This window comes from Sceloporus occidentalis, unplaced genomic scaffold (genome assembly GCF_023333645.1).
Source record: "Sceloporus occidentalis isolate IW3139 unplaced genomic scaffold, rSceOcc1.0.p SCAF_50, whole genome shotgun sequence".
Taxonomy (NCBI): Eukaryota; Metazoa; Chordata; class Lepidosauria; order Squamata; family Phrynosomatidae; genus Sceloporus; species Sceloporus occidentalis.
In genome coordinates, this window is record NW_028317030.1 from 4,861,452 (window position 1) to 5,005,630 (window position 144,179).

At 37.9% G+C, this 144,179-nt stretch overlaps 14 protein-coding genes across 14 annotated transcripts; 10 read left to right on the forward strand and 4 right to left on the reverse strand.

Moving 5' to 3' along the window:
* Positions 1–19,612: 19,612 nt before the first annotated feature.
* On the reverse strand, positions 19,613–42,110 carry LOC149288693 (olfactory receptor 5AR1-like). The gene is made up of 2 exons (XM_089491398.1): positions 42,012–42,110; positions 19,613–20,569 (listed from the first exon to the last, which is right to left on the reverse strand). Exons 1-2 carry the CDS (start codon positions 42,108–42,110, stop codon positions 19,613–19,615), a joined length of 1,056 nt encoding a protein of 351 aa, XP_089347524.1.
* A 161-nt stretch (positions 42,111–42,271) lies between these two features.
* Positions 42,272–43,494, reverse strand: LOC149288694 (olfactory receptor 5AR1-like). The gene is made up of 2 exons (XM_089491399.1): positions 43,483–43,494; positions 42,272–43,219 (listed from the first exon to the last, which is right to left on the reverse strand). The coding sequence occupies exons 1-2, from the start codon at positions 43,492–43,494 to the stop codon at positions 42,272–42,274; spliced, it is 960 nt and encodes a 319-aa protein (XP_089347525.1).
* A 5,853-nt stretch (positions 43,495–49,347) lies between these two features.
* LOC149288695 (olfactory receptor 5AR1-like) lies at positions 49,348–55,463 on the reverse strand. Its single transcript, XM_089491400.1, has 2 exons — positions 55,455–55,463; positions 49,348–50,310 (listed from the first exon to the last, which is right to left on the reverse strand). The coding sequence occupies exons 1-2, from the start codon at positions 55,461–55,463 to the stop codon at positions 49,348–49,350; spliced, it is 972 nt and encodes a 323-aa protein (XP_089347526.1).
* A 2,197-nt stretch (positions 55,464–57,660) lies between these two features.
* Positions 57,661–58,617, forward strand: LOC149288696 (olfactory receptor 5AR1-like). Its single transcript, XM_089491402.1, has one exon. The coding sequence runs from the start codon at positions 57,661–57,663 to the stop codon at positions 58,615–58,617; it is 957 nt and encodes a 318-aa protein (XP_089347528.1).
* A 4,308-nt stretch (positions 58,618–62,925) lies between these two features.
* LOC149288697 (olfactory receptor 5AR1-like) lies at positions 62,926–64,273 on the reverse strand. Its single transcript, XM_089491403.1, has 2 exons — positions 64,191–64,273; positions 62,926–63,760 (listed from the first exon to the last, which is right to left on the reverse strand). The coding sequence occupies exons 1-2, from the start codon at positions 64,271–64,273 to the stop codon at positions 62,926–62,928; spliced, it is 918 nt and encodes a 305-aa protein (XP_089347529.1).
* Positions 64,274–75,187: 10,914 nt separating this feature from the next.
* LOC149288698 (olfactory receptor 5AR1-like) lies at positions 75,188–76,144 on the forward strand. The gene has a single exon (XM_089491404.1). The coding sequence runs from the start codon at positions 75,188–75,190 to the stop codon at positions 76,142–76,144; it is 957 nt and encodes a 318-aa protein (XP_089347530.1).
* A 7,697-nt stretch (positions 76,145–83,841) lies between these two features.
* Positions 83,842–84,780, forward strand: LOC149288699 (olfactory receptor 5AR1-like). Its single transcript, XM_089491405.1, has one exon. The coding sequence runs from the start codon at positions 83,842–83,844 to the stop codon at positions 84,778–84,780; it is 939 nt and encodes a 312-aa protein (XP_089347531.1).
* Positions 84,781–88,293: 3,513 nt separating this feature from the next.
* LOC149288700 (olfactory receptor 5AR1-like) lies at positions 88,294–89,232 on the forward strand. Its single transcript, XM_089491406.1, has one exon. The coding sequence runs from the start codon at positions 88,294–88,296 to the stop codon at positions 89,230–89,232; it is 939 nt and encodes a 312-aa protein (XP_089347532.1).
* Positions 89,233–102,713: 13,481 nt separating this feature from the next.
* LOC149288701 (olfactory receptor 5AR1-like) lies at positions 102,714–103,652 on the forward strand. Its single transcript, XM_089491407.1, has one exon. It carries the CDS (start codon positions 102,714–102,716, stop codon positions 103,650–103,652), a length of 939 nt encoding a protein of 312 aa, XP_089347533.1.
* Positions 103,653–107,252: 3,600 nt separating this feature from the next.
* On the forward strand, positions 107,253–108,191 carry LOC149288702 (olfactory receptor 5AR1-like). Its single transcript, XM_089491408.1, has one exon. The coding sequence runs from the start codon at positions 107,253–107,255 to the stop codon at positions 108,189–108,191; it is 939 nt and encodes a 312-aa protein (XP_089347534.1).
* A 4,770-nt stretch (positions 108,192–112,961) lies between these two features.
* On the forward strand, positions 112,962–113,900 carry LOC149288703 (olfactory receptor 5AR1-like). Its single transcript, XM_089491410.1, has one exon. The coding sequence runs from the start codon at positions 112,962–112,964 to the stop codon at positions 113,898–113,900; it is 939 nt and encodes a 312-aa protein (XP_089347536.1).
* An 8,776-nt stretch (positions 113,901–122,676) lies between these two features.
* Positions 122,677–123,606, forward strand: LOC149288704 (olfactory receptor 5AR1-like). Its single transcript, XM_089491411.1, has one exon. The coding sequence runs from the start codon at positions 122,677–122,679 to the stop codon at positions 123,604–123,606; it is 930 nt and encodes a 309-aa protein (XP_089347537.1).
* Positions 123,607–127,750: 4,144 nt separating this feature from the next.
* On the forward strand, positions 127,751–128,686 carry LOC149288705 (olfactory receptor 5AR1-like). Its single transcript, XM_089491412.1, has one exon. It carries the CDS (start codon positions 127,754–127,756, stop codon positions 128,684–128,686), a length of 933 nt encoding a protein of 310 aa, XP_089347538.1. The 5' UTR covers positions 127,751–127,753.
* A 4,860-nt stretch (positions 128,687–133,546) lies between these two features.
* On the forward strand, positions 133,547–134,500 carry LOC149288706 (olfactory receptor 5AR1-like). Its single transcript, XM_089491413.1, has one exon. It carries the CDS (start codon positions 133,547–133,549, stop codon positions 134,498–134,500), a length of 954 nt encoding a protein of 317 aa, XP_089347539.1.
* The last annotated feature ends 9,679 nt before the right edge of the window (positions 134,501–144,179 follow it).

Below are 144,179 nucleotides of genomic sequence, written 5' to 3' on the forward strand. Positions count from 1 at the left end.
AGTTAACATTTCTATCTTGAAGGTGTCACTACAAGAGAGCTTCAGCAATGGTGTAACGTCACAAAAAAAATGATCAATAAGATGCGATTTACAGAAGGACAGTTTGGATATAAGGACAGCATGTCCTATGGGATCCAAGAAACCAATGGTCCATGAAGCAACTGCAAAGGCAACAGTGTGTCTTAAACTCATAAAGATAAAATAATGGAGGGGGTGACAAATTGCCACATATCGGTCATAAGCCATGGCTGAAAGAATGAGAACTTCAGTAAGTGTTAGACAGACAAAAATATACATCTGAGTTATACATTCCACTAAGTAAACAGTCTTAATCTGAGTTAGGAGGGTATTTAAAACTTTAGGGAGAATATCTGAGGTGTTACCAATGTCGGTTAGCGAAAGATTAATCAATAAAATGTACATTGGGGTGTGAAGTTGAGAATCATTTAAAATAACCACAATAATAGCCATGTTCGCCAATAAAACAACAACATAGCTGAGCAGAAATAATAAAAATATTGGGATTTGGTATTCAGGGATATCGGTCAAGCCTTGGATTGAAAATTCTGTCACATTCTGCGTATGTTCTGATTTCATTTCGATACAATGTTTTCTGTGGGTAGAATTGCATTTGTATTAAAATAAATATACACAACACAAGGTGTATTATCTGCAAAGCTCTATAGTAAAAAGAAGATAAATGAAATAGACCTGTGAACAGCAAGTAAAACCAATTCGGACAAAATGTTAATTTAATTTTTGCCGAATCAACTTCTGCATAGCGACATAATGCAGCTCGGCCATGTTTAAAAATAAATGGAAGCCTTTTTCATTGCAGCGCCCCTAGAGACAGAAATGCGTATTGCTCTTATTTGAGATTTGCATTCTCACTATTTGAATTGTATTCCAGGATGTGCTTGTCTTCAGGTGAACGTGCAATGATTTGAGAATTTACATAAAGTCTCAGAAGTCTTTCTATATGGTCTTTGTGCTATATAGTTTTAACCATGTCATTAGTTTACGTCATAAACATATTATTTATCATTGTAAAATAACAAATTCCATGGTGCATACTTTTTTTTTTTTTTTACAATTTTTCCATTTATTTTCCAGGCGTTCCCATCTCTACGCAAGACTGATCCCCCATCCATATTAAAAAAAAACATCCCCCAAGGTAAAGAAGGGCATTGAGGCACAGGGCAGGCCAGGCACCGACAGACAGACACATTCATCCAAAAGACTGACTCCCCCCCATATTAGAAAAAATAAGAATTAAGGAAGATGAGAAAGGAGCAGCAGCAGTATAGTAGGGCACTGGGCACGCAGACACTGGCACATCATAGGCACATGCAGCCTCTTGCAGCAGGACTAATTTTTCACAATATTATATATGATATAGCATAATTTCTAGATTTGTCACCAATATTTATTTATCTATGGGAAGAATAATATATAATATGATAGAAAGATAATACAAAAATTTAACTCTTCACAAATTAGAGCTTTGGCTAGTACAGTAGTGTAAATACGCAACTGTCTTAATTAAATAAACTTAACTAATAAACAGAACATTATTTAGAAAACAACTAAATTATCTATTAATTGTATGCATACACTACAGTGGTCACTACAGCTTCTCCAATCCACCCCACAACAGCAAACTTTCTGCACTAAAATAAACTTTATAAATTAACTTGCAGTATGGTAGGTGAGCAATGACCATCAGTCTCAGGCTTTGCTAACTCTCACACTCCAACTCTCATTGTCATTGATATGTACCCTCCTACACGCAGTCTTTCTCCCTTTACCTCATCAAGGAGCCCCAAAACGGCTTATAATGGTGTCAAAACGGCTTGTAATGGTGGTGGCTACATGTGGCAACGACTGGATGAATCCTTATGAAATTTCAGTCCTTTTGCAATTCCTTTTAGTCAGTTTTGTCTCTCTTCTCTTCTGTCTGTTCTCTTTTTCAGAGAGTTTGCAAATGAACGAAATAGGCAATTTTCGTTAAAAACAAGTTTGTATGAATCCGAATGCACAAGTCTAGTTTTAACGTTTACATTGAGATAGGACAGATAATGAAACATAGAGATAAACAATAGACAATAAAACAGAGAAAATCTAAATTAAATGAATGCATCGATAACTGATTGCAAAAAACCTACAAAAAATACGATAGTTTCAAAAGTTAAACGCATGGCAAAAATATATAATTTCACAAAATTAATCAAATACGGTAGATCCTAAGATCTTTCACTCAACTCTACTGGGATTTTTTAAATGTGTGCCACTACCAGGTGCACCCCTGTACTTTAATACATACGCCATATCTATATGAGAAATGTCAGCAATAATTGTAGCAAGTTAATAATAGAAAATTAAATCTGAATAAATATATCCATGTTTACCGTGGTTTACACATTTGTTGCAATCCTTTTAAACTGTTCATCCCATATGTAATACTGTCATGAAAAACAGACATCCGTCTATACCAAAACCAAATGATAACTGCTCACAGCGGAGAAAAAACTTAAAGCCAAAAAGCCAAGATTGACTGATGAAAGACAAATGATTTGCTCCTACCTTGTCTCACTGCTGTGTTGCAGGTAAAATTGTGAGAAGTGACAGTAACCTGAGGCTCTTTTATATTGTATGATGGAGAAACCAAACACCCCAGGGAATGGAAAGCTTAACAATGAAAACTGGGTGTGAGAGTTGGAGATGGAACAAGAAATACTACAACCTGGAAACTTCTATAAATTTTCAAATACTGCACAATGCTGTATACAGCTTTAAAAACATACCGAAGATACAGACGTAAAGAGAATGTGATGCCCCACTACTCAGGGCATGCATTTGGGGTGTGCGAGCTATGTAGCCGCCATGCAGGGGCGCCATGCATCCATCCCATCACCAAGGCCAGGGCTGTGCTGAGGCGGGTGCACAGCACCCAGGTGGCAGAGAACGGAAGAGAGAGAGGGGCGCTATATGGTCACACATAAAAACATTTTCAGCAACTGCTCGGCTCCCTTTGTCTCCTCTGCTCCCTACCGCCACCTGCCTTGGCGCTGCCCTGACTGCGTTGGTGCCAGCGGGAGGCCTTGGTCAGCTTCATGATCAGCACCGGAATATGACATCATATCCTGACACTAAGCAGTGAAGATGCACGCCCCACGGCATTGAAAAGGGTAGATAGAGGGAGTAGATAGTAAGAAGGGGGAGAATGGGTAGATAGGGAGAAGGGGAAGAGATCATGAGAAGGGAGGTAGTAAGAATAGTAAAATAAAGAGTTAGAATGAGTAAGATAATCAATGAAGTAATGTGTAGCTGAATTGTGTGTATAGGTGAGAGAATGAATGAGTTAATGTGTGGATACATTGTGTGAATGAGTAAGATAATTAATAAATTGGTGTGTGGATGAATTGTGTGAATGAGTGAGATAAAGAATGAATGAATGTGTGGATGAATTGTGTGAATGAGTGAGAGAATGAATGAATTAATGTGTGGATGAATTGCTTGAGAAACCTTGTGAGAATGCATTAATGAACATGTGTAAATGGTTTGTGTGAATGAGTGTAGAATGAATAATTGTGTGAATGAATTGTGTAAATGGGTAAGTGACTGTACACATATTTTGCATGTGTATCATAGATGTAAAAGTGATTTGGGGAAAGGCAAAGATTCCTCAAGCAGGGTGTTTATGGGACAAAGATGGCACAGGCAGGGTGTTTGGGGACAAAGATGTCTTACACTGGGCTATTTGGGGACAAAGACGTCTCATGCTGGTCTGTTCGGGGACAAAGATGGCTCAGGGTGGGCTAATCTGTGTGTGTAATCTCGGTGCTGGTCAAATTCTATGTGGACACCAGGGCTGGCCTTTGGGGTGTGCAACCTGTGATCTATGCCTGTAATTTAGGGTTTGTTTTTATCTATACCTTTAATGCTAAGTTTATATGTAATTTTCAGTTGATCTATATCTGCAAAGAAAGGGTTGTGTGTTATTTGGTTGATCTATATCTGCTATGCTATGTTTCCATACATTATTTATGTATAGCTGCAAATGCAGGGTTTGTATATCTTATTTAGTTGATCTAGTGCTGTTTCTGTGTGTTGTTTGTTTGATCTATACCTTCAGTTGATCTATACCTGCATACCTGGGTTTGTGTGTTATTCTGTTGGACAATACCTGCAATGCTATATTTCCATACATTATTATTGTATACATGCAAATATAGGATTTGTATGTCATATTCAATGATCTATACACGCAAGTGCTGTTTACATGTGCTGTTTATTTGATACTATACCTGAACTACAGGGAAGAAGGGAAAGGGAGGTGTGATTTATTGAATGAGAGGACACAGGGACTCTGGGGATAATTACAGGGGAGAAGACCTCTCAAAGCCATGGTAGGGTCCGAAAGATGCATGGACTCTCACAGGCTTCCCCTAATCTGCAGTCAGTGTGGCAAATATTTTTTTTGGTGTGGGACCAGAGGGACTAATTCCATTCTAGACAGCGTGTAGGGGGTGCCAAGGAAATAATAATAATTGCCTAGGGTCCGATTTTAAAAAAAAATTAGGGTGTATGATGCACTGTTTGTTAATTTATATAAAAATTTCAAACTGGCTATCATACATGCTTGGAAGGTGTTAGCATCTCAACACTACACCCAGAAAGACAAGTTCAATGGCAGTTAACAATGCTGCTTGCTGTACTCAAGGATCACTTGACTACTTGGTGGCACTTGTACTTCTATCTGCTTCTCTCTGCTTCTAGAAGCAAGTGTAACATTAGATCTGGATGAGACCTCTGGCCTTGCCCCATGTGCCAAGATGTCTACTTACAGCTCTGTTGCTGTTCTTGGTGGCATTTTGTTCTCTGCTTAATCCTGCTGCAGCTGCCAGTTAAAGTAACCATGGTCTGGAACAAGGCCAGCCTTTGAGGTGTGCAACCTGTGAAACTGCACAGGACACAACATCCCAGAGGGCACTTTCTCTGCAGCTCTGCCAAAGGCACTGGCTGTGGAGAAAGAAAGATCTTCCCTCATTAGCCCACTTTCTAGGGCCGTAACTAGAAACCACAGGGCCTGGCGCAACAATTTGCCTGGGCCCAGAAACAGTCGTGATACCTTTGCCCCAAAACAGCTTGTCTGTATCATCTTTGCCCTAAAATAGCATGTGATTGCCAAAATGGTGGTGCTTCCACTGACGTTATCTCCCTGATCCTCCAATATGGGGAGAGGATGTAACGAAAAGCTCTGTCATTTTGCCCTAAGTTCCGTGATGTCCTCTCCCCCAAAGTTCCCAACAGGAGGAGAAGGGAGAAGATAAAAGATAGAAGAAGAATAATATGCGGAAGCAGAAGTGGTAGGCAGAAGTGGAAATGGTCAGCAGAGAATATGAAAGAGCATGAAGGAGAATGAGAGTGTGTGAGTGAATGTGGATCCACATATTTCAGACAAAAACTGGGAACTTTTTGCTTCATTTTTGTCCGATTCATGGGGGAGTCTGGCCTTGTGTTCGTGGCTTAGTACAAATCGCCAAATTTACCAAAAATAGGTAAATATGTAATTCTTATGAATCCGAATGCACAAGTCTACTGTGTATTACTTATTGGTAATGTGTATTAGTAAATTATTCTTATAACAGATAACACCAGGCACAAAATGAAAAAAAAAATTTAAATCACTTAATTTGGTGAAATAATGGAACTCAATTACAAAATACAACATGTAATATCAACTACAATGTAGATACCATTCTATTCAAAAAGACTCTAAAGAAATGCACTCAACTAAGCTCTACTTTAAAAAAAGCCCCATGTTTGGTCTACAGTGTACTCACCGGGAACTGCTCCATCTCACATTACCAGCTTCACATGTTTAGTAATACAAAAAAGAAGAAAGGCACTCTGGATTTGCTTCCAATTAAAAAGTATTTATTTTGGTATTTATTCATAAGTATATCCTACTCATAAACTCTACTTCCCCTTAATAGGTTCATGTATATTTATGGTTGTGTATCTAAAAGTCTCTATAACATGGAATGAGTAATTTTAAACTGTTCTTTGTACCAAAGTATAAAGTAAAAAATAACTGTACGTATCTTTATTAATCAATAATTAAGTCAACTGGAGTTGACTTATTTGACATGAGCATTTTAAACACTAATGTGCCCTTAAGAACACCGCTATATTCATAAGTTTCTTCAAAGCTTCTTTAACGTCGTGGTTTTTCAGTGTGTATATAACAGGATTAAGCATTGGAATCAAGACAACATATATTAGAGAAAAAAATTTGTTATTTTTTAGAGAAAGGCTTGATGTGGGTCTCATGTACAAAGCAATTAACGTTACATAGAAGAGAGTAACACAGGTCAGATGGGAGGTGCAGGTAGAAAATGCTTTTTTGAAGATTGAATTTTCAAAATAGAGGAAACAATAAATACATAAGAAACGAAAGTGAGCAGGAAAGCAGGGATGTCGATTATTGTCCCTTCTACATAGGTTAACATTTCTATCTTGAAGGTGTCACTGCAGGAGATCTTCAGCAATGGTGTAACGTCACAAAAAAAATGATCAATAAGATGTGATTTACAGAAGGACAGTTTGGATATAAGGACAGCATATCCTGTGAGATTCAAGAAACCAATGGTCCATGAAGCAACTGCAAAGGCAACAGTGTGTCTTAAACTCATAAAGATAAAGTAATGGAGGGGGTGACAAATTGCCACATATCGGTCATAAGCCATGGCTGAAAGAATAAGAACTTCAGTAAGTGTTAGTGAGACGAAAATATACATCTGAGTTATACATTCCACTAAGTAAACAGTCTTGTGACGAGTTAGGAGAATATTTAAAACCTTTGGAAGAATATCTGAGGCGTTAACTATGTCAGTTAGTGAAAGATTCAACAATAAAATGTACATTGGAGTGTGAAGTTGAGAATCACTCAAAATAACCACAATAATAGCCATGTTCGCCAATAAAACAACAATATAGCTGATGAGAAATAATAAAAAAAATAGGATTTGGAATTCAGGGATATCGGTCAAGCCTTGGATTGAAAATTCTGTCACATTCTGCGTATGTCCTGATTTCATTTTGATATAAGGTTTTCTGTAGGAGAATAGCATTTGTATTATTATTATTTATTGTTTTATATAGCGCCATTAAATTCCGTAGCGCTGTACAATAGGTAGACAGGACATAACAAGTAGTATGTAACATAACAAATTGACTTACAGAGACAACAGGTGAGGAGGGCCCTGCTCCAACGAGCTTTCAATTTAACATAAACATACACAACACAAGGTGTATTATCTGCAAAGCTTTAATTCTATGGTAAAGTGTAGATAGTGTCAACCAGACTTGTGCACTGCAAGCAAAATTGATCCACACTCAGTTTAGCACTGCAGGACCACCAGCAACAGCAGCACTGGGCAAATGGATACCCACATCCAGGAGCATGCTATGGGACTCACTTTCTCCAATTAGACCAGTTTGATTAATTGATCCCTCAATGTAAGGAAGGTAATATTATCAACAGCAATAGAAGAAGAAGCAGGGCACTGGGAGTAGGTAGACACTGACATATACCCAGCCCCGCCAAACAGGACAATGAATTTGTCCCCAAAATGAGAATAATATTTATCCCGTAGAGTAAGAAAGGAAATTGAGCTGCTGTAGCAGAGACAGAGCAGGGCACAGGGCAGGCACCGGCAGACAGATGAAATCCTCCGTTCATATCAGAAACAAGAACAAGAATTGATTTACCAGAGTAAGGAAGGACATTGAGGCACAGGACAGAACACAGAGCAGGAGAGCCCAAGCAGGACTGGCAGACAGTTACATCCAGCAGCAAGACTGGAGATATAATATTTCCAGATATTTTGAAGCTTGGGGGGGGGGTGGGAATTAGCTATTTATGGAGTACATGAAATGCGGTGTATATAAAAGCAATATGCTTGAAATAAAAGTACAGCTTATTCAGTAAATATCAAAATAAGTAAATTTGCTTTTTAAACTTTATTCATTGTTACAAACAGAACAAGCTCTGTATATGTTAATAACATTTCAACTATACATGAGAACAGGATGTTGGTCTCACCATTTTACCGAGAGAACGAGAAAAAAAACCAATTTACTGGCCAGACTCTATAGGTAACTATTAGACTGTGATACGGGAGAATATTAATGGAAATAATTTAGATAAAGGTTATAAAGATAACCTACGTTTTCAATTAAGGCCTAACTGCGAGGACAGAAACAATTAACTTCTGTACACCAACAAGATGAAGCCCGACCACAACCAAACTAAACGGAAACCTTATAGTTTGAATACCATATTTATCATTGTAAAAGAACGTATTCCAGGATTGGATTTTCACAATCTTATATATTATATAAAATGACAGGTTTTGTTGCCAAAATCTATTTATCAATGAAGAATAATATTAGATATGATAGAAAGGTAAAAAAATAACACCCCAAATTAGAGGTTTGGCTGGTTGCTTAAACTACTCACTATCAGGCTTTTAATTTTAAACAACGACAGCTGGATAAGAAGATAATACAAAGTATTATATAGTCTACAAGTTGGACTTTTTTCTAGTAGAGCAAATGGGCAACTGTCTCAATCAACTAAACTCTGCTCAGGAACAGAACATTATTTTATGAACAACTAAAACACACTGTATGCAAGAACTCAAATCCCTAATTTTGTCATAAATTTTTGACCAAAAAAAGGTTATACCTTAAAATAAATCGGGAAAAAATGTCCCTGTAAGTGGTATATATACATTATATACATATACTACAGTAGTACACTACAGTTTCTGCGATACGCCCCACACCGGTAAATTGTTTGCACTAAAATCAACTTTTATTACTTTATGAATTGGATTGCAGTATATGCGTAATGAGCATTAATCTCAGCCTTTGCTACGCTGTTACTGTCTCACACTCCAATTTTCATTAAAAAAAACAAGTTCATACGAAATGGAATGCACAAATCTAGTTTCAACATTAAGACTGAAGATACAACAGATATTAAAACATAGAGAAGAACAATAGACAATAAAACATAAATAAATACAATCTAAATTAAATTAATGGTTGGATAACTGATCGCAAATAAACCTGCTTAACAAAAACTAAGATTTAAAAAATTTAGAACATTAAAAGCATGGCAAAAATATATAATTTCGCAATATAAAAATATATCATTTCACAAAAGATCTTTCACTTCTTGTCATCTCCTAAAGTTTTCTACCAGGATGTTTTAAATGCGTGTTGTCTTTGATTGGAGCTAGGAAATATAATGGTGCTTTCAACATAAAAGAATATATAAAATTTAAGACTAGTTCATTTGTCTTGTTAATACCCAATTATTATGTATTTACGCAACTTAATTTATGAATACATTTTCTGCTTTGCCTTGATGTTTCAGCTAAACGTTATTGTAACTTTTTAGGGATGAAGAACACTGTGATATTACTCAGCAAGCGTCCCGGGCTCTGAAAGGGACCTCAGGAGAGGTCAGAGGGGCACAGAGATTTCGGTCCAAATAGTGTGATTGATGCCTAGTAAAGAAGACCTAGAAAAAAAACATGCCACTACCAGGTGCCTCCAAATTTAGGCACCCCTGTACTTTAATACATACTCCATATCTATATGAAAAATGTCAGCAATGTTTACAGAAAGTTAATAATATAAAGATATATCTGAATACATATATCCATGTTTACATGGTTTACACATTTGTTGCGATCCTTTTAAACTGTTCATCCCATATGTAATACTGTCGTAGAAATAGACATCTGTCTATACCAAAACCAAAAAATAACTGCCCACAGTGGAGAAAAACAACTTAAAGCCAAAAAGCCTTACTTTTATATCAAGATTGACTGATGAAAGATGAATGATTTGCTCCTACCTTGTCTCACTGCTGTGCTCCAGGTAAAATTGTGAGAAGTGACAGTAAACCTTCGGCTCTCTTATATTGTGTGACGGAGAAACCAAACACCCCAGGGAATGGAAAGCTTAACAATGAAAATTGGGCTTGGAGATGGAACAAGAAATAATACAACCTGAAATATCTTTACCTAGAATGTTTCAAACACTGCACAATACTGTATACAGTATAAATACATACTAATGATAGACTTTGTGCATTAGGTTTTGTACAAACTTTATTGTTAACGAAAATTGCATGTTTTGTGGATTCTTACAAATCAATAAAAATGAAGGCAATCTTTAAAGAAACCAACGAAAACAAATTTGTAAAAGTGATGAAAATTTGTTTGGATTTGTTAATAGTAGACTTGGGCACCAGGGGGTTCTTTGTATTCGTCTTTGTGCTCGTCTTCGTCAAAAAAAAAATCTTTGTATTCCACGAATATTCGCCCGCTCCTGTCTTCTCTTGGGGCGAATATACGTTTTTCTTCGTTTTTTCCATTTAAGGGGTTAATACGGGGTTAACACGTACCTCAGCAGCTCTGGCGCCAGTAGTTTAAATGTGCGTATCAGCAACTCTATTGGTCGCCAGCAGGGGGCCTCCTGCTGGTGACCAATGAGCACACTACCATATATATAGCTAATATATTCACGGGCAGAATATTATGCTACTCAATGTATAACCAACAGAGGGCAGCATTCTGTCCGAACATATATTAGCCATATATGCTAGTGTGCTCATTTGCATTTATTCAAATAAAATATATTCCCATGATCCTTTTGTGTAATGGTTTAATACAAAAACCCCCCCAAAATAAATAGAAAAAAAGAGTTTGCAAGTTCCACAGAATTAATGTCCGCGATTGCGGACATTTAACTGTTGCAGCGGGGAGACCAGCGGATCATGGGAATATATTTTATTTAAATAATTATTAAATGAAAATGAACACACTGCCACATATGGCTAATATATCATCGGACAGAATGCTGCCCTCTGCTGGTTTTACATTGAGTAGCATAATAACTTATTATGCTACTCAATGTATCTAACCAACAGAGGGCAGCATTGTGTCTGAAGTTATGATAAGTTATTATGCTAAGTTAAATGTCCGTACCAGCAACTTTGTTGGTCGCTGGCACGGACTTTTAACTGTTGCAGCAGGGTCCCAGGTTTTTTCTTTTTTTTGAATAGCAACTAGTGGTAAGGGGCCGTGCGAGTGAGCCTATTGGTTGCTTGCACGGCCCTTTACCCTACGGATTTCTGTTCCCGTCATCCAAAGCAGCATCGCAGGGGTTAACGGGAGCGGAAATCAGGAGTTAAAAAGGCCGTGCGCGTGAGCCTATTGGTCACCTGCAGGGTCTTCCTCTGGCATCAACCAATTGGTTGATGCCAGAGGAAGACCCTGCAGGTGACCAATAGGCTCACTCACACTGCCCTGTAACCCCTGACGACGAACCTGTGGATTTCCACTTCAGTCAACTCCTGCGAGGCCATGAAGATAAGGTAGGCTAGATGGGGAAGGGACCGGGGAGAATAGTAGACGAAGGCGAAGATTCTTCGTGTGTGAGTCTTCGTCTTCGCCTACATTTTACCGGCACTGTCTTCTCTTCTTCATGTCTTCGGAACAAACACGAAAACGCACTCTTCGTGTTTGTTTTCATGTTCGCCCGAAGACGAATGCACAAGTCTAGTTAATAGTTGCCATGTGTAGCAGCCATGACAAGCCATTTTGGTGCTCCCTGATAAGGTAAAGTCAGAGGGACTGTATGTGGGACAGTACATGTCAAAAACTAATAGGTAGAAGTAGCCTAAAAAACAGGGATGATCTCATTGATTGTTATGGCTGTGATTGATGGGTCCAACAACTTATGGGAGTTTTTCCTTACTATTTTCACTCTTGCCAATCAGCATTAGATATACTGTATATGTGTGTGTGTGTTGACCACATTCTAACTTGCCAGTAGTAGCATTTACAGACTGATAAGCATACCTGGTTTTCCAGTTCTCCGGGTCGACACTCGAGTCCCGACAAGCCCCACTAAACTCCCATTTCCCCTTTATATGGGGTGTTTCCCGTGACGTCAGCGCGTAGTCCTGGCCGCATCCCGCAAATGGTAGGCTCCAGGTAGCCGGAGCTCACAAGTTCCCAGCTACGCTGATGAGAGTGCGAGTGTGAGACAGTGACAGTTAGCTTAGCAAAGGCTGAGATTGATACCTACTGAAAGTATTTGAGTAGTTAATTTTAGTGTAGAAAATGTTGCACCTCTTTGATTGTCCTAACTCTAGGGGAACCTTTTTTTTATTTCTATAATGAAAGGTAAGTCCAGAAGGTGCACCCTGAATGTCGTTTTAAATAAAAAAAGACCTCCGAATTTCATCCGAAACAGTTGGGAAACAAACACGTAAGAAATTAACAAAAATGTTGCCCGAATTGTTTTTGCTCGCACATGTGCACATGTGGCATCTCCAGCTTTCATATTTAGGGGGGGGCACAAAGTAGGGGGTTTATTATAAAACGGTATATATATATATATATATATATGCGTTAGACGTGCATTTTTAGATACATAATATGTACTTATCTCTTTGAAGTAAAGACCGTGATTGAAATATGATTTCAAAATAACAGCTGAACTGGTAGTTATTTTTTATTCTTTAATATTAGCCCCTGCTTCCGATATATATATATTAATATTAGCCCCTGCTGTGGATATATACTTATATTATACCCTGCTGCCGATATACATAAATATTAGCCCCTGCAGCCAATATATATAAATATTAGCCCCTGCAGCCAATATTTATTGATATTAGCCCCTGCTGCCAATATGAATATAAATACTAGACCCTGCTGCCACTAAATATTAATATTAGCCCCTGCTGCCAATATATGTTAATATTAGCCCCTGCTGCCACTATATATATATATATATAATTTTTTTTTTTACATTTTTTTTTTTATTATTATTTTTTTAAAATAAATTCTCCGTTTATTGACAAATTATATGACAAGAGACAACAGATTGTAACAAATTACGTCAAGATGTTACACAATAAGGCAGAAGTCTCACGTATACAGTGAGTAAGTAATGCCAGAATTTTTAAATCTAATTCTGTGGTATAATAGAACTTAATTACAGAACACAGCATGTAATGTCAACTGAAATGTAGATCTTCATTCTATTCAAAAGACATTTAGAAACATACATGACTAAGCTCTACTTTCAATCTATGTTCCATTTCACGTTAACAGCTTAACATGTTTAGTAATACAAGAAAAGAAGAAAGGCACTCCAGATTGGCATCCAATTCAAATGTATTTATTTTGCCATTACTCATAATTATATCTTACTCATAAACTCTACTTCCCCTAAATAGGTTCATGTATATTTATGGCCGTGTATCTAAAAGTCTCTATACCATGGAATAAGCTGTTCTGTGTGTGTGTATTAAGCAATTCTAAAACCCTAGATACATTCTATCCCAATAATTACCCAATCAATCCAGCCCTGACGTTCCACAAAAAGGTAAATTACACAGGTTTTTGAACAGGTTACATGTTTCTCTTTACTTATTAAAACAATTGGGGCGTTGACTTATTTGACGTAGAAGTATTACAAACTCTAACGTGGCCTTAAGGATGCAATTTTATTCATTAGTTTCTTCAAAGCGTCTTTAATATCCTGGTTTTTCAGTGTGTATATAACAGGATTAAGCATTGGCATCAAGACAACATATAGTAGAGAAAAAAATTTATTTTTGGGAGAAAGGCTTGATGTGGGTCTCATGTACAAAGGAATTCAAGTTCCGTAGAAGAGAGTAACACAGGTCAGATGGGAGGTGCAGGTAGAAAATGCCTTTTTTCGACCTTCCGCGGATTGTATTTTCAGAATGGAGGAGATAATAAAAATATAAGAAATGAAAGTGAGCAGGAAAGCAGGGATGTCAATTATTGTCCCTTCTACATAGGTTAACATTTCTATCTTGAAGGTGTCACTGCAGGAGATCATCAGCAATGGGATAGCGTCACAAAAAAAGTGATCAATAATATGTGATTTACAGAAGGAAAGTTCGGATATAAGGACAGCATGTCCTGTGAGATTCAAGAAACCAATAGTCCATGAAGCAACTGCAAAGGCAACAGTGTGTCTTAAACTCATAAAGATAAAATAATGGAGGGGGTGACAGATTGCCACATATCGGTCATAAGCCATGGTTGTAAGAACGAGCATTTCAGTGAGTATTAGAGATATAAAGATATACATCTGAGTTATACATCCCACAAAGGAAACAGTCTTATGCCGAGTTAGGAGAGTAGTTAAAAAGTTTGGAAGAATATCTGAGGTGTTACCAATGTCGGTTAGCGAAAGGTTTATCAATAAAATGTACATTGGAGTGTGAAGTTGAGAATCACTCAAAATAACCACAATAATTGTCATGTTTGACAATAAAACAACAATATAGCTGAGGAGAAATAATAAAAAAATTGGGATTTGGAATTCAGGGATATCGGTCAAGCCTTGGATTGAACATTCTGTCACATTCTGCTTATGCTCTGATTTCATTTCGATACAATGTTTTCTGTGGGTAGAATGGCATTTGTATTAAAATAAAAAATACACAACACAAGGTGTATTATCTGCAAAGCTTCAGCCATCTTTAGCTCGTCCTGTATAATGTATAATTACAGTACGCGTTGTAAATCAGTATGTAAGCTCATCAAGTTAATTGTACATTAGGACTTAATGTGGATTTAAGCTTCTTAGCACATTATCATAACTTCCTATAACCTGTGCTTTTTTTTTTTTTTTACCCCTGCTGCCCCCCCCCAGCCTTATCTGTGCAGTATATGCCACTATTTTCTATTTACGACCCTCTTAAGTTTTTTGTCTGCAAATTCTCTACCTTGAACCCTGTATCAGAACATGTACTGGTCAGTTTTAAACTGTGTTTTCCACTTCCTTGGTCAGAAATGCTTTTGACTTGATACAGGGAGGACTCCCGAAAGCTTGTCTATTATTTTAAATACCATTAGTCCAATAAAAAAGGTATTACAAGATTCTGCTACATTCTGTTTTTGTTTTTTTTTTTGCATTCTGATACGCTTGACTAATACGGCTACTCCAAACTACAGTACATACATGGTCAGCGCAATCCTACTTGCAAGAGATAGTCTGTATCTCTACCTTAAAATAGAGAAAAGGTCAATAGCGCAGATAATCATCATAAACAAGTTAAATCCCAATACTATTTTTAAACACGAATGAGAAAAACAATCAGGTATCACTGTATCCAACCCCGTTGGCTTTGATCTTTCACCTATGTGGCTGTTCTAGGCAGGAGAAGAAGTGGGCATCCTCCTCATAATCTCCCACTTGCAATAACGCATGTTCCTCTTGACCAATGACTTTTTGTCAGTGTCATGAGTAGGAGTGGGTCAGTAGTCATCCTCCGACTTTGATATAGGTTCTAGAGGATATCTTTTCTTCCAAAAGAAATTCACAGGTGCTGGCTTTTTATAATGCTTACTAAAGCAAAAAAAAAAGAGCTGACCACCTCTCACCCTCAAAATGACATTTTAGTAAATAAACTCCATTGATGTTGAATATGCACATGCTGCATCAAATAATCTAATTTTCCTTCTTAACTGAGCAGTCTGGAATAGCTTTGCTTCACCTACTGTTTATGGGCAGTAAGTATATATGCACTGTATCCTCTTTGTTATTTTTCTTACAGTTCTTACAGACGGTTGGGACATTTAGTTTTGTGCAGCGGCTGCTATATTGCTGTAATTTATTTAAGAGTGTCAAGCAAACAATAAAATAATATCTCGTGTTTTTGCCCAAAGGTAAAATGTAGCTACATAGTTTCAACATCCAAATGAGCTAAACAGAAATATATTGACATATAACAGATAATAAAACATTGAAAAAAATAATAGATAATACAAAATAGAGAAAAACAATAGACAATAATATATATATTATTGTTTATACACAATATTTACGTAATTGAATTTATAAACACATTTTCTGCTTTGCCCTGCTATTTTATCTAAACTAAGCGTTCCAAGTTCTGAAAGGAGGGAAAAAGTAAGAAGGACACAGGGATTTTGGTCCGAATGGTGTGATTGATGCCTAGTAAAGTGCCCCAAGGGCTGCAACCACTTTGGACCTGTCTTCCTAGGAAAATATATGCCACTGCCAGGTGGCTCCTAATTCAGGCACCCCAGGCAGCCCCTGTAATTTAATACATATCTATGTGGAAAAATGTCAGCAATGATTTCAGCAAGTTAATAATAGAACAATATATCTGAATAAATATATCCATGTTTAAATGGTTAACTGATCATCCAATATCTAACAGTTATAGAAATAGACATCTGTCAATACGAAAAAACAAATAACAACTCCCCACAGTGGAGAAAAACAAGTTAAAATAAGGAATGACTGATGAAAGAAGTCTGATTGACCCTACCTTGTCTCACTGCTGTGTTGCAGACGAAAGAGTCTGAGAAGCGACAGTAATCTAAGGCTCTCTTATATTGTGTGACGGAGAAACCAAACACCCCAGGGAATGGAGATGGAACAAGAAATACAACGTGAAATCTCTTAGTGATACCTGGAACTTTTCAAACACATATTTTTAAACTAGACAATACTGTATGTAGCTTTAAACACATAAAGAGTTAAAAGTGTAACTTGATTTCATTATGTACATTTTTATCTTTTTTTCTACTTAGCTGCCCCACAGACCCACTTTTGTGGGCAATAGTGATCATAGGCCAGTTGGGGGGATTCTCTGGTCTCTCCTGACAGGATTAGTGAGCTGTAAATTATTGGAAGTCTGCTTTGGCTCGATGTCCTACAGCTGAGCACCACAAGGTAAGGTGAGCAGGTGGCCAAGCCTCTGTCACTGCTCCCTCCTGTTTACAGTCCTAATCACTCTCCACCTCTTCCTAACACTGAAATGTTAGGTGGTATGATGCAGTGTATGAACATTTCTGGGAAATTTTGAGCCCCCAACACATTTACAAAGGTGTTCTTTCATTTTGAGGAAAGCTAGCATCTCAACACTACACATGGAAAGACAAGTTCAATGGTAATTAATAATGTTGCTTGATGTACTCAAAAAAACACTTGACCACCTGGTGGCACCTACACTTTTGTGTGCTTCTCTCCGCTTTTGGAAACATGTGTGACATCAGACCTGGATGCGACCCTAGCCTGGCCCCAGGTGCCAAGAAGCCTACTTACAGCTCTGATGCTGTTCTTGGTGCTCATTTGCGTTATGCTTAGTCCTTAGCCTTTGGGGTGTGTGACCTGTGCGATCAGCTCTATCTCCCTGCGGGGGCAGACCGGCAGCTTTTCCTGTTCCCGGCATGTATGCGGAAGTCGGGAATGGCCGTCAAAAGGATCTCTGTACATGAACACCATTATCTCTAGAGACAGACTGGACTGCCCACCACTAAATAGAGGAGGGAGTATTAAAGGGAAAAGGGACAGGTAAAGAGAAAGGAGAGAGATAAAGAGGTAATGAGAAAGAGAAAAGATGGCAGAAAGAGGAGAGTTAATAAGACAAATGAGAGATAGGGGAGAGTTTGTGTGTATTTAAAGTGTTTGTATGTTAGGGCAAGTATGTCTAAGTTCAGGCTAGTGTGTGGATGCAACTTGGGTGCTGGGCAAGTCCCTTAGATGTAACTTGGGTGCTGAGCAAGTCCTGTTGATGCAATCTGAGTGATGGGACAACTCCCATGATGCTGAGCGACATTGCTAGTTTATTATTATGGAAATTGTAATAAAATATAGGGCCAATACAAACTTCTTATAATTGGAACACATATAAATGTATGTGCGTCAAAAATAGGCAGAGTCACTTAGATGCAAACAAAGGTAAAACAGTTAATACGAACAAAAATAGAAGAAGAATATAAAAAGAAGATAACAAAAATAATATGAAACAAGTCTTACAAAACCTTCGAGAGGAATTTAGTTCATGACATCTGTCCTATGCATTCCTGAGGATGGAGGGAGGGAGTGTTGGGACATGAAGAGTCCGTGGATGGCAAGTACATCTCCCCTCTACCTCTCCTCCTATGCTTCTCCAAGGCATAACTTATATACGGTTGAATAATGATGTCAGTCTTGTCAGTCTATTGGTCTTCACCTAATTGGGTAAACATGCTCACTAAGATCTTTCCACGTCGAAACACTATTTTAGGTGGTGGCTGTACGTATACTGTAATGCCCTTTTACAGTTACAACTATACCATGCATTACCAAGTTACTATCCTATCTATAGAATGCCTGTTCAGCAAATCCTTCATTCCATATTTAAGGTCAAGGAAACCTTGAAGCCTATCATTGAAACCTATTAATATATCTTAATAATCATTTATTTATGAACAATGATTACATATCTTTGACTACTGCCTATACCAATAGTTATATATGGTCCTTTTCATATTACTAGGGTTAAAAGAGATGTTAAATGTATTAGAATCTTTTACAGAAATAGTAGCCGTAAATGTAGATTGGGCTTGGGGGGGGGGGTTACACTAAGTCTATGGTATAAACACTAACTTTTGTTGACTGTATCTACAATAATAATTTAGCAGCCATATTGTTTGCTGAGCGTATTTCAACTGTTGACTTCAAGCAAAAGGACAACAGGAATAGTGACTAAGATCTTTACAGGGACACTTCAGCCACCATATGCAATTGCATTAGGTTTCCCAGAGTGGTAGGGAGCCCTGAGTGCTCATCATGTAGCAGACTTACTTGATTACTAGTAGCCTGAGCTGCTCCTCTGCTGCCATAACTAGCACTGTCTGTGAGCTTTGGATTAACGTGAGGGGCCGTCAGACACTTGCAGAGAGGAGCCGCTCTATAGCAGGTATGGTAATTACCTGATTAAACCAGTTAGTGTCCATCTGCACCCAGGCAGGAAGAGTATGGGGCTTAAGGGCACAGAATGTGTTATTATACATTAGATTTTTTGTCAGTTGTCCTGATACGAATGGGGCAGTCCTGGCTAGGAGTTTTGTGCCATTTGCCAATAGCCCTGTCTAATGTGACAACAAATTGGCCTTTGGTTCCACATGCGCGGTGCCTATTTTACAATAAAACTTGGTTAGCACATGTGTATTGACCAGGCTTTAGATTAAGTGGAAAAATAATGTGCTGCCAACATTTAATATGAGCGTGACATCTTGAAGGATGCAAAAGAATCGGCAATAAACTGTTTTGTTTACATAAGCTTATGTTTTATTTGTTGAGATGTGGAAAAATTGTTGAGGGCAAGTGGCCCTTTTTGTAAGTGCTGCAGGGCCTAAAGCTTTTTTATCTAGCCTGGGCTTCAAATTGTCAAGTGGTTCTGCAGAATCCCCTCTAAATGCATTTGGCACTGTTCCCATTCCCAAGCCTAATTCCCTGCAGGAGATGCATTCGGCCGAATGCATCTCCCTGCACATGATATAAATTGGCTGTGCTGAATTCTACATTCAGGGGTCTGTTTACACCCATTTCTTTTTTTTTGTCGGAAGAATGCATATTAAAATATTCACAGAGTGAGTGAGAATTATGACGTTTAATTCAGAGCATATGTATTTATTTATAAAGACAATTGGAGAATTGACTTATTGGGATATGAGCATTAGAAAAAATAATTTGCCACCTTGTCCGTTAATTTCTTCAGAGCCTCTTTAACGTCCTGGTTTTTCAGTGTGTATATAATAGGATTAAGCATTGGGATCAAGACAATATATAAAAGAGCAAAAAATTTGTCCTGTTTAGGAGAATAGCTTGATGTGGGTCTCATGTACAAACAAATTAAAGTTCCATAAAACGCAGCAACGCAGGTGAGATGAGAAGCGCATGTGGAAAATGTCTTTTTCCGACCTTCGGATGACCTTATTTTCAGAACTGAAGAAACAATAAATATATATGAGATGAAAGTAAGCAGGAAAGCAGGAACGGTAAATATTCCCCCTTCGATGAAGGTTAACATTTCCACTTTAAAGGTGTCGCTGCAGGAGATCTTCAACAATGTCGTAAGATCACAAAAAACATGATCAATCAGATGGGATTCGCAGAAGGACAGTTTAGACACAAGGACAGCGTGTCCCGTAGTGTCCAGAAAGCTAATGGTCCAAGATGCAACTATGAGTATAAAAGTGTATCTTAAACTCATCAAGATAAAGTAATGGAGGGGATGACAAATTGCCACATATCGGTCATACGCCATGGCTGCAAGAATTAGAACCTCAGTAACTGTCAGAGATATAAACAAAAACAACTGCGTTATACATCCCTCGAAGGAAATGGTCTTATGCTGAGTAAGGAAAATATTTAACATTTTTGGTAAGATATTCGAGGTGTTACCGATGTCAGTTATAGAAATGTTCATCAAAAAAATGTACATGGGAGTGTGCAGGTGGGAATCATGCAGAATAACAAGAAAAATGGTTATGTTTCCTATGAAAATGATGACATAGCTCAGCAGAAAAATGAAGAAAATTGGGAATTGAAATTGTGGGATATCAGTCAAGCCTTGGATGAAAAAATCTGTCATATTCTGGTTATCTTCTGGTTTCATTTTATATAGTGTTTTCTAAGGGGAAATAAAAAACATAAGAATATTATATGTTTCTTCACACTATCACCATTAACCAAGGACTTATAATGATGAACTTGCGATACACAGGTAGAAATGTCTCTTAGGGGTTTATTGTCTAATCGGTGAGTTTACCGGTGAATATTTTGTTGAATTAAGATAATTTGATTAACTCTAAATTGTGCAGGGCCAGATCAGCACTTCCAAATGTTTATCTCTGCTTCTCATTTACATATTTTTCATGTTAAGATTTCTGTACACCTGTGGTCACCATTTGGGCATTCAAGAGATTAACTAGTGTGTGGAATTTTAATAAATGCTCCAAATAATAATGGTCTCATTTAGCAAAGTACAGAGAGTTAGAGAACGAAAACAGGACATAAAACAGTAAATAGAATATAGAATTTTTTATTTTTTCAATGCGTGACAAAATTGAAAGGTAAAAAAAACCAAACAAATAATAACATCAGTCCTAAGTGAAAAACCAAAAACTGTTTTTCTCACTTCATAAAATTAGATCAGATAGATTGTAAGCACTATCTCAGCCCACCTCAGCCCACTTTTCTGCTGCAGCTTCTTAAGCTGTGCCCTCCATACTTTTTTTCACTATCTTTTAGGAAATAATGTGTCTGTTATAAAATAAATATTATAGAATTTAGCCATCTACATATATATATATTGATCTACACTGTAAATACTTATGTTCCTTACCTTTAAAACTGGTCATTCCACATACACTATTCTCTTACATTGTAGATATCTACATCAATGAAAATAAATACACGTAATGTCCTACCGTAAACATTTTTGATCCATTCTTCGGTTTAGGCAAGAGAAAGGGTTTGGGATTTGGCAGTCATTCTCTGCCCTGTTTATACTGTGTGACGGAGAAAAGAAATCCTCCGGAGAATACAGAGTATGATGACGTGTAGCACTGTGTGATAGTAAGCGATGGAACAAAGAGTCAGCTGGGAACACCCAATAATCACCCATTTAGTCAAATAATAGTCAGAACGGAATTGGGTACACTATAAGGACAAAAGTATTGGGACAACTAACCATTACACCAACAGACACCTTTATGGCATTGCATTCTAAATACATAGACATTAATATGTATTTACCCCCCCCTTTGCAGCTTTGTCCCCTTCAGTACACTAAGACATTTTGGACAATGTTCTGCATGACTGGACCCCAGCGCACAAAGCAAGGTCCATAAAGACATGGTTGGATGAGTTTGGTGTGGAAGCACCTGACCTCACAGAGTCCTGACCTCAAGCCCATCAGGCCTTCTTGTTTAACATCAGTGCCTGACCTCAAAAAATACTCTACTTGATGAATGTGCTAAAACTCTCCAAAATCTTGTGGAAATCCTTCCCAGAGGAACAGAATCTGTTATAGCTGCAAAGGAGGACCAACTTCATATTAATGTCTATGTATTTAGAATGCGATGTCATCAAGTCCCTGTTGGTGTAATGGTCAGGTGTCCCAATATTTATGTCCATGTAGTGTATATAAGTCACTATTTAGTATTTACAACAGGTTTACCCTACTGATATTTGGCAAATAATATCCCAAATGCAAATACGTTGCATGGTTTTGCGTATAGCTTTAAATAACTACACGAGAGGATAGGGGAGATAAAATGAGAAGGGGGATTAAAGAGAAGGGGAGACATAAAGAAAAAGAGAGGAATAGAGAAAAGTGAGAGATAAAGAGAAAGAGGAGACAGAGAAGGAAAGATAAAGAGAAAGGGATGAGGTAAATGATCTATACCTGGAAGTCTGGGTTTGTGTGTTATTTAGTTGCTTTATACCTGCAATCTTTCAGGCACCACTGTTTGTTTTTTGCTGGTAGTGGGGATTGTGGGCCAATTAAGACCCCTGTAAAATGGATCAAGGTCTGTGCTTTTGCAGCATAGGCCTCAATCGGAGTACCCATATGTTCTCCTAGCCACATATTGAAGCATAGCTCCGTGATATGATGATATCGAGGTATCCTGCTTCAGTAATTTGCAAAGTGGCTGGACATGTAAAGCAGATCCTTCATCGTGCTCCGAGCCCCACTTCTAACCATGCCCCTCCATATCGGGCACATGAAATTATGGGGTGGCAATACTTGGTGGAAATGTTTACTAATACACGACAAGAAGAAAGACACTCCGGATTTGTTTCCAATTAAAAAGTATTTATTTTGGCATTTACTCAAAAGTATATCCGACTCATAAACTCTACATATCCTTAATAGGTTCATGTATATTTATGATTGTGTATCTAAAAGTGTCTATACCATGGAATAAGAGACGTTTTAAACTGTTCTTTGTACCAAAGCATAAACTATAAAATAGCTGTATATATATATATATATTTATTAATCAATTCTAAAACACTAGACACATTCCATCCTTATAATTACCCAATCAATCCAGCCCTAACAGCCCACAACAAATGGTAAATTAGGCTGTTTCTCTTTACTTATTAAGACAATTGTAGGGTTGACTTATTTGACGTAGGAGTATTACAAACACTGATGTGGCCTTAACAACACAATTTTATTCATTAGTTTCTTCAAAGCTTCCTTAATATCCTGGTTTTTCAGTGTGTATATAACAGGATTAAGCATTGGGATCAAGACAACATATAGTAGAGAAAAAAATTTATTTTTTGGAGAAAGGCTTGATGTGGGTCTCATGTACAAAGGAATTGAAGTTCCATAGAAGAGAGTAACACAGGTCAGATGGGAGGTGCAGGTAGAAAAGGCCTTTTTTCGACCTTCCGCGGATTGTATTTTCAGAATGGAGGAGATAATAAAAATATAAGAAATGAAAGTGAGCAGGAATGCAGGGATGTCGATTATTGTTCCTTCTACATAAGTTAACATTTCTATCTTGAAGGTGTCACTGCAGGAGATCATCAGCAATGGGATAGCCTCACAAAAAAAGTGATCAATAATATGTGATTTACAGAAGGACAGTTCGGATATAAGGACAGCATATCCTGTGAGATTCAAGAAAGCAATGGTCCATGAAGCAACTGCAAAGGCAACAGTGTGTCTTAAACTCATAAAGATAAAATAATGGAGGGGGTGACAAATTGCCACATATCGGTCATAAGCCATGGTTGTAAGAACGAGCATTTCAGTGAGTATTAGAGATATAAAGATATACATCTGAGTTATACATCCCACAAAGGAAACAGTCTTATGCCGAGTTAGGAGAGTAGTTAAAAAGTTTGGAAGAATATCTGAGGTGTTACCAATGTCGGTTAGCGAAAGGTTCAACAATAAAATGTACATAGGGGTGTGAAGTTGAGAATCACTCAAAATAACCACAATAATTGTCATGTTTGACAATAAAACAACAACATAGCTGAGGAGAAATAAAAAAAAAATTGGTATTTGGAATTCGGGAATATCGGTCAAGCCTTGGATTGAAAATTCTGTCACATTCTGCTTATGCTCTGATTTCATTTCGATTCAATGTTTTCTGTGGGTAGAATGGCATTTGTATTAAAATAAAAATACACAACACAAGGTGTATTATCTGCAAAGCTTCAGCCATATTTAGCTTTCAATGCAAAAAGGGCTAACCCTGTATAATGTATAATTACAGTCTGCGTTGTAAATCAGTATGTAAGCTCATAGTTAATTGTACATCATGCTAGCTCAGCCCTGACTGTTTATTCACCTCTACATATTATTGGACCTATCCAACATACATGGTCAGCTCAAGCCTACTTGTAAGAGATAGACTGTATCTCTACCTTAAAACAGAGAAAAGGTCAATAGCGCAGATTATAATCATAAACAAGTTAAATCCCATTACTATTTTTAAACATGAATGAGAAAAACAACCTCATTAGATATTTTAAGTGGGCATCCTCTTCTTGACCAATGACTTTTTGTCGTGAGTAGGAGTGGGTCAGTAGTCATCCTCCGACTTTGATATAGGTTCTAGAGATCTTTTCTTCCAAGAGAAACTCACTGGTGCTGGCTTTTTATAATGCTTATTCAAGCAAAAAAAATAATAATAAAATACTGAAACAAAATGTTTTAGCTGACCACCTCTGACCCTCAAATTGACATTTTAGTACATTATTATTATTTATTGTTTTATATAGCGCCATCAAATTCCGTAGCGCTGTACAATGGGTGGACAGGACATAACAAGTAGTATGTAACATAACAATTTGACTTACAGAGACAACAGGTGAGGAGGGCCCTGCTCAAAGAGTTTACAATCTAATCCATTGATGTTGAATATGCACATGCTGCATCAAATTATCTAATTTTCCTTCTTAACTGAGCATTCTGGAAGAACTTTGCTTCACCTACTGTTTATGGGTAGTAAGTATATATTCATTGTATTCTCTTTATTATTTTTCTTACAGACTGATAGGACATTTAGTTTTGCGCAGCATCTGCTAATTTGCTGTTATTTATTAATCAGTTTAATCAAGCAAATAATAAAATAATATCTTGACTTTTTGTCCAATGATAAAATGTAGCTAGATGGTTTCAACATTAAGATGGGATATATAGGATAAACAAAAAAATAATAACAGATAATAACACATGGAGAAAAATAATATATAATACAACAGAGAAAAACAATAGACAATAATATGTATTGTGGTTTATACACAATATTTAGGTAATTTAATTTATAAACACATTTTCTGCTTTGCCCTGCTGTTTTTTCTAAACTTTATTGTCACTTTTTTAGGGATGTAGAAGACAGCGTTCCAAGTTCTGAAAGGAGGGACATGAGTGAAAGTAAGAGGGGCACAGGGATTTTGGTCCAAATATAGTGTGATTGATGCCTAGTAAAGTGCCCCAAGGGCTGCCACCACTTTGGACCTGTCTTCCTAGAAAAAAATATGCCACTGCCAGCTGCCTCCTAATTCAGGCACCCCAGGCAGCCCCTGTAATTTAATACATATCTATGTGGAAAAATGTCAGCAATGATTTCAGCAAGTTAATAATAGACCGATATATCTGAATAAATAGACATCTGTCAGTACGAAAAAACTGTGGAGAAAAACAAGTTAAAAGCAGAAAGGAATGACTGATGAAAGAAGTCTGATTGACCCTACCTTGTCTCACTGCTGTGTTGCAGACGAAAGAGTCTGAGAAGCGACAGTAAGGCTCTCTTTATATTGTGTGAAGGAGAAACCAAACACCCCAGGGAATGGAACGTTTGACACTGAAAATTGGGTGTGAGAGTTGGAGATGGAACAAGAAATACAACCTGAAATCTCTTAGGGATACCTGGAACTTTTCAAACACACAATTTCAAACTAGGCAATGCTGTGTGTAGCATTAAACACATACTTATGATACTTATGAGTTAAAAGAATGTGATACCAATACACATAATAATTAGACTTGTGCATTCGTCTTCGGGCAAACATGAAAACGAACACGAGGAGTGCGTTTTCGTGTTCGTTCCGAAGACACGTAGAAGAGAAGACTGTGCCGGTAAAACGTAGGCAAAGACGAAGACACACGCGAAGAATCTTCGTGATCGGCTTCGTCTTTGTCTACTAATCTCCCCGGTCCCTTCCCCATCTAGCCTACCTTATCTTCATGGCATCGCGGGAGTTGACTGAAGCGGAAATCCGCAGGTTCGTCTTCGGGGGTTACAGGGCAGTGCGAGTGAGCCTATTGGTCACCTGCAGGGTCTTCCTCTGGCATCAACCAATTGGTTGATGCAAGAGGAAGACCCTGCAGGTGATCAATAGGCTCACTCGCACGGCCTTTTTAACTCCTGATTTCCGCTCCCGTTAATCCCTGCGATGCTGCGTTGGATGACGGGAGCAGAAATCCGTAGGGTAAAGAGCCGTGCAAGCGACCAATAGGCTCACTCGCACGGCCCCTTACCACTAGTTGCTATGCAGAAAAAAGAAAAAGAAAAAACCTGGGACCCTGCTGCAACAGTTAAAAGTCCGTGCCAGCGACCAACAAAGTCGCTGGTACGGACATTTAACTTAGCATAATAACTTATTATAACTTCGGACACAATGCTGCCCTCTGTTGGTTAGGTACATTGAGTAGCTTAATAAGTTATTATGCTACTCAATGTATAACCAACAGAGGGCAGCATTCTGTCCGACGATATTTTAGCCATATGTGGCGGTGTGTTCATTTTCATTTATGAATTATTTAAATAAAATATATTCCCATGATCCGCTGGTCTCCCCGCTGCAACAGTTAAATGTCCGCACTCGCGGACATTGATTCTGTCGAACTTGCAAACTCTTTTTTTTCTATTTATTTGGGGTTTTTTAATATTAAACCATTACACGAAAGGATCCTGGGAATATATTTTATTTTAATAAATGCAAATGAGCACACTAGCATATATGGCTAATATATGTTCGGACACAATGCTGCCCTCTGTTGGTTTTACATTAAGTAGCATAATAAATAATTTCAAGCATATGGAACAATGCTACATATGGCTAATATATCTTCGAACAGAATGCTGCCCTCTGTTGGTTATACATTGAGTAGCATAATATTCTGCCTGAGAATATATTAGCTATATATGGTAGTGAGCTCATTGGTCGCCATCAGGAGGCCCCCTGCTGGCGACCAATAGAGTTGCTGATACGCACATTTAAACTACTGGCGCCAGAGCTGCTGCAGTACGCGTTAACCCCGTATTAACCCCTTAACCGGAAAAAACAAAGAAGAAACGAATATTCGCCCGAAGAGAAGACAGGACCAGGCGAATATTTGCGTAAGACGAAGATTTTTTTTTTACGAAGACGAGCACGAAGACGAAGAGCCCCCTGGTGCCCAAGTCTAATAATAATACTATTTGTGCAAGTGAAACTTTATTAAGCATTATGTAAATGTGTTTCTGCATTTTCAATATGCTTCATACCTTCCAAGTTTCCTAGTTTTCATTGGGCAGTCCATGTTTTTTGGCAGTATCCTACTTAGCTGCCCCACAGACCCACTTTTGTGGGCAATAGTGATCATAGGCCAGTTGGGGGGATTCTCTGGTCTCTCCTGACAGGATCAGTGAGCTGTAAAATTATTGGATGTCTGCTTTGACTCGATGTCCTACAGCTGAGCACCACAAGGTAAGGTGAGCAGGTGGTCATGCCTCTGTCACTGCTCCCTCCTGTTTTCAGTCCTGATCACTCTACACCTCTGTCAGGATTCCACCAAAGATAGATGAGATAAATAGAAAGGAGAGAGGTTATAAGAGATGGGGGAATAGGAAAAAATTATGGCAAGGGGAGAGATAAGGAAAAAGGGTAGAGATGAGAAAGAGAAAGGGGAGAGATAAAAGAGAAAGAAGAGAGAAAAAAAGGATGAGACAAGGACAACAAGGAGAAATAAAGGACTTAACTGTATTTAGTTATAGGTGTCATATTTGTGGCAGCCTCTAGAGGCCGCCTGTCTGATCACAGCACTGTGTGGACTAACGACCTGACCAGCTTTATCTCCTTACCTGGGTGCAGTCCTCCTCCTTAAGTACCGGCTGATTCCTCCATTCTGGGCCTTTGCATTGCAATTTATCTGGCCCTGTTCTCCAGCTAGCAGCATTCTGTTTTGGATTAACCCATTGTGACTTGGCTTGCTTCTGACTTCGTCCCTTGGTTCCTGATTTGGCTCTTCAACTGCCCGTGTTAACACGCTTGTTCTGACTCTCTTCCTGGATTCTAATTTGGAGTTGATATTGTCCTTCTAGTTTTGACCCGGCCTGCCTGACTACGTCTGCCCCGCCTGAGGGATCCCTGCCGTGTGCCCTGCCTGAGGGCTCCTTGCCGTGTGTCCAGTGCCCTGCCGTGTGTCCAGTGTCATGCCGTGTGTCCAGTGCCCTGATGTGTGTCCAGTGCCCTGCCGTATTCTCTGCCTGTGGAATTTCAGCTGTTCCAAAGAGCGGGCTCTGCCAATCCAGCTGCAGCGTCCTAGTACTGCCTGACTAGGCAGCTATTGTGCTATACATCTGCCTTTGTGCCTGTGTCCTGTTTGGTCGTGTCTACAGCCTGTACTTGCCAGCTTCTCCTATGTAGACCATATTGTATTACTATTCAGCCTGTGGTGAGTTTCATTTTTTCTGTCTGGTAATAATGCATCGTGGGGTACAAACTGAGCCTCTGGTATCCCCTGCAACTGGGCTCCTACCTGACCTGCTTACCAGAGCCCTGACATTAAGTGATATAGGGGGAGAAGAAGTAAAAAAGGAGGAGAGATAAAGAGAAATAGGAGGAGAGAAAAAAGAAATATGAGACATGAGATGAAGAAAAACGGTGATAGATAATGAGAAGGGGGATCAAAGAAACAGGGAAAGATGAAAGCCAAAGGGGAGAGGTAGAGAGAAACAAGGGAGATATAGATACAGAGAAGGGGATATTAACACAAAAGAGGGGGATAGGGAAAGGATGACATACAGAGAAAAGGTGGAGAGATAGAGAAAGGGGAGAAGGGGAGAGATAAACAGAAAAGAGAGAGAAAAATGGGAGGCGAGATAAAGAGTAAAGGTGTGGAGATAAAGATAACAGAGACAGGGGAGCATAAGAGAGGAGAGAAAACAAGAAAGTAGAGGAGAGGTAAATAGAAGGGGGAATCAAAGAGAAGTAAGAAGGCAAAGGAAGAGGTAAGGAGAAAGAAGGATCAAAGAGAAGAAGAGCTATGAAAGAGAAGGGACAGATGAAGAGGAAGAGGAGGAGAGATAAGGAGAAAGAGGAGGGGAGTTAAAAAGAAAGGGGATAGATAGGGAACAAAGAGAGAGAAAGAGGATGAGACATAGAAAGGGTGGGAATATAAAGAGAACAAAGAGAGATAAAAAGAAAGGAGATCAATAGAAAGGCAAGATAAAGAAAAGGTGCAGGAGACATATTGAGAATGGGAATGAAAGAGAAGAGGATAAGATAAAGGGGAGAGGTAGCGAGAAAAGAGATAAATAAAAATAAAATGATGAAAAACAAGAGAGATGGGAAAAAACATCTTTAATCTGGCCTTGGCTGTATGTTGTCTTCAAATTTTCAAGTGGTTCTAAATACATTTTCCACTGTTCGGCATACACTGATATACACTGGCTGTACTGAATTCTGCATGCAGGGGTCTGTTTACACCCAGGTGTAAAGTCTTCCCATTGATTTCAATGGCAACACTTTCCTACCACTGATTAGCTCCATTGTTGCTTTCAATTGATGTATTTTCCTGCCACTGATTCTCAGCATAAAGCAGGGACAAGGAAGAGTTTGTATAATGGCTGTTCATTCCGTGTCATGTAACTGCTTTATTATTCTTTCTTTTTTGTCAGAAAAATGCATATTAAAATATTCACAGAGTGAGTGAGAATGATGACGTTTAATTCAGATCAAATCTATTTATTAAGACAATTGGAGAATTGACTTATTGGGATATGAACATTAGAAAAATTAATTTGCCACCTTGTTCGTTAATTTCTTCAGAGCCTCTTTAACGTCCTGGTTTTTTAGTGTGTATATAATAGGATTAAGCATTGGGATCAAGACAATATATAAAAGAGCAAAAAATTTGTCCTGTTTAGGAGAATAGCTTGATGTGGGTCTCATGTACAAACAAATTAAAGTTCCATAAAACACAGCAACGCAGGTGAGATGAGAAGCACACGTGGAAAATGTCTTTTGCCGACCTTCGGAGGACTTTATTTTCAGAATTGAAGAAACAATAAATATATATGAGATGAAAGTGAGCAGGAACGGTAAATATTCCCCCTTCAATGTAAGTTAACATTTCCACTTTAAAGGTGTCGCTGCAGGAGATCTTCAATAATGTCGTAAGATCACAAAAAACATGATCAATCAGATGGGATTCGCAGAAGGACAGTTTAGACACAAGGACAGCGTGTCCCGTACTGTCCAGAAAGCCAATGGTCCAAGATGCAACTATGAGTATAAAAGTGTATCTTAAACTCATCAAGATAAAGTAATGGAGGGGGTGACAAATTGCCACATATCGGTCATACGCCATGGCTGCAAGAATTAGAACCTCAGTAAGTGTCAGACATATAAACAAAAACAACTGCGTTATACATCCCTCGAAGGAAATGGTCTTATGCTGAGTAAGGAAAATATTTAACATTTTTGGTAAGATATTCGAGGTGTTACCGATGTCAGTTATAGAAATGTTCATCAAAAAAATGTACATGGGAGTGTGCAGGTGGGAATCATGCAGAATAACAAGAAAAATGGTTATGTTTCCTATGAAAATGATGACATAGCTCAGCAGAAGAATGAAGAAAATTGGGAATTGGAATTGTGGGATATCAGTCAAGGCTTGGATGAAAAAATCTGTCATATTCTGGTTATCTTCTGGTTTAATTTTATATAGTGTTTTCTAAGGGGAAATAAAAAACATAAGAATATTATATGTTTCTTCACACTATCACCATTAACCAAGGACTTATAATGATGAACTTGCGATACACAGGTAGAAATGTCTCTTAGGGGTTTATTGTCTAATCGGTGAGTTTACAGGTGAATATTTTGTTGAATTAAGATAATTTGTTTAAATCTAAATTGTGCAGGGCCAGATCAGCACTTCATACAGGAAAAACACACTGGGGTTGGCCTTTTAACCCCTTCGAGACCGGGACGTACCTGGTACGTCATCTCAAAAAAATGCCCCCACGTTGCCAAAATCGTGGTGATCTGGGGGGGGGGGGCGCTGCTTCTGCTGTCTGCCCGGGTGTCTTAGAAGACAGCACAGCCACCCAGAGCCCGCCCCCGAGCCTTCAATCACTCCAAAATCTGTTTTTCATAAAATACGGCATTGAAGGGGTTAACGCTGCACTGCCGCTCTCATGGAGCGAACAGGCAGCTTCAGGCAAGTGTGGGGACCTGACACAACATTCCCCTGCTACCTGGTCGGTCCATGAGGGCAGCAGTGCAGCGTTAACTCCTTCAATGCCGTGGCATTTTAGGGGTTAATACCCGTTTTGTATGGGGCTCTGCTGCTGTGGTCTGCCTGGAACCCCAGCCAGACCAGCAACAGAAAAAATGAGCCCCCACAGTCTCTGGTAGACCGGAGATTGCAGGGGACTTAGCACAGCCACCCAGAGCCCGCCCCCGAGCCTTCAATCACTCCAAAATCTGTTTTTCATAAAATACGGCATTGAAGGGGTTAAAGCTGCACTGCCGCTCTCATGGAGCGAACAGGCAGCTTCAGGCAAGTGTGGGGACCTGAAACAACATTCCCCTGCTACCTGGTCGGTCCATAAGGGCAGCAGTGCAGTGTTAACTCCTTCAATGCCGTGGCATTTTAGGGGTTAATACCCGTTTTGTATGGGGCTCTGCTGCTGTGGTCTGCCTGGAACCCCAGCCAGACCAGCAACAGAAAAAATGAGCCCCCACAGTCTCTGGTAGACCGGAGATTGCAGGGAGGAGTCTGTTTGATCACTCTTGTAGGAGTGATCAAACAGACTCCTCCCTGCAATCTCCCGTCTACAGGAGATTGTGTCCCAAATGCCAGAGGCAGCTTTAGGGACAGGGAGAAAGGGTTCTTCGGTCTCCACATGAGTGTGGAGACCAGCCCCCACCCCCTCCCTTGCTCAATCAACCCCTTCAATGACACGATTGTGTATGACCCCATCGCAGCATTGAAGGGGTTAATATTAGTCCCCACAAGCTTGTGGGGACTAAATATCAGCCAATGCTGTGCTTCAATGGAGCATCAGCATTGAAAGAGTTAAAAAAAAAATAATAAATAACAGCACTGACCTGAAAGTCCAGGGTGCTTCCAGGTCAAATGCTGTGAGTTTAATAACTGCTGCAGAACCAATCGAAGTGGGCTGATGATGATGATCAGATCACTCCTGGCCAATAGGAGTGGTCTGATCATTATGGCAGCCCCTGGATGACCCTGCCCTACAAAGAGAGAGGGGTCATCTAGGGTAATTATGAAAAAAACATTAATATTAATTTAAAAAAATACATAATTATTAACTAATCACATTTTAAGTCACTATTGATCGGTCTCCCGCGGCCTAAACCTGTCACTTACAAGTAATCTGATAAAAAAATATTTTAAAAAGTTTAAAAATTGAAATGCGCACATTCCAGTTTTGACTCCAAATCACAAGTTGTTTCAGTCATTTTATGTACCCAGGGGGAAAAAATACTGAAATAATGGGTTTCTTAAAACTGAAAAAAAATTTACTGCAATGTTTAGGACAGACTGGCACTAAAATGGTTAAATAAAAAGTGTTAAAATGCCCCAAGTAAAATATTTTGGGATGTCATCTTCCAAAAAAGATATAGTTTTGTTGAGCAGTTTTTCTTTTTCTGGCTGCTATTGGGGCGCAACTCCCAGGAAACCACATTAAAAAAAAATCTTGTTTAGAAACAGCGATGCGCGTCATTAATATTTAACCCTGTGCCAAAATAAATGAAAATACCAGGCATATGAGGTGTTTCCAAAAACAGGAAAAATACCTAAATACACTTTTGGAGTTCTTTTTTCTATTTGCACTGGTTACATCAAATTTTTTATAGGTGAAACTGTGAAAATATTTCTTTTTTTTTTTTTCCTAATTTCCCCTATATTTTTAGATATTTTTCATACTTAATGATGGTTTATATATATAATTATTATTTCAAATGAAAAAAGCAATATATGATTTGTGTGGGTGTACTAATTGAGAAGAGAGAATTTACAGTTGAAGAAAGACATAGCAAAAAAAACCAAAAACGGCTCCGGTCTTTTAGCGCAACCTTAGTAACAAAACCCGGTCCTGAAGGGCTTAAAATGTTTATCTCTGCTTCTCATTTACATATTTTTCATGTTATGATTTCTGTACACCTGTGGCCACCATTTGGGCATTCAAGAGATTAACTAGTGTGTGGAATTTTAATAAATGCTCCAAATAATAATGGTCTCATTTAGCAAAGTACAGAGAGTTAGAGAACGAAAACAGGAGATAAAACAGTAAATAGAATATAGAATTTTTTATTTTTTTTAAATGCGTGACAAAAATGAAAGGTAAAAAAAACCCCCAAATAATAACATGAGTCCTAAGTGAAAAACCAAAAACAGTTTTTCTCACTTCACAAAATTAGATCTGATAGATTGTAAGCACTATGATGCTCCTTGGCTCCTTACACCTCAGCCCACTTTTCTGCTGCAGCTTCTTAAGCTGTGCCCTCCACACTTTTTTTCACTATCTTTTAGGAAATAATGTGTCTGTTATAAAATAAATATTATAGAATTTAGCCATCTACATATATATATTGATCTACACTGTAAATACATTTACCTTTAAAACTGGTCATTCCACATACACACTCCTATCATCCCCAGGTTCCAGCATGTACTGGCTGCCTTGGCTTGATAGGAGTGTGATTGCTGTTAGCAGTTTTATATATATATATAGAGGCAAAGGTGATAATTGCTAACCTTATTTGCATGCGCCTACCCAGAATCCTTTGTGGTGGTCGAAGCACCATGAGATTTCTGAGGGAAAAACAAGCCTTCTGGCTTGTCTGGTGTCTGTAGATGAGTGTTTAATAATACTTCTACTACCCATATATATATATATATATATATATATATATATATATATATATATACCTCCAGAAATGCCTTTTAACCCCCTATATGCCACTCTGCCTCATGATATGACTTTTAACCCCCTATATGCCACTCTGGTATATAGGGGATTAAAAGGCATATCATGGGGCAGAGTGGCATATAGGAGGGTATAAGACATTTCTGGAGGCAGAGTGGCATATAAAGGGTTAAAAGGCACATCATGGGGCAGAGTGGCAAATAGGGGGTATAAGGCATTTCTGGGGGCAGAGTGGCAACCCTGGGGGCAGATGTGCATAACTGGGGGGGCAGGTTGGCAAATAAAAGGAAATAAAAAAATATATATTTTTCTCAATCATAGCTTTTATTAAATATGAAAATATTGTTTACATGAATTAATATTTACTAGTAAAACTTTTTTTCCTGTAGGGTAGTCTTATATTCAGGCTTTTTGTTTTTTTCCTAAATTAATATTTAGATTTTGGGGGGTCGTCTTATAATCAGGGTCGTCTTATAATCGAGCAAATACGGTATTTGCCCCCCCCTTTGCCGCTATGTCCCCTTCAGTACACTAAGACATTTTGGACAATGTTCTGCATGACTGGACCCCAGCGCACAAAGCAAGGTCCATAAAGACATGGTTGGATGAGTTTGGTGTGGAAGCACTTGACCTCACAGAGTCCTGACCTCAACCCCATCAGGCCTTCTTGTTTAACATCAGTGCCTGACCTCAAAAAATACTCTACTTGATGAATGTGCTAAAACTCTCCAAAATCTTGTGGAAATCCTTCCCAGAGGAACAGAATCTGTTATAGCTGCAAAGGAGGACCAACTTCATATTAATGTCTATGTATTTAGAATGCGATGTCATCAAGTCCCTGTTGGTGTAATGGTCAGGTGTCCCAATATTTATGTCCATGTAGTGTATATAAGTCACTATTTAGTGTTTACAACAGGTTTACCCTACTGATATTTGGCAAATAATATCCCAAATGCAAATACGTTGCATGGTTTTGCGTATAGCTTTAAATAACTACACGAGAGGATAGGGGAGATAAAATGAGACGGGGGATTAAAGAGAAGGGGAGACATAAAGAAAAAGAGAGGAATAGAGAAAAGTGAGAGATAAAGAGAAAGAGGAGACAGAGAAGGAAAGATAAAGAGAAAGGGATGAGGTAAATGATCTATACCTGGAAGTCTGGGTTTGTGTGTTATTTAGTTGCTTTATACCTGCAATCTTTCAGGCACCACTGTTTGTTTTTTGCTGGTAGTGGGGATTGTGGGCCAATTAAGGCCCCTGTAAAATGGATCAAGGTCTGTGCTTTTGCAGCATAGGCCTCAATCGGAGTACCCATATGTTCTCCTAGCCACATATTGAAGCATAGCTCCGTGATATGATGATATCGAGGTATCCTGCTTCAGTAATTTGCAAAGTGGCTGGACATGTAAAGCAGATCCTTCATCGTGCTCCGAGCCCCACTTCTAACCATGCCCCTCCATATCGGGCACATGAAATTATGGGGTGGCAATACTTGGTGGAAATGTTTACTAATACACGACAAGAAGAAAGACACTCCGGATTTGCTTCCAATTAAAAAGTATTTATTTTGGCATTTACTCAAAAGTATATCCGACTCATAAACTCTACTTATCCTTAATAGGTTCATGTATATTTATGATTGTGTATCTAAAAGTGTCTATACCATGGAATAAGAGACGTTTTAAACTGTTCTTTGTACCAAAGCATAAACTAAAAAATAGCTGTATATATATATATATATTTATTAATCAATTCTAAAACACTAGACACATTCCATCCTTATAATTACCCAATCAATCCAGCCCTAACAGCCCACAACAAATGGTAAATTAGACTGTTTCTCTTTACTTATTAAGACAATTGTAGGGTTGACTTATTTGACGTAGGAGTATTACAAACACTGATGTGGCCTTAACAACACAATTTTCTTCATTAGTTTCTTCAAAGCGTCTTTAATATCCTGGTTTTTCAGTGTGTATATAACAGGATTAAGCATTGGCATCAAGACAACATATATTAGAGAAAAAAATTTATTTTTGGGAGAAAGGCTTGATGTGGGTCTCATGTACAAAGGAATTAAAGTTCCGTAGAAGAGAGTAACACAGGTCAGATGGGAGGTGCAGGTAGAAAATGCCTTTTTTCGACCTTCCGCGGATTGTATTTTCAGAATGGAGGAGATAATAAAAATATAAGAAATGAAAGTGAGCAGGAATGCAGGGATGTCAATTATTGTCCCTTCTACATAAGTTAACATTTCTACCTTGAAGGTGTCACTGCAGGAGATCATCAGCAATGGTGTAACGTCACAAAAAAAGTGATCAATAATATGTGATTTACAGAAAGAAAGTTCGGATATAAAGACAGCATATCCTGTGAGAGTCAAGAAAGCAATGGTCCATGAAGCAACTGCAAAGGCAACAGTGTGTCTTAAACTCATAAAGATAAAATAATGGAGGGGGTGACAGATTGCCACATATCGGTCATAAGCCATGGTTGTAAGAACGAGCATTTCAGTAAGTATTAGAGATATAAATATATACATCTGAGTTATACATCCCACAAAGGAAACAGTCTTATGCCGAGTTAGGAGAGTAGTTAAAAAGTTTAGAAGAATATCTGAGGTGTTACCAATGTCAGTTAGCGAAAGGTTTATCAATAAAATGTACATTGGGGTGTGAAGTTGAGAATCACTCAAAATAACCACAATAATTGTCATGTTTGACAATAAAACAACAATATAGCTGAGGAGAAAAAAAATAAAAATTGGGATTTGGAATTCGGGAATATCGGTCAAGCCTTGGATTGAAAATTCTGTCACATTCTGCTTACGTTCTGATTTCATTTCGATTCAATGTTTTCTGTGGGTAGAATGGCATTTGTATTAAAATAAAAATACACAACACAAGGTGTATTATCTGCAAAGCTTCAGCCATATTTAGCTTTCAATGCAAAAAGGGCTAACCCTGTATAATGTATAATTACAGTCTGCGTTGTAAATCAGTATGTAAGCTCATAGTTAATTGTACATCATGCTAGCTCAGCCCTGACTGTTTATTCACCTCTACATATTATTGGACCTATCCAACATACATGGTCAGCTCAAGCCTTCTTGTAAGAGATAGACTGTATCTCCACCTTAAAACAGAGAAAAGGTCAATAGCGCAGATTATAATCATAAACAAGTTAAATCCCATTACTATTTTTAAACATGAATGAGAAAAACAACCTCATTAGATATTTTAAGTGGGCATCCTCTTCTTGACCAATGACTTTTTGTCGTGAGTAGGAGTGGGTCAGTAGTCATCCTCCGACTTTGATATAGGTTCTAGAGAAGATCTTTTCTTCCAAGAGAAACTCACTGGTGCTGGCTTTTTATAATGCTTATTCAAGCAAAAAAAATAATAATAAAATACTGAAACAAAATGTTTTAGCTGACCACCTCTGACCCTCAAATTGACATTTTAGTACATTATTATTATTATTTATTGTTTTATATAGCGCCATCAAATTCCGTAGCGCTGTACAATGGGTGGACAGGACATAACAAGTAGTATGTAACATAACAATTTGACTTACAGAGACAACAGGTGAGGAGGGCCCTGCTCAAAGAGTTTACAATCTAATCCATTGATGTTGAATATGCACATGCTGCATCAAATTATCTAATTTTCCTTCTTAACTGAGCATTCTGGAAGAACTTTGCTTCACCTACTGTTTATGGGTAGTAAGTATATATTCATTGTATTCTCTTTATTATTTTTCTTACAGACTGATAGGACATTTAGTTTTGCGCAGCATCTGCTAATTTGCTGTTATTTATTAATCAGTTTAATCAAGCAAATAATAAAATAATATTTTGAGTTTTTGTCCAATGATAAAATGTAGCTAGATAGTTTCAACATTAAGATGAGATATATAGGATTAACAAAAAAATAATAACAGATAATAACACATTGAGAAAAATAATATATAATACAACATAGAGAAAAACAATAGATAATAATATGTATTGTGGTTTATACACAATATTTAGGTAATTTAATTTATAAACACATTTTCTGCTTTGCCCTGCTGTTTTTTCTAAACTTTATTGTCACTTTTTTAGGGATGTAGAAGACAGAGTTCCAAGTTCTGAAAGGAGGGACATGAGTGAAAGTAAGAGGGGCACAGGGATTTTGGTCCAAATAGTGTGATTGATGCCTAGTAAAGTGCCCCAAGGGCTGCCACCACTTTGGACCTGTCTTCCTAGAAAAAAATATGCCACTGCCAGGTGCCTCCTAATTCAGGCACCCCAGGCAGCCCCTGTAATTTAATACATATCTATGTGGAAAAATGTCAGCAATGATTTCAGCAAGTTAATAATAGACCGATATATCTGAATAAATAGACATCTGTCAGTACGAAAAAACAGTGGAGAAAAACAAGTTAAAAGCAGAAAGGAATGACTGATGAAAGAAGTCTGATTGACCCTACCTTGTCTCACTGCTGTGTTGCAGACGAAAGAGTCTGAGAAGCGACAGTAAGGCTCTCTTATATTGTGTGAAGGAGAAACCAAACACCCCAGGGAATGGAACGTTTGACACTGAAAATTGGGTGTGAGAGTTGGAGATGGAACAAGAAATACAACCTGAAATCTCTTAGGGATACCTGGAACTTTTCAAACACACAATTTCAAACTAGGCAATGCTGTGTGTAGCATTAAACACATACTTATGATACAGAGTTAAAAGAATGTGATACCAATACACATAATAATTAGACTTGTGCATTCGTCTTCGGGCAAACATGAAAACGAACACGAGGAGTGCGTTTTCGTGTTCGTTCCGAAGACACGTAGAAGAGAAGACAGTGCCGGTAAAACGTAGGCAAAGACGAAGACACACGCGAAGAATCTTCGTGATCGGCTTCGTCTTTGTCTACTAATCTCCCCGGTCCCTTCCCCATCTAGCCTACCTTATCTTCATGGCATCGCGGGAGTTGACTGAAGCGGAAATCCGCAGGTTCGTCTTCGGGGGTTACAGGGCAGTGCGAGTGAGCCTATTGGTCACCTGCAGGGTCTTCCGCTAGCATATATGGCTAATATATGTTCGGACAGAATGCTGCCCTCTGTTGGTTTTACATTAAGTAGCATAATAAATAATTTCAAGCATATGGAACAATGCTACATATGGCTAATATATCTTCGGACAGAATGCTGCCCTCTGTTGGTTATACATTGAGTAGCATAATATTCTCCCTGAGAATATATTAGCTATATATGGTAGTGAGCTCATTGGTCGCCATCAGGAGGCCCCCTGCTGGCGACCAATAGAGTTGCTGATACGCACATTTAAACTACTGGCGCCAGAGCTGCTGCGGTACGCGTTAACCCCGTATTAACCCCTTAACCGGAAAAAACAAAGAAGAAACGAATATTCGCCCGAAGAGAAGACAGGACCAGGCGAATATTTGCGTAAGACGAAGATTTTTTTTTTACGAAGACGAGCACGAAGACGAAGAGCCCCCTGGTGCCCAAGTCTAATAATAATACTATTTGTGCAAGTGAAACTTTATTAAGCATTATGTAAATGTGTTTCTGCATTTTCAATATGCTTCATACCTTCCAAGTTTCCTAGTTTTCATTGGGCAGTCCATGTTTTTTGGCAGTATCCTACTTAGCTGCCCCACAGACCCACTTTTGTGGGCAATAGTGATCATAGGCCAGTTGGGGGGATTCTCTGGTCTCTCCTGACAGGATCAGTGAGCTGTAAAATTATTGGATGTCTGCTTTGACTCGATGTCCTACAGCTGAGCACCACAAGGTAAGGTGAGCAGGTGGTCATGCCTCTGTCACTGCTCCCTCCTGTTTTCAGTCCTGATCACTCTACACCTCTGTCAGGATTCCACCAAAGATAGATGAGATAAATAGAAAGGAGAGAGGTTATAAGAGATGGGGGAATAGGAAAAAATTATGGCATGGGGAGAGATAAGGAAAAAGGGTAGAGATGAGAAAGAGAAAGGGGAGAGATAAAAGAGAAAGAAGAGAGAAAAAAAGGATGAGACAAGGACAACAAGGAGAAATAAAGGACTTAACTGTATTTAGTTATAGGTGTCATATTTGTGGCAGCCTCTAGAGGCCGCCTGTCTGATCACAGCACTGTGTGGACTAACGACCTGACCAGCTTTATCTCCTTACCTGGGTGCAGTCCTCCTCCTTAAGTACCGGCTGATTCCTCCATTCTGGGCCTTTGCATTGCAATTTATCTGGCCCTGTTCTCCAGCTAGCTGCATTCTGTTTTGGATTAACCCATTGTGACTTGGCTTGCTTCTGACTTCGTCCCTTGGTTCCTGATTTGGCTCTTCAACTGCCCGTGTTAACACGCTTGTTCTGACTCTCTTCCTGGATTTTAATTTGGAGTTGATATTGTCCTTCTAGTTTTGACCCGGCCTGCCTGACTACGTCTGCCCCGCCTGAGGGATCCCTGCCGTGTGCCCTGCCTGAGGGCTCCTTGCCGTGTGTCCAGTGCCCTGCCGTGTGTCCAGTGTCATGCCGTGTGTCCAGTTCCCTGATGTGTGTCCAGTGCCCTGCCGTATTCTCTGCCTGTGGAATTTCAGCTGTTCCAAAGAGCGGACTCTGACAATCCAGCTGCAGCGTCCTAGTACTGCCTGACTAGGCAGCTATTGTGCTATACATCTGCCTTTGTGCCTGTGTCCTGTTTGGTCGTGTCTACAGCCTGTACTTGCCAGCTTCTCCTATGTAGACCATATTGTATTACTATTCAGCCTGTGGTGAGTTTCATTTTTTCTGTCTGGTAATAATGCATCGTGGGGTACAAACTGAGCCTCTGGTATCCCCTGCAACTAGGCTCCTACCTGACCTGCTTACCAGAGCCCTGACATTAAGTGATATAGGGGGAGAAGAAGTAAAAAAGGAGGAGAGATAAAGAGAAATAGGAGGAGAGAAAAAAGAAATATGAGACATGAGATGAAGAAAAACGGTGATAGATAATGAGAAGGGGGATCAAAGAAACAGGGAAAGATGAAAGCCAAAGGGGAGAGGTAGAGAGAAACAGGAGAGATATAGATACAGAGAAGGGGATATAAACACAAAAGAGGGGGATAGGGAAAGGATGACATACAGAGAAAAGGTGGAGAGAAAGAGAAAGGGGAGAAGGGGAGAGATAAACAGAAAAGAGAGAGAAAAATGGGAGGCGAGATAAAGAGTAAAGGTGTGGAGATAAAGATAACAGAGACAGGGGAGCATAAGAGAGGAGAGAAAACAAGAAAGTAGAGGAGAGGTAAAGAGAAGGGGGAATCAAAGAGAAGTAAGAAGGCAAAAGAAGAGGTAAGGAGAAAGAAGGATCAAAGAGAAGAAGAGCTATGAAAGAGAAGGGAAGAGGTAGGAAGCAAAGGGACAGATGAAGAGGAAGAGGAGGAGAGATAAGGAGAAAGAGGAGGGGAGTTAAAAAGAAAGGGGATAGATAGGGAACAAAGAGAGAGAAAGAGGATGAGACATAGAAAGGGTGGGAATATAAAGAGAACAAAGAGAGATAAAAAGAAAGGAGATCAATAGAAAGGCAAGATAAAGAAAAGGTGCAGGAGACATATTGAGAATGGGAATAAAAGAGAAGAGGATAAGATAAAAGGGAGAGGTAGCGAGAAAAGAGATAAATAAAAATAAGATGATGAAAAACAAGAGAGATGGGAAAAAACATCTTTAATCTGGCCTTGGCTGTATGTTGTCTTCAAATTTTCAAGTGGTTCTAAATACATTTGCCACTGTTCGGCATACACTGATATACACTGGCCGTGCTGAATTCTGCATGCAGGGGTCTGTTTACACCCAGGTGTAAAGTCTTCCCATTGATTTCAATGGCAACACTTTCCTACCAGATTAGCTCCATTGTTGCTTTCAATTGATGTATTTTCCTGCCACTGATTCTCAGCATAAAGCAGGGACAAGGAAGAATTTGTATGATGGCTGTTCATTCCGTGTCATGTAACTGCTTTATTATTCTTTCTTTTTTGTCAGAAAAATGCATATTAAAATATTCACAGAGTGAGTGAGAATGATGACGTTTAATTCAGATCAAATCTATTTATTAAGACAATTGGAGAATTGACTTATTGGGATATGAACATTAGAAAAATTAATTTGCCACCTTGTTCGTTAATTTCTTCAGAGCCTCTTTAACGTCCTGGTTTTTTAGTGTGTATATAATAGGATTAAGCATTGGGATCAAGACAATATATAAAAGAGCAAAAAATTTGTCCTGTTTAGGAGAATAGCTTGATGTGGGTCTCATGTACAAACAAATTAAAGTTCCATAAAACACAGCAACGCAGGTGAGATGAGAAGCACACGTGGAAAATGTCTTTTGCCGACCTTCGGAAGACTTTATTTTCAGAATTGAAGAAACAATAAATATATATGAGATGAAAGTGAGCAGGAAAGCAGGAACGGTAAATATTGCCCCTTCAACGTAGGTTAACATTTCCACTTTAAAGGTGTCGCTGCAGGAGATCTTCAACAATGTCGTAAGATCACAAAAAACATGATCAATCAGATGGGATTCGCAGAAGGACAGTTTAGACACAAGGACAGCGTGTCCCGTAGTGTCCAGAAAGCTAATGGTCCAAGATGCGACTATGAGTATAAAGGTGTATCTTAAACTCATCAAGATAAAGTAATGGAGGGGGTGACAAATTGCCACATATCGGTCATACGCCATGGCTGCAAGAATTAGAACCTCAGTAAGTGTCAGACATATAAACAAAAACAACTGCGTTATACATCCCTCGAAGGAAATGGTCTTATGCTGAGTAAGGAAAATATTTAACATTTTTGGTAAGATATTCGAGGTGTTACCGATGTCAGTTATAGAAATGTTCATCAAAAAAATGTACATGGGAGTGTGCAGGTGGGAATCATGCAGAATAACAAGAAAAATGGTTATGTTTCCTATGAAAATGATGACATAGCTCAGCAGAAAAATGAAGAAAATTGGGAATTGAAATTGTGGGATATCAGTCAAGCCTTGGATGAAAAAATCTGTCATATTCTGGTTATCTTCTGGTTTCATTTTATATAGTGTTTTCTAAGGGGAAATAAAAAACATAAGAATATTATATGTTTGTTCACACTATCACCATTAACCAAGGACTTATAATGATGAACTTGCGATACACAGGTAGAAGTGTCTCTTAGGGGTTTATTGTCTAATTGGTGAGTTTACAGGTGAATATTTTGTTGAATTAAGATAATTTGTTTAAATCTAAATTGTGCAGGGCCAGATCAGCACTTCATACAGGAAAAACACACTGGGGTTGGCCTTTTTACCCCTTCGAGACCGGGACGTACCTGGTACGTCATCTCAAAAAAATGCCCCCACGTTGCCAAAATCGTGGTGATCGGGGGGGGCACTGCTGCTGCTGTCTGCCCGGGTGTCTTAGCAGACAGCACAGCCACCCAGAGCCCGCCCCCGAGCCTGCCCCCGAGCCTTCAATCACTCCAAAATCTGTTTTTCATAAAATGCGGCATTGAAGGGGTTAACGTGGCACTGCCGCTCTCATGGAGCGAACAGGCAGCTTCAGGCAAGTGTGGGGACCTGACACAACATTCCCCTGCTGCCTGGTCGGTCCATGAGAGCAGCAGTGCAGCGTTAACCCCTTCAATACCGTGGCATTTTAGGGGTTAATACCCATTTTCTATGGGGCTCTGCTGCTATGGTCTGCCTGGAACCCCAGCCAGACCAGCAACAGCAAAAATGAGCCCCCACAGTCTCTGGTAGATCGGAGATTGCAGGGAGGAGTCTGTTTGATCACTCTTGTAGGAGTGATCAAACAGACTCCTCCCTGCAATCTCCCGTCTACTGGAGATTGTGTCCCAAATGCCAGAGGCAGCTTTAGGGACAGGGAGAAAGGGTTCTTCGGTCTCCACATGAGTGTGGAGACCAGCCCCCACCCCCTCCCTTGCTCAATCAACCCCTTCAATGACACGATTGTGTATGACCCCATCACAGCATTGCAGGGGTTAATATTAGTCCCCACAAGCTTGTGGGGACTAAATATCAGCCAATGCTGTGCTTCAATGGAGCATCAGCATTGAAAGAGTTAAAAAAATATAAAAAAAATAACAGCACTGACCTGAAAGTCCAGGGTGCTTCCAGGTCAAATGCTGTGAGTTTAATAACTGCTGCAGAACCAATCGAAGTGGGCTGATGATGATCAGATCACTCCTGCCCAATAGGAGTGATCTGATCATTATGGCAGCTCCTGGATGACCCTACAAAGAGAAAGGGGTCATCTAGGGTAATTATGAAAAAAACATTAATATTAAATTAAAAAAATAATAATTATTATTAACTAATCACATTTTAAGTCACTATTGATCTGTCTCCCGCGGCCTAAACCTGTCACTTACAAGTAATCTGATAAAAAAAAAATTTAAAAAAAGTTTAAAAATTAAAATGCGCACGTTCCAGTTTTGACTCCAAATCACAAGTTGTTTCAGTCATTTTATGATATAGTTTTGTTGAGCAGTTTTTCTTTTTCTGGCTACTATTGGGGCACAACTCCCAGGAAACCACATTTAAAAAAAATCTTGTTTAGAAACAGCGATGCGCCAAAATAAATGAAAATACCAGGCATATGAGGGGTGTCCAAAAACAGGAAAAATACCTAAATACACTTTTGGAGTTCTTTTTTCTATTTGCACTGGTTATATCAAATTTTTTTATAGGTGAAACTGTGAAAATATTTCTTTTTTTTTTTTCCTAATTTCCCCTATATTTTTAGATATTTTTCATACTTAATGATGGTTTATATATATAATTATTATTTCAAATGAAAAAAGCAATATATGATTTGTGTGGGTGCACTAATTGAGAAGAGAGAATTTATAGTTGAAGAAAGACATAGCAAAAAAACCAAAAACGGCTCCGGTCTTTTAGCGCAACCTTAGTAACAAAACCCGGTCCTGAAGGGGTTAAAATGTTTATCTCTGCTTCTCATTTACATATTTTTCATGTTATGATTTCTGTACACCTGTGGTCACCATTTGGGCATTCAAAAGATTAACTAGTGTGTGGAATTTTAATAAATGCTCCAAATAATAATGGTCTCATTTAGCAAAGTACAGAGAGTTAGAGAACGAAAACAGGAGATAAAACAGTAAATAGAATATAGAATTTTTTATTTTTTTTTAAATGCGTGACAAAAATGAAAGGTAAAAAAAACCCCCAAATAATAACATGAGTCCTAAGTGAAAAACCAAAAACTGTTTTTCTCACTTCACAAAATTAGATCTGATAGATTGTAAGCACTATGATGCTCCTTGGCTCCTTACACCTCAGCCCACTTTTCTGCTGCAGCTTCTTAAGCTGTGCCCTCCATACTTTTTTTTCACTATCTTTTAGGAAATAATGTGTCTGTTATAAAATAAATATTATAGAATTTAGCCATCTACATATATATATATTGATCTACACTGTAAATACATATGTTCCTTACCTTTAAAACTGGTCATTCCACATACACTATTCTCTTACATTGTAGATATCTACATCAATGAAAATAAATATACGTAATGTCCTACCGTAAACAGAGGAGGACGACAATGTATGACCAGCAAAGTCCTGCATGTGTATATCTGCCTTCAATAATGGAATCTTTTCATCTCCTTTGCAGATCTGCCTTTTCGTGGTGAAACCCTGCAGGATCCATTCTTCGGTTTAGGCAAGAGAAAGGGTTTGGGATTTGGCAGTCATTCTCTGCCCTGTTTATACTGTGTGACGGAGAAAAGAAATCCTCCGGAGAATACAGAGTATGACGTGTAGCACTGTGTGATTGTAAGCGATGGAACAAAGAGTTCTGTGAACTGGGAAAACCCAGTAATCACCCATTTAGTCAAATAATGAGCAGGGAATTAGCTAAAATAATGATTCACTAAATGGACAAAAGTATTGGGACACCTGACCAGTACGCCAACGGGGACTTTAATGACATTTTAAATACATAGACATTAATATGTAGTTTCCCCCCCTTTGCAGCTATGTCCCCGTCAGCATACCAAGACATTTTGGACAATGTTATGCTTCTAACTTTGTGGAAATAGTTTGGGGAAGACCCTTTCTATTCCAGCATGACTGCGCCCCAGTGCACAAAGCAGGGTCCATAAAGACATAGTTCGATGAGTTTGGTTTGGAAGCACTTGACCGGCCGCACAGAGCCCTGACCTCAGCCCCATCGAACACCATGGATGAACTAGAATGGAGATTGCACGCCAGGCCTTCTCATCCAACATCAGTGTCTGGCCTCAAAAAATGCTTTACTGGATGACTCTCCAAAGTCTTGTGTGCATAGCCTTCCCAGAGGAGCGGAAAGCCGTTATAGCTGCAAAGGGGGGACCAACGTCACATTAATGTCTGTGTATTTAAAATGTGATGTCATCAAAGTCCCTGTTGGTGTAATGGTCAATATTTTGTCCATATAGTGTATATAAGTAACTATTTATTATTTACAACAGATTTACCCCTACAAATATTTGGCAAATGTTATTCTAAATGCTAACGTGTTGCATGCCATTGTGTATAGCTTTAAATAACTACATAAGGCAAAATAAATTATATATGTAACGCCATTTAAAAAATATCATTTTACTATTTATGCAAATTAAATTTCAGTTCAATATGTAAAGATGTTTCTGTGTTTACCCCTTAACGACCAATGAAAATCAGTCACTTATCGACCAATGGCATGCCTGGCAAGTCATGGCATTAAATAAGCTTAGAAAGCGATCTAAGATCACTTTCTTTGCTTAAATGGTGTTGCTGTAATGCCTCGATGTCCAAGCATTCAGTACCACGGAAATCTACTGCAGATGCCCCAGATGTCAACATCCGTCATACAGTGTATGGCGGCGGACATCTGATCTAAAAGAGCGTAGGAGGCTACCGACAATCGCCTCCTAAGCTTAAAACGGTATTGCTGAAATGCCTCGATAGCATGTGCGATAGAAGAAAGACCCTATTTGCTCAATTGCTGCCACAACCTTGCTTACATGACAAAGCGCCGGCTGAGCCGCTCATTTGATCGGGGGAGGAGCTCCCAGCCGTCAGCTCCCTGCCAACACACTCCCCGCCCAGCCCGGAGTCTACCCACCCTGACCCGAGTAAGGAGGTGTGGCTAACGACGCAAGGCGCAAAGTGCCATTATTCTGTGTGTTCATGAAGAGGGAACAGCAGCATGTGAACCCCCATTGGAATTACCCACCAGCCGCCAGTGCAGAGTGGGGCATAGAACACTAAGAAAGGATATGTTTCTTAACCTTGCTTTTGTCTATTGGATGTTTCCATGTATTTGACTGGTTAAAAAAACAATCACGCGTGCGGAGGGACCCCAGATGGGGTGAAGCTGGTCTGGATTATTTTTGTTTACACTATTTTGTTTTTATAGGGGGTATGTAAGGTTTACATTTCATTTTAGTTTACAGAAACTACCCCTGCCATTCCATAGGACAGGAATAGAAGGAGAGGGAGAACCATGGGAAAGGGTACCACTGTACCTCTAGAGGATATTTTGCCACTTCATCCCCTCCACACACCCCAATGGGCATTTCGTGGGTACAGACAGGGGATGAGATGGAGGCACGGGATGAGGGTCCCTGTCTCAGATATGTACTTTATTATACATTTACCATTCGGCTGAGCAGGAAGTATTGTGATTGGAACCTATACCCCAAGGATTATTTTCTTAACCCCTGCCCTTCCCACACTATGTATTATTAATTTATTTGTTATTTTTTTTAAATTACCGTTAAGTGATGACTCACGTTTCAACTCGGGTTTGCAACTTACAAGCCAATTAAGGGTAACTGAATCCACAAGTTGCTTGTTTTTGTCAAGTTCCATCAACATGACTGTATTGCTATTGAGTGTATGGAAGCTAAAGGTTTTTCCCAACTCACATGCACTTGCTGTTTAGTGAATCCATCTCCTCAAGTGATTATAATAGACTCCAGTTTATGATTTCCTATAAATACCAATTATTACATGTGGTACACATTCACTGTCTCAGGATCATTTTAATAGAGGGATACAAAGATTATAATTACCGTATTTGCTCGATTATAAGACGACCCTGATTATAAGACGACCCCCCAAAATCTGAATATTAATTTAGGAAAAAAAGAAAAAGTTTGAATATAAGACGACCCTATAGGAAAAAAGTTTTACCAGTAAATGTTAATTCATCTTAACTATGTAAACTATTTTTTTTAAATAAAAGCTATGATTGAGAAAAATATTTTGTTTTTATTTCCTTTTATTTTCCAACCTGCCCCCCAGTTATGCACATCTGCCCCCAGGCTTGCCACTCTGCCCCAGAAATGCCTTATACCCCCTATATGCCACTGTGCCCCATGATATGCCCTTTAACCCTCTAAATACCACTGTGCCCCATGATATGCCTTTTAACCCTCTATATGCCACTGTGCCAAATGAAATGCCTTTTGACCCCCTATGTGCCACTCTGCCTCCAGAAATGCCTTATGTTAAATGTTAAAAGGTATATTATGGGGGCAGAGTGGCATATAGGGAGGTATAAGACATTTCAGGAGGCAGAATGGCATATGGAGGGTTTAAAGGCATTTCTGGAGGCAGAGTGGCATTAAGGGGGTTAAAAGGCATTTCACAGAGCACTCGGCCTACATAAATGCCTTATGCCTCCCATTTAACACCCCCCCCAACTTACCGGTGCTTCTGATTCCCCGGTGTGTAGGTGGGGCAGCAGGTAGACAACTTCCGCTGCATCCGGAAGGAGGTGCGGTTAGCAGCGGGGGTTGTCTGCGTCCATCGCGCAGACCTTCCCCTGCTGTCAGTGAGGAGAGTTTCCCGCACCGGCTGTCAGTGAGGAGAGTTCCCTGCACCGGTGTGGGGAATTCTCTCTGACAGCCGGGGAAGGTCTGCGCGATGGACGCAGACAACTGCTGACCGCACCTCCTCCCGCCTACACGCTGCCCCGGCTACACACCAGTCAGAAGCACCGGAAAGTTTGGGGGGCATAAGACAGGAGGACCCAGGTCCCCTGCAGCGCTGCGGGAATCTGGGTCTTAGTCTCATAGTCAGACTTATTTGAGGTCAGATTATAAGACGACCCCGATTATAAGACGAGGGGTCTTTTTCAGAGCATTTGCTCATTTATTTCTGAAGAAAGTAGGAGAATTGAATTATTTTAAAAATGAGCAAAAATTTATTTTGTTCATTAGTCTCTTCATAGCCTCTTTAATATCCTGGTTTTTCAGTGTGTATATAACAGGATTTAACATTGGAATCAAGACAATGTATAAAAGAGAAAAAAATTTATCCTGTTTAGGAGAATAGCTTGATGTGGGTCTCATATACAAAGGGATTAAGGTTCCATAATACATAGTAACGCAGGTCAGATGAGAAGCACACGTGGAAAATGCCTTTTGTCGACCTCCTGATGACTTTATTTTCAGAACTGTGTAAACAATAAATATATATGAGATGAAAGTGAGCAGGAAAGCAGGAACGGTAAATATTCCCCCTTCGATGAAGGTTAACATTTCCACTTTAAAGGTGTCGCTGCAGGAGATCTTCAACAATGTCGTAAGATCACAAAAAACATGATCAATCAGATGGGATTCGCAGAAGGACAGTTTAGACACAAGGACACCATGTCCTGTAGTGTCCAGAAAACCAATGGTCCAAGATGCAACTATGAGTATAAAGGTGTATCTTAAACTCATCAAGATAAAGTAATGGAGGGGGTGACAAATTGCCACATATCGGTCATACGCCATGGCTGAAAGAATTAGAACCTCAGTAACTGTCAGAGATATAAACATAACCAACTGAGTTATACATCCCTCGAAGGAAATGGTCTTACGTTGCGTTAGAAGAATAGTTAACATTTTTGGTAGAACATTCGAGGTGTTACCGATGTCAGTCAATGAAAGGTTCATCAGGAAAATGTACATAGGAGTGTGAAGGTGAGGATCATGCAGAATAACAACAAAAATTGTTATGTTTCCTAAGAAAACGATGACATAGCTCAGCAAAAACAATAAGAAAATTGTGAATTGCAGTTTTGGGAAATCGGTCAAGCCTTGTATGAAAAATACTGTTACATTCTGCTTATCTTCAAATTCCATTTTATTTCGTATTTTCTATGGGAAAATATAATTAAAAATCATTAAACATAAAGAATACCTGGGCCCGGACAGGGGATGAAAAGTGGCCTTGGCTGCTGTATGACGTATGCGTTGGCTGGATACGTGTAGCTGCATTTTATGCTTTTAAACTCCAGCAGCGTTGAGCTGGGAGTATACAGCCGGGGGGGCTACACACTACAGGACCCGATCTGCTGCTGGAAAATTTGCCCGGTGTGCCAGATGGACAGTCAAGGCCTTCATACTCCTAACGAAGAAATCATGAGGCATTGTGGATACACAGGTAGAAATGTCAGTTTATTGTCTAATGAGTGAGTATAGAGGTGAATCGGAACATTTCAACATGAGATTTTTAATAATCAAGCTCATTGTTCTAACGAAAAAATTGTGCAGATGGGCCACCCCATTTCAGCGGGAGCGCACAGGGGTCCGAACAGATGCCCACCTATAGTGTTCACTGAGCTGTTTATCTATTTTTGCAAACTTGATGAACCTAACTAGTTACATGTCTGTACTCCAGGTAGAATTTTTGGGTCAATGTCTTTCCTGCCAGAAATGTTTACAATTTCTAAAAACCCTGTGCTCACTAAAATACAATGCAGCAATTCACAGAATTAGATTTGATAGATTGTAAGCTCTATGATGCCCCTTGTCTCTTATTCCACATTTTAAACTTACTGTCTTTCGTTTTATTATTATTATTATTATTATTATTACATTCATGTTGGAAACTCCAAACATTTATCTGTTATGATATTTCAAATGAACAGTTCCTATTGATTCTTCTAACCCTTCTGTGTAAAGAGCTGTGAAATACATCGGTGCTGTTAACATAAAGAATATTTGCAATTAAATTATTTAATCTATCTCTTTATGGAAGGGTTTCAGTAATGCTTATAGTAACTCGATATTAAAGAAATATATCTGTGCAAATATATGTATTTATTTATGCTGTTAACACATTTCCACCATACCTTTAAAAACGATCATCCTCTAACCAATATTATCTTACAGCTAGACATTTATCTGCATTAACATTAATAATAATAATATTAAAATGCAATGCCCTACCATAACCAGCAATGGATGACAACTTATGGTCAACAAAAGCCCCTCTTATGAGATAAAAATGGGCTTTTGATCTTCATATTACCTCTTTTGATGATCTGCCTCCGGCGCACATGGGAGAAATATTGTGGCAGTAATTTGCTGCCCTCTTATACTGTGTGATAGAGAAACGAAATCCCCTAGAGTAGGTTAAAAAGATGAAGAGTAAAACAGTAATAGTAAGTAAGTGATGGAAAAATTAATATTGCCATCTGGGAACATCTAGTAATACTCAAAACTTATTAATATGGTTTGGTCTATTTAATATTTGGTAAATGTAACTCTTCTAGAGCTAATATGTTGCGCAATATTGTATATAAAGTTAATTAAACACAGGTGAAAGAATGAAAAATGATATGTATATAATAATAATAATAATAATAATATAAATTGAGTTAATTATGCAGAAGTGTCTATACGTTGACATTATCCAGTGATCCAGCGTATAGGTTAGCATGTGTGATAGGGTGTTCAAACCATAATGAGATTTCTGGAAACTTGTGAGCCTCTACTTTGGTTAGATCAGATGTGGCCCAGCCATAATGTAAAGGCTCAGCGAGCTACCAGACTGGTGCCTGTTTTTTTGCCGTACTGGCCATGTTTTTCCATTATCATTGGCACATGCTCTTTAAATCCCCATGACAATCGTGTTGTCCTCACCCTACTCAGTATTTGTATATGTGAATTTTATTAGGACGATTAGAACCCTAACACTAGACAGCATTGATTGAGGAGATTCCATAAAACAGCCGCAGTGAATTGGAGTGAATGAATATTCAAACTTATATCAACCATATAACTAATATATACATCTAACTGTCAGTGTGAATCAAAGAATAGTATGGTCCATTGAGGCCGTTTACTCCCAATAGACATGTTCGAAAACTGTAAGTAAGGCTGATAATTCTTGTCTGTAGTAGTGTGAGTTATGGATTGTTTGTTATAACGGGCAGTTAGGCCTCTTTTTGCGGTGATCTGTGAGACAAACTGCATTTGCAGATCTCGTACGTGGTGGCACATTGGAATGACCATGGAAAAACATTCCTGTAGTGAGTTTAACAGCACACAGGAAACTTCTATTAATGGTCACAAACTGATTGGCACCTTCACCGATTCAAAAAAATACATATTGAAATAAATTCTAAAAATGCTGACAGCTGATCTCGGGTGAACTCGGCTGGCTGGCATGCTGATAAAATGCCTTAATCTCAGCTACTATGTATCGATTAGGGATTGTGATGTCACAGGTGTGACAGAGCAAGGTTAACTGGGGTTGCCCCGGGCCTCCTGTCCCCTGGCAGAGACAGACATTCTTGTGGAACTCTGGGTCGGGTTGTCTGGTGGCAGTTTGCACAAAGTGTTTCGTTGGGTGAGGGTGTTTTGGGGGTCTTTGTTGGGGATTCGTGTGCGGTTTAGCCGGGTCATGGAGCGCGTCTGTGTCCGGTTTCTGATCCCATGACCCGGTAATATTTTATAATGTATTTTATTGTGTAACCGGCCCCAGATTCTGAATGTGGCTGCAGCTCCGGCCCTTCAAAGGGACAGTCTTGTAACCTGGCTAGAGCTCTTGATCGGCCAGCACAGCCCTGTTTGTCCAGACGGCACCCGCACTACAGGGGGGATAACACAGGCGGGGAAACCCATTGTATCCCTTAATCCCCTCACCTTATCCATTTAGGGTTGGGTTCTGTGTTTATTGACAACGTCTGGTAAAGGAATGTTGATAGAATTACGGCTCTATATAAATTCTATGTGTTTGAAATAAAGGTAGTTCTTGTTTTACTGCACAAATTGTGGTCTGACTGATCCGTGGATAGCAGGAGCTCCATAAGAGGGTACTGACTGATGATTCCTCAGCCCTCAAACAGGGGTACCTAGCCTTGGATACACTGACCCTGTGACAACAGGTGCCCCATCTGTAACACCCCCTTCTACACAGTAAAATAAGTAAAAAACACAATAACAAATACACACATTAAGACACAATTATTTATTTCAAATATTTTTTTTAAATGTAACCAAAAAAGAAATGGGATCATATGGTTTTGGGGATTCCAACTCCCAACACGTTTGTTTAAGCTATTGCAATAAAGACACTACAAGCTGTCACCATGCAAGGATCCATGTTCAGATACAGAACTGAATCCAGGTTGGAGGTTAGAACAGGAAACAGGAAGTCTAAAGCAGGAAGCCTAGCGTAAATCTATTACGATAAGCAAATAGCATTAGAATATATGCATAATAACTATAATAACGTTCAACCAGAACAATGACAAGAGTAATAGTTCAATTTAAACGAAAAAAGATGAAGCCGATAACATTGGCAGTGTATATAATAAAAGGCTGTGGGAATCTCCAGATGTTAAGACCCTTGTCAGAAAGAAAGTAAATGTTTCCTCTCGCATTCACACTTTTGGTACCCATTTGGCGTCATGTGCGAGGAGAGTGTATAGCCCCTGTGGTTTACGATACTCTTAATAATTTAGGTTCTAAACTTTTTGCTAGATCTTGCCTTATATTAATGTAAAGCTTTTTTTGTTGGGCCTGCCACAGGTACCAGCATCTTCCATGAATATCCCTCCCACAAAATAACCCCAATGCTAGGAGAATGGTGGTCCACGTAGTGGAGCGCTGAAGGTAGATTTAGGTTTCTCTATGCCTTTAAATGAGAAAAGCACTTTAATATACATTCTTCATTGGTGAGGCTGCCTGTGATATCGATGAGAATCTACAATCAACCATATAGTAATTTCTATAATGTAATAGCTAATATACACATTGATATGTTCTCATCCGAATGCCACGTTGTCTTTAAGTTTCTTTAGAGCCTTTTTAACTTCCTGATTTTTTGGAGTATAGATAAGGGGATTTAGTATCGGGACCATGAAAACGTAAAGGAGAGAAAAAAATTTGTCTTGCTTTGGTGAATAACTTGATGTGGGTCTCATATACGAACAAATTAAAGTTCCATAAAAGACAGTAATGCAGATGAGATGGGAGGTGCAGGTAGAAAAAGCTTTACGTCGCCCTTCTACTGATTTGATTTTTATAATACCTTCAATAAAGTTTAGCCTTTCCACAAAGAAGGTGCCGCTGCAGGAGAGCTTCATTAACGCTGCAATATCACAGAAAATGTGGTTTATTACATGGGAAGCACAAAAGGACATCTTTGATATCTGGACGGCATGTCCCACAGTATCTATAAAACCCAAACTCCATGACGCAATGATTAACAAAACACAGCGTTTGAGGCTCATCAGTATAAAGTAGTGGAGCGGATGACAGATCGCCACGTACCGGTCATATGCCATAGCTGCAAACAGGATAACTTCACTGAGAGTCAGCGACAGAAATAAATACATCTGAGTTATACATCCCGCAAACGAAATGGCCGTATGCTTTGTAAGGAGAATATTTAACAGCTTTGGAAGGATATTCGAGGTATTGGCAATGTCAAAAAATGAAAGATTCATTAAAAAAATATACATTGGGGTGTGAAGATTAGGATCCAACAATATAACAAAAAGTATGGTTTTATTCCCAATAATAATGATGGCATAGCTAAGAAGAAACATGAAGAAAATTGTAGACTGGAGTTGAGGGACGTCACCGAAGGCTTGGATTGAAAACTCCGTCACATTTTTCTTAATGTCTGATTTCATTTTTTTATTATATATTCTAGGATAAAACATAATTTGGATTATAGAAATGTTGCATACATGCACAGCCATATTTAATATACAGTATGCGTATTTATTTTAGAAACTGCCGATAACCAGCATGATCTAATCACACCCGAAGAGAACCACTCAGCCCATTTAGTCTGATGTAGACTAAAACCTTAATCAGACCTTAATCGGTCTAATCTTTAGATTCAAGATAGGCATATGTGATATGGGTTGTGTCAGCGCTGAGAAAAGTACGAATATCAGAACCAGAATTTCTAGAAACATAAGTACAATAAAATGTCATAAATACAACTGGTTATGTATAAAACATATGGGAATATTCTTGCTTGTACAATGAAAGAATACCTGACGCATTTCACCGTGATACTTCTCTAGAGCAAATCCTTGTTTAGTTATATATCTATTTTTGCTCACTCACACATTGATGCTTTACAAAGTATTACAGGAACAAGTGTGTTTAAACCTCATATCAGTTATTCTATTAACAGATCACACAGAAAATGCTCTTTAAAGTTAACTTTTTATAGTTACCCTTTCCTGTATTAAAAACAATGTAAGCACTTCAATCAAATACTATATTTTATTTCTCAGCCATATAGCAAAATTGCTTTTTTTTCCTTATAATTATGAAAACAAAAAGTAAATGCCACTCTGCCCCATGATATGCCTTTTAACCCCCTATATGCCAGAGTGGCATATAGGGGTATAAGGCATATCATGGGGCACAGTGGAATATAGGAGGGTGTAAGACATTTCTGGGGGCAGAGTGGCAAGCCTGGGGGCAGATGTGCATAACTGGGGGGCAGGTTGGCAAATAAAAGGAAATAAAAACAAAAAATATTTTTCTCAATCATAGCTTTTATTAAATATGAAAAAAAAGTTTACATGAATTAATATTTACTAGTAAAACTTTTTTTCCTATAGGGTAGTCTTATATTCAGGCTTTTCTTTTTTTCCTAAATTCATATTTAGATTTTAGGGGGTCGTCTTATAATCGGGGTCGTCTTATAACCGAGCAAATACGGTATATATGATAAATTTAGTGAGAAGGGTGGGGGGCTTTTAAAAAAATGTTTAGATTTACTTTTAGTATTTTGTGCGGCACATATGGTGAAATAATGCTAGACAAACATGTTTTTTGGAGAGGGGGTTGGTATTTTTGCTGCTGTATCGCGATGGGATTCACTTTTTGGGCTCTTTTATGATTATGGTTTTCCCATCCTCTGCCTTCTCACAAGCCCACTTGCCAGTGCCATAAGGATAAATTGTATGATCACGAGTAGGGCCCTTAACGTTCGTTTTATTAGTGTGTTTTTTTTTGGTTTTATTTATATATATATGCACTTATTAACCACCATATAGTTACATTATACAGAGCTGTGGAATATGTTAGCACTTAATAAGTAAGGGATAATAATAATACCTGCAAACCCCAACGATAGCATCTGTGGATCATTTTCTTGCATTATTAATTTACATCATATTTGCATGTTTATTATTAGTGCTTTATTATATGTTGATATACTTTTCGATTTCCCAGTTCTTATATCCCTAGAATTATGGCACATAGAAGTTATTAATAGATAATATTTCGAAAGTAAGCTCAAGCCGAAAATAAATACTGAATTAGATTGCTTAATTCACTGCCCTGAGTGTTAGTGAGCACTGGGTATTATTAGGTATTTCCCGGATGGCATATTCCACTCAATTTTAAAATTTATTCTCAGAAGGATTTCATGTCACATAGTATAATAAAGCTGTTTCTTCTCACAGTCTTTTTGCTGCCTTTAACCAGCCATAGCTTTTTCTTGGGGTTTTAGAGAGATGACAGAGAAGCGGAACATTTTTGCCGTTAAATTGTTATTCTGTGGTATGTATAGTAGGAACTTGCTAATTATTTGTTTTTTGGTGGTCAGACAAAATCATAAAAATATTGGCAAAAAAGATCGTTAAAAAAATTCTCGCATATAAATTTAATTTGGATTTATTAAAGCAGGAATTACAATATTGAAGTTGCATTAATAACGCATTGAGCCGTTTTGTTTTATTATTTATTTAATCAATACATTTTCCTGTGATATAAAAAACATAGCAGAAAAAAACCCTTAGGGTAATATTAGGAAAATATCTATTTGTTTAATAATATTGAATATTGATGAATAAATAAAAGTGAGATGAAAGGAAAATAGGGTTTAATATTGTGTATGTTGTGTAGCATTTAAATACAATAAAAATGTCTTTATGAATCTATTAATTATTTTTGTTTTCAACCCCTATAGCAAGAGACGCACGCAGAGAAATGGAAAAGCAGAAACAGATTTAGTCTGCAGGTGCATCTTGGTGATTTAAACTCACTCACTAATTCACTAATTTTATTATGCTTAAAGGACTAGACACATTTAGTTTTCCTGCAAAGAATGACTCTATATCCCTCTATAATGTATAATACATAAACTCTTTAATCAACTCACAAGAAGTCTTTCCAATGTTGAATACTTGAATATAAATCATTTACTAGTGATTAGAGGAAATTAAAAAATTCTATATAAAAATGAAGTCAGAAGATAAACAGAATGTTACAGAATTTTTAATCCAAGGTTTGATTGACATCCCAGAGTTGCAGCCCCCAATCTTCTTCATATTTCTTCTCAGCTATATAATTATTTTATTGGGAAACATGACTATTTTTGTTCTGATTTTGAGTAATTCCCGCCTTCACACGCCTATGTACTTTTTTCTGATGAACCTTTCCTTAACTGACATTGGTAACACTTCAAATATTCTTCCAAAAATTCTAAATATTCTCCTAACGCAACATAAGACCATTTCCTTTGTGGGATGTATAGCTCAGATGTATGTATTTATGAGTCTGACAATTACCGATGCTCTAATTCTCACCGCCATGGCTTATGACCGATATGTGGCAATTTGTCACCCCCTCCATTACTTCATCTTCATGAGTTTACGACACACTGTTATACTTGCATTTGTTTCATGGACCATTGGATTCCTAGATCCCGCAGGACATGCTACTCTTATATCTAACTTGTCCTTTTGTGATTCTCATCTCATTGATCACATTTTTTGTGATATTACACCGTTGCTGAAGATCTCCTGCAGCAACAACTTTAAAGTGGAGATGTTGACCTTCATAGAAGGTGCACTATTTGCGGTTCTTGCTTTCCTGCTCACTTTCCTCTCTTATTTATTTATTGCCGCTTCTGTTTTGAAAATAAAGTCATCCGAAGGTCGAAAAAAGACATTTTCCACCTGCATCTCCCATCTGACCTGCGTTACTGTCTTTTATGGAACTTTAATTTCTTTGTATATGAGACCATCATCGGATTATTCTCCCAAACAGGACAAATTTTTTGCTCTTTTATACATTGTCTTGATTCCAATCCTTAATCCTGTCATATACACACTGAAAAATCAGGAGATTAAGAATACTTTGAGGAAACTGGTCAACAAGATGGTCTACTCAAGGCCACATGAATGTTTGCAATGACTATAAATCAAATATGTAAATGAATAGTACCTGTACAAAAACATAGACTTTTCCTGTCATTGATATATCACATGAAGATCTGCAATGTAATCACTTACACGTATGGATCCTTAGAGCGGTATGGACATATTTAACATTGAGTTTGGCAGTGTTCAGTTTATTAATAAAATATATATATATCCAATATGGTTTGTACCTGTAATAAAAACGGAATGTGAAATATGAAATATATATGTGTTTCCAATGGTTTTCCTCATGTTGCCGTTAAGAGTACATTTAAAAAGATATAAAATGTATGAACCTGCTTTTTTTAGGAGGAAGTAGACATACAAAACATTTATTTGTTTCTTGAACTTATATAGGGGTAGTAGAAGCATTATTAAACACTCATCTACAGACCCCAGACAGCTTGTTTTTCCGTCAGAAATCTAAGGGTGCTGCCTCAACCACAAGGGATTCTGGGTAGGCGCATGCAAATAAGGTCAATAATTATCACCTTTTCCCCAAGCCTCCAAGTATTAAGCCAGTATCACAGCCTCATGCTGACGAGTCCCATTAAGGACGAAACAGCTGTCCATGGGTGGTGATCTGGGTATTGCACCTCTTCTCGAGTTTTGTCTAAAGGCTGCCCTTGAAATTACTTTCAAGGGATCCATGTATAAAGTGGATATAGAGGCAAAAGGTGATAATTATTAACCTTATTATAACTTATGTAATGGTATTTCTTGGCTACCCCATGCCACAAGTATAAAGCCAGTATCACAACCTCATGCTGACGAGTCCTATTAAGGATGAAACAGCCATCCATGAGCGGTGATCTTGCTATTGCATCTCTTCCTGAGTTTTGTCTAAAGGCCGTCCTGTACAGCGGGCAATTACTTTCAAGGGATCCATGTATAAAGTAGATATAGAGGCAAAGGTGATAATTGTTAACCTCATTTGCCTGCACCTACCCAGAATCCCTTGTGGTTGTGGCAGTACCATGAGATTTCTGAGGGAAAAACAAGCCTTCTGGCTTGTCTGGTGTCTGTAGATGAGTGTTTAATAATACTTGTACTACCCCTTTAATTTTAGTGGAAGGGTTTTCCATTCCCTTTACCCACTATAACTTATGTAATGTTGTTTCTTGACTACTCCATGCTTAATTGTTTCTTAAAGTTATATAAGAGTAGTAAAAGCATAATTAAACACTCATGTACAGAAACCAGATGGTTTATTTTTCTCTCAGAAATCTCATGCTGCTGCTGCAACCACAAGTGATTCTGAGTAGGTATATGCAAATCAGGTCAATAATTATCACCTTTTGCCCAAGCCTTAGGTATTAAGCCAGTATCACAACCTCATGCTGATGACTCCCATTAATGACGAAACAACCGTCTATGAGTAGTGATCTGGCTATTGTGGCTCTTTTTGAGTTTCGTCTAAAGGCTGTCCTGTACAGCAGGCAATTACTTTCAAGGGATCCATTTATAAAGTGGATATAGAGGCAAAGGTGATAATTGTAAACCTTATTTGCATGCACCTACCCAGATTCCTTTGTGGTTGTAGCAGCGCCATGAGATTTCTGGTTCGTCTGTTGTCTGTAGATGAGTGTTTAATAATACTTCTACTATCCCTTAAATTTAAACGGAAGGTTATCCTTCACCTTTACCCACTATACCTTATGTGATGATATTTCTTGGCTACCCCAAGCCTCAATTATTAATGACGAGTCCCATTAAGGGCAAAACAGCTGTCCATGAGCGGTGATCTGGCTATCGCACCTCTTCCCGAGTTTTGTCTAAAGGCTGTCCTGTACAGTGGGCAGATGTGCGATATGACTGAGTGGTATAAAAAAAAGAAAAAAGTCCTGTACAGTGGGCAATTCCTTTCAAGGAATCCATGTATAAAGTGGCTATAGAGGTAAAAGGTGATAATTATTGACCTTATTTGCATGTGCCTACCCAGAATCCCTTGTGGTTGTGGCAGAACCATGAGATTTCTAAAGAAAAACAAGCTTTCTGGCTTGTCTGGTGTCTGTAGATCAGTGTATAATAATACTTCTACTACCACTTTAATTTTAGTGGAAGGGTTTCCCATCACCTTTACCCACCATAACTTATGTAATGGTATTTCTTGGCTACCCCAAGCCTCGTGTATGAAGCTGGTATCACAATCTAATGCTGATGAGTCCCATTAAAGATGAAGCAGCCAGGCTTTAATGTTATTTGACAAAACAAAATATCAGAACTTTTGCATTTTAAGTATGCACAGATCAAGGGGGACTGCTGGGCTCTGGCCTTCTGGCAGAATCCAAGCCGTCCCCCACAGAAGTTCAAGGGGGATCTCTGGGCCCTGGCATTTTGGCAGGATCCAGACAGTACCCCACAGAAGTTCAAGGGGGATTTCTGGGCCCTGGCCTTCTGGCAAGATCCGGACGGTCCCCCACAGAAGTTCAAGGGGGACCACTGGGCCCTGGCCTTCCAGACAGTACCCCACAGAAGTTAAAGGGGGACCTCTAGGCCCTGGCCTTTTGCCGGGATCCAAGCCGTCCCCCACAGAGGTTCAAGGGGGATCTCTGGGCCCTGGCCTTTTGGCGGGATCCAAGCGGTCCCCCACAGAAGTTCAAGGGGGATTTCTGGGCCCTGGCCTTCTGGCAAGATCCGGACGGTCCCCCACAGAAGTTCAAGGGGGACCACTGGGCCCTGGCCTTCTGGCAGGATCCGGGCGGTCTCCCACAGAAGTCACATCACGTGGCCCACGATCCGTTCCTGTCTCCCCAGGCCGATTAAAATTGTTTAGAAAGGGTCCTTTTGACCTGGACGGCACCAATCGACTTCAGGAGGGCCCTTTATAAACAGTTTTGAGTCTGTATGAGGAGACAGAAACAAGGGGTCACACCGAACCCCCTAAGTGCGCGGGCCCCGTCGCAGCTACCCCTGTAGTTACACCAGTGCTCACATGTTTTGCTCTCGAGCATTAAAGAAAAAACCTACATATACATATAAAAAGATGCACTTTGGCATGCAAGAGGTCAACAACTAACAAATGCAAGTTTTACATTCCAGCACTTAAGAGGTTAATAACACATGGGGTTTTTTCATTATCAGGATTTATCTACACACAGGAACACAGGAACATGCTTAAAATGCAGAGAGGTTAGTTCATAGCTATACTGGGTGAATTGTTACACTGTTGTTACAATGCTACATACTAAGTAGTCTATGGACAGCCATGTTCTCCTTGTGAGTTCTGTTACAACGTATCCAACAGTAAGGAGCCAGTTACGCAGCTTCTACCGTCAAAGGGTACATTAGGCTATTAGAAAACAGTGTTCTCCCTGCAAAAAAAACATCTGTCTATAGAGAGAGTCAGAGTACTTTGTTGGGAACCGGATTGTTCTTCTTAAAAATGGTGAAATGGGTCAAAATTTCACCAATATCTCACAATAGATCAGCTGCTAACTAGACTTGTAAAAAAAAACATGTGAGTTATTTGCAAGGGCATGTCAGGGCCTTTGACTAAACAACTACATTTTTTGAGTTTCAGATGAGGGTTGAACTAAACCTCGCATGTCCTCATCTTAAACTTTTACAAAATTTCCTAACAAAACATCATCCACCCACCAAAATACATTTATATAGGAAATCCTACTAGCCGAAAGCGGGATAATCGCCCCCCCCCCTTTCCAGACCTCGTGCATGAATCGGGGTGTAATTAAATAAACCTGGGTGGTATAACACAACATTTATCTTTCAATTCCTTGATTATCACATGGCACTTTAATAACAATAAAAACATCTTAGTGCAGTATATAAAGTAGAAGTGAAAGAGCCCGCAAATTTTCATCCATTTCGTGGCCTCATTTTTGGAGATTTTTACGAATTCTGGGGTGTTTTTTTTTTAATACTAATAAACACCCCCCCCCCCCCATCTGCCTCAGCGTGGGAAAAGGGAAAAAGGAAAAGGAGGGTATATAGGCAAAATACCCACCATTAGGTTTAATGAACCCGGGCCCACCACACATGGCAGGGTCCGTCATAACCCCCTCCCTCCCTTGGTTAATAAGAGTCCTGGGGTAGCCATACAAATTAGTCCTGAAAAAGTCAAAGTTAATGTATGTCTCAGTTCATCTCATGAGTTTTGGGACAGGAAATCCAATATTATTCTATAATATGAATCAAGTAATAATCAAGATGCAACTCATCTGAATCAAATATGATCAAAGCTGATCATTTATTTAAACCAAGTTACAAAGCATGCTAAAGTATATTTATTTATTGGTAGTTTTAACGTTTGAAGTAAGGGTAAATATGAACATTGATGTTTTCATGAACAAACCATAATGTCCTTAAGTTTCTTAAAAGCATTTTTAACTTCTTGATTTTTCAGCGTATAGACAAGAGGATTTAGAATCGGAACTAAGACCACATAAAGGAGAGAAAAATATTTGTCCTGCTTTGGCGAATAACTTGACGTGGGTCTCATATACAAACACAAAATAGCTCCATAAAAAATACTAACGCAGATCAGATGAGAGGAGCAGGTAGAGAACGCTTTATGTTGTCCGGCTGCTGATTTTATTTTTAGGACAGAGGAAATAATAAATACATAAGAGGTTAATGTTAAAAAGAATGCAGAAACGGAAAAACATGTCCCTTTAATAAAGTTTAGCCTTTCCACAAGGAAGGTGCCGCTGCAGGAGAGCTTCATTAACGCTTCGATATCACAGAAAATGTGGTTTATTGCATGGGAAGCACAAAAGGACATCTTTGATATCTGGACCGCATGTTCCACAGTGTCAATAAAACCCAAACTCCATGACGCAATGATTAACAAAGCACAGCGTTTGAGGCTCATCAGTATAAAGTAGTGGAGCGGGTGACAGATCGCCACGTACCGGTCATATGCCATAGCTGCAAATAGAACTATTTCACTAAGAGTCAGGGATAGAAATAAATACATCTGAGTTATACATCCTGCAAACGAAATGGCCGTATGCTTTGTAAGGTGAATATATAACAAATTTGGAAGGATATTCGAGGTATTGGCAATATCAATGAATGAAAGGTTCATTAAGAAAATATACATAGGAGTGTAAAGGTGAGGGTCTGACAGTATTACCAAAAATATAGTTTTATTCCCAATGATAATGATGACATAGCTGAGCAAAAAGATCAAGAAAATGGCAAACTGGGTTTCGGGAACATCACTCAAGCCTTGTATTGAAAAATCTGTCTAATTCAGTTTTCCTTCTGGTTCCATTTTTATGTAGTATTTCCTACAATAAAATATTTGTTTGATTAAAGAAATATTACATACATGCATAGCCACATACAACAAACTTATCATACAGTGTCTACAGCGTAACAATGCAGTGCGATGTCTGTTGATTGCAAATTATATCATTATTATAATATTTTCATATGAGGAACTGCCTCTTACTAATAAATTCTAATCAAGAATGTTTATACAGGGCAGAGTGTTGAAATGTGTGTGTTTCTTTGTCTTTTGCATTGAGTTTATTCACTAACTTGGCAGTTTGTAAGAGTTTGCGGGTAGGTTGTACATTTCATCCCACTGATATTACTTACGCTTTGTGGAGGACCAAAAAGGACTGAGCTGCCCCTGTATAATGCATAGGTATTGTCATCAGACGATGGCTTGATTTAATCATTCGTGCAGGATGAGCTTACTCATTCTTGTTATTGAAATGTTGAACTTTTCTGAGAATCCCAAGGTCAGCCAATAAAGTATTTTCAATGTAATTATATATTCCTCTATAGAGAATGCTTGGAAGATTTTGTTAAAGATCATAATCCGGAAAGTCTTTTTTTTTATTGTTCAACAACAAAACAAAAAAGGCATCAATAAACGACTTACTCGTCTAAAAAATATGTTGGTTTTTTATTCACTAAAACAGAGACAAGTTTTATACAGCTTATTAATTATTTTCTAGCCCTTTAAAATTGTGATTTCTGTTTTTGAATGGTAATGGTTTGGTTTAGACGAGGAATACACAGATTGCATTTACAATACACTTTACTGGTAATTAGAGAGTCTCTTAAAAATAGTCAGTTAAATTAATGTTAAAGTGCACTCTTTGGTTGCTTTAAAAGTGAAAACATTTAGTATTGCATGATGCATGTAACTTAGGAAGCATGGTGACAAAACATGATGATTTTGGGAAGCAAACAATCAAATGATAAATTGGAAAAAAGGAATAACTACAATAGTAATTAAATAATAAATTTAGAATTTAATAAATGTAGAAGAAACATGAAAAAGGACAACATTAAACATGATGAACTTAAACTTAGCTATATTGCCTTGCCAAGTCTATAAGGATTTATTCCTTCTTTTGATTTTTGGGTTCTCCCTCGCTTGCTGACTGGCTGTTATGAATGCTATATAAAATAGTTCAATATTATCCTAAGGATATTAGGGCAATATTCCTTATAAATCAATATATGTATATATATTGGACCCTTGCATATTTTTGGGATTTTATCAAATGAATGTTTTTGATTGCTATTTATGTATTTTTTATATATGAAAAATAAACTTATAAAAAAATAAATAAAAACATGATGTCAAATAATTTCAAGAATAAATAAATAATTGTCATAAATTGTTATCAGAAAATTCTATTTTCTTTATTTAGCATTATGTATTTTCTTCCTTAACATTCCTGTTCTCTTCAACGACCCCCTGTATATGGTCCTATATATAATCTTGCTAAGTATAGAGCTTTAACCATGTTAATTCTTCGTAATTAAACGCATACAGTACAATGAAGCATCCTGCTGCATCTGTATGTATTGCATTAGCTTAATGTTACAGGAATACATCTGCTTAGAAACACAGAATGTGACGGCAGATAAGAAGCATTCGGCTCAGTTAATCTGCCCATTTTTCCTGATGCAACACTCTGGTCTTAATCAGTCCTTGATCTTGTCTTAGATTCAGGATAGCTTTGGGTCTATCCCATGCATGTTTAAAGTCCCTTACTGTATTATGCTCTACCACTTCTGATGGAAGTCTGTTCCATTTATCTACCACCTGCTCAGTAAAGTAGAGATTCCTTACATCACAAACATAGCATTTCCCTATTGCTGAAACAAAGGCTCACATCCTTAAACCACAACTACAGCACTGGAAAACAAAGCTTCATATCTATGTACCAATCCTTACATTATCTGTTAGGCAGCTTAAGCCAAACTGGTATTTTTATATAAAAAAACATGAACAATACCCAGTACATTTTAACTCCATAGAACCCTGGCCAGCATGTGAGTTATTAAAGCAGAAATAATTTAAATGCAAGTAACATAAAGATGGCATATACATTACATACCTTTTTATAAGTTTTAATGTTAGTGGCAGATCTGATCTCTCTCTGCGGTGCCCAGGAAAATACAGTCTCTGATACAGGCAAAGGAAAGGGTCTGAGAAGTGGCAGTAACATTATGCTCTTATATACTGTATTACAGAGAAATTAAGCCCTCCCCTGCCTTATAGGATGCACATTTTGAGATGTAAAACTGTGTATGAGAGTCAATAATGCGAGAGCAGGTACTGTCACTTGGGGGCATCTAATAACTCCCAGTACTCATTACTACAAAGAAAAAAAAAACATTTTGCAATAGCGGTGTAAATTAATGTGTGCGAGACCACGTGTACTACTGCTTCCTAAGGATCATGTGGTAGGTAATCATGAGGATGTAATAGTACGCCCTATGGTCTTTGCTTTAAGACAACCTGCAGTCTCCCCTGTCAGCAAGAGTCAGAATCGCTGGCTCCAAGCTAACAGTTTAAATGTAAAAGTACTCTGTGCACGCGCTGGTTACACTTAAATAACATGACTGAGGTAGCGCCAATGCGTCGCCCTCTTTAACCCCCCCCAAAATGAATACACAAACACAAAGTAAATAATATAATGTTTTATTATAAGTCAACTATGGAAAAATAAGGCCACGGTGCAGTCCGCTTTACGCCTTCCACACCGTGACACAGGTATAAATAACTTTATTCATAGTAAAATGAACTTTATTTGTAAACACGATATAAACATAATATATAATATAGCGATGCACGTGCCGCACCACCCGCCTTACTGGTGGCACGTGCAAGCCTTAAAACTAACAATTGTAAACCAAATCTAAAGGCTACAAATCGTAACCCTAAATTGTAAACAACGACTGAAACTACCGACCCGGCTGGCACAGGCATAAAACCGTAAAAAACGTAGAGACCACCGGCGTCCCCTGCACGGCAGCCATTGTTACGGCTAGGATTCACCAAGGCACAAGCCCAAGGAGTGTGCTGCACTTAGGCCGAGGGCCTGTGCACCACGGGTCAAACCGCACCTAAGGTGGTTAACCCTTGCGCTATGCCAGCTTGATAACCAACTGCCAAGGAACAAAAAAAAAAGAGGGGTGGGAGGGAGGGAAAGCTTTCCAGGTCAATTTGAAAAAGTGACCTAAATGGGGTGGGCTCCCATATATATAGTGACACTCACCCCTAAGCACAGTAGGATGATGCCCACCTATCATTGTCAGCTCAGGGCCGTCAATCAACATTGACTGACAGCCCCCCGAGCATGACTCGGCAGATTTTTCTGCAAAACAGGAAAACGGGAGGGGGAGAGGGCTGCCTGACGTCCCCTCAGTCATGCGCCCCTCTTGCTCCATGCTCTCGTCTGGGGCTTTCTGTAAATGCCTGAACTTGATCAGAGTTCAAAAAAGACTTAAAAAGCTAAGTATTTATAACTCCTCTAGCTGATGAACTCGCAACTCAGCAGGGGCTGGGAAACCCCTCAGAACAGTCTTTTTGAAGAGCCACTTGTCTCGGACGCAAGGATCCCTGGATCCATCCTGGGCTGTCCGTGCATGTCTCCCCAAAACCGCAGGTGAGGCTTCACAATCTGTGGTCACGGCCTTGAGTTTTTATAGCCGTTGTGGGGACTTTCCAGAATCTTCCATGGCTTCTGTTCTGTGACGCAGGCTGGCCCTCTATTCTATGTTGCTGGCCAGCCATTTTAAACAGAGATCCATCGCCATGTTGTTCTTACGTGCTTGTGAGTTTTCTTATCTATTCGGCATAATGAACTGTACGTGTTGAGGTCTGACGCCTAAGTTACAAGTTATATAACTATACTTAGATAATTAACCCTGTTGTGACCGGGCCCAGGAGTCATATAATTAAAATGCATTACATGTAAGGAACGCAAAGAGGAAGAGCCAAAATATACCCGGAACACACGGGATAACATACATCGCTGAAAGATGCCGAAGCTCCGATTTTAAAAGCGGATGAGAGACTTTTGGAGTTTCTCAGGAGAGGCTAAGTGACATATGTTTAACTTTTTATTTTATACAAGCGGATGCTATATATTGTTTTAGTAAAAGTCTTGAACACTTTTATTATATTGACTACCTCCTCCTTTTGTGCGTCCACTATACCTGGCTTCAATTTCAAGAAAATACACCGTTGATTAAATTCTACAAACTACTGATTAAAAAAAACACATTACAAATATTTTTTGAATGCCTGGATTTAAAAATCTCAATATTTGTGGGTGCATTTTTTTTTATTTTTTTTCATTTGGGTCCTTTGGCATTAACATACTATACTATACTACCTTTCTTTTATATTTTATATTTAAGCGCAAGCCAAAGATTTTATCTGCAGCAGGTATTTTGGGCTAGTGGGATGATGGATGGTATCCTTTGTATCCTTTTAATACCAGTAAAATAACCCAGAATCAACCATGTAACTTATTTCACACACTTCCAGTCCAGATAGTAGAAACACTCCAATTTCATAGTTACTTTACAAAAAGTCAAAAAATATATTTTTGTGTATTGGTAAGAGTTCTGGGGCAGAAACCTGATAACCAATATTTTGGACTGTAAACTTCATTTTATTCTTGGCTCCGGCCAGAAGAGCTAATGTATCACAGTCACAATGGAACCATTCCATCCAATATTATAAGTTGCCCAAATCAATTGATTATCTTGCCCGCTAATTCATCTGAATTTCATATTCCTAAAAAAACCCTTAATATTTTTTTTATAAGTAATATTGAGGATTTTATGTTGCTTATGCTAGTGAAAGCAATTAAGGCACCCACTGATCCAAAGTTGATAATTTACTTAATTTAATTTGCAAAGAATGCTAAAATATGTTTACTCTAAAATGCTACATAAATTGTCTTATTTATTGGTTGTTGCCCCACTTGGAAAACAATTAATATGCATGTTTATATTTTTATGAAAAACAATAACGTCCTTGATTTTCTTTAAAGCATTTTTAACTTCTTGATTTTTCAGCGTATAGACAAGAGGATTTAGAATCGGAACTAAGACAACATAAAGGAGAGAAAAATATTTGTCCTGCTTTGGCGAATAACTTGACGTGGGTCTCAAATACAAACATAAAATAGTACCATAAAAAATACTAACACAGATCAGATGAGAGGAGCAGGTAGAGAATGCTTTACGTTGTCCGGCTGCTGACTTTATTTTTAGGACAGAGGAAATAATAAATACATAAGAGGTTAATGTGAGAAGGAATGCAGGAACTGAAAAACACGTCCCTTCCACAAAAGTTAGCATTTCCACAAAGAAGGTGCCGCTGCAGGAGAGCTTCATTAACGCTGCAATATCACAGAAAATGTGGTTTATTACATGGGAAGCACAAAAGGACATCTTTGATACCTGGACCGCATGTCCCACAGTATCTATAAAACCCAAACTCCATGATATAATGATTAACAAAGCACAGCGTTTGAGGCTCATCAGAATAAAGTAGTGGAGCGGGTGACAGATCGCCACGTACCGGTCATATGCCATAGCTGCAAACAGGATAACTTCACTAAAGGTCAAAGCTAAAAAGAGATACATCTGAGTTATACATCCAGCAAATGAAACGGCCGTGTGCTTCGTAAGGAGGATATTTAACAGTTTGGGAAGGATGTTTGAGACATTCGCAACGTCAAAGAATGAAAGATTCATTAAAAAAATATACATAGGGGTGTGAAGGTGCGGGTCCAGCAATATAACAACAAATATGGCTTCATTCCAAATGATAATGAGAACATAGCAGAGGAAAAAGATCATAAAAAACGTGAACCGACTTTCAGGAGCATCACTCAAGCCTTGGATTGTAAACTCTGTCACATTCTGCTTTCCTTCTGATTCCATTTATATTTCATATGTTCTATGATGAAATGTATATCTCGATTAAAGAAATATTAAATGCACATATAATATATGTATCATACCGTGTCTATAGTGTAATAAGACGGTACAATTCCATGTTTGCTTACCTGCTGATAATAATAACAACACTATTATATTTTAACCCCTTAATGACAAAGCCTGTACAGGCTCAAAATGCATTGTGTTCACTGGGTTTAGGGACCGCCCTTTCTCGTTAAGGAGTTAAGGTGAGGAACTGCACTAACACGTTCTAATCGAGAATATTTAATATAGTATTGAAATCTGGCAGTTTGCAGGTAGCAAAAAAAGCATCAGCTGGCCGTGTATAATGCATATTTAATGTGGACAGAATGCTTGAGAGTAGTCTCTCTGATTTAACCCCTTAATGACAAAGCCCGTACGGGCTCAAAATGCATTGTTTTCAATGGGTTTAGGGACCGCCCATTGTCCTTAAGGGGTTAATAATTCATTATTCAGGGCTGCCTCAGTAGTTTCTGCCAAAGGTTACTAATGCTTGTCATCTAAAATGCTGACCTCAGATCAGTACAATAGAGCAACATCTGAATGCAGAAAATTAGCTTAATTATACAGAAATGCATCTGATAAACCCAATAAAATTGACATTGAATACATGTAAACTACTCTTTTGTAAACCACACTAATTGCGCAAGAAGACAAATCTTCATATGTATGTACCCCTCACGTTCTCAATTCTTAAATTATCTGTTAGAGGATTAAGCCAGATTATTATTTTCTTTAAAAATAAAAAAAAGCACACAGTAATAGTAATATATAGTTTGACCGGTATTACAAACTCAGAAAAACAGAGAGTGGTCTTAAGAATTTCAATGTAAGTAATATAAAGATTGCATACACATGACATACCTCTTTATAAGGCCAGCTATAATGCTAGTGGCAGATCTGATTTGTCTCTGCGATGCCCAGGAAAATACATTTTCTGATACAGGCAGGGGAGAGGATCTGAGAAGCGGCAGCAATGTGCTGCACTTTATACTGTATGAAAGAGAAATGAGGTCCCCGGAGAATGCACAATTTTAGAAATGAAAACATTAGCATTTCCACATAGAATGTGTCAGTGAGAGCTACATTATTTCTGAAAAATCACAGAAAATGTGGTCTATTGGAAGCACAAATGGACATCTTTGATATTTGGACGACACGTCCCACAGCAACTATAAGACCCAAACCCCAGGTCATAATTAATAACCCCTTAATGACCAATGACGTGCCAGGCGCGTCAAGAAAAAAAGATTAGTTAACCACAATGATGTGCCCAAAGGACGCTTTTTTCGGTCAAATGGTATTGCTGTAAAGCCTTGATGTTAAAGCATTCAGCAATGCTGAAATGTGCTCCAGGGCCCCCGTGTGGTCCCTCCCCGGGGCGTCCACTTGTGTCATATACAATATCGCGTGGCGGACGTATGCTTTAAAAGCCTCCTAAATTCAAACAGCGTTTTTTTTACTTACTTCACAAATCACATTATGATTAGTAACATGTAAAAAAAGTCCAAAAATATATATATTTGTAAAGAATAAAAAGTTTATTTTTGTTAAGCAAATCCACTATCATCACTGATGTCCACTAGAAGGTCACAAGATAAGATATCCCCTGCAGGGTCTGTCTCTCCTGCTGGCTGATCACACACATTGCGATCAGCAATGCAAGTAAATGGAGACTTGCTAGCTGATCACAGTGTGATCAGTGCAGGGGGAATCACAGGGAAGAGAATGTGAAACAACGTTTTTCCCTTTTCCCATGAAGGGAAAAAAACATATATATTTTGTTAATGAAAATTAACATAAATAAATAAAAAGTATAACCAACTGCCCCCATTTACTAGCCTCAAACCCCTTAAGCGTTAAAAATATTGACCTATTGGGTACTATGTAAGAGATCGATGTGGCTTCTTAGATATTAAAAAAAATATGGACTTCTACATTTTGTATAGGTTTTTGTACATCCTTGCACTAACAATTATACTTTTTGCATGTTTCTATGGTTTCAAATGAAAATCCTTATTTTTTTCTGAAAAGAAGGATATATCATTTGTGTGGAACAAGCCAGCAAGACACTTCTGCAAAAAAGGGCATATAGAATGGACTAGGATATCTCCATATTAATCTATAACTGTTTATATATATTATTATTTTACTGTTTCTGTTTTAAGTTAACTTTTTGCCCCTGTGTATCCAGTATTGACATTTTTGATCCATGTGACATTCTCTGTTCTCCATTCTCTGTCTTAACATAGAGGCAGGTTTTTTTTTCCTGATCCATTTACCCTTTAATATCTTAACCAGTATCTTAACCCTTAGCATACCTTCACTGCCCACTCAGCTCAATTTGACAAGTCCAATATTTTCTTCATCCTTCTTTCTATCCTTTACTTCCCTTTCTCTCCTGGTCACCCCACATGTTTCTCTCTGTTCCTACATCCATCTACGGCACTATTTCTCCCTTTCCATATTCCTTATGTTTCTGTTCCCTATTCCTTCTAGATTGTAAGCTTGCAAGCAGGGCCCTTCTTACTTTATGTATCTGCTTTCTTAGTCTGACAGTTCTAGTTTTGCCAGACCCCTTGAATATATTTATTGTATGAAGAGCTGTGTAAATTGTTGGCGCTATATAAAAAAAAGATAATAATTCTAATACACATAAGGTTGTTTTTTGTTAAATAAATCTCCCAACCTTATAATCATCATTACATCGCGATCATTGAAAGAAGCGGAGACCAAAATATAAGGTCATTGTCCTTCTGGGACTGTTTTGTAGGGGTGTAATATTACATCCTCCATGGATGAGACAAAAATAGCCCTACTAAAAGGGCTTATGCCCACAGTTTCCAGTTCATATGAGAAATATGTTTAATTGGAATTTTTAAAGTAGGCAAGGGGGCAATCCAAGGGAAGTTTGGATATTTTAACATACTTTTTTTTATGTTTTGATAGTGTAAACTTCAGTAGAAGACTAAAGTTAAGTGTCCACAGGATACTATCCAAATGTAAGGTTTATCAATGCTACTATGGCTTTAGAAACCTTGATTCCAAAAAAAGTCAACAAAATCTTACCCCGGTCATAGTGAAAAAAACTGCCAGAGTCTCATTCTGTCACCTAGTCTATATGCCAGGGTTGTGTCTTATGCTGGTTGGCATATGAAATGAGGACTTCCTGCAGGGCAGGCAGAAATATCAACAGGCTTTAAAAAGACAATAAGATATCATCTACAATGATGCTCAATTTTGTGCCAAAAATGATTTGGACTAATTTTTCGGTTTTCTATATTCTCACTGTCATCTTCTCTCTGTTATCTTCTATCTTCGTCCACATCTCCGCGGACATAACCTGGTGCAAATTTACTCCAAAATGGCGGCGCTTCCGGTGACCTTAGGGCAAAATTGAATTGCTTTCAGTTATGTCCTCTTACCCAACTGAAGTATTGGATATAACCTGGTGCAAAGATCATGGCGCTTCTGGTAATGCCCCCCTCCAGTTGTAGGATTAGGCAAGAGGGCGTCACCAGAAGTGCCGCCATTTTAACAGACTTTCGGACCAGGTTATGTCCAGGGAGATTCAAATGAAGATAGAAAAAAGAAGGTAAAAGGTAAAATAGAATATGAAGAACAAGAAAATGCTTAACTGGTCGGCAGAAGCGAGAGTGGTGGGCAGAAGTGGAAGCGCTTTGGAGAGACGGTAGGGAAACATTTAGAGTGCGTGAGAGAGCGAATGAGAATGAGAGTGTGAGGGAAATTTCAGATAAAAACGTTTTGCTGATTTTTTGTCCACTTTGTGGGGGGCTGCCCTTGTTTTCATGGATTCTTACCAATAGCGGAATTTGCCATAATTCTGTAAATCTGCAATATGTATGAATTGAAATGCATGTCTATCACTTAGTACTTGATAGTACTTAATATTATTATAATGAAGCAGTACCTGTTCCATTACTGACTCACACACAATTTTACTTTTCAAATCTTTCATGCTCTGGGGGATTGCATAGCTCTGTCACACACCATAAAAAGGCAACACGTTAGTGCCAGCTCTGAGCGCTTGCCTTTTCTTGTCAAGTAGCCCGTGTTTCCATTCATTTTTCAAACAAAAGCAATATCTGGTAATGAAATAGGCATAGGCATTAAACCTGAAGAAGACATTCCATGGATGTAAAATGTCATTTTTCTTCTATTTATGGTAAGGACTTGCTTATTATATGATTTTGTTCATTAAACAGAAATCAGATGTGGAATTTGAAAGGACTGCCATTAATGTGTTAAATGTAAATAAAATGATGTTTTTAGACAGATTACCTTTTCTAACACTAAATTAAATATTTACCAACCTATACAGGGTTACAATAAATGAAAGGAAAATCTAAATGTAAAATATCCTTAAAAACCTACATGAAACTAATGATAGTTTCATTTATTTTCCTAATTGGTATTCACTTAAGGCTCATTATATAGTTTTAGTAGCATTACTGATTGATGATGAAGTTTTTTTCCCCTGTATTATATATTATCTGTTTAGTGGTCAAAATATCAATTTACATTTTGCCAAATGAAATCATCATCATTTGCATTTTTTATGATAATGCAATTAGTGGCAGCACCCCCCCAAAAAAAAATACAATAGTCAACAAGGTATACATTAATAATAGCTGGATCGTTATTTATTTTTTTTTAAAAAGTAATTTGCGTTACAAAATTAGTAATTTTCTATAAATACAATCGCTACAGCTCAAAAACAGACATCTTATACGAAGCATGGAAATTAGCATTTTTTATTCAATACATTGGAATATTGAAAAGGATAACATTGATGGTATAGTTTAAATAATCTGTATCTGTGAAGCTGGGTAAAGGAAAAGCAGCTACTGTTTTTCAGGCACTATAATGAAAATAGAGACAATCTTCAATAAATAAATACACTTATTGAGTCAGCAGGTGGACTTTGATTTTAACAAACTGACATAATATGTTATAAAGCGACAGCCCCAATGATCACATAATGTATGAGCTGGCCGTCATATAACAGTTTAGCTGATGAGAGAACTCAACAGTCAGGAAGTTATTTTTATTATTATTATTATTATTAATTGATTTATTTATTGACGTCAAACAGGACACTACAAGAAGTAACATAAGAATGTGGAATAAACAAAAAGTAAGGAGTGCTCAAATTATCCTACAATCTAAAAGTTAACCGGTTTCAACTTGCTGAATAAACCTTTCATTGAAATGTACACCAATATGTTACATACACATGGAAGAGAGAATGTGTGTGTAATATTATTTACGTTTTATTTTTATAAAACTAAATAGTATTTTCCCCCTAGAGATACTAAACGAACATGAAATCAGAAGATAAGCAGAATATCACAGGATTCGTTATCCAAGGCTTGACCGACATCCCTGAAATCCAGTCCCTAATTTTCTTAATCTTTCTTCTTTGCTATGTTATCATTTTCTTAGGAAACCTAACTATTTTTGTGGTTATTTTGAGCGATTCCCACCTCCACACTCCTATGTACATTTTTTTGCTAAACCTTTCATTGACAGATATTGGTAACATCACAAATATTCTACCGAAGATTTTAAATATTCTCCTAACGCAACATAAGACCATTTCCTTTGTAGGATGTTTAACTCAGATGTATTTGTTTTTATCTCTGGCACTCACTGAGGCCGTTATTCTTACAGCCATGGCTTATGACCGATATGTGGCGATTTGTCATCCTCTTCATTACTTTATCTTCATGAGTTTGAGACATACTGCTATACTTGTAGTCAGTTCATGGACCTTTGGTTTTTTGGTTCCTACAGGATATCCTGTCCTTATATCGAAACACTTATTTTGTCAATCCCATCTTCTTGACCACATCATTTGTGATCTTACATTATTACTGAAAATCTCCTGCAGTGACACCTTCAAAGTGGAATTGTTAATCTACATCCAAGGGGCAATAATCAGTGTTCCCGCTTTCTTCTTTACATTTATCTCATATATATTTATTTTTTCCTCAGTCCTGAAAATACAATCGTCAGAAGGTCGGCAAAAAACATTTTCCACCTGCACCTCTCATCTGACGTGTGTTACTGTCTTTTATGGAACTTTACTTTGTTTGTACATGAGACCCGCATCAAGTTTTTCTCCTAAGCAGGACAAGTTCTTTGCTCTTTTATATATCATCATGATCCCAATCCTTAATCCTGTAATATACACTCTGAAAAATCAGGACGTTAAAAATGCTTTAACGAAACTAATGAATAAACATTTATGTTTCACTGCTCATGAATCAAATAAATAAATGTATGTAACCTGAACATATTATTGTATTTGTCTTTTGAAGAGTTTATAATCTTTCGGATCTAATTTTGTAAAGTAATATAATTTTTATATATATATATATATATACCTTACCTTTTTACCTTAACTTTTTACCACAAATGCCATACCAAATAGGAAATATAATTAAAACTGAATAATATTCTTAAAAGTCCCAATCCGTCAAAGTAAGTTTCTCCAGTATATATGGTGACACTCCACGATTCAACACAAAAAGTTAATGTAAAGAATTAAAAGCTTCCCTTAGTACCGATTACAAAAGGTAATATAAAAAGCTAGGTAACAAATGTGTACAGCAAAATGGTTTCAATTGCATCAATAAATCAGTTAATGAAAAAATATATATAATTTGTCATATATATAATTATATATATATATATATGTATATATTATTATTATACTTTATTTATAAAGCGCCAACAGATTCCGCAGCGCTGTACAAGATGAAAAATTTACAGATAACAACAAGAACAATACAGCAATTGACATACAGATACAAGAGGAAGGAAGGGCCCTGTTCCCGTAGGAACTTACAATATATATATATATATATATATATATATATATATATATATATATATATATATATATATATATATATATATATATACAGGAGTGATGAGAGTGCTAAAGGATTATGATGGCTGTGTCTGGTATTTTAGGTTTATACTGTATATCATCAATGTTATTTTAGTCTATTGTCAGCAGGGATTGGATGGCCTCCTGGTATCCCGGAAAAAGCCTCCGACTTGTGGCTGGGTGATCTATGTCTGGAGCATCCAGAGAAAGGGAATTAATATGGATGGGGATGTGTGTGTCTGTATTTATTTAATTTCTTTAACACAAGAGCGCAAAACTTCCATTACTGCTTGGTGACCACCCCCTCCCCTGTGGGGTAAAGGAGGTTAGAGTTTCTGGAAACCATTAAATGTTAAATCATGTAAACTATGTAAACTATTTTTTTTTAAATAAAAGCTATAAAAATATTTTGTTTTTATTTCCTTTTTTTTTTTTCAACCTGCCCCCCCAGTTATGCACATCTGCCCCAGAAATTCCTTATACCCCCTATATGCCACTGTGCATCACGATATGCCTTTTAACCCTCTAAATGCCACTGTGCCCTGTGATATGCCTTTTAACCCTCTATATGCCACTGTGCCCCATGATATGCTTTTTGATCCCCTATGTGCCACTCTGCCTCCAGAAATGCCTTATACCCCTATATGCCACTCTGGCATTTAGGGGGTTAAAAGGCATATTATGGAGAAGAGTGGCATATAGAGGGTTAAAAGGCATTTCTGAAGGCAGAGTGGCATTAAGGGGCTTAAAAGGCATTTCATAGAGCACTCTGCCTACAGAAATGCCTTATGCCCCCCATTTAACACTCCCCCCCCCCAAACTTACAGATGCTTCTGACTCCCCGGTGTGTTGTCCGGGCAGCGGGTAGACGTCTGCGCGATTCGCGTAGGCAACTTCTGCTGCAGCCTGAAGGAGGTGCAGTTAGCTGCAGGGGTTGTCTGCGTCCATCGGGCAGACTTTCCCTGGCTGTCCGAGATCAGAGTTCCTGCACTGTTCTCTCTGACAGTTGCTCTGAAAAAAAACTCGTCATATAATCGAGCAAATATGGTAGTTTCGGTTTACCCATTGGACAGTACAGTGCTTCAGAATATAATGATGTTATAAAAATCAACTAATAATAATAATAATAATACTTGTAAATGGGCGCTCCTGGCGGGGGATCTGGATCTTAGTCTCATAGTCAGACCTATATGAGGTCTGATTATAAGATGACCCCGATGCTCTAAAAAAAACCTGGTCTTATAATCGAGCAAATACGGTAATTTTTTTTTAATTTTTTTTCTGACAAATTTTTTCTGACAAATTGTACTTCAGGTGTGAAGCTCCTGGTGTACATCACCTCAAACAACACCCCAATATGGATTCAGCAACATCTACTGAGTACAGTGATACCCTCCACAACCGTCGGGTTGTTTGAGAGGTAAAGCTCCACATTTTGATCTCCTCCTTAACCCCTTCAATCCCCTATAGACGTACCGGGACGTCCAAAAAACGCCCACAAAGAAACCCCTATGGACGTCCCGGTACGTCCAGCCCTTCGTGCAGCGTCAGGGACACATCCCTGCCGCTGCACGGGAGACCAGGCTGTCGTTTGACAGCCTGGACTCCCCACTGACAGCAGAAGCCGGCTTTGCCGGCTTTCTGCTGTCCGATCGCCCGTAACAGCTTCCGGCATGAAAGCCGGTAAGCTGTTACCGGTAAACTGCCCGATCGCACGATCGCGCAGTTGCAAACGCGCGATCGGGCATTCCCTTTCGGGTTACGTCACTGCTGACGTAACCCGGAAGGTCATCGGAGGACAGGATATCCCCTGCGGGGATATCCTGCCCTCCGATGAGGCACAGAGACGCTGCAATCTCTATGCAGGTCTGTGAGGTGCAGGGGTGCAGGGGGATCGCGGGGAGGGGAGTGAGAAACCATCTCTCTCACTCCCCCTCCCGTCCTGTAGGGGAAAAGCAGAACAAAAAAAAACGGTTATTCATTTAAAAATAATATTAAATAAATCATTAAAATATTAATATAAATAATACAAAAAAAAATTATAATGTGGGCTGTGATGTCATTGTGACATCACTGACATGTTCAGGAGGTCCCTAAAAAAAAAATATATAAAAAAAGATAATAAAAAAATTATTAAAAAACCTTACTTCCCATTGCCCTAGCATAACATCTAGCCAGTATAACCCTCCTGCCCCCGTTCACAACCCCCAAACCCGTTAAGCCATAGGCATAAAAATTATACAAAATTGTACACCTAATAGAACGCTCCCTGGTGCTGGGAAAGTCTGGAAAATCTATATAAATTAGGTATTTCTGAAATCAGGACACCTGAATTGATAAACTTGGAGGGGATTTTCCATCACTTTACCTAATTTTGTGAGGATTCAGAGGGAAAATGTAAAAAAAATTAGTTTATTTTTCTAATCTTCGCTAGTTTTTACTAAATTTCTCATTCTAAATTTTCAGCTAATCACCCAACTATGGTATCAAACGAAAGCTCTAGCTCTCCTTGAAAAAACAATATATAGTTTACATGGGTACACTATTCATAGGAAAAGAGAATCATCGCTAAACTGACATACCCCAAAAATGGCAAAATTGCTCTGGGCTTTGAGGTACCAAAAACCCCTGGGATTGAAGGGGTTAAAGCGGGCATCCGCTGCCATTCAGTATGTGGCTGAAGACAGGCCCGGGGAGGGGAAAGACATGGCCCTTGATGCCGATCATCGAGGCATTACAGCAACACCATTTAAATGAAGAAACTGATCACTTTCTAAGCTTGTTTAATGCTAACATTAGAACACATTCAATATAAATAAAATGTCATGACCGATATGTGGCAATTTGTCACCCCCTCCATTACTTTATCTTCATGAGTTTACGACACACTGTTATACTTGCAGCTGCTTCATGGATCATTGGTTTCATGGACCCTACAGGACATGCTATTCTCGTTTCCAAAATGTCTTTTTGTGAATCCTACCTTATTGATCACTTTTATTGTGGTCTTCGACCATTGCTGAAGATCTCATGCAGCGACAACTTTACAGTGGAGATGTTAACAATTGTAGAAGGGGCAATATTTGCTGTTCTTGCTTTCCTGCTGACTTTTTTGTCCTACTTGTTTATTGTGTCTTCCGTTTTTTAAAATACAATCGTCAGAAGGTCGTAAAAAGACATTTTCCACCTGCATTTCCCACCTGACCTGTGCTACTGTCTTTTATGTAACGTTAACTTCTTTGTACATGAAACCCACATCAAGCTATTCCTTTAAACAGGAGAAATGTTATGCTCTTCTATACATTGTCTTAATTCCGATCCTTAATCCTGTTATATACACACTGAAAAACCAAGAAGTTAAAGATACTCTGAAGAAACTATTATTAGGATGGTCATTGAAACATCCTAAACAGCTTGGATTGATGGAGATGTAGTGACATATTAAATAAATATCAAAATGTGTTTGGATTTCTTCAGAAAAAATGTAACAACAATCTTTTATATTTTTTCCTTATATTATTGTATACTTTTTTTTCCAATACTTTTTTCTTGAGTTTTGTATTTTGTAGACTATAGTAACTTCCAATAAACTTTTGACATTGAGGAAAATACACAAAAAAATGTGTTAGGTTGGCTTCAGTAGAGGAAAATAAATAAATTAATGAATATTGAAATAAAAAATATTAACTGGATCCAATATCAAAGAAAACTTTTCTGTATCAGAAAGCAATAAACACACACTACTGGATAACAATGAGTAACATCACCTGTCAAGTTTAGGAAAATTAAAGGAAAAAATAAAGCTATAATACATAGCATTTTTACAATAGGAATTAAATACCGTATCTGCTCGAATATAAGAGTTTTTTTAAGCAGCAGAGTGGCATATAGGGGGTATAAGGCATATCTGGGGGGCAGAATGGCATATATAGAGTAACAGTTTCTTTGAGGGCTATAGTGGATAGCCCAGAGTTTATCACATAAATTCACTGAATCTAGAAGAGAATGAGACATATATTCCATGTTTTTATATCTAATAAAATATGTATTTCTTATGAAAATGATGGACCCAGATTATTTTTCCATTTATTAACTAATTTTGGTAGCTAATAGTAGTTATTCCAGTAATTTGGAGATACCATGAGGTAATCAGATCCAAGTACCTTATGAGGATTGAGAGATTTATTAACCTCTTCTTTGGTAGTCAATTTGCTTTTTTGTTCCCCATTTTCATGAGATATCTTAGGTATAGATAGTGTTTCTTGAACGTGTGGATGAAAGATTGAAGGATCCTTTTTCAAATTATACAAATGGCCATGAAATGTAGCCAAAGTATCTGCAATATGATTAGGGTTATACACTCTAGTACCATGTGCATGAGTTTTGAGAACTGTTTGTCTCAACTTATTAGCATACTGAATCGGCGTTATTGCCTTTTTCATGATAATTATGTTTTAAGTAGTCTCATGGCCAATTCAGCCCCGGTGGTTTTGCAAGCTCATATTCGTTTACACGATAGTAAGGCCATTTTTAATTGTAACAATTAGACTTGGGGGCTGGCCAACTCTTCGTGTTTGTCTTCATGTTCGTCTTCATGGGGAAAAAAATCTTTGTATGTGTTGGGTTCGGCCGAATTTTTTTTACTGAGAATCCCCATTTGTAAGTTATGGCGTGTATTCTTAAACCTGATAGGTGATAGGTCCTAACTTTTGGCAGGTAAGGGTAAATTTCTCTAATCCCCCTAAAACTTAACATTAAGAATCTTCCTAAAATGTATTTTTTCCTCTACATATACTAATGTATCCATTATTTACCTTTGAAGACCACCCTCTTTTCATACTACCTTATGTAAACCTAATAATATTTGATCTGAATTGTAGTCTTATACCATCTTATCTGATGGCTCCTTAGTTATGCATGGACAGTCAGTTAACTGTTCTAAATATCATGCAGTTTTGTGCCTACTTGGGGCTTAACCCCTTATTTAGAGTTCCAGGGCTGAAGAACTTCGCTGGTGTGTGCTTTCCAGTGACAGCGGACGCGATGCTTTGTATCCACACTCTCCCCATTTAAGAGCTGTAGTCATACCCGGGGGATGCATGAATAGGACACAGAACAGAACCAATGCTTACTTTAGAATCCATTCAATGTAAATAAAAAGTAAGTAATAAGGCAGACCACTTGGCATTATCCCTCATCCCTATGGCCAGTCTTCACGGGCTCTCTTCACGGGCTCGGGCAAATTCTGATTGTGGTGGAATTTTCCATAATATTGATGTGTTAAACTTTTCCCATTCTGTGGAACTTAAATACTTGTGTAATAAATATTTCATAATAAAGTAATGACCTAATCAAGATACTAATTCATGATTATATAGATTGCTTATTTTACTAAATCCCTTGACAGCAGCCTACTTTTTCACTAGTAATAGGCAACTCTTGTACAAAGTTTAGCTTATTAAACTTTTCATACTCTGGGGAATATTTCATTTCTCTCTCACCCAGTATAACAGAGCAGCAAATTACTGCCCCCCCGCAGAGCCCTTGCTGCTTGTGACAGTCTGTGTTTTCCCAGACGTTTCAAAGACAGACTTACAGGTACCGGTATGATTACAATCGACACGTAAGCACTGTTCATATCAATAACAACTTCATGAGCTTCAAACTACTACATTATACATTTTCATTATGCACTTAAACCCTGAATTTCATATTAATTTATACAATTAACTTCTCTCTTTTTTTTAAGACCATGAGTGCAACGAAGCAGCTTTATTACAATTATGTGATTTAAACAAATAATAATCTTTATTTTCTTTTATAAAAGACAAAACTTTACATATAACACAGAATGATGTGATTTTTAATAACGGAAATATAGGCAATTATTAATTTGCTTTCGATAGCGAAGAGAAACACAGTCTTAAATGTCTCATGTGTAATAATGTCTCGCTTACTGTTTGATTTTGCTGACAAAAGATGAGTGTCTACTGGGTGAAAATCTGGATTTAAGACAGCAAATTAAAATATATTAATTATTGTAATTTTATTATAAAAAAATACAGTTTATGTTAAGCTACAATAATGTCAACAAACATATATATATATATATATATATATATATATATATAAATAATATATATTATATTAATATATTCAAATTTTCCAAATTAAACAAATATTGTTTTAAAAGTAAAGACATTGATAACTCTTACTTAGGGACTCTAAGTCACACGCTATTTCTGTGTGTTGAGAACAGGATAACTATATATATATATTTTATTTTTTAATTTTTTTTTATTATTATTATTATTATTATTTTGTGTGTTTTTTGTGTGTGTACCTTTATATAATTGAGCAATCCATTCAACCAGTTCAAAATGGGAATATAAACTTGTAAATAAGTTGGTATATTGAACTATAATTGAAATTATTACATGTAAAATGATATATACATTAGAAATTATATAGCAACTTTTGGTATTTTTAGACCATGTGTTGCTTGTGTTTTAAGTAATGTCTGTCTTTTCTGTAGTAAAATTATTTCCAGCAATGAAAAGTTTACCATGATACAGTGCAATGAATGAAAGCAGAAATGTTATTCATAAATGAGAGTCCGTGTATTCCCTAAACCAATACAGATATAAAAGACACTTTTCATAATTAGTAATAGTGATGACATTTTTGGTTTTGTTTTGTTCACTTACAATTTTCTATTTTTGCCATTAATTAATATTAATGTAGTTATATATAATTATATATATAATTAAAAATATTTTATATTTTATAACACTTAGTAGTTGTAAAACGTATAGGAACTAGTTAACTGTTTTAGTGCCAGACTAGTGAGAAAGGACTAGATACAAATCACAAAATTTGACTGACTGAACTGTGTATTTTTTTTAACTATGAATCACGTACATGATAAAAGCATTGTAATTTAGTCACGTTCATATTTTTAGACAATTTTTGGCAGGAAGCCCTGGTGCAACAGCTTTTTAATATTTGTATTTTTAAAAACAGCTGCCTTGAATATTAAAGTAATGTATATATATATTTATATATATTTGTTTAACCAGAATGAAAATGATATTAGAGGGAAAAAAGAACGTGACAGTGTTTTCAATACAAGGCCTGACGGATATCCCTGAACTCCAGTTCCCAACATTCTTAATTTTTCTACTCTGCTACATCATTATTTTCTGGGGAAATATAACAATTTTTCTTGTAATTTTGAGTGATTCTAACCTTCACAGCCCCATGTATATTTTTTTACTGAACCTTTCATTACTTGATATCAGTAATACCACAAACATTCTGCCAAAAATATTACATATTCTCCTAACAAAACATACATTTATTTCTTTTCTGGGATGTATAAGTCAAATGTATTTCTTTTTGTCTCTGACACTTAGTGAAATCTTATTGCTTGCCGCCATGGCTTATGACCGATATGTGGCAATTTGTCACCCCCTTCATTACTTTTATCTGATGAGCTTAAGACACACTTTTGCTCTTGCGACGTCTTCATGGGGCATTGGTTTCCTGGACACTATAGGACATGTGGTCTCTGTATCTAATCTGTGCTTTTGTGCCTCTCATCTTATCGATCACATTTTTTGTGACGTCGCACCATTGCTGAAGATCTCTTGCAGTGATACCTTCAAAGTGGAGATGCTAAACTTTGTCGAAGGGGCAATATTGGCAGTTCCTGCATTCCTTCTCACCTTAATCTCATATATATTTATTATCTCCACCATTCTACAAATAAGATCAGCAGAAGGACGACAAAAGGCTTTTTCTACGTGTACCTCCCATCTGACCTGCGTTACTATTTTTTATGGAACCATCATTTTTCTGTACATGAGACCCACAACAAGTTATTTTCCAAAGCAGGACAAATTTTTTGCTCTTCTATACATTGTCTTGATTCCAATGCTGAACCCTGTTATATACAGTCTGAAAAACCAGGATGTTAAAAGCGCTTTGAAAAACATGAAAAAGAAAATAATGTGTTAGAGAATTATATATCAATGTTCATTTTATACATTTCTGAATTATTTAAGTGGCTTAATAAACAGGTAAAAATGTATCACAAATTTCTATTTGTTACAAATATGGCACGCAAAGTTATTCTCAATTGGCTTCGCTTCTGGGCTCTTAAAGCTGTTCAAATGTACTGACATCAGGGTGGGTTGTGTTTGATGTTTTACATTTTTATAAATATATAAATATTGTGCTAATTTAGGATTATATTTGCAAAGATTCCTCAATGTTAAACGTAAAATGGCTTCACACTTACTAATGTTCTGTTGACTTAAATAAATAAATAAATAATAATAATTATAAAGACAAGGCAGCTAAGTCAGCAGCTGATTTCATGAAGACAGTAACTTCAAAAGAGGATTGTTTTGGGTATCTCAGGGCACACAATGTTTCTAGTAGATGCAATAACTCCTTAACCCCTTTAGTCCCATATGGACGTACCGGTACTGCCAAAAAACGCATCCCAAGAATCCCCTATGGACGTACCGGTACGTCATGCCCTTCTTGCAGCAGCAGGGACACATCCCTGCCGCTGCACGGGAGATCAGGCTGTCGTTTGACAGCCTGGACTCCCCCCTGACAGCAGAAGCCAACATCGCCAGCTTTCTGCTGTCCGATCTGATGTAACAGCTTCCGGCATTTAAAACGTCAGATTGTGCGATCGGGCATTCCCTTCCGGGTTGCGTCACTGCTGATGTCACCCGGAAGTTCATCGGAGGACAGGATATTCCCTTGCAAGATGAGGCACAGACGCTGCCCCACACACTTGCATAGAGATCAGTGTGATCAGTGCAGGGGGATCGCGGGGAACCATGTTTCCCACCCTTCTCCCATGCTGAAAAAAGAAATGATGAATGTTTTTTTTTTAAAAAAATTTAAAAAATCATTACAGTAATACAATAAATAATAATAAAAAAACAATAAAGTGAGCTAATTGATGTCATTGTGACATCACTGGCATTAATAACATGTTCAAGAGGTCCCTAAGAGGACCTCTAACTATTTTTAAAATATATATATAAAAAATATAAATAATAAAAAAAATAAAATAAAAAAAATATTTTTTTTAATAATAATATTTTTTATAATATATAAAAAAAGATAATAATAATTAAAAAAACTTACATCCTATTGCCCTAGCACAACATCTACCCAGTATAACACTCCTGCCCCTGTTCACAACCCCCAAACCCGTTAAACCATAAGCATAAAAAAAAAAAAAAAATATACACCTTATAGTATGTTCCCTATAAGTGCTGGGAAAGTATGGAAAATCTACATAAATTAGGTATTTCTGAAATCAGGACACCTGAATTGATAAACTTGGAGGGGATTTTCCATCACTTTACCTAATTTTGTGAGGATTCAGAGGGAAAATTTTAATTTTCGCTAGTTTTTACTAAATTTCTCATGCTAAATTTTCAGCTAATCATCCAACTATGCTATCAAAAGAAAGCTCTATCTCTCTTTGGAAAAACAATATATAGTTTACATGGGTACCCTATTCACAGGAAAAGAGAATAATCGCTGAACCGACATACCGCAAAAATGGCAAAATTGCTCCTGGACTTGAGGTACCAAAAACCCCTGGGATTGAAGGGGTTAAGGACAGGGCTGTTTTTTTCCCATTTTTGTACCCTTCTGCTATGTTTGGTTTGGCTGTAAAACAACCTCTATGTTTCCAAGGTTGGGGAGATCCATCCAAGCGCTATCTAGATGCCAGGGTTAGACAATGAAAATCATCAACATTAAAATAAAAAAAGGTCTGTCTATTGGGTTCATAGACATAAATGAGACCCTTTCAATTCCAAAGTCAATATATATATATATATATACCCACATAGCCAGTGTCCATTTTCCTTAATATCTACATGCAAGAGAAGATGAGCAACTTATACATAATATTGATGTGTTAAACTTTTCTGTGGAACTTAAATACTTGTGTAATAAATATTTCATAATAAAGTAATGACCTAATCAAGATACTAATTCATGATTATATAGATTGCTCATTTTACTAAATCCCTTGACAGCAGCCTACTTTTTCACTAGTAATAGGCGACTCTCGTACAAAGTTTCTCTTATTAAACTTTTCATACTCTGGGGAATATTTCATTTCTCTCTCACCCAGTATAACAGAGCAGCAAATTACTGCCCCCCCGCAGAGCGCTTGCTGCTTGTGACAGTCTGTGTTTTCCCAGACGTTTCAAAGACAGACTTTCAGGTACCGGTATGATTACAATCGACACGTTGGTAAGCACTGTTCATATCAATAACAACTTCATGAGCTTCAAACTACCACATTATACATTTTCATTATGCTCTTTAACCCTGAATTTCATATTAATTTATACAATTAACTTCTCTCTTTTTTTTAAGACCATGAGTGCAACGAAGCAGCTTTATTACAATGATGTAATTTTAAAAAAAAATAATCTTTATTTTCTTTTATAAAAGACAAAACATATTGACTTTACATATAACATAGAATGATGTAATTTTTAATAACGGAAATATAGGCAATTATTAATTTGCTTTCGATAGCGAAGAGAAACACAGTCTTAAAATATCTCATGTTTAATAATGTCTCGCTTACTGTTTGATTTTGCTGACAAAAGATGAGTGTCTACTGGGTGAAAATCTGGATTTAAGACGGCAAATTAAAATATGGTTCTAATATATTAATTATTGTGATTTTATTATAAAAAAATACAGTTTATGTTACACTACAGTAATGTCAACAAACATATATATATATATTAATTTTTTATAATAATATATATTATAATAATATTTCCAAATTTTCCAAATTAAACAAATATTGTTTTAAAAGTAAAGACATTGATAACTCTTACTTAGGGACTCAGCTATTTCTGTGTGTTGAGAACAGGATAACTATATATATATTTTTTTTTATTATTTTTTTTTATTATTATTATTATTATTATTATTTTGTGTGTTTTTTGTGTGTGTACCTTTATATAATTGAGCAATCCATTCAACCAGTTCAAAATGGGAATATAAACTTGTAAATAAGTTAGTATATTGAACTATAATTGAAATTATTACATGTAAAATTATATATACATTAGAAATTATATAGCAACTTTTGGTATTTTTAGACCATGTGTTGCTTGTGTTTTAAGTAATGTCTGTCTTTTCTGTAGTACTATTTATGTAATATTTTATATTTTATAACACTGAGTAGTTGTAAAACGTATAGGAGCTAGTAGTTAACTGTTTTAGTGCCAGAGTAGTGAGAAAAGACTAGATAAAAAGCACAAAATTTTACTGACTGAACTGTGTATTTTTTTTTTTAAATATGAGTCACATACTTGATAAAAGCATTGTAATTTATTCACGTTCATATTTTTAGACAATTTTGGGCAGGAAGCAACTGCTTTTTAATATTTGTATTTTTAAAAACAGCTGCCTTGAATATTAAAGTAATGTATATATATATTTATATATATTTGTTTAACCAGAATGAAAATGATATTTGAAAATAAGAAGAATGAGACAGTGTTTTCAATACAAGGCCTGACGGATATCCCTGAACTCCAGTTCCCAACATTCTTAATTTTTCTACTCTGCTACATCATTATTTTCTGGGGAAATATAACAATTTTTCTTGTAATTTTGAGTGATTCTAACCTTCACACCCCCATGTATATATTTTTGCTGAACCTTTCATTACTTGATATCAGTAATACCTCAAACATTCTGCCAAAAATATTAAACGTTCTCCTAACACAACATAAATGTATTTCTTTTCTGGGATGTATGAGTCAAATGTATTTCTTTCTGTCTCTGACACTTAGTGAAGTCTTATTGCTTGCCACCATGGCTTATGACCGATATGTGGCAATTTGTCACCCCCTCCATTACTTTTATCTGATGAGCTTAAGACACACTTTTGCTCTTGCAATTTCTTCATGGGGCATTGGTTTCCTGGATGCTATAGGACATGTGGTCTCTATTTCTAATCTGTCCTTTTGTGCATCTCATCTTATCGATCACATTTTTTGTGACATGACACCATTGCTGAAGATCTCTTGCAGTGACAACTTCAAAGTGGAGATGTTAACCTTTGTCGAAGGGGCAATATTGCTAGTTCCTGCATTCCTTCTCACCTTAATCTCATATATATTTATTATCTCCACCATTCTACAAATAAGATCAGCAGAAGGACGACAAAAGGCTTTTTCTACGTGTACCTCCCATCTGACCTGCGTTACTATATTTTATGGAACCATCACTTGTCTGTACATGAGACCCACAACAAGTTATTTTCCGAAACAAGACAAATTTTTTGCTCTTCTATACATTGTCTTGATTCCAATGCTGAACCCTGTTATATACAGTCTGAAAAACCAGGATGTCAAAAGCGCTTTGAAAAAATTGAAAAAGAAAATAATGTGTTAGAGAATTATATATCAATGTTCATTTTATACATTTCTGAATTATTTAAGTGGCTTAATAAACAGGTAAAACTGTATCACACATTTCTATTTGTTACAAATATGTCATGCAAAGTTATTCTCAATTGGCTTCGCTTCTGGGCTCTTAAAGCGGTTCGAATGTACTGACATCAGGGTGGGTTGTGTTTGATGTTTTACATTTTTATAAAAATAAAAATATTGTGCTAATTTCAGATTATATTTGCATGGATTCCGCAATGTTAAACGTAAAATGGCTTCGCGCTTACTAATGTTCTGTTGACTTAAATAAATAAATAAATAAAAAATAATAATTATAAAAACAAGGCAGCTAAGTCAGCAGCTGATTTCATTTGATTTCATTTCATTTGAAGACAGTAACTTCAAAACAGGATTGTTTTGGGTGTCTCAGGGCACACAATGTTTCTAGTAGATGCATTAACTCCTTAACCCCTTCAGTCCCCTATGGACGTACCGGTACTAACAAAAAACGCATCCCAAGAATCCCCTATGGACGTACCGGTACATCATGCCCTTCTTGCAACGGCCCTTCTTGCAACGGCCCTTCTTGACAGCCTGGACTCCCTCCTGACAGCAGAAGCCAACGTCGCCAGCTTCCTGCGATCGGGCATTCCGTTCCGGGTTGCGTCACTGCTGATGTCACTCGGAAGTTCATCGGAGGACAGGATATCCCCTGCAGGATGAGGCACAGATGCTGCCCCACACACTTGTATAGAGATCAGTGTGATTGGTGCAGGGGGATCGCGGTGAGGAGAGTGAGAAACCATGTTTCCCACCCTCCTCCCATGCTGAAAAAAGAAATGGCAATTTTTTTTTTTTTTTTTAAAACATTTTTAAAAATCATTAAAGTAATACAGTAAATAATAATAATTAAAAAAAAACAATAAAGTGAGCTAAGTGATGTCATTGTGATATCACTGGCATTAATAACATGTTCAAGAGATCCCTAAGAGGATTTTAAAAAAATATATATATAAAAAATACAAAAAATAAAATAAACATTTTTTTTTTTAATAATAATAATATTTTTTATAATATATAAAAAAGATAATAATTAAAAAATAAAAAAAAACTTACATCCCATTGCCCTAGCACAACATCTACCCAGTATAACCTTCCTGCCCCTGTTCACAACCCCCAAACCCGTTAAGCCATAACAACAACAACAACAACAAGTATTTATATAGCGCTTTTCTCCCAGTGGGACTCAAAGCACTTTACAGGTATATGCATATGAGAAAGAGTGAATTATCTGAAGGATTGGGAGAAATGATGGGTTTTAAGTCTTTTTTTTTAAAGTCTCTAAAGATGGAGCCTCTCTGATTGACAGTGGTAGAGAGTTCCAGAATGTGGGAGCAGCATGGCAGAATGCGTTGGAGCCGGATATTGTGTGCACTTTGGGTAATGAGAGAAGAGACATATGTGTGGATCGGAGGGGGCGAGCAGGGATGTAGGGTGTTAATAGATCTTTCAGGTAACGGGGTCCCTGGTCCTTTAGGGCTTTAAATGACAACACACCTATCTTAAAGTGAATTCTCCATTTGATAGGAAGCCAATGGAGAGACCGTAAAATAGGTGTAATATGGCAGGAGCGGGGTTAATTGTTTAATAGTCTGTCTGCTGCGTTCTGAGCCAACAGTTTGTAAACATCTTTTTCTGGGAGCCCTACATACAGAGCATTGCAATAATCCAGACGAGATGTCACAAATGCATGGATTAGGGTGGCAGTATCCTCTGAAGGGATTAGGTGCTTTATCCTGGCTATATCCCTCAAATGGAAGTAGGCAGATTTTGTTGCAGCAGAGATTCGACGTTTAAGTGACAAACCATTGTCAAGAATACCTCCGATTTCGCACTTCACTTGACCTGAGTAGCTCTGAACCCCCGAATTCTATGCCAGTTGTGTTAGTATTTCCTAGGATCGGCCGAGTTATCCTTTGTCCTCTGATCAGTAGGACTTCTGTTTCATCAGGATTTAACCAGCTAGCTTGCATCCATTCTAAGAGATCTGCTAAGCATCTGTTGAAAAGAGATGTTGGATCCTTAGTTCCTGGTGCAAAGGAAGTATAGAGCTGCATGTCATCTGCATAGCAGTGGTATCTTAATCCATGTTGTTTGATGATGTCCCCCAGTGGGAGCATGTATATGGCAAATAGAGTGGGAGATAGAATGGATCCTTGTGGTACTTCACATGTTAGTGGTGTGGGAGCTGAGGAACACATTCCTGACCTGTTTGTGAGGAATGATTTAAACCATGTTAGAACTGTGCCTCCCAGCCCGCATAGGTCTTGCAGCCGCTTAATAAGAATCTTATGATCAATGGTGTCAAATGCTGCTGACAGGTCTAGAAGAATTAGGATTGAATGATCACCCTTGTCTCTTGCCATCAAGAGATCATTCAGAACGTGAACCAGGGCAGTTTCAGTGCTTTGACATTTTCTGAAGCTTGACTGGAAAGAATCAAAGATATCATTACTTGACAGATGGGCCTCTACTTGCATTAACACACATTTTTCAAGGATTTTTCCCAGAAAAGGGTGGTTGGAGACGGGCCTATAGCTCTTTAAGCATTCTGGGTCTAAGGAAGGCTTTTTTAGGTCTGGAAAAACTCCAGAGTCCAGAGAACATTGGACTATTTTTGTAAAAACTGGGCCTACTGTTTCTGAGCATGCAGGGAGGAGACATGTAAGTGCAGGATCTAAGTCACAGGTGGTTGCCCGCAGGTTTTCTGAGATTGAGAGGATTTCTTCCTTGCCTAGAATGTTAAAACTTGTCCACAGGATGGGGGAATTTGAACCCCTGTTTTTGTACCCCTTTGGCTGTCCTTTTGAAATAGAGGTCCGGATGGAAGCTATCTTATCTGAAAAGAAGGCTGCAAAATCTTCACATTTGGACTGTGTGAGATTTGTGGAGGTATGCAGGCAAGATGGCTTGCAGAGTCTTTCTACGGTGCGAAAGAGCTGGGCCGGTCTGTTGTGTGCAAGGCTGATTTCACAAGACAGGAATGTAGATTTTTTTCTTAGTAATTGTGAGTTGGTAGTCGGTAATGTGCTCGGTTAAGGAGCGTTTATCATCCTGGTTGTTTGTTTTACGCCACCTTCTTTCAAACTTACGGCCTTTTTTCTTCAGCATTCTGATGGTGTCGTCAAACCATGGAGCATGGTGGATGGTTTTTATAGGTTCAATGCGAAGCGGAGCAAGGCTGTTCAAGGTATCGCTCACCCTCTTATTATACTGTGGGACTAATAGGTTGGGGTCTTTGCAGGTGCCCAGTAATTCTGTTAGGTCGAGGTTTGATAAAAAGATTGGTGAAGTCAAACCCTTTAATGAGCGATGTTTGGCTAGCCTTGGAGGGGGAAGTTTGGTTCGCTCTGAGGAGATGGAGAAATTTAGGCAGTGATGATCTGACCATACTACTAGGTTTACTTTTACAGCAGGGATATCAAGTTCAAGTTGGAACACCAGGTCGAGTATGTGGCCTCTTTCATGAGTGGCAGATGTGACAGTTTGTGTAAAGCCAAGACTACTCATCATGTTTAGGAGATCCTGCCCAAGTTGGGAAGCTGTGTCTTCAATCCAGGCATTGAAATCCCCCAGGATTAGCCATCTTGGGTGTTCCAGAATTAGCCCTGTCACAAGATCTGCAAGTTCCTCTATGAACCTCTCATCACCAGGTGGCCTATATATCAGTAGAATGCTGAACCCTTTCACAGTGGAGATGCTGGCAGCTATGCATTCAAAACCTTTGTTGTATTAACTGAGAGTGGCCTAGGATTTAAAGAGGATCTGATGCTGATTGCCACTCCTCCACCCTTGCGGTCTAATCTAGGGCAGTGGTGCACTGAATAATTGCTTGGGACTGCTGCTTCCAAGATTGGCCCTGCGTTTTCGTCCAGCCAAGTTTCAGTAATGCAACAAGCTCTACTGATTCAATAAGATTGGCAATGGTAGCAGACTTGTTTTTTATTGATCTGGCATTGCATAGGACGACTCTGATGGGGCTGGCTGCAGAGTTCAGATTTTCTTGCAGATTTATAGCAACCTGCTTTGAGATGGGAATTAGGCAGCTGCTATTTATTGGTCTAGCTTTTTGCACCTGCTGTTTCCTACTCTGGACCACTGCATTTGGGTAGGTCTCTCTCTCTGTGAAGGCAGGTCGTTGGGTGATGGGTCATTTGTAGGGGAATATTTAAGTCTCAGAAATGTAGCACCTCCCCGACAGCCCCTGATAGTTTTCTGAAGGATGCCATGTGATTTAAGCCAGGTATGTAGGTTACAATGGATCTTTGCAGGTTGTAGAGGGCAGAGTGAATGCAGAAAGTTTGGTGAGTAGGATATCATGGCAATGAGGGGGTTAATGTTCTAGAGATCAGTCTCTGGGGGGTTGTTAGTTGCATACATTGGAATCCAGGATAGGTGTTAAATCAAAGCAGCAGGAGTTGTGAGAGGGCTTTGAAGATTTGAATGCAAATGCAGATAGCACAGATAGACAAATGGTGGTTGTAGAACTGAAACTAAAAGTTTACCAATATAACAGGCCTTGTAATTCTCTGAGGAATCTGTATAATTCCAATGTATATCCCCTGTGTATGGTGGAATATTTGAATTAAATTAATAGGTAACACTGGGGTTCTGTTTATAGGCAAACAGGATGGAAACTCTGGGCGATTAAAAGTGGGGTTTCATGAAGATTGGCAGGATTTCACAGTACCTTGCTTGTAGCTTGTCAGTTCAGCTTCTGTGAGGGGCTTTTGGGACTCAGGGCTGCAAATTCAATCCACTTTGTATCTCTGAGTTACATTGCAATCCGTTAAAAGTGAGGGTGTCCATAGGTGCAGCCAGTCCAGAAGATGGAGAGTCCATAGATAGTGCAGAGATTTTGAAGCCAGGGTGGAAGGACAGTTAGAATGTTTTGGAGAAGATTAGGAGCAGTGAAAGGTGAGGCAGCCATCTTGGGCACTTCCATCATACATAAGCATAAGCATAAAAAGTCTACAAAAAATTTACACGTTATAGTATGTTCCCTATAAGTGCTGGGAAAGTATGGTAAATCTATACAAATTATATAAATTGTATTTCTGAAATCAGGACACTTGAATTGATAAACTTGGAGGGGATTTTCCATCACTTTACCTAATTTTGTGAGGATTCAGAGGGAAAATTTTAATTTTCGCTAGTTTTTACTAAATTTCTCATGCTAAATTTTCAGCTAATCATCCAACTATGCTATCAAAAGAAAGCTCTATCTCTCCTTGAAAAAACAATATATAGTTTACATGGGTACACTATTCACAGGAAAAGAGAATAATCGCTGAACCGACATACCGCAAAAATGGCAAAATTGCTCCTGGACTTGAGGTACCAAAAACCCCTGGGATTGAAGGGGTTAAGGACAGGGCTGTTTTTTTCCAATTTTTGTACCCTTCTGCTATGTTTGGTTTGGCTGTAAAACAACCTCTATGTTTCCAAGGTTGGGGAGATCCATCCAAGCGCTATCTAGATGCCAGGGTTAGACAATGAAAATCATCAACATAAAATAAAAAAAAGGTCTGTCTATTGGGTTCATAGACATAAATGAGACCCTTTCAATTCCAAAGTCAATATATATATATATACCCACATAGCCAGTGTCCATTTTCCTTAATATCTACATGCAAGAGAAGATGAGCAACTTATCCATAATATTGATGTGTTAAACTTTTCTGTGGATCTTACATACTTGTGTAATAAATATTTCATAATAAAGTAATGACCTAATCAAGATACTAATTCATGATTATATAGATTGCTCATTTTACTAAATCCCTTGACAGCAGCCTACTTTTTCACTAGTAATAGGCGACTCTCGTACAAAGTTTCTCTTATTAAACTTTTCATACTCTGAGGAATATTTAATTTCTCTCTCACCCAGTATAACAGAGCAGCAAATTACTGCCCCCCCCGCAGAGCGCTTGCTGCTTGTGACATGACAGATGTAGCTTCGACTCACGGGCCAGGCTTGGCTCATTTGCTCAATTAAATAAAACACCAACACACAAGATGGGTTTGAAAAGGCCACAGCCGTTTTATTTAACAGTCATTGTCCTGTAAAACCTGAAATAATAAACATAGATGCGTTAACAGAGACAATGACGTAACCAAAACCAACCTAGCTTGCCAAGTTATCCAGGTACCATACCACACACCAATTTTGGGAGGGGACATACCAGGATGCCCCAACCCGGACCTGAGGTTCCGAGCACCACTCCTTGCAAGGAACCTCCCACCGGTTATGACCACCAATGATCATACCACCACATTAACCCCTTGGATACCTGGCAAGCTACCGCCCACGACTGTGACTAATGCAGCAACACCATACCACACACCAATTTGGGAGGGGACATACCAGGATGCCCCAACCCGGACCCGAGGTTCCAAGCACCATTCCTTGCAAGGAACCTCCCACCGGTTATGACCACCAAGGATCATACCACCACATTAACTCCTTGGATACCTGGCAAGCTACCGCCCACGACTGTGACTAATGCAGCAACACCATACCATAAACCAATTTGGGAAGGGACATACCAGGATGCCCCAACCCGGACCCGAGGTTCCGACCACCACTCCTTGCAAGGAACCTCCCACCGGTTATGACCACCGAGGATCATACCACCACATTAACCCCATGGATACCTGGCAAGCTACCGCCCACAACTGTGACTAATGCAGCAACACTACTCCACAAACTCAACCACATAATGGGAGGGAGGGTGGGACAAACACCACCAGGTAAGGTTAAACAAAATGGATCCTTACCCCTGTGATCACCAAACTTAAATATCCTCCTACCAAAACTCCTCCCCTAAAATCCACAATTCCTGCCTTAGCCTAGCCCTGCTCTAGTCCATTCTGGCCCCCGTGGGCTTCATGACAGATGTAGCTTCGACTCACGGGCCAGGCTTGGCTCATTTGCTCAATTAAATAAAACACCAACACACAAGATGGGTTTGAAAAGGCCACAGCCGTTTTATTTAACAGTCATTGTCCTGTAAAACCTGAAATAATAAACATAGATGCGTTAACAGAGACAATGACGTAACCAAAACCAACCTAGCTTGCCAAGTTATCCAGGTACCATACCACACACCAATTTTGGGAGGGGACATACCAGGATGCCCCAACCCGGACCTGAGGTTCCGAGCACCACTCCTTGCAAGGAACCTCCCACCGGTTATGACCACCAATGATCATACCACCACATTAACCCCTTGGATACCTGGCAAGCTACCGCCATAAGCCCATCCCTTGACACCTCAAGCCGGATGGGCTCCCCCCACAAAAGAAAGCTTGGCCCGTTCAAAACCCACCGCCACTCACAGAATCAAGAAATCTGCGCCAAATGCCTACAAAAACCTATCCAGCACCACAAACCAGCCCATCCACCTTTGCTGCCTCTGCACACCAGCAGCGTAACCATGACGCCCAGGCAGTGCTCAATACCCCTCTAACTCACGTAAGGTGCTAACAACAGGCACGGCACCTGTACAAACCAAATCAACCGTCTCACGGTGACCAACCCCCACATCAGCAACATAAATGAACCAACTCATAACTGAACAAGTTTTGTAATGTTGAGCCACCAAGGTCCAACAACCCACACCAAAATTTCCATCCCACAAGCACCAAACCCTCTGGGTAACCCAGCTGCACAAACGCTATGCCCAACTGCGGCCCCCACCGACGGGCTCAGTTCTCCAACCACAGTTCCGTCACATCCCCAAAACTAGCGAATGCCGATAGGTGACCCCCACAAACCGGCACCCCCCAGCAAGAAGAAGAACAAAAACAATCTTACTCATAACCAAAATTGCGTAATGGCAACCAAACCACCACCAAAAACTCCATCACCAAGCACCAAAACCCCTGGGAGACCCAGCTGCAAACCGCTATACCTAACTGCGGTCCCCGTCGGGGTCATTACTGTTGAGAATGGCTGATAACCCGCCTACCAAAAGAGGCCCGAAGAAAAAACCCACAGAGGGGATAAGCAACCCGAGCCCCCCCCACCACCAGCCTCAAACACCATTTGCATGGTGAGGCGGCCAAGCAGACCGAGCCAACATCCATCCTGATGTACCCGGAAGAACACAATCCGCTGATATAACCCCCAAAAGCCCATCCACATGGCATCATCGGGCACAGTAGACAAACCAAACCAGCCCACCAAGACATCCGCACCAGCACTATCGCACAGCAACGTCCAAAGCAAAATTAGACAGTGAAACCTCATTAACCGCCTCCCACAAATACCAATGGGGGGGGGTAGGAACGCCCACCACTTGATCCCACATCCACAAACTAAGGAGCGCATCACCCAGCCCTAACCCATAGACCTGGGAAGGGGTCGCCCCTGCCAGGAACCACCTGAACATGGCTACGTGGGCCACCCACTGAATATACTGCCACCGCAAACAATCCCACCAATGCCAATATTTGTGACCTCGGGAGTCCACTATACTGCCAGGCAAGGCAAGCCCCCGAATGGCGTACCCCCAACTCCATCTGCCGAGGCCACTTCCAATGAAGCAAGAACAAGAATCAGCGATACTTCTATGCAACACCCGAACGAAAACATGCACCACCAAGCACAAAAACATCCACCAAAGCCACCAACCATAAGAACCAAAGTGCCCTTCCTCCGATATAGCTCCATCAAAACCACCCTACCAATACCCCTGCCAACTCCCCAAAAACAGGGCCAACACTAAGTGGAACGGTTCAAAGAAAACAAGGAGAGGGCGAATATATCCCAGACCTCAGGCCATACTAACATGAACCAATGGCCCCCTGGACAACCCCGTCACCAATTTGTCCCAAACACTTCCCCGCAGCCTGTGCAGCAAGAGCTCACTGACCAGCAAGTCAGCTCTCAGCACCTGCTTCACCCCACCACACACAGTTACCCGAATCAGAGCCCTCCAGCCCCCGAAAAGCCAAACCGAATCAAGACCAGGGAAATTTAACAAACCTATGCACCAGCAAGTTTCCAATCGCTCAGAGTAAGTGCACGAAAAACCGAAGGAACCCAGAAAAGACATCGAACACCACCACCCCTCTCCAAAGATGGTGACCTCTTAGACGTACCAGAAGCAGATCAAAATCAGACAGCGGCACCCAAAACAGGAGACTCGCCCCGCAGCCCCACTAAATCACCTTGGGCCATGTAGTACATACCCCAGCCTGCTTGAAGTCTTCGGACAAACCGTAGACCCGGGAAATGCTGACAGGCAATCTTCCTGCAAAGCGAATCAACCATCCCAACAGAATCAGCTTCAAACCCCATGACGGAACCATTTGGTCCCCCACCGCTATCCCCTAGGCACCAACAAAACAGCTCTCTCTATGGCAACCCCACCAAAAACGTTACCCCCATACAACAAACCTGACAAACAGAGCAGATCCCTAGTCAGGAGACTACCTCCAATACATCTCACCCCAGTCATGCCGAACCCCAGTACCGAAAGTTTCAGAAAACCGCGGTACCGTAGCCCCCTTTCCTTAACCTCGTCCCATCCATGCTTCCCAGAGGAAGCCAGAAACAATTTCCCTCATGCCTCTTGTCCCCCCCCCTCCATCTTAACACGACCCCCAGGCTAACCGGGGACACCGTTCAGAAAAAACAACCATCAACATCGCCTTACTGCTGCAACCCTTCAACGATGCAATTTGTCACATCAACAGATAACCCTTACCCCCTCACCCCAAAACCCCAGCATGACCCTACGTGATTGCAAGCGACCTGGACAAATGCAGCTTCACACTACAACAAAGCAAGCGTTCCTTGTGTAAAGCTGCCTGTGCAACCCACTCAAGAAGCAGCTACAGGAGGTGGCAATAAAGGGGGGGGACACACAAACATTTCCAACACACCGTAACATATAAAAACTTAGAAAGTGACAGCAGATAAGAACCATTAGGCCCATCCAGTCTGCCCAATCTCTGAGTACTTTCCTTAGTACCTGCCCTTATCCTATATCTAACTCTGTCCTATGCCTATCCCATGCCTGGCCAAACGTTTGCACCGTATTAACATCTACCACTTCTGCTGGAAGGCTATGCCATGCATCCACTACCCTTTTCAGTAAGTAATATTTCCTGATGTTACCTTCAAACCATTGCCCCTCTAGCTTATGAATATGTCCTCTTGCAGTGGTAGTACTTACTTTAAAAGAAAATCTCTCCCTTTAACTTTTGATTCCCCTTAAGCATTTAAACGTTACTATCATATCCCCCATCACGTCTGTCTACCAAGTTCCACCTCCCTCCAACCACCGATTAGACTGACAGCTCTCAAGAGCCATGCTTTCCCCCTGCAGTTGTCCGTCAGTAACCGTGACCTAAAACCATTCCACTGCCTCCAAATAAAACATTGCTACGGAACCTGCCAGAACCACACAAACAAATGCAATGCAACCGGCAAAGAATCTCAAGCCCAGCACATCTATTAACTTCCCAGGAAACTACCCACTATACACGCCATAGATACCACACTACAGCCCCCGAAAAACATCTCAGCATCAACCCACACATGTGCACCCGATGGAAATAACACGCAAAAAAGAAACCTTAATAATGGACCCCTTGGCCGTCCCGTACAGCAAGGTCGTATGATCCTGTGCCGCCGCAGAGAAACACCGCAGGAGTGGCAGCACCAAAACCACCTCCTTGGTGTGCAGATTCCCACCAACTCATCCCATCCTGATGGATGCATCAATTAGGGTGTGCCTGCGTGTGTCTGTGCGAGGGATGGGGTGCTGCAGCCGGAAACCCCCCATATGCAACTTCAGGATGGAGATTGGAAAAAAGAGGGGCCTCCCCAGCCCCCCTGCTCCACAGCCAAAACCTCCTGCCCCACGGCAGCTGCCCCAGGTAACTGCCTAGGCCTCTCTCCGGTGTCTCCCTACCTTGACATCTGCACAGGCCGCAGTGCAGGCTGCACCCGGCCGTCCTGCCAGCTTCTCTGCCTCCCTGGACGACTCCTGGAGGACCCACATCTGGGGAAACACTGCGGTAGGCCTCAGAGGCCTATACCAGGCCGAACCACCTCCTGCAACTGTTGACTCCTTGCACTCCCTGCCCCCTTTTCCATCTGGGGAGCGGCCAGCAGCCACAGGACACCCAGCTGGGCCATCTGAAATCACTGCCTTCCCATGGGCCCTTCTGGCCCGCTGTGATGGAACGCTGCGAGGGCCAAAGCTTCCTCCATGCCGTTGCACTGCACACCAGTATGCCTCTGAAGGCCTGCAAATGGGTTGCTTTGACTCCCAGGCCCCGTCCTGGGCTATCTGCGTCGTCCTCCTCAGGTCTGCCTCTGCTCCTATGCTCCAACGCTGCTGCAGTCCTCCATGCCAACCTTCAGGAACATTCCAGCCGGATCCAGCATGTGGCCTAGTCGCTCCTGCAGCCACAAGGTCCAACAGCTGCTGCAGAACCTCAAATCCATACAGACACCTGCAGGGGACAAGAAGAGGGGAGAGAAAAAAAAGGGGGGAACAAAGAAAGAACAGACAGGCACACAAAAAAAAAAAAAAAAAAAAAAAAAAAGAGCCCCAGATAAAAAGGAAAAGACTCAGACAGAAAAAACACAGAAACAAGACAGACCCAAACACAAAATGACACAAAAAACAAAGACACGCCAGGACACAAGAGAGAAACAGACAGCAAAGGAACACAAGAGAAACAGCCAAGTATACAAGAGAGACAACAGGAGATAGACAGGGAAAGACAAACACCACCAGGTAAGGTTAAACAAAATGGATCCTTACCCCTGTGATCACCAAACTTAAATATCCTCCTACCAAAACTCCTCCCCTAAAATCCACAATTCCTGCCTTAGCCTAGCCCTGCTCAGCACTCTGTCAGGGCCAACTCTAGTCCATTCTGGCCCCCGTGGGCTTCAGTCTGTGTTTTCCCAGACGTTTCAAAGACAGACTTTCAGGTACCGGTATGATTACAATCGACACGTTGGTAAGTACTGTTCATATCAATAACAACTTCATGAGCTTCAAACTATTACATTATACATTTTCATTATGCACTTTAACCCTGAATTTCATATTGATTTATACAATTAACTTCTCTCTGTTTTTTAAGACCATGAGTGCAACGAAGCAGCTTTATTACAATGATGTAATTTTTAATGCCGGAAATATAGGCAATTATTAATTTGCTTTCGATAGCGAAGAGAAACACAGTCTTAAAATGTCTCATGTTTAATAATGTCTCGCTTACTGTTTGATCTTGCTGACAAAAGATGAGTGTCTACTGGGTGAAAATCTGGATTTAAGACGGCAAATTAAAATATGGTTCTAATATATTAATCATTGTGAGCTTATTATAAAAAAATACAGTTTTATGTTAAGCTACAGTAATGTCAACAAACAAACATATATATATATATATATATATATATATATATATATATATATATATATATTATAAAAATATATAGTATAATAATATATCTAAATTTTCCAAATTAAACTAATAATGTTTTGGAGGTAAAGACACTGATAACTCTTACTTAGGAACTCAGCTATTTCTGTGTGTTGAGAACAGGATAACTATATATATATATATATATATATATATATATATATATATATATATATATATTTATTATTATTATTATTTTTGTGTGTTTTTTGTGTGTGTGACTGTATATAATCGAGCAATCTATTAAACCAGCTCAAAATGGGAATATAAAGATACACTTGTAAATAAGTTAGTATATTGAACTATAATTGAAATTATTAATACATGTAAAATGATATATACATTATAAATTATATAGCAACTTTTGGTATTTTTAGACCATGTGTTGCTTGTGTTTTAAGTAATGTCTGTCTTTTCTGTAGTAAAATTATTTCCAGCAATGAAAAGTTTACCATGATACAGTGCAATGAATGAAAGCAGAAATTTCATTAATGGATGAGAGTCCGTGTATTCCCTAAGCCAATACAGATATAAAAGACACTTTTCATAATTAGTAATAGTGATGACGTTTTGGTTTTGTTTTGTTCACTTACAATTTTCTATTTTTGCCATTAATTACTATTAATGTATTTATATATAATTATATATATAATTAAAAATATTTTATATTTTATAACACTTAGTAGTTGTAAAACGTATAGGAACTAGTTAACTGTTTTAGTGCCAGAGTAGTGAGAAAGGACTAGATACAAATCACAAAATTTGACTGACTGAACTGTGTATTTTTTTTAACTATGAATCACGTACATGATAAAAGCATCGTAATTTAGTCACGTTCATATTTTTAGACAATTTTTGGCAGGAAGCCCTGGTGCAACAGCTTTTTAATATTTGTATTTTTAAAAACAGCTGCCTTGAATATTAAAGTAATGTATATATATATTTATATATATTTGTTTAACCAGAATGAAAATGATATTAGAAAATAAGAAGAATGAGACAGTGTTTTCAATACAAGGCCTGACGGATATCCCTGAACTCCAGTTCCCAACATTCTTAATTTTTCTACTCTGCTACATCATTATTTTCTGGGAAAATATAACAATTTTTCTTGTAATTTTGAGTGATTCTCACCTTCACAGCCCCATGTATATTTTTTTACTGAACCTTTCATTACTTGATATCAGTAGTACCTCAAACATTCTGCCAAAAATATTACATATTCTCCTAACAAAACATACATTTATTTCTTATCTCGGATGTATGAGTCAAATGTATTTCTTTTTGTCTCTGACACTTAGTGAAATCTTAGTGCTTGCCGCCATGGCTTATGACCGATATGTGGCGATTTGTCACCCCCTTCATTACTTTTATCTGATGAGCTTAAGACACACTTTTGCTCTTGCGACGTCTTCATGGGGCATTGGTTTCCTGGACGCTATAGGACATGCGGTCTCTATATCTAATCTGTCCTTTTGTGCATCTCATCTTATCGATCACATTTTTTGTGACGTCGCACCATTGCTGAAGATCTCTTGCAGTGATACCTTCAAAGTGGAGATGTTAACCTTTGTCGAAGGGGCAATATTGGCAGTTCCTGCATTCCTTCTCACCTTAATCTCATATGTATTTATTATCTCCACCATTCTACAAATAAGATCAGCAGAAGGACGACAAAAGGCTTTTTCTACCTGCACCTCCCATCTGACCTGCGTTACTATATTTTATGGAACCATCATTTGTCTGTACATGAGACCCACAACAAGTTATTTTCCAAAGCAGGACAAATTTTTTGCTCTTCTGTACATTGTCTTGATTCCAATGCTGAACCCTGTTATATACAGTCTGAAAAACCAGGATGTTAAAAGCGCTTTGAAAAAAATGAAAAAGAAAATAATGTGTTAGAGAATTATATATCAATGTTCATTTTATACATTTCTGAATTATTTAAGTGGCTTAATAAACAGGTAAAACTGTATCACACATTTCTATTTGTTACAAATATGTCATGCAAAGTTATTCTCAATTGGCTTCGCTTCTGGGCTCTTAAAACGGTTCGAATGTACTGACATCAGGGTGGGTTGTGTTTGATGTTTTACATTTTTATAAAAATATAAATATTGTGCTAATGTTCTGTTGACTTAAATAAATAAATAAATAAATAATAATTATAAAGACAAGGCAGCTAAGTCAGCAGCTGATTTCATGAAGACAGTAACTTCAAAACAGGATTTTTTTGGGTATCTCAGGGCACACAATGTTTCTAGTAGATGCATTAACTCCTTAACCCCTTCAGTCCCCTATGGACGTACCAGTACTACCAAAAAATGCATCCCAAGAATTCCCTATGTACGTACCGGTACGTCATGCCCTTCTTGCAGCGGCAGGGACACATCCCTGCCGCTGCACGGGAGATCAGGCTGTCGTTTGACAGCCTGGACTCCCCCCTGACAGCAGAAGCCAACATCGCCAGCTTTCTGCTGTCCGATCTGATGTAACAGCTTCCGGCATTTAAAATGTCAGATCGCGCGATCGGGCATTCCATTCCGGGTTGCGTCACTGCTGACGTCACCCGGAAGTTAATCGGAGGACAGGATATTCCCTTGCAGGATGAGGCACAGACGCTGCCCCACACACTTGCATAGAGATCAGTGTGATCAGAGCAGGGGGATTGTGGGGAGGAGAGTGAGAAACCATGTTTCCCACCCTCCTCCCATGCTGAAAAAAGAAATGGAGAATTTTTAATTTTTTTTATTTTTTTTAAAAAATCATTAAAGTAATACAATAAATAATTATAAAAAAACCCAATAAAGTGGGCTAAGTGATGTCATTGTGACATCACTGGCATTAATAACATGTTCAAGAGGTCCCTAAGCGAACCTCTAACTATTTTTAAATATATATATATAAAAAATATATATATATTTTTTTAATAATAATATTTTTTATATTATATAAAAAAGATAATAATATTAAAAATTTTTTAAAAACCTTACATCCCATTGCCCTAGCACAACATCTACCCAATATAACCCTCCTGCCCCCGTTCACAACCCCCAAACCTGTTAAGCTATAGGCATAAAAATTCTACAAAAAAATTTATACCTTATAGTATGTTCCCTATAAGTGCTGGGAAAGTATGAAAAATTTATCTAAATTTTTTAGAAATCTTTCTAAAATCAGGACACCTGAATTGATAAACTTGGAGGGGATTTTCCATCACTTTACCTAATTTTGTGAGGATTCAGAGGGAAAATTTTAATTTCCGCTAGTTTTTACAACATTTCTCATTCAAAATTTTCAGCTAATCATCCAACTATGGTATCAAAAGAGAGCTCTATCTGTCCTTGAAAAAACAATATATAGTTTACATGGGTACCCTATTCACAGGAAAAGAGAATAATCGCTGAACCGACATAGCGCAAAAATGGCAAAATTGCTCCGGGCTTTGAGGTACCAAAAACCCCTGGGATTGAAGGGGTTAAGGACAGGGCTGTTTTTTTCCCATTTTTGTACCCTTCTGCTATGTTTGGTTTGGCTGTAAAACAACCTCTATGTTTCCAAGGTTGGGGAGATCCATCCAAGCGCTATCTAGATGCCAGGGTTAGACAATGAATATCATCAACATAAAATAAAAAAAGGTCTGTCTATTGGGTTCATAGACATAAATGAGACCCTTTCAATTCCAAAGTCTATATATATATACATTTTCCTTAATATCTACATACAAGAGAAGATGAGCAGCTTATCCATAATATTGATGTGTTAAACTTTTCTGTGGAACTTAAATACTTGTGTAATAAATATTTCATAATAAAGTAATGACCTAATCAAGATACTAATTCATGATTATATAGATTGCTCATTTTACTAAATCCCTTGACAGCAACCTACTTTTTCACTAGTAATAGGCGACTCTCGTACAAAGTTTCTCTTATTAAACTTTTCATACTCTGGGGAATATTTCATTTCTCTCTCACCCAGTATAACAGAGCAGCAAATTACTGCCCCCCCGCAGAGCGCTTGCTGCTTGTGACAGTCTGTGTTTTCCCAGACGTTTCAAAGACAGACTTTCAGGTACCGGTATGATTACAATCGACACGTTGGTAAGCACTGTTCATATCAATAACAACTTCATGAGCTTCAAACTATTACATTATACATTTTCATTATGCACTTTAACCCTGAATTTCATATTGATTTATACAATTAACTTCTCTCTGTTTTTTAAGACCATGAGTGCAACGAAGCAGCTTTATTACAATGATGTAATTTTTAATGCCGGAAATATAGTCAATTATTAATTTGTTTTTGATAGCGAAGAGAAACACAGTCTTAAAATGTCTCATGTGTAATAATGTCTCGCTTACTGTTTGATTTTGCTGACAAAAGATGAGTGTCTACTGGGTGAAAATCTGGATTTAAGACGGCAAATTAAAATATGGTTCTAATATATTAATCATTGTGAGTTTATTATAAAAAAATACAGTTTATGTTAAGCTACAGTAATGTCAACAAACAAACATATATATATATATATATATATATATTATAATAATATATAGTATAATAATATATCTAAATTTTCCAAATTAAAGTAATAATGTTTTGGAGGTAAAGACATTGATAACTCTTACTTAGGAACTCAGCTATTTCTGTGTGTTGAGAACAGGATAACTCTATATATATATATATATATATATATATATATATATATATATATATATATTTATTATTATTATTATTTTTGTGTTTGTGACTGTATATAATCGAGCAATCTATTAAACCAGCTCAAAATGGGAATATAAAGATACACTTGTAAATAAGTTAGTATATTGAACTATAATTGAAATTATTAATACATGTAAAATGATATATACATTATCAATTATATAGCAACTTTTGGTATTTTTAGACCATGTGTTGCTTGTGTTTTAAGTAATGTCTGTCTTTTCTGTAGTAAAATTATTTCCAGCAATGAAAAGTTTACCATGATACAGTGCAATGAATGAAAGCAGAAATGTTATTCATGGATGAGAGTCCGTGTATTCCCTAAGCCAATACAGATATAAAAGACACTTTTCATAATTAGTAATAGTGATGACATTTTTGGTTTTGTTTTGTTCACTTACAATTTTCTATTTTTGCTATTAATTACTATTAATGTATTTATATATAATTATATATATAATTAAAAATATTTTATATTTTATAACACTTAGTAGTTGTAAAACGTATAGGAACTAGTTAACTGTTTTAGTGCCAGAGTAGTGAGAAAGGACTAGATACAAATCACAAAATTTGACTGACTGAACTGTGTATTTTTTTTAACTATGAATCACGTACATGATAAAAGCATCGTAATTTAGTCACGTTCATATTTTTAGACAATTTTTGGCAGGAAGCCCTGGTGCAAGAGCTTTTTAATATTTGTATTTTTAAAAACAGCTGTCTTGAATATTAAAGTAATGTATATATATATTTATATATATTTGTTTAACCAGAATGAAAATGATATTTGAAAAAAAGAAGAATGAGACAGTGTTTTCAATACAAGGCCTGACGGATATCCCTGAACTCCAGTTCCCAACATTCTTAATTTTTCTACTCTGCTACATCATTATTTTCTGGGGAAATATAACAATTTTTCTTGTAATTTTAAGTGATTCTCACCTTCACACCCCCATGTATATTTTTTTACTGAACCTTTCATTACTTGATATCAGTAATACCTCAAACATTCTGCCAAAAATATTACATATTCTCCTAACAAAACATACATTTATTTCTTTTCTGGGATGTATAAGTCAAATGTATTTCTTTTTGTCTCTGACACTTAGTGAAATCTTATTGCTTGCCGCCATGGCTTATGACCGATATGTGGCAATTTGTCACCCCCTTCATTACTTTTATCTGATGAGCTTAAGACACACTTTTGCTCTTGCAACGTCTTCATGGGGCATTGGTTTCCTGGACGCTATAGGACATGCAATCTCTGTATCTAATCTGTGCTTTTGTGCATCTCATCTTATCGATCACATTTTTTGTGACATCACACCATTGCTGAAGATCTCTTGCAGTGATACCTTCAAAGTGGAGATGTTAACCTTTGTCGAAGGGGCAATATTGCTAGTTCCTGCATTCCTTCTCACCTTAATCTCATATATATTTATTATCTCCACCATTCTACAAATAAGATCAGCAGAGGGACGACAAAAGGCTTTTTCTACGTGCACCTCCCATCTGACCTGCGTTACTATATTTTATGGAACCATCATTTGTCTGTACATGAGACCCACAACAAGTTATTTTCCGAAACAAGACAAATTTTTTGCTCTTCTATACATTGTCTTGATTCCAATGCTGAACCCTGTTATATACAGTCTGAAAAACCAGGATGTCAAAAGCGCTTTGAAAAAATTGAAAAAGAAAATAATGTGTTAGAGAATTATACCGTATTTGCTCGATTATAAGACGAGGTTTTTTTCAGAGCAAATGCTCTGAAAAATACCCCTCGTCTTCTAATCGGGGTCGTCTTCTAATCAGACCTCAAATAGAGGTCTGATTAGGAGACTAAGATCCAGATCCCCCGCACCGCTGCAGGGGACCTGGATCCTCCTGTCTCCCCCCCACACACACACACACTTACCGGTGCTTCCTGCTGTATTGCCGGGGCAGCGGGTTGACGTCTACGCGATCCGCGTAGACAACGTCCGCTGCAGCCGGAAGGAGGTGTGGCTAGCAGCGGGGGTTGTCTGCGTCCGTCGCGTAGACCTTCCCCGACTGTCAGAGATCAGTGCCACACCGGTGCAGGGAACTCTGATCTCTGACAGCCGGGGAAGGTATCCGCGACGGACGCAGAAAAACCCCCGCTGCCAACTCCACCTCCTTCCGGCTGCAGCGGAAGGCGACGTCAACCCGCTGACCCGGCTGGAAGCACCGGTAAGAGAGGGCTGAGGGGAGAGAGTGTGTGTGTGTGTGTGTTAGTTAAATGGGGGTATAGGGTGTGTGTGTGTGTTAAATGGGGGCATAGGGCATTTCTGGAGTGGCGTTAAGGGGGCATTTAATAGAGCACTCTGCCTCCTGAAATGCCTTATACCTCCCTATATGCCACTCTGCCCCATAATATGCCTTTTAACCCCCTAAATGCCAGAGTGGCATATAGGGGTATAAGGCATTTCTGGAGGCAGAGTGCTCTATACAATGCCTTTTAACTCCCTTAATGCCATTCTGCCTCCTGAAATGCCTTATACCTCCCTATATGCCACTCTGCCCCATAATATGCATTTTAACCCCCTAAATGCCAGAATGGGATATAGGGGTATAAGGCATTTCTGGAGGCAGAGTGGCACATAGGGGGTCAAAAGGCATACCATGGGGCACAGTGGCATATAGAGGGTTAAAAGGCATATCATGGGCCACAGTGCCATATTGGTGTGGCAAGCCTGGGGGCAGATGTGCGTAACTGGGGGACAGGTTGGAAAATACAAGAAATAAAAACAAAAAAAATATTTTTCTCAATCATAGCTTTTATTAAAAAAAATAGTTTACATGAATTAACATTTACTGGTAAAACTTTTTTCCTTTGGGGTCGTCTTATATTCAGGCTTTTTCTTTTTTTCCTACGTTAATATTCAGATTTTGGGGGGTCGTCTTATAATCAGGGTCGTCTTATAATCGAGCAAATACGGTATATCAATGTTCATTTTATACATTTCTGAATTATTTAAGTGGCTTAATAAACAGGTAAAACTGTATCACACATTTCTATTTGTTACAAATATGTCATGCAAAGTTATTCTCAATTGGCTTCGCTTCTGGGCTCTTAAAAGCGGTTCGAATGTACTGACATCAGGGTGGGTTGTGTTTGATGTTTTACATTTTTATAAAAATATAAATATTGTGCTAATGTTCTGTTGACTTAAATAAATAAATAAATAAATAATAATTATAAAGACAAGGCAGCTAAGTCAGCAGCTGATTTCATGAAGACAGTAACTTCAAAACAGGATTGTTTTGGGTATCTCAGGGCACACAATGTTTCTAGTAGATGCATTAACTCCTTGACCCCTTCAGTCCCCTATGGATGTACCAGTACTACCAAAAAATGCATCCCAAGAATTCCCTATGGACGTACCAGTACGTCATGCCCTTCTTGCAGCGGCAGGGACACATCCCTGCTGCTGCATGGGAGATCAGACTGTCGTTTGACAGCCTGGACTCCCCCCTGACAGCAGAAGCCAACATCGCCAGCTTTCTGCTGTCCAATCTGATGTAACAGCTTCCGGCATTTAAAATGTCAGATTGCGCGATCGGGCATTCCCTTCCAGGTTGCGTCACTGCTGACGTCACCCGGAAGTTTCTTTGGAGAACAGGATATCCCCTGCAGGATGAGGCACAGACGCTGCCCCACACACTTGCATAGAGATCAGTGTGATCAGTGCAGGGGGATCGCGGGGAGGAGAGTGAGAAACCATACCCTCCTCCCATGCTGAAAAAAGAAATGATGAATGTTTTTTTAAAAAAAAAAATTTTTTAAATCATTAAAGTAATACAATAAATAATAAAAAAACAATAAAGTGAGCTAATTGATGTCATTGTGACATCACTGGCATTAATAACATGTTCAAGAGGTCCCTAAGAGGACCTCTAACTATTTTTAAAATATATATATATATAAAAAATATAAAAAATACAAAAAATAAAATAAAAAAAAATTTTTTTTAATAATATTTTTTATAATATATAAAAAAGATAAAAATAATTAAAAAATTTAAAAAAACTTACATCCTATTGCCCTAGCACAACATCTACCCAGTATAACCCTCCTGCCCCTGTTCACAAGTGCTGGGAAAGTATGGAAAATCTACATAAATTAGGTATTTCTGAAATCAGGACACCTGAATTGATAAACTTGGAGGGGATTTTCCATCACTTTACCTAATTTTGTGAGGATTCAGAGGGAAAATTTTAATGTTCGCTAGTTTTTACTAAATTTCTCATGCTAAATTTTCAGCTAATCATCCAACTATGGTATCAAAAGAGAGCTCTATCTCTCCTTGAAAAGACAATATATAGTTTACATGGGTACACTATTCACAGGAAAAGAGAATAATCGCTGAACCGACATATCGCAAAAATGGCAAAATTGCTCCTGGACTTGAGGTACCAAAAACCCCTGGGATTGAAGGGGTTAAGGACAGGGCTGTTTTTTCCCCATTTTTTGTACCCTTCTGCTATGTTTGGTTTGGCTGTAATACAACCTCTATGTTTCCAAGGTTGGGGAGATCCATCCAAGCGGGGAGATCCATCTCGATGCCAGGGTTAGACAATGAAAATCATCAACATAAAATAAAAAAGGTCTGTCTATTGGGTTCATAGACATAAATGAGACCCTTTCAATTCCAAAGTCAATATATATATATATATATATACCCACATAGCTAGTGTCCATTTTCTTAATATCTACATGCAAGAGAAGATGAGCAACTTATCCATAATATTGATGTGTTAAACTTTTCTGTGGATCTTAAATACTTGTGTAATAAATATTTCATAATAAAGTAATGACCTAATCAAGATACTAATTCATGATTATATAGATTGCTCATTTTACTAAATCCCGTGGCTGCAGCCTACTTTTTCACTAGTAATAGGCAACTCTCGTACAAACTTTAGCTTATTAAACTTTTCATACTCTGGGGAATATTTCATTTCTCTCTCACCCAGTATAACAGAGCAGCAAATTACTGCCCCCTCGCAGAGCGCTTGCTGCTTGTGACAGTCTGTGATTTCCACAGCGTTTCAAAGACAGACTTACAGGTACCGGTATGATTACAATCGACACGTTGGTAAGCACTGTTCATATCAATAACAACTTCATGAGCTTCAAACTACTACATTATACATTTTCATTATGCACTTTAACCCTGAATTTCATATTAATTTATACAATTAACTTCTCTCTTTTTTTTAAGACCATGAGTGCAATGAAGCAGCTTTATTACAATGATGTAATTTTTAATGCCGGAAATATAGTCAATTATTAATTTTCTTTTGATAGCGAAGAGAAACACAGTCTTAAAATGTCTCATGTTTAGTAATGTCTCGCTTACTGTTTGATTTTGCTGACAAAAGATGAGTGTCTACTGGGTGAAAATCTGGAATTTAAAATATGGTTCTACTATATTAATCATTGTGAGTTTATTATAAACAAAATACATTTCATGTTAAGCTACAGTAATGTCAACAAACATATATATATATATATTAATTTTTTTAAAATAATACATATTATAATAATATTTCCAAATTTTCCAAATTAAACAAATATTGTTTTAGAAGAAAAGACATTGATAACTCTTACTTAGGGACTCAGCTATTTCTGTGTGTTGAGAACAGGATAACTATATATATATATATATATATATATATATATATATATTTATTTATTTTTTTATTATTATTATTATTTTGTGTGTTTTTGTGTGTGTACCGTTATATAATTGAGCAATCCATTCAACCAGTTCAAAATGGGAATATAAACTTGTAAATAAGTTAGTATATTGAAGTATATTTAAAATTATTACATGTAAAATTATATATACATTAGAAATTATATAGCAACTTTTGGTATTTTTAGACCATGTGTTGCTTGTGTTTTAAGTAATGTCTGTCTTTTCTGTAGTAAAATTATTTCCAGCAATGAAAAGTTTACCATGATACAGTGCAATGAATAAAAGCAGAAATGTCATTCATGGATGAGAGTCCATGTATTCCCTAAGCCAATACAGATATAAAAGACACTTTTCATAATTAGTCTAATCTAATAGTAATAGTGATGACGTTTTGGTTTTGTTTTGTTCACTTACAATTTTCTATTTTTGCCATCAATTACTATTAATGTATTTATATATAATTATATATATAGAATTAAAAATATTTGTAAAACGTATAGGAACTAGTTAACTGTTTTAGTGCCAGAGTAGTGAGAAAGGACTAGATACAAATCACAAAATTTGAACTGTGTATTTTTTTTAACTATGAATCACGTACATGATAAAAGCATTGTAATTTATTCACGTTCATATTTTTAGACAATTTTTGGCAGGAAGCCCTGGTGCAACAACTTTTTAATATTTGTATTTTTAAAAACAGCTGTCTTGAATATTAAAGTAATGTATATATATATTTATATATATTTGTTTAACCAGAATGAAAATGATATTAGAGGAAAAAAAGAACGTGACAGTGTTTTCAATACAAGGCCTGACGGATATCCCTGAACTCCAGTTCCCAACATTCTTAATTTTTCTACTCTGCTACATCATTATTTTCTGGGGAAATATAACAATTTTTCTTGTAATTTTGAGTGATTCTCACCTTCACACCCCCATGTATATTTTTTTACTGAACCTTTCATTACTTGATATCAGTAATACCTCAAACATTCTGCCAAAAATATTACATATTCTCCTAACACAACATACATTTATTTCTTTTCTGGGATGTATAAGTCAAATGTATTTCTTTCTGTCTCTGACACTTAGTGAAGTCGTATTGCTTGCCGCCATGGCTTATGACCGATATGTGGCAATTTGTCACCCCCTCCATTACTTTTATCTGATAAGCTTAAGACACACTTTTGCTCTTGCGACTTCTTCATGGGGCATTGGTTTCCTGGATGCTATAGGACATGTGGTCTCTGTATCTAATCTGTCCTTTTGTGCATCTCATCTTATCGATCACATTTTTTGTGACCTCACACCATTGCTGAAGATTTCCTGCAGTGATACCTTCAAAGTGGAGATGTTAACCTTTGTCGAAGGGGCAATATTGGCAGTTCCTGCATTCCTTCTCACCTTAATCTCATATGTATTTATTATCTCCACCATTCTACAAATAAGATCAGCAGAAGGACGACAAAAGGCTTTTTCTACGTGCACCTCCCATCTGACCTGCGTTACTATATTTTATGGAACCATCACTTGTATGTACATGAGACCGACAACGAGTTACTTTCCAAAACAAGACAAATTTTTTGCTCTTCTATTCATTGTCTTGATTCCAATGCTAAACCCAGTTATATACAGTCTGAAAAACCAGGATGTTAAGAGCGCTTTAAAAAAAATGAAAAAAAAAATAATGTGCTAGAGCAGGGGCGTCCAACATGCGGCCCGCCGGACCTTGAGGTGCGGCCCGCGTGGATCTGCAGGCAGGGCAACCGGGATCGCAGAGTCCCAAGGTCCCTCTTGCTTTCCTGTGGGTTGCTCGCACTGTCTTTTGTACCGCACAGAGGAAGCGGAACCCAGCGGAGTCAGGTGAATTTGTGATATCACATGACTCCGCTCCCTTCCTGCTTTCGCTGTTCGGCACAAGAGACGTTGCTCGCGAGCTACACAGGGAGAAGCAGCAGCCCCTGCGTAACTCTTCAAGTTAGAGATCTGCAGTGCAGGTAAGAGGGTGGGGGTGGGGTTGTATGCGTGATTGAGGGAATGAATCTGAGAATGAATGAGTATATGAATGAGTGTATGTGTGATAGCATGGATGTGTAAGTGGGGGGCATGGCACAGTGAGTCTGTAAGTGACCCCATACACAAGGGGGCAGCTAGCCAGGTTTCAGCATGTATTGGCTGACTTGGCATGATAGGAGTGTGATTGCTGTTAGCAATTATATATATATATTAATATTGTTATTGTATTTTATTGTCCACTTTTTGTGTGATAACACCATACTTTTATTAAAAGTAAGTAATACACCAAAATTACAAAAAATACAATAACAATATCAATTTATATATGATTGTTAACAGTAATCACACTCCTATCAGGCCCAGGCAACCAGTACATGCTGGAATTTGTGTGTGCTGTTAACAATCATATATATATATATATATTATATTGTTATTTATTTTTTTGTACAATTTTGGTGTGTTACTTTTATTAAAAGTGTGTTTTTTTAATGTATTTTATTTTTAAAGATGGGGGCATTTTCTGTTTCAGTTTCGATCCAGAATTTTCATTTTGTTGCATCCCTAGAATAAATAGAACTATTTAATTTTTTTAATTTTTTTTTAATTTTTACATATCCAGAGATAAAATGCCCTCCTGAATTTGTAGTCGCGTCAGAGGACAAAACTTTCTAGGCCCAGAAATCAGTGAGAGGCATTGTAAAGGATTTTGTGTCATTTACTTTATTTCGATCTGCATGTCCTATTAAAGGCCGTTTTTTCTCTCAGTGAAAAATGAGTAGCCTGCTGCGGGAAAAACTTGGATCATACATCAACCTTTATTTTATACATTTCTGAATCCTTTAAATAATAAACAGGTAAAAATGTATCACACATTTTTTCTATTTGTTACAAATATGTCACGCAAAGTTATTCTCAATTTGCTTCGCTTCTGGGCCCTTAACCCCTTAAGGACCGGGCTCATTTTTTCTTTTTGTACCCTGTGGGACCGAGGCTGTTTTAACACTTTTGTGGTGCTTGTGTTCAGCTGTAATTTTCTCCTCACCTATTTAGTGTACCCACACATGTTATATATTGTTTTTTTCAGGACAAGATGGGCTTTCTCCAGATACCAAATGTTTTGATCATATCATCTTATTTCCTATAAAAAAAAATAATAAAACATGGTGAAAATTTGAAAAAAAACACCTTTTATGACTTTTCTTTGAAAAATCTTTTACTCACCTACAAAAGGAAGTAAAAAAAACTAGCTAAATAGATTCTACTATTTGTCCTGAGTTTAGAAATAGCCAATGTTTTTATGTTTTGCTGTTTTTTGGAAGTTATTGGGCAATAAGTACAAGTAGCGTTTTATGATTTCCAAACCTTTTTTTCCCAAATCTGGTCATTCTGCCTCCATCTCCTCTCCTCAACATCTTTGAAGCCGGTTAACTCAATTAATCCCCATCAAACCATATATTTTTGAAAAATAGACACCCCAGGGTATTTCAAATGCTGGTATTTTAACCCTTTACATGCACTAATTATACAACCACACTTTGTCAAACTTTGTAATAGTAATTTTTTTTTTTTCCCCCACACGAATTGTAATTTAGTTATAAATATAACGGTCCTGGTATATGTCACTGTCAAACAACACCCCAATATGTGTTCAGTAACATCTCCTGAGTATGGTGATACCCCACATGCATGGGTTTGTCAGATTGTTTGGCTGGTAAAAGGCTACTTTTGGGACATGCGTAATTCAGGTGGTCATTTGGTCATTCTGCCTCTATCTCCTCTTTGGAACATCATTGAACTTTAATTTACCCCATCAAACCATATATTTTTGAAAACTAGACACCCCAAAGTATTTCAAATGCTGGTATTTTACCCCTTTTATGCATGAGATTCTACCACCTGCCTTTGCCAAAATTTAATTTTGGCAGGTCAGGGTAAATTTCACTAATCCCCCTAAAACTTAACGTTAAAAATCTAAACCTTTTATTTAAGGCCCTTCCAAAATCAGCATGTATTGGCTGACTTGGAATGATAGGAGTGTGATTGCTAACAGCAATCACAGTCCTATCATGCCCAGGTTCCAGCATTTACTGGTTGCCTTGGCATGATAGGAGTGTGATTGCTGTTAGCAATTATATATATATTAATATTACAGCAACGCCGTTTAAGCGAGGAAAGTGATCGTTGATCACTTTCCAAGCTTATTTAAGTTAGTGACGGTTCAGGACCGTCAAAGGTCGTTACGTGACCGTTTTTGCATGACGGTCCTGAACCGGCAAAGGTCGCGAAGGGGTTAAAGCTGCTCGAACATACTCTGTTGTATGCCTTCGTCTTTGTTTACGCTTTGCCGCAACGAAAACTCACCCGAATACGAATGCACAAGTCTGGTAACAATCACAGGAACGTGATCTGACCAAGTGATATTACCTATAGTAGAACAATGTATTTGCTGCAACATACTTATCAACCATTATATAATCAATCCTGGAGTATATATTGTGAACTAATGAATGAAAGGTATGAATGAAAAGGTATATTCCCTCAGTAAGATGTAAGTACATCTTACAGTCCATATTCAATACATAAATTGCTGATCCCTGCACTACTATCTTTCTGGAAATGTTTACCCTTTATAATTCTGTTATAAGAAATGTTAAGGGATGTTTAAGTCACCACTTACTTAAACATTTCCTCTTTTGTATTTGTGGATTTCTTGGTATATCTTGCATAAAAATAGCGACTGATCTGATAATGGCGCATAAATATTAGCCAAAGTAAAATCCTGATGATTGATAGTACAGATTATAATTTTGTATCGACCATGAGGATCCAGAATGGATTTATTTCACCGAAAATAAAGCTATAGGACATGTATATTTTTCTGATGAACCTTTCATTGACTGATATTGGTAACACTTCAAATATTCTTCCAAAAATGTTAATTGTTGCTGTAACCCAACATAAGACCATTTCCTTTGTGGGATGCATAACTCAGATGTGTATGTTTATATCTCTGCATTGTTTTCAATGGGTTTAGGGACCGCCCATTGTCCTTAAGGGGTTAACAACATCTTTTATATTTTTTCCCTCATATTATTGTATACTTTTTTCCAAAAATTTTTATTGAAGTTTTGTATTTAATAGTCTATAGTAACTTACCATAAACTTTTGACAGCGTAAGGAAAATACATAAAAAAATGCGTTACAGCTGATATTCAATTCCGAATTGATTTCCAATTGTTGAATTGGCTTCAGTAGATGCAAATAAATAAATTAATAAGTAAAACATATTAACTAGATACATTTTTAAGAATTTTTTTTTATCAGAAAACAATAGAAATAAACAAACAATACTGGCCTTGTTTCTATATTAATGAGTAATTTTACTTGTCAGGTATATGACAATGAAAGGGAAAAAAAGCTACCATACATAGCATTTTTACAATTGCAAATACTTACATTTATAATTAGATATCCATACATAACTACACTTTATTCCATAAAGTTCGAACTTTGCTGAAGATATGATGTTAAAATCAAACACAATTCTTTAGAATATGTCTTTGAAAAACCATCAGGTCTGGGTGCCTTATGAGGACTGATAAGATTTAATAACCTCTTCTTTGGTAATCAATTTGCTTAATTGTTCCCTATTTTCATGAGACATCTTAGGTATAGGTAGTGTTTCCAAGAACTCTTGTATTTCCTTAACTTGTGAATTAAATATTGAAGGATCCCTTTTCGAATTATAAAAATGGTCATAAAATGTTGCCAAAGTATCCACAATATGTTTTGAGTTATACACTCTAGTACCATGTTCATTTTTCACAAAAGAAACATGAAATTCGAGAACCGTTTGTGTCATCTTATTAGCATATTGAATCGCCTTTATTGCCTTTTTCATAATAATTGTGTTCTCATAGCCAATTCAGTTTTATGGTTATTTAACTCATCTAAATATCTTTGTATTTTTTGTTCTGTTAGTTAGTAGAATTGTAGATGAGTGTGTTTGATTTTGTAATCAAAGTGTTCTCAATTAGGATTCCAACAGTGGTATGTTCAATAAATAGACCCCGTACAACCGCTTTTTTGTGCCAGCCATACTGTATCTATGGCAATATCATCTGACATATTTTCTTTGAAATCATTTTGTATATATTTTCTAAATAACCTCTGCGCTGGTGGCTTTGCTAATTCATATTCGTTTACACGCCATGTTCCCTGCCCTTTGATAAGGTAAGGCCATTTTTAATAGTAACAATCACAGCAGCGTCATCTGACCAAGTGATATTACCTATAGTAGAACAATGTATTTGCTGTAACATATACTTGTCAACCATTATATAATCAATTCTGTAGTACATATAGTGAACTAATGAATGAAAGGTATATTCCCTTCCTATCAGTAGGATGTAGAGAATGCCATACATCTTGTAGCCCATATTCAATATGTACATTTCTGATCCTCGTACTACTATTTTTTTTTATATTTTGACCCTTTATACATCCATTATGATGTCAAAGTCAGTACTTACTAAAACATTTCCTCTTTTGTATTTGTGGATTTCTTGATATATCTTGCATAAAAATAGCGACTGATCTGTTAATGGCGCATAAATATTAGCCAAAGTAAAATCCTGTTGATTGATAGTACAGATTAGAATTATGTATCGACCATGAGGGTCCAGAATGGATTTATGACACCGAAAACATTGTGTCTAAAAATAAATAAAATGGCAAAGTAGAATAATAAGCTATAGGACATTTTTTAGCATCAAAAAATTGGTATATTAAGTAAGGTAAAATGGTTTTCCGGAAAAAATAAAATATGAGCATGTGTAGTATTAGCGTCCTCAAATGCTACTCTTCGTTTGTGACGGGAGTTTAATCCCTTTTACATTTATAGAAAGTGAATTCAAAGACATAGCTTTGTAAGAACAAACTCTACAAATAAAGTGGTTCTAAGTTCTACCAAGAGCCTCTTACAGAATCACATACAAAATTTAATAGATAGGCCAGTAATAACTATAAAACCTTAAAAAAAATAAAATAACTGACTTTAAAAGTAATTCCATGTCTTCAACTCTGAATGGATTAGTATCTTAGTATATTGGAGAGGAGATTTAGTATAAAGCCATTTATAATCTTCACAAAGAAAATTTGTTGCAACACTTCAGTACTCTGGGACTTATGGTCCTTTTGGAGAAATAGTTAGTCAATTAGATGCAGATCTGTCTCCTGCGTTCTTCTTTTTCGGCGTCCCTGTCCATATTTTAGTGAGATGACCTTTAGGACGGCTTGCAATAGCATTGCTAGATTCTCCCATCAGTCCTCATCTTTGTAAAAGATCCAGGCCTTCTCCCAACGATGCAACGACGGCTGCCTCTCCATTTTTGGTGATAAGGAGTTTCACTGGGAATCCCCATTTCTAAATAACGGCATGTTTCCATAGAGATGAGGTGATAGGTGCTAAATCTCGCCATTTTTGAAGCATACCTTTTGGTAACAAGCCTTCTCAAATACCTAAGGCCATTAGCTCTTCTGTAAGATACATCCCCTGTAAGAAATGTGAGCATCTTCATACATTTTATTTGAAACATAAACCCTCTTAAATCTTTTCTTTGAAATGCAATCCCCCAAAAACGTAACGTTCCTTTTTTTTTTGTTATAAACGTTATCCTCTTAAACCTAACTGGCCTAAACCTTTTATTTAAAGTCCTTCCAAACTTCCTATTTAAAACTTAACTCATAACGCATTTTACATTAGTTACACTAAAACTTTCGCTCTTTCCCTGCACAGATACTAAAGTTTACCCCTTGCCATTCTACATTATGTAAACCTAATTATCCCTGATCTTAATTTAGTCTTATACTGTCTTATCTGATGGGTGCTTTGTTATACGTGGGCAGTTTTGTGCCTACTTGGGGCTCAACCCCTTGTTTGGGACTTCCAGGACTGAAGAACCCCATCTGTCTGTGCTTTCAGATGACAGCGGACGTGACACTGTGTATCCAGACTGACTAGGTGCATAATTAGGACACAGAACACAACCAATGCTAACATTAGAATATATTCAATGTAAATAAAAAGGAAGTAATAAAGCAGACACTGGGCATTATCCCTGCTCCCTATGGCCAGTCTTCATGGGGTCATACAAGTTCTGATTATGGTGGACATTTTTCCTAATGTCTACATACAAGGCAAGATGAGTGTCAGGCATCCAACCTACCTCGGCGGCCGTGCAGGGTCCCGCCGCGAACTGCATCCGTGTCCGGACACCTGGGACGCCGTGCGAGGGCCGCGCGGTTGCGGAGTGGGCCGCGTCCCCGGCCTCGATTGAGAGGCACCTCGCGGAAGATGGCCGCGAACACGATGTTCATGGTGGGGGGGCGTGTCCAACTTCCCAGCTAGTGCAGGAGGTAGCAGAGGGCGGGGAATAGGGAGGATTGACAGCTCCTCACTAAGGGTGGATAAGTAGAGGGGAGGAGTCGGGATCTGGCAGGGCTATATAAACCCCCAGCACTGTTCAGTCAGTGCTGGCTTGTAAACTAAGCGGTGCCCCATTCCTGTATGCTGATTACCTGAATCTTGCCCTTCCTTACCCTTATCTTGTTTGTGGATTTCCTGGCTAATTTGACCTCGGCTTGTTTACTGGACTACGTAAGTTTCCTGGCTATTTTTGACCTCGGCTTGTTTATTGTGCTTATCTACTACCCTTGAACTTGGCTACGTTTAAATGGACTCTAGTGTATTTCTGTAATCCCTGACCACGGCTTGTATTAAGACACCGCTTCCGGTATATGCCTGTCTTTTGTGGAATAAATACCTGTTTGCACCACTCTGGAATCACCTGTGTTTAGCGTCTCACTGCGCTGTGCTCCGTTCCCCTGCCTCCTGACAATGAGCAACTTATCATACCACCATACCATAATATTGATGAGTTTAACATTTTCCATTCGCCAAATACGTGTGTAATAATATTTAAAAAGTAATCAAGATACTAATTAAAATGTACATAGATTGCTTGTTTTTTTTACTACATTCCTTGGCAGCAGCCTGCTTTTTCACTAGTACTAGGCATCACTTTGTGTCTTCTACCTGTTGTTGCATCACCAACTCCCGTACAAAGTTTAACTTATTAAACTTTTCATACTCTGGGGAGTATTTAATTTATCTCTCACCCAGTATAACAGAGCAGCAAATTACTGCCCCCCCGCAGAGCCTTTGCTGCCTGTAACAGTCTGTGTTTTCCACGACGTTTTTAAAGACAGACTTACAGGTACCGGTAAGATTACAATTGACTCCCACATTGGTAAGTACTGTTCATATGAATAACAACTTCATGAGCTTCAAGCTACTACATTATACATTTTCATTATGCTCTTTAACCCTGCATTTTATATTAATTTATTTAATTAACTTTTCTCTTTAATTTAACACAGTGAGTGCAACAAAGCTTCTTTATTTCAATAATGAAATTTTTAATGCCGGAAATATAGTAAATGATTAATTTGCTTTCAATAGCAAAGAGAAACACAGTCTTAAAATGACTTCCTTACAAACCAGGATACTAGGAATTTTATATAGGTGAAATTACATCTTCTCGTGTGTAGTAATATCTCATTTACTGTTTGATTTTGCTAACAAAAAATAAGTGTCTACTGGGTGAAAATCTGGATTTAAGATGGTAAATTAAAATATGGTTCTAATATATTAATCATTGTGAGTCAGTTGAAAAGAATACAGTTCATGTTAAGCTGCAGTAATGCCAACATATATATATATATATATAATAATAGAAAGAAAAAATATTTTACAAATTCTATTAAATATTGTTTTAGAAATACAGACATTGATAACTCTTTCCGTGTGTTTGAGTAATGGCTTTATTATCTGTAGTACTCGGGCTGTAAAATTATTTCCAGCACTGAAAAGTCTACCATGATACACAGCAACAAATTAAAGGAGAAATTTCATTCATGCATGAGATTCAGGGAATTCCCTAAGCCAAGATAAATATAAAAGACACCCTTCATAATTAGTCTAATCTAATATTAATAATGATGACATTTTTGGTTTTGTGTTGTTTACTTGCTATTTTCTATCTTTGCCATCACTTCTTATTGATGTAATATTTTATATTTTATTACACTTAAGTAGTTTTAAAACATATAGGAACTAGTTAACTGTTTTAGTGCCAGAGTAGTGAGAAAGGACTATATAAAAATCACAACATTTGTCGTAATAATATCTAGACAAGTACACTGTAGTTTTTGAGCTATGAATTGCATACTTTGATAAAAGCATTGCAATTTATTCACGTTCATATTTTTAGACAATTTTTGGCAGAAAGCCCTGGTGCAACTGCTTTTAATATTGGCCTTTTTTTTAAAACAGCTGTCTTGAAAATTAAAGTAATGTATATATATTTATATATATTTGTTTAACTAGAATGAAAATGATATTAGAAAATAAGAAGAATGAGACAGTGTTTTCAATACAAGGCCTGACGGATATCCCTGAACTCCAATTCCCAACATTCTTAATTTTTCTACTCTGCTACATCATTATTTTCTGGGGAAATATAACAATTTTTATTGTAATTTTGAGTGATTCTCACCTTCACACTCCCATGTATATATTTTTGCTGAACCTTTCATTACTTGATATCAGTAATACCTCAAACATTCTGCCAAAAATATTAAACGTCCTCCTAACACAACATAAATGTATTTCTTTTCTGGGATGTATGAGTCAAATGTATTTCTTTCTGTCTCTGACACTTAGTGAAGTCTTATTGCTTGCCACCATGGCTTATGACCGATATGTGGCAATTTGTCACCCCCTCCATTACTTTTATCTGATGAGCTTAAGACACACTTTTGCTCTTGCGACTTCTTCATGGGGCATTGGTTTCCTGGACACTATAGGACATGCGGTCTCTGTATCTCATCTGTGCTTTTGTGCATCTCATCTTATCGATCACATTTTTTGTGACGTCACACCATTGCTGAAGATCTCTTGCAGTGATACCTTCAAAGTGGAGATGTTAACCTTTGTTGAAGGGGCAATATTGCTAGTTCCTGCATTCCTTCTCACCTTAATCTCATATGTATTTATTATCTCCACCATTCTACAAATAAGATCAGCAGAAGGACGACAAAAGGCTTTTTCTACGTGCACCTCCCATCTGACCTGCGTTACTATATTTTATGGAACCATCACTTGTATGTACATGAGACCCACAACAAGTTACTTTCCGAAACAAGACAAATTTTTTGCTCTTCTATTCATTGTCTTGATTCCAATGCTGAACCCTGTTATATACAGTCTGAAAAACCAGGATGTTAAAAGCGCTTTAAAAAAAATGAAAAAAAGAATAATGTGATAGAGAATCATACATCAACCTTCATTTTATACATTTCTGAATCATTTAAAAAATAAACAGGTAAAAATGTATCACACATTTCTATTTGTTACAAATATGTCACGCAAGGTTATTCTCAATTGCCTTCGCTTCTGGGCTCTTAAAGCTGTTGAATGTACTCGACGTCAGGGTGGGTTGTGTTTGATGTTTTACATTTTTATAAAAATATAAATATTGCGCTAATTCCGGTTTATATTTGCATGGATTCCTCAATGTTAAACGTAAAATGGATTTACGTTTTCTAATGTTCTGTTGACTTAAATAAATAAATAAATAATAATAATAATAATAATAATAAAGACAAGGGAGCAGCTGATTTCATGAAGACAGTAACTTCAAAACAGGATTGTTTTGGGTGTCTCAGGGCACACAATGTTTCTAGTAGATGCATTAACTACTTAACCGGTATATCCAAAAAACGCATCCCAAGAATCCCCTATGGCCATAACGGTACGTCCTGCCCTTCTTTCAGCGGCAGGGACACATCCCTGCCGCTGGACGGGAGATTAGGCTGTCCTGGACCCCCCCTGACAGCAGAAGCCAGCTTCGCCGGCTTTCTGCTGTCCGATCTGATGTAAAAGCTTCCGGCATTAAATGCAGATCGCGCAATCAGGCATTCCCTTCTAGGTTGTGTCACTGCTGACGTCACCCGGATATCCTGTCCTCCGATGAGGCACAGACGCTGACATCTCTATGCAAGTCTGTTGGGGCTTGCATAGAGATCACAGTGTGATCGGTGCAGGGGGATTGCGGGGAGGAGAGTGAGAAACCATGTTTCTCACCCTCCTCCCATGCTGGAAAAAGAAACGGAGAAAAAAAAAACGGTTAGTCATTAAAAAAAAAAAAAAAAACGTTAAAAAAATACAATAAATAATAATTAAAAAAAACAATAAAGTGAGTAATTGTGACATCACTGGCATTAATAACATGTTCAAGAGGTCCCTAAGAGGACCTCTAACCATTTAAAAAATATATATATATAAAAAATACAAAAGATAAAAAAAAAAAATAAAAAAACAAAAAAATATATAAAAAAGATAATAATAATAATAAAAAATAAAAAAACCTTACATCCCATTTCCTAGCACAACATCTACCCAGTATACCCCTCCTGCCCCGTTCACAACCCCCAAACCCGTTAAGCCATAATCATAAAAATTCTACAAAAAATGTACACCTTATAGTATGTTCCCTATAAGTGCTGGGAAAGTATGGGAAATCTATATAAATTAGTGTAAGAAATCATTTTTAGACTTTTATTTTGTTATGCACATTTTAGGCCTGAATGCAACTTGAGTGCTAGGAACATATGCTATCAATTATGTGACGTAGCTTAGAGGGTCTTCTGTGGAATGCCGGTGTATCCTATGACTGCTCCAATAGGATTCCTTAAAGTATACCCTAACCAAATGTAAAAGGGTATAAATAGGCATGATTACAAGGGCAAGGTCTCTTTCTAAGCTCTCACCTTCATCTCATCAAGAATATTGAGCCTACAGTACCTTTTATCACCATTTGTTCCAGCATCGGTACTGTATGTATTGATAATTTGTTATTGAATAAGACATAGAAGCTGTGGTCTTGATTGCTGTTTGATCACTGGAGAAGTCTAGATATTCAAGACAAAGAATATTCTAACAATTAGGTATTTCTGAAATCAGGGCATCTGAATTGATAAACTTGGTGGGGATTTTCCATCACTTTACCTAATTTTGTGAGGATTCAGAAGTAAAATTTAAAAAAAATTAGGTGCTTTTTTCTAATTTTCGCTAGTTTTTACTAAAATTTCTCATTCTAAATTTTCAGCTAATCATCCAACTATGGTATCGAAAGAAAGCTCTATCTCTCCTTGAAAAAAAAAATATAGTTTACATGGGTACACTATTCACAGGAAAAGAGAATAATCACTGAACCGACACAGCGCAAAATTGCTCCGGGACTTGAAAAAACCCTGGGATTGAAGGGGTTAAGGGCAGGGCTGTTTTTTCCCATTTTTGTACCCTTCTGCTATGTTTGGTTTGGCTGTAATACAACCTCTATGTTTCCAAGGTTGGGGAGATCCATCCAAGCGCTATCTAGATGCCAGGGTTAGACCATGAAAATCATCAACATAAAATAAAAAAAGGCCTGTCTGTTGGGTTCATAGACATAAATGAGACCCTTTCAATTCCAAAGTCAATGCAATGCATCCTTCAAACACTTGGAGCCACTGATACAGAGGAGTATATATATATATATATATATATATATATATATATATATATATATATACATATACATATATTTACCCACATAGCCAGTGTCCATTTTACAACCAGCTGCCATCAGGTACTGAATAGGAAACCATCGCCCCCTCCTTGGTTAATAGTTGGTCTTAAGGACCCACGTTTCAATTGTCCTTTGTTAATTAACGTAACGATATTATTATATGGTTAAGAGATGATTTTGTTAACTAAATTGTGTGGGTTTCAGGCAAAGATATGAAATATTTCATTGACCTCACATGCACTTGCATAAAACTTGCAAGGGATATATGCTAATATTAACACTCCAAATGTATAAAAATACAAATTGTGTCCGTGACCTGAGCAACGTTTTTTTTTTTGTTTTTTTTGCGTGGGGTGCAATTTAGTAGAGGACTGGCCCTGTATTGGTTAATATTCAAGTTGTTTTGGGATTGTTAACATGCATGGGCCTGCTTTTGATGCCAGGTCAGTCAAGGTAACTCTGTTGAACAAGTCTATATGTTCAAACACAAATATCTGGTAGACCACCCTCAAGGTGACCATACGCTGTAACATTGGGGCACGTGAGACATATTGATACAAAATATAAAGAGGCTTTATACCAAGCTGAGTTTTAATTTACTAAATAATACACAAAAATGTAATATACCAAATATTTATATTTGATAATATACAGAATTCAGCTTTATACAGTTTAAATATTACAGATTAAAGTATATAACTAGGTATCCCCAGGTATCAGTAGCTGTTTTTTCATCGCTGACTCTGTTACAAAGTTTTACTTGTTAAACTTTGCATTCTCTAGAGGATTTCTCTCTCATACTATATAAAAGCTCAGCAAGTTACTGACGCGTCTCATAATATTTCTCCTGTCTTTCGAGGGGGGCTTGGATTTTCCTGAACGTAACAGAGACCAGGCAGATCTTCCAACAGCAACTGAAGCGGCTGGTATTTGGTAGGTAATGACTGATAATTGTCACCGTCTTGTATGCGACAGGGCCGATTTACAGCAGGGCCGTAAAACATTAAAAAGCCAAGTTTCTTGGGGGGAAATACCAGGCTATGGATACAGTTAAAGTACATAAGTGTTTATAACATAGAGACATTGTCAGGAAGCATCAGTTCGGTATCCATAGGACCTCAGTCAGCAAGTGGTGACGTTTAGCATACATTAAGCAAATTTTACTTGACTTGGCTAAAAACTTGCCTGGTCCTGTACCTTTAGTTTTAGAAAATCAGCCCTGACAATCAGTACGTATTTTCTCAGATTTATCCCCGAACTGTTGAAAATGCCAACTATTTTCTTCACAAAAAACACGCTTGGTAAAAGTGAAGAAGTAGAACATAGAAATACTTCTCTGGTGTAAAATTGTTTTATATTATTTAGCATAAAGTAGCCGAGGGCCCTATTTCTGTCTGAAATTAGATAAATTATTAAAAGGTGTTTTTATGTCTGCTTCAGATTTGTCAAATCGACCAATTAAATGATAATTAGTGCCCATTTTAAGGACTGGATGCGATAAAATATATATATAATATATATATATATATATATATATATGTACTGAAATTATTCGGTGAAGAAGTATGAACCAATTCTCACTGCATTTTAAATTCTTTTAAGAACAAGTAAATATGTATTTTATTGTATTTTCAAATTGGAAATACTGTGTGAAAAATAAAATGTATAGTTTGGTCAGTTTTTATTATTGACATTATTTTATCACATGAAAGATTATCATTAAAAATAAATTGTATTTGTCCAATTCTCCAAGAAGGTATCTACAAACAACAAATAAGACAAAAAGAAGGCGTTCTGGTTAAAGGAATCTGTCTAAGAATATCTATAAAGCATATTCACCATGAAAACAGAAAATCAACATAATTTAACGGGATTTTCAATTCTAGGCCTAACAGACACGCCACAACTCCAGCTACCCCTCTTCATAATATTTCTTGTTCTATACTTCTTAATTATCTGTGGAAACAGTACCATTTTTCTCATCATTTTATGGGACCCTCGACTCCACACTCCAATGTATGTCTTTTTGGTGAATCTCGCATTTGTGGATATCACCTACACATCATGCATTCTACCAAAACTGTTAAAAATGCTCATTACACAAAATAAAGCCATTTCATTTTTGGGGTGCATAATTCAGATGTATTTCTTCATATTTTTAGCCTGTACAGAAATTCTCCTGCTTGTGGCCATGGCGTATGACCGATATTTGGCGATATGTCACCCCCTCCATTACTTTATTCTTCTGAGCTTCAGGCATTGCGCTATACTGATTATGATCGCGTGGACCATAAGTTTTCTATCTCCCGTCGGACATGCTGCTCTAATATCTCATATGTCCTTTTGTGCTTCTCATATCATTAACCATTTCTTCTGCGACATGACGCCATTGTTGCAGCTATCCTGCAGCGACACATTTACCGTGGAACTTTTGAACTACGTTGAAGGTATGATATTGGGCTTCTTTACATTCTTGCTGACCGTAATCTCGTATGTATTTATAATCGCTAACATTTTGAAAATCAAATCTAAAGAAGGTCGTCTTAAAGCCTTTTCCACGTGTACCTCCCACCTTACCTGCATTACTGTCTACTATGGAACCATTATTTGTTTATACGTGAGACCCATATCGAGCTATTCTCCAAAACAAGACAAATTTTTTTCTCTTCTGTATATCGTCTTGGTCCCCATGGTAAATCCTGTTATTTATAGCCTTAAAAACCAGGATGTTAAAGATGCCTTAAAGAAACTTAAGGATAAAATGCAATTTTAACAAAAGCATCAATGTTTGTTAATGATACTTTGGTAAATGCTAAGACTATGAAATATGGAGAAATAAATAAATATTTGGTTGAATTTTATTGTTTTATTTAGTTTGTTGAAAAAAATTATTATATGTGATTGGCAAGCGGCTTATCATGAGACAAGCTGGGCCTGAAGATGTCCCAGGTCCTGGCTTACAGAGCCATTAATTCATTATTTTTCTATAGTTTTTGTTTTATTGGGAAAATAGAAGCTTAATAAATCACAAGAGAAGAGACAATACTATTAAAGAAATGATTTGATTGTAGCGTTCACTTTGCATGACTTTTTTTTGGCTGTCTGAATTTCATGCCAGTTCTGGCCTTTCCAAACTAATGGGATCATCTCGCTTAAACGTAGGACCCTTTTAAATTCTCACCAGTGTCTGTGATAAGGTTTGTGAAGGTCCATAGAACATCATTAAATTGACCACCACGGACCCCAGTAAATGTCCTACATGAGCAGTGTTGGTCCAAGCAAGCCAGCGCTGAAGCTAGCTAGCAATAATTATATCATGTCTATGCACTATGGAGCAGAAGATGCAGCTCAATGCTTCTCCTGCAAGCCAAGGAACTGAGGAACATGTCCAGGTGCAAATGCATAGGGGGGAATTCTCACAAAACACCCCATGCATTTGCCATCAAATACATTATGGTATAAAAGTGTCCTTTTAATATGGACATACCTATAGAAAAGAGAAACAAAGAATGTCTCTTCTTTAAAAGGTAGGAAATAGGTATAAAAAAAGATGTTTGTCTAAAAGGTCAAAATGTAGGACATTTTCTTTCATATTAGTTTCTCGGCTTGCTGCGAAATTATATTAAAGCAACAACTCTGTTGGGGGTGAGTGGCAAAAGGTAAAGTTTGGTGAATTCTAGAAGCGGGCTGGCTGGAAAAGTATGGCCACTTTGTTTAATTATGCCTGTTTTCCTGTATATGTACTAAATGTGTATTTTGGGTAGATTGTTTCTTTTTTGGCCAAAACTCTGTGTTTACTTTTTGAAATGTGTGAATATCCCAATCCCCTCCCCCTTGGGCCTTCTATAAACCGTAATTCTGCCATTTTTTACTTAACCCCTTAAAGAGAAAAGGCCGTCTCTAAACCCATTGAAAACAATGCATTTTGAGCCCGTACATGTACAGGCTTTGTCATTAAGGGGTTAAAAGAACGTTCTCTGATTTCACTCCTCTTCTCTTGCAGCCTTTCTCTTACTTCTCAAGCTATATGCTAGCCGCCTTCTGAAAGCACTAGCCTTAATTTATACACCCTCTTCTGCATCCTAAAACCACTTAGCCCTCATCACTGCTTCAAGAAAGCTACTACTCCCTCCGCTCTATGTTTGTAACTTTTCATTACCCCTTCTACTGCCTTAGATTGTAAACCCACGAGTGGAGCCCCCAAAGGCCCACCATTCCCACCAGGGACTTTGTGTAAAAGGCTAGGTGGCAAGCTTAAGGGCAGGGTTCGCAACTCCTGATGTGTCTGTATGTATTAATGTATATTTTTAATGCCCTGTTTAAATGGTACAGCGCTGGGTAATTTGTTGGTGCTTAATAAATAAAAGATAATACTAATAATAATTGCTTCTGATTTACAGTTAACAAGGAGAGGCTCTTACTCCAAATGTAATAGTGTTAATACCCATTTCCAAGATGTCTTTCTCTAGACCTATGATGATAAATATCCCGATGGTGTGTAACATTTCATGTATCTCAGTGAAGTTTATTCACTAAAGCAGAAGTAAGCAGAAGATTAGAACAGCCCCGGAGGGAAAGAATGGACAGAGGGGCCACATGAATGTAGTGAGGACGAGGTACTCATGGTCAAGCCTGTTTAAGGGGTTAAGGCATGACTAAGCAGAAATTTTGGCACTGAAAGCTTAAGCATTGGTGGCACGTGCAGGGCCAGAGGGGAGGGGGTAATTACCCTCCCTGGGGGGTATATAAGGAAGGGTCGTGGCCTATAGGGGCAATCATTTTAAAGAAAATTTTCCCGCCCATCCCTCCCCTAATTTTGGCATTTGCCGGGTACTCTGGTTTTTAAGCTGGTACGGTGCAGGAGTTAACCCTCTAGGTACGGTTACTTGTGATGCACAGAGGTGTAAGTGCAGGACACTCCAGGGGCAGGCGCCCCTGTGAATCGTAGGGTCATGTGACTAGGGGACGCCGGCAGTTCCAGCAGGGATATAGGTGGTCGCGCCCATACCAGCAGGTTATTAATTTGGTTATTAATTTGGTTATTAAGTGGTTATTAAATGGTTACAATTGGTTTTGTTTGCTTTCATTTTACAATAAATTATTGATATATATGGTGTCAAATTGGTTGTGTTAATAATATTTGACACTTTGTAACATATTAATAAAGGTTGAGTGTCGCGGTGCTGAAGTTATTTTAAGTCCGCACCGCGGACAAATAATTCCATATCCTACGTTTAATAAAAATATTTTTTGAAATAAAGAATTGTCTCTTGTTTTATTTGTTAAAAAGGTACCAAAACTGGACGCTACTTCATTCATGCTTTTTCAATTTCCCAGGTTCACTGTAGATTATAAAGGCCTTCCTTGGCCTTCCGTTATGTATAGTTCAATCACTAAAGGTAACCTTTAAGAAGCTTCCCTGACTTACCTATGCTTTTTTATAGGTTTGTCCACACTATTCTTGGACCTGACACTTACCGGGTTTGGCCTTTCAAAATGTAAAGCGAAATCAGTTTGATAAAACTGCACCTTTTCTCCCTGCTTAGTAAATAAAACTCAGTTAATTACCAATGACATCATCAGGAGCCCAAAAAGCAATTGCAATTGTTATCTGCCACCCTCCTAAAACTACGTAACCCGTAAAGGCTGATCAGCGTGCTGTAACCTAACAACTATCCATCTCATTGTTATGGATGATATGCCAAGTATTAAAAACAAATCACTCTTTATTGGAATTGATCGATTGGTGCTCATATCGATAGTGTTATATATATATATTTTTTTTTTATGTTGTAGATATATTTAGCAAAAATGGTGTATTCTTACAAAGTTCTTACAAAGTTCTTAGTGTTTTGCTGAATAATGTGTCTGTATTCCAAGATTCAAAGATAACTCAGAATAATAATCACAGTCTCCAGGTGGCAGTGCCTGCCGTTTGATCGCTTGCTAAAAAGTTTTAGTAATCAAACTTTGTATTCTCCGGGGGAAATTCACTTTACTTCTCGACTGTATAACCGAGCGGCAGTTTACTTCTCAGAACCTCGCTGCTACCTGCAACAGATTCTGGAGCTCGAGGCGTCACAAATACAAATACGATCGAAGATCTCCACAACAGACTATTATAACAGGTACGGCCAGCATGTGGAAATAGTATTATTACATTTTACTTCTATTCTTTAGGCCAACGTGTCAGCTAAAAGTGACTGTGGGCGCCAGGGCCGGCCCGGGGATAACAAGGCAGCGCTGGCACTTTGAGTCAGCAGTCGTCTAATGTCCGACAGCCGACGGCTGAATATGAAAGACATTTTTATGCTAACATAGAGTCTGATCATGGATATCCAGCCAGAAGCTGCACGCTGCATCACCCGATCTACCGCTGGAGCCGGTCTTAAGGCTCTAAACTGTGTGAATGTATCTTCAAAATGTGTGTATGAGCAACAAAAAGACCTTTCTCGACAAATATCAGTATCTCTTTTTTTATTCACTTATTTCTTCCACAATTTTGTGCGCCCGCAATCACTTTCGGGATTGCTGTATTTTTTTATAGTTGTTATGGGGAACACCATTTAGTGATAGTGTACCAAATGGCATTGAATATTTTTTTTTGCACTTTATATGCACCCACCTTTTCCATAAAGTTTACATGTATTTCTTGCTACAACCTATTACTAATCAAAAAATTTTTTTCTATGATTAAGTTATAAGAAATATTTTAAGTAAACAATACCAATCATTTATTTTGTTACGTATGGTAGGAGTTATTCTTTTATCTTTCCAAGTTTTTTGATTAATATATTGTTGTATACTACACTCAGTTTATGCAGTACTTTTCACAGTAACATTAAGCAGCTATAATTATTAGTTAACCCCTTAATGACAAAGCCCGTACATGTACGGGCTCAAAATGCATTGTTTTCAATGGGTTTAGGGACCGACCAATGTCCTTTAGGGGTTGAATACATGCTTAGAAAACAAAGCAAAGGACATTAACAGTCAGAATGTCTTGGGACAGTGTTTACACAAAACATTTCTAAATGTAATTATATGTATAGAATCCTTAAAAAAGGCAACATTTAAAAATCTTACAATAAAGATTAATACTGTAATATTTTTTTGTGAGAACACAGGTCCAGCAACTGTGAAAATGTCATTTTATGGGGAAGTAAATTTAAATTCCCTTGTAGCATTTAATGTGATAACCAGATATGCGTGTTAGTTATTATTTGTTTTTATTGAATTCTATTATGCATGAACCATGAAACATAAAATATGTTGAGATTCAGTATATAATACACATTGTTGTAATTTTTATATGTCACTGCAGTAAGCAATTTGCTTTAATCAACGGCATGAGTAATTACATTTGTAGTGACAAATAATTTTACCCATTTGGCTTGCATTCATATAACTCCATTGAATTCATAGTTATCTTTTCTTTTTTTTTTGATTCATCACACAATTTTAACTACAAAAAACCTTGTTTCATAAATTAATGTCCATATTTTTTATTCCAGAACAAAAGTGGATTATGTTGCCTTAAAGTATTCGTAAATTCATTTTAATTTTGTATTCGAATCGGCAAAATCACAATTTCAGTATTTCTTGGTTGATGAAAAATCCAATTTTTTGGTTGATGAAAAATCCAATTTGTTTGGAAAATGAAATCAATCAACACAACGTAACGTCATTTTTAATTCAAGGCTTGACGGATATTCCAGAACTTCAGTTACCAATTTTTGTAATATTTCTGCTTGTCTTCTTGATTATTTTGATTGGAAATCTTACCATTTTCATTGTGATCATGTGTGATTCTAACCTCCACACACCCATGTATTTATTTTTAATGAACCTTTCACTAATTGACATCTCTGGCACCTCCAACATTATACCCAAACTGTTGAATGTGATGCTTACCCAAAATAAGGCCATTTCATTTGCAGGCTGTATAGCTCAGATGTATATATTTACGTCTCTGACATGTACTGAAATTCTTCTGCTCGGAGCCATGGCGTATGACCGATATTTGGCAATCTGTCACCCCCTTCATTACTTTATTCTGATGAGTTTAAGGCAGACAGCTGCACTTGGAGTAACTGCGTGGACCGTTGGCTTTTTGGACACAACTGGGCATGCTACTCTTATATCTAGACTATCTTTTTGTGCCTCCCATCGAGTTGACCATATATTTTGTGATGTTAACCCATTATTGAAGATTTCCTGCAGTAATACATTCAATGTGGAAATGCTAAGTATTGTTGAAGGGGCAATATTGGTAGTTCCTACATTCCTGTTTACTTTAATTTCCTATGTTTTTATTATTTCCAACATTCTCAAAATAAAAACCACAGAAGGCCGACGTAAAGCGTTTTCTACCTGTGCCTCCCACCTGACCTGTGTTACAGTTTTTTATGTGACCGTGATGGGTTTGTATATGAGACCCACATCAAGTTATCAACCAAAGCAGGACAAATATTTTGCTCTTTTATTTATTGTCTTAGTTCCAATGCTTAACCCGATTATTTATAGTCTGAAAAATCAGGATGTTATAGATGCTTTAATGAAACTTAGGAACAAGATGTCATGTTAAAGCCTCTAACCGTTCTTTGATTAATAGGCAGGCAATCATATAACAATTTTGAATAAACAAAAATATAAAACCTGAAGTCACTTGTTTTGTGAGTAGTCCAATATGTAGCACAAAACTTATAGAACTTACAGAATTCGCTATCTTTTATTACTGCTCGACAGAGTCAGCTAAGATTTGAAGTAGAGTAATGCAAGTTTATCATTTTATCATGAAGGGTTTATAAGATACAAAGTATCAGGAAAGACTAAGGGATCTTGATGGCAGATAGGGGGTCAAAAGGCATATCATGGGGCACAGTGGCATATAGAGGGTTAAAAGGCATATCATGGAGCACAGTGGCATATAGAGGGTTAAAAGGCATATCATGGGGCACAATGGCATATAGAGGGTTAAAAGGCATATCATGGGGCACAGTGGCATATAGGGGTGTAAGGCATTTCTGGGGCAGAGTGGCAAGCCTGGGGGAAGATGTGCATAACTGGGGGGCAGCTATATATTTTTCTCAATCATAGCTTTCATTAAGAAAAAATAGTTTACATGAATTAACATTTACTGGTAAAACTCTTTTCCTATAGGGTCGTCTTACATTCAGGCTTTTTCTTTTTTTCCAAAATTAATTTTCAGATTTTGGGGGGCCGTCTTATAATCAGGGTCGTCTTATAATTTGTTATATAAATGGTATCTTTCTCTTGGTAATAACCAATGCATAGATTTAGCAGTGAGTAAGTCATTAGTAACTTTAGTAAGGGCGGTCTCAGTAGAGTGTCGAGGGCGAAATCCAGATTGAAGAGGGTCAAGCAGGAAGTTGGAGTCTAGGAACTTAGTTAATTGGATATAAATAATTCTTTCAAGAAGCGTGGAGGTGAAAGGAAGCAGAGAGATGGGACGGTAGTTGGAGAGAACAGTCGGGTCGAGGGAGGACTTTTTTAAGATAGGAGTAATGGTAGCATGCTTGAAGGACGATGGGACAGATCCAGTAGTGAGGGAGAGGTTGAAGATATGAGTTAGAGACAAGGGTAGATGAAAGAGACTGGGTGAGATGGGAAGGGATCGGGTCAAGGGGGCATGTGGTTGGACAAGAGGAAAGAAGAAGGGCATGTACATCCTTTTCAGTGACAGCAGAGAAATTAGTTAATGTAGTGAAGGGAGAAGAGGTCAGTGGGTAGGGGGGCACGTAGTCAGAGGGAGGGTGAGGGCAGGGAGGTGAGTGTGCAGATACGTCATCTCTGATAGAATTTTATTATTGAAGAATGTGGCAAAGTCAGATGCATTAAGGTTAGTGGAAGGGGTAGTACATTATAAAGGGCCATCCGTGGCAATTATCTCTGGAAGAATGGCTGAGTTGGCCTTCCGTTATGTACAGTTCAATCACTCAAAGTAACCTTTAAGAAGCTTCCCTGACTTACCAATGCTTTTTATAGGTATGTCCACACTCTTCTTGGACCTGACACTCACCGGGTTTGGCCTTTTAAAATGTAAAGTGAAGTCAGTTTGATAAAATGTTACCTTTTGTCCCTGTTTAGTAAATAATACTCAGTTCAGTATCAATGACATCATCAGGGGCCCAAAAAGTTCTTACAGCATTGCATGTAACTTAGTGTTTTGCTGAATAATGTGTCTGTATTCCAAGTTTCAAAGATAACTCAGAATAATAATCACAGTCTCCAGGTGGCAGTGCCTGCCGTTTGAGCGCTCACTAAAAAGTTTTAGTAATCAAACTTTGTATTCTCCGGGGGAAATTCACTTTACTTCTCGACTGTATAACCGAGCAGCAGTTTACTCAGAACCTTGCTGCTACCTCTAACAGATTCTGGAGCTCGAGGCGTCACAAATACAAATACCATCAAAGATCTCCACAACAGACTATTATAACAGGTACGGCCAGCATGTGGAAATAGTATTGTAACATTTTACTTCTATTTTTTTATGCCAACATGTATACTAAGATGGACTTTGTGGGCTAAGCCAGCAGTCATCTAATGTCCGACGGCCGACGGCTGACTATGACAGACAGCGCTCCACGTTTTTATGCTAACATAGAGTCTGACCAGGGATATCCAGCCAGGGGCCGCACGCTGCATCACCCGATCTGCCGCTGGAGCCGGAGTTAAGGCTCTGAACTGTGTGAGTGCATCTTCAAACGTGATATAAAGACACAGTGTTCTCTTTGTTTATTCACTTATTTCTTGCACAATTTTGTGCGCCCGCAATCACTTTTGCTTTGCTGTATTTTTTGCAGTGAGTAAGGAAAACTATTTACTGATATTGTACTGTATGGTATTAGATATTTTGTACTATATATATATAAAAAAATTCAAATTCACGAGTATAAGCACCTCTTGTGCCCACCTTTTCCATAAAGTTTACATGTATCTCTTCCTACAATTATTACTAATCAAGAAAAGGTTTTCTATGATTGCTTATATAAAATCAACAGAATTAAGTTATGAGAAACTATATTGTTATTACTACATTTAGTTTATGCAGTACTTTTCACAGCAACGTTTAGAAGCAAAATGTATTATTTAAACGTATGCTTAGAAAACAAAGCAAAAGACATTAACAGTCTTGGGACAGTGTTTACAGAAAACATTTCTAAATTTAATTATAAGTATAATACATATAATAAAAGTCAACATTAAAAAATCTTAAAACAAAGATTAATACTATCATATTTTTTGCCATCAAAACGTGACCATATTTTTATTTGCTTATTATATTTTATGTCAACATAGTTATGCGAGCATGAACATTTATTGATTTTATCATATTTAACTTTTATGGGGGGTGAATTTAAATTCTCCTGGACGGCTCCCTTCATCACATAATTTTAAGTACAAAGAAATATTGCTTGATAAATTCGTCTCCGTATTTTTTATTCCAGAACACAAAAGGATTACGTTTCCCTCGGGTATTTCAAATGGAACTGAAGAGACTGCAGCGCCTAAAGTATTCATACAGTAAATAAATTTTATTTTTGTATTCAAATCAGTAAAATCACAATTTCAGTATTTCCTTTTTTTTAATGAAAAATTCAATTTGTTTGGAAAATGAAATCAGTCAACACAACGTAACATCATTTTCAATTCAAGGCTTGACGGATATTCCAGAACTTCAGATCCCAATTTTTGTCATATTTTTACTTGTCTTCTTGATTATTTTGATTGGAAATCTAACCATTTTCATTGTGATCATGTGTGATTCTAACCTCCACACACCCATGTATTTATTTTTAATGAATCTTTCACTAATTGACATCTCTGGCACCTCCAACATTATACCCAAACTGTTGAATGTGATGCTTACCCAAAATAAGGCCATTTCATTTGCAGGCTGTATAGCTCAGATGTATATATTTACGTCTCTGACATGTACTGAAATTCTTCTGCTCGGAGCCATGGCGTATGACCGATATTTGGCAATCTGTCACCCCCTTCATTACTTTATTCTGATGAGTTTAAAGCAGACAGCTGTACTTGCAGTAACTGTATGGACCGTTGGCTTTTTGGTCCCTACTGGGCATGCTACTCTTATATCTAGACTATCTTTTTGTGCCTCCCATCGAGTTGACCATATATTTTGTGAGGTTAACTCATTATTGAAGATTTCCTGCAGTAATACAATTAATGTGGAAATGCTGAGTATTGTTGAAGGGGCAATATTGGGAGTTCCTATGTTCCTGTTTACTTTAATTTCCTATATTTTTATTATTTCCAACATTCTCAAAATAAAAACCACAGAAGGTCGACGTAAAGCATTTTCTACCTGCGCCTCCCACCTGACCTGTGTTACGGTTTTTTATGTGACCGTGATGGGTTTGTATATGGGACCGACATCAAGCTATCAACCAAAGCAGGAAAAATATGTTGCTCTTTTATTTATTGTCTTAGTTCCAATGCTTAACCCGATTATTTATAGTCTGAAAAATCAGGATGTGAAAGATGCTTTAATGAAACTTAGGACCAAGATGACATGTTATACCATCTAACCGTGCTTTGATTAATACCCAGGCAATCATATAACAATTTTGAATAAACAAATATATAAAACCTGACGTCACTTGTTTTGTGAGTAGTCCAATATGTAGCACAAAACTTATAGAACTTACAGAATTCGCTATCTTTTATTACTGCTCGACAGAGTCAGCTAAGATTTTAAGTTGATTAATGCCAGGTTGATAATTTTATCATGAAGGGTTTATAAGACACAAAGTATCAGGAAAGACTAAGGGATCTTGATGGCACATAGGGGGTCAAAAGGCATATCATGGGGCACAGTGGCATTTAGAGGGTTAAAAGGCATATCATGGGGCACATTGGCATTTATAGGGTTAAAAGGCATATCATGGGGCACAGTGGCATATAGGGGTATAAGGCATTTCTGGGGCAGAGTGGCAAGCCTGGGGGAAGATGTGCATAACTGGGGGGCAGGTTGGAAAATAAAAGGAAATAAAAACAAAAACAATTTTTTTCTCAATCATAGCTTTCATTAAAAAAAAAATTGTTTACATGAATTAACATTTACTGGTAAAACTCTTTTCCTATAGGGTCGTCTTATATTCAGGCTTTTTCTTTTTTTCCTAAATTAATATTCAGATTTTGGGGGGCCGTCTTATAATCAGGGTCGTCTTATAATTTGTTATATAAATGGTATCTTTCTCTTGGTAATAACCAATGCATAGATTTAGCAATGAGTAACTTTAGTAAGGGCGGTCTCAGTAGAGTGTCGAGTGCGAAATCCAGATTGAAGAGGGTCAAGCAGGAAGTTGGAGTCTAGAAACTTAGTTAATTGGATATAAATAATTCTTTCAAGAAGCTTGGAGGTGAAAGGAAGCAGAGAGATGGGACGGTAGTTGGAGAGAACAGTCGGGTCGAGGGAGGACTTTTTTAAGATAGGAGTAATGGTAGCATGCTTGAAGGACGATGGGACAGATCCAGTAGTGAGGGAGAGGTTGAAGATATGAGTTAGAGACAAGGGTAGATGAAAGAGACTGGGTGAGATGGGAAGGAATCGGGTCAAGGGGGCATGTGGTTGGACAAGAGGAAAGAAGAAGGGCATGTACATCCTTTTCAGTGACAGCAGAGAAATTAGTTAATGTAGTGAAGGGAGAAGAGGTCAGTGGGTAGGGGGGCGCGTAGTCAGAGGGAGGGTGAGGGCAGCGAGGTGAGTGTGCAGATACGTCATCTCTGATAGAATTTTATTATTGAAGAATGCGGCAAAGTCAGATGCATTAAGGTTAGTGGAAGGGGTAGTACATTATAAAGGGCCATCCGTGGCAATTATCTCTGGAAGAATGGCTGAGTTGGCCTTCCGTTATGTATAGTTCAATCACTAAAGGTAACCTTCCCTAACTTACCTATGCTTTTTATAGGTTTGTCCACACTCTTCTTGGACCTGACACTCACCGGGTTTGGCCTTTCAAAATGTAAAGTGAAGTCAGTTTGATAAAATGTTACCTTTTGTCCCTGTTTAGTAAATAACACTCAGTTCAGTATCAATGACATCATCAGGAGCCCAAAAAGTTCTTACCGCATTGTATGTAACTTAGTGTTTTGCTGAATAATGTGTCTGTATTCCAAGATTCAAAGATAACTCAGAATAATAATCACAGTCTCCAGGTGTATTCTCCGGGGGAAATTCACTTTACTTCTCGACTGTATAACCGAGCAGCAGTTTACTTCTCAGAACCTCTCTGCTACCTGCAACAGATTCTGGAGCTCGAGGCGTCACAAATAAAAATACCATCGAAGATCTCTACAACAGACTATTATAACAGGTACGGCCAGCATGTGGAAATAGTATTATTACATTTTACTTGTATTTTTTATGCCAACGTGTATACTAAGAGGGACTTTGGGGGCTAAGCCAGCAGTCGTCTAATGTCCGACGGCCGACGGCTGAATCTGACAGACAGCGCTCTACGTTTTTTATGCTAACATAGAGTCTGACCAGGGATATCCAGCCAGGGGCCGCACGCTGCATCACCCGATCTGCCGCTGGAGCCGGTCTTAAGGCTCTGAACTGTGTGAGTGTATCTTCAAATGTGATATAAAGACACAGTGTTCTCCTTTTTTGCAATATTTGCACTGATATATTTCTTTTTAAATTGTGTGTATGAACAGCAAAAAAATATTCATCAACAAATATCAGTATCTTTGTTTATTCACTTATTTCTTTTGCGCCCGCAATCATGTTTGCTTTGCTGTATTTTTTGCAGTGAGTAAAGAAAACTATTTAGTGATATTGTACTGCATGGTATTAGATATTTTGTACTATATATATATATAAGAATTCCATAAAGTTTACATGTATCTCTTGCTACAATTCATTAATAATCAAGAAGTTTTCTATGATTGCTTATATAAAATCCACAGAATTAAGTTATAAGAAAATCGTTTTTTTGACTACTATATTGTTATTACTACATTTAGTTTATGCAGTACTTTTCACAATAACGTTTAGAAGCAATATTTATTATTTAAATTAAATTATTTAAATGCTTAGAAAACAAAGCAAAAGACATTAAGTCAGAATGTCTTGGGACAGTGTTTACAAAAGACATTTCTAAATTTAATTATATGTAGAGAATACTTAAAAAAGTCAACATTTAAAAATCTTACAACAAAGATTAATACTAAATATTTTTATTTGCTTATTATATTTTATGTCAACATAGTTATGCGAGCATGAACGTTTATTGATTTTATCATATTTAACTTTTATGGGGGAGTGAATTTAAATTCTCCTGGACGGCTCCCTTCATCACACAATTTTAAGTACAAAAAACTATTGCTTGATAAATTAATCTCCATATTTTTTATTCCAGAACAAAAAAGGAATATGTTTCCCTCAGGTATTTCAAATGAAGCTGAAGAGACTGCAGCGCCTAAAGTATTCATACAGTAAATTAATTTTATTTTTGTATTCAAATCAGTAAAATCACAATTTCAGTATTTCCTTTTTTTTAATGAAAAATTCAATTTGTTTGGAAAATGAAATCAGTCAACACAACGTAACGTCATTTTCAATTCAAGGCTTGACGGATATTCCAGAACTTCAGTTCCCAATTTTTGTAATATTTCTGCTTGTCTTCTTGATTATTTTGATTGGAAATCTTACCATTTTCATTGTGATCATGTGTGATTCTAACCTCCACACACCCATGTATTTATTTTTAATGAACCTTTCACTAATTGACATCTCTGGCACCTCCAACATTATACCCAAACTGTTGAATGTGATGCTTACCCAAAATAAGGCCATTTCATTTGCAGGCTGTATAGCTCAGATGTATATATTTACGTCTCTGACATGTACTGAAATTCTTCTGCTCGGAGCCATGGCGTATGACCGATATTTGGCAATCTGTCACCCCCTTCATTACTTTATTCTGATGAGTTTAAGGCAGACAGCTGCACTTGCAGTAACTGCTTGGACCGTTGGCTTTTTGGACACAACTGGGCATGCTACTCTTATATCTAGACTATCTTTTTGTGCCTCCCATCGAGTTGACCATATATTTTGTGATCTTACCCCATTATTGAAGATTTCCTGCAGTAATACATTTAATGTGGAAAGGCTAAGTATTGTTGAAGGGACAACATTAGTACTTCCTACGTTCCTGTTTACTTTAATTTCCTATATTTTTATTATTTAAAGATGCTTTAATGAAACTTAGGACCAAGATGTCATGTTAAAGCCTCTAACCATGCTTTGATTAATACCCAGGCAATTGTATAACAATTTTGAATAAACAAATATATAAAACCTGAAGTCACTTGTTTTGTGAGTAGTTCAAAACTTATAGAACTTATAGAATTCGCTATCCTTTATTACTGCATGAAGGGTTTATAAAATACAAAGTATCAGGAAAGGGATCTTGATATGTCCAGCTTGGAGGAGAGAGATATGATAGAAACATTTGAATCCTTAAAAGGGATTTAACAAAGTAGAGGAGGGAAGTTTATTTCAGAGGAGGAGACATGTGAGAACACGAGTCCAGCAAGTGTGAAAATGTCCGTCAGCAACCATGTCTATGCATATTGTTTGTGAAAAAGAGTGTGTGTGGCTGGGGGTGTCAGGGTTAAAATATGTGTATGTCTGTATACAGGGGTAGAATAAGTGTGTGTGGAGGTCTCAGTGTATAAGTTATAAATTATTTTCATTTTTTGCATATCACAAGTGTTTTCAAATCTGATGTACATGTAGAGGGCCGGAGTGGCGATGGTCGTGTTGCCCTGGGCACAGGGCCAGATCAAGAGCATCACGGGCCTGGTGCTGAGGAATTTAGAAATAAATAAAATAGACAGAACTCCTCTGCATCCGTGTTTACCGGATAAAAATGACATCGGTGCTCGGCAGATAATATAGGATAAAATCTTATGTGATGGGAGTGGGAGTAATCAGTACACTAAAAAAGTCATCATACACGGGACGCCTGAAGCCACAATTTAGTGACTGATCCTTTTTAATAAAATATGCAGATTGAAATAAGAGTAAATAACATAAAACCTTTACTTTTCCTTTGCTTTGTCGCTGACCCCCCCTTTTGTGTTTTTGCCCCCTTGTGTATTGCCCCCAGCACTGATTGTGGGGGTGGCCATTGCCACTAGAGTGGCGGGCGTGGTGGCAGTTGCGACCCCTGCGATCGGAGTTGCTGCTGCGGCATAGATAACCTTAGTGCACCACCGGCCCCTGAATCAGCCGGTCCTGGCTGGCCCTATTTTCAGGCAGGGGCATGACTTCCACTTTTTAAGAGTCCTATATGACTATAATTATTATTTTTTACACTATTGTATTTTCCGTAAATTGGTAATTTTTGATATTTCTATTACACATCAGTAGTCTCACGTTTCTGAGAGACACATTATCTTATATATTTGAGGTGTGTGTGTTCATGAATATAGAAAGGAATGCCTTTAACGTAGGTAGGCTTTCACACAACAAACGTGTCACTGCAGGAGAGCATCGCTACTTATGTAATGTCACAAATATCAGAGATTGGAAGAATAAAATGAACACTTAGATACAGTTTTGGCATATCCTCCTGGGTCAGAATGGAACTTATTAGATCAATATAGAAAAGCGGTTGACAGATGTCAGTCATAAGTCTGATGACCTACATGTGTAGACCTGGACTGGCCATCTGGCTCACTTCTCAAACGCACGGTGGGCCGCTGGTTGGTATCACCTCATACCATGCCCACCTAAGCTAGCAGAAAACAGTAGTGAGCGGCTGCGCATATCCAGCTGTTGGCCGCACTGAAGTCATCCAGAGGCCGACAGACGTAAAGCACCAAAGCTCCACCGACTCTGCCCAACCCACACAATTAGCATAAATTAGCTCTTTCTCGTTATTATGGTACAGATTATACCACCAAGTTCGGTGAACTAAAGAACTTGCCGCCATACCCACTGATTTACCATTGGACGCTGCAAGTCTGAGCGACTTTGACAAGGGCCAGATTGTGATGGCTGGATGACTGGTCAGAGCATCTCCAAAACTGCAGCTTTTGTGGGGTGTTCCCGGTCTGCAGTGGTCAGTACCTATCACAGGGATGGTCAGATGCGTCGCTTACCTGGAGAACACACACACACACTCTATGGATAAAAGTTGGGACACCTGACCTTTGCACTTACAGGGACTTTGATGATATCACATTCTAAATACGTAGACATT

Coding starts and splice junctions, on each gene's coding strand:
- LOC149288693 (XM_089491398.1), bottom strand. CDS start 42,110: ATGAACAGCCATCATACAAATTCTTCCTTGTCCCTGCTTTATGCTGAG. Junction 20,570..42,011: donor GCAACAATGGAGCTAATCTG/GTAGGAAAGTGT, acceptor ATTTCCCCTTAG/AAAACACTATATAAAATGAA.
- LOC149288696 (XM_089491402.1), top strand. CDS start 57,661: ATGAAGTCAGAAGATAAACAGAATGTTACAGAATTTTTAATCCAAGGT.
- LOC149288697 (XM_089491403.1), bottom strand. CDS start 64,273: ATGATTAAATCAAGCCATCGTCTGATGACAATACCTATGCATTATACA. Junction 63,761..64,190: donor TTTTTGGTCCTCCACAAAGC/GTAAGTAATATC, acceptor CTTTTTGCTCAG/CTATGTCATCATTATCATTG.
- LOC149288698 (XM_089491404.1), top strand. CDS start 75,188: ATGAAATCAGAAGATAAGCAGAATATCACAGGATTCGTTATCCAAGGC.
- LOC149288699 (XM_089491405.1), top strand. CDS start 83,842: ATGAAAATGATATTAGAGGGAAAAAAGAACGTGACAGTGTTTTCAATA.
- LOC149288700 (XM_089491406.1), top strand. CDS start 88,294: ATGAAAATGATATTTGAAAATAAGAAGAATGAGACAGTGTTTTCAATA.
- LOC149288701 (XM_089491407.1), top strand. CDS start 102,714: ATGAAAATGATATTAGAAAATAAGAAGAATGAGACAGTGTTTTCAATA.
- LOC149288702 (XM_089491408.1), top strand. CDS start 107,253: ATGAAAATGATATTTGAAAAAAAGAAGAATGAGACAGTGTTTTCAATA.
- LOC149288703 (XM_089491410.1), top strand. CDS start 112,962: ATGAAAATGATATTAGAGGAAAAAAAGAACGTGACAGTGTTTTCAATA.
- LOC149288704 (XM_089491411.1), top strand. CDS start 122,677: ATGATATTAGAAAATAAGAAGAATGAGACAGTGTTTTCAATACAAGGC.
- LOC149288705 (XM_089491412.1), top strand. CDS start 127,754: ATGAAAACAGAAAATCAACATAATTTAACGGGATTTTCAATTCTAGGC.
- LOC149288706 (XM_089491413.1), top strand. CDS start 133,547: ATGAAAAATCCAATTTGTTTGGAAAATGAAATCAATCAACACAACGTA.